This window comes from Arachis hypogaea, chromosome 10, assembly GCF_003086295.3.
Source record: "Arachis hypogaea cultivar Tifrunner chromosome 10, arahy.Tifrunner.gnm2.J5K5, whole genome shotgun sequence".
Taxonomy (NCBI): Eukaryota; Viridiplantae; Streptophyta; class Magnoliopsida; order Fabales; family Fabaceae; genus Arachis; species Arachis hypogaea.
In genome coordinates, this window is record NC_092045.1 from 109556636 (window position 1) to 109700814 (window position 144179).

Sequence of the window (144179 nt, forward strand, 5' to 3'; positions counted from 1 at the left end):
GATTGGAATTTTGATATTCAAAGAATTACAAACCTAGTGAATCAACTACCGTCTATGACTACTCGCACAAATGTGAGTCCAATTTCAGATCCGGTGAGTCCTTACTTCTTGCATTCTGGAGAAAGTCCAGAAACTCCTTTAATTTTTATAATTCTTGGACCTAATAACTACCACGCCTGGGAAACAGCGATGTTGCGAGCTCTTATGTCTAAGAATAAGTGGCAGTTTGTTGATGGATCTATACCTAAACCAGCAAGAGAAGATCTATTGTTTAGTGTTTGGGAAAGATGCAATATGTAACTTTTTTATTATTATTAGCACAATCTTACAAACAGAATTTTTTAAGTTTTTCAAATGAAAATAAGATCAAACATAAAATTTAACACAATACTAAAATTAAAAATAAAAATAATACTTAAAGACCGGAAAATAGATAATTGAAGGTTGTGGTAGGCTTAGAGAAGGGGGGGTTGAATCTATGCCTTCCTTTTAAGTTACTGTTATGAACCTTTTTAAACAAAATTACAATTCTGATTCTGTTTGAACTCCGCAGCGGAAATTTACGAGACAATTTATTTTTGTCTCATGAATATCAGAAAACAAAACTTAGCAGAGAAGAGAAAAGAGAACATCAGCATATATCCTGGTTCGGTTGCCTTGTGCTATGCAACCTACATCCAGTCTCCTCCACAATTATGGAGGAATTTCACTATAGTTAACAGAATTACATACACCAATTTCACTCACAAGTTCTATTCTAACTTGACATTGGTTATGCTAACTCCTAACTATTCACCCTTAGTGCTAACCCAACTAAGAAAGGGATACCAAACAGGTACAAGATACAAGACACTTAGCTAACCTAAAGAAATATGAAAATAACTCTAGGCTTTTCTCTCAAGTGTATCTCTCAGCCTTTTTCACTCATGGCTTTTTCTTAAGCTTTCTCACTTTGCCTTTTCTCTCAAGAAATTACAGAAAGATAAGCTTAGAAAAGTACATTACAATCAGTAAAACATGAAGGAGATTGACTTCATCAACAGCCTCTAAGCTATGTGAAAAACCAGCTTCGCAAACCTCTGAATTTGTTCGTCAGTGTTGGCAGAATGCTTCTTTGATAGAGAGCATTGTCCAAGTAGAGGAACTTCACAGGGAATACTTCACAGAACTCAACTTCTCAAACTCTGGTTTTCTCTCCTTAGTCCTGAATGAACAGAAAAACTTCTTTTTAACTCCTTGCATGTTGCTGGGTCCTTCTTCCAAGGTCAACATCTTGAGCCTTGAGCTTCACCAACCACAGATTCACTTTTTCTCCTTAATCCTCAGAGTAGAAACTTTCCTTCTGACTTTTCCAACTTGTCCGAAAGCCAAGAAGGAGTAACCGAAATTGTCTTCCAATAGTCAACCAAATCTGAACCATAGAGATGCAACTTGGTCCCCAAGAATCTCTTGTGGCCGTGGATTTGAAACAGAATAGGGCAGAGAACCACTTTCCCTTGAATGCCATTTTCAGATATTACAGAGCGCTGGGAAGAAGGGATGAAGATCTGATGCATGCAAGATGAGATGGATTACCTTTCTTAAGCTTGATTTAGCTTGGAGTTACTGTTTTAGCTTCTGTGCTTCAAGCTTCACTCTCTCTCTCTTGCTTCTTTGGTCACTAGCTTATGGATGAAGATTTTTCTCTCTTTCTCTTTCTTACTTTTCTGATGCTATGATTTGACTTGATTATAGAAGTGTACGTTGCTGTGGTGAGAGCAAGTGAGAGGGAATGAAAGCTTCTATCTTGTATGAGAAGCTTTGTGGGATGGATACGGGCTTGGATCCGATTTTCGTTAAGCCACCCGTTTGACCCATTGGATCCTTTGACTTTGATTCTCTTGGGCTGTGCTTGATTACTTATCCATCAGCCTTGCTATATCATTTTCATACCATTTGGGCTGCTTGAGATTTTGTTGGCCTGCAATATGAAATAAATAATTAGCAACATATACTTATTAACACTTAACACTAATTATTTATTTTGCCCAAAAATAATGTTTGTCATCACTAATTAATTTAGTTAATTTCTTAACTCAACAATAATCAAAGAACAAGAATAATTAAGGAATTGAAAGAACAAGACTAAAATAAATGAAGAACAAATGAAAACAATAAACAACTCCCAATATTTATATGCATTTGTATTTTATTATTTTCTGGATCATGACCTTCATACTTTCTAGTTCATCAATCACAAAACTAACACTCGTCCCTATTGCAGAAAAATTTGATAAAAAAAATTTTACTACGTAGCGTTACCATGCATGCCTTACAATTCAGAGTTTGAGTTTAGATTTTCATCTTGATTGGCTAATGCTCCGACACTTTTTGGGCCGATTCCAAAATCTATCACTGATACTATTAATGATGCTACATATTTGTAGAATTTTCTAGATTTTTCATGATCTTATTTCATAAAAATAAATATTTAGATATTATGATAGAGAAGTCTAGAAGTTAAGTAAATAAATTAAGTACTAGAAATATCTAAGATTAATATCTAAAAATATCTAGATTAATATTTAGAAATATCTAAGATTTGGAATTATCTAGAATCAACTTATGGAGTCTATAAATAGGCCATCATGAAATTCATTATAACTAACTAACAAAGATATCAAATTCCATTAGCTTTTGTACTCTCTCAAACCATTTATTCAAACTACTTGTTCATCAAAACTATCCTTGTTACAATATTCAAGTTTATAATACACTAAACCAACATCAAACTGTTTTATAAAACTAACAGTGGCATGAGAACTATGTTCGATCATCTATTGGGTATAGAATATTTTTTCCTAACCTATCAACTATACATATCCATTACATTATAATCCATTAAAAAATAAATTTTTTCCATAACTATGACTATCTCAACCATCAATATTCATGTACCCATATTATCAAAAGATAATTATGAGGTCTGATATTTTTAAATAAAAATCTTTCTACAAACACAAGACTTGTGAAATGTTGTCCACGAAAGATTCATCATGTCAGAGAATTACGTAACACTTTTTTGTTGTAGAAAAGAAAAAATTGAAGAAAGAGCAACAAAAAAATCATCAGCTAAAAAAGTGTGAAAAAACTTGAAGCAAGAGTTTAGAGGTGAAATAAAGGTACGCATAGTCCTCCTCCAATCTCTGAGGAAGCAATATGCAAATATTAAAATGAAAGATTTTGAGAAAATAAAAAGTTATTATACAAGATTAACGAGTTTAATAACTGAAATGAAAACTTAGGAGAGGACTTTTTTGATAAAAAGATAATGAAAAAAATACCCATTAGTTTGCCTTCCATATTTGATCTTAAAGTATCTACAATTGAGAAAACTAAAGATTTATCAACGCTAGCGCTAACAAAGTTAATAAGCTCACTACACATTTTTGAACAAAGACTAATAAGTCAAAATAATAAAGATTCAATAACAAATACATTTCAGTCTAAGATAAATATAAAATATTAGAATCTAAATAAAAAAGAAAGAGGAAAAAGACAAGCAAATTCTAGAAGTTCAGACACTTCTAAAAAAATAGAAAATAAAACTGAAGATAGAAAATAATATTCTTCTTGTGGCATATGCAAGAAAATTAACCACCTAGAGAAGGATTATTGGCACCGTAAGAAATCACAGTACTGTAATTGTAAAAGGTTTGGACATATGGAGAAAGATTGCAAGATGAAGATCAATCATCACACAAACTTCTCTAAAAAAAAAAGCGAGAGAAGAGTACCTATTCTATGTATCATCACAAGAAGAGTGCTTATTCTATGTATCTCGATAGTGGTTGCAATAATCACATGATAGGTGATCAAAGTCTATTCAGTGACATCAATAAATTTGTTTGATCTGGTATCAAACTTGGAGATGAAACAATCGTGCAGACAAATGGCAAAGGTACAATCATCGTCCACACTAAGATAGGTACTAAGAATATTCATGATGTTCTATTAGTTCCTAAACTAACATAGAATCTATTTAGTATTGGCCAAATGCTAGAAAAAGACTACGTATTGCACTTTGAAGAAGACTCATGCACCATAAATGAAAAAAAAAAACTAAAAAACTTCTAGTAATAATCAAAATGAAAAACAGGAGCTTTCCACTCAAATGAAATTATATCATAGAAACTGCATTAAAGACACAAGAAGATAATTCATGATTGTAGCATCGAAAATTTAGCCATTTTCATTTTCATGGATTAAAGCTGCTATATCAAAAGCAACTAATGAGAGATCTACCAAAAATTATAAAGATTAATCAACCTTGCGAAAGATGTTTACTTGACAAACAACATCGCCAACCATTTTCTTCTGGAAGAGCTTAGCGAGAGCCAAAGAAATGCTTGAATTAGTTCACACTGACGTTTGTGGTTCGATGAAGACTCTATAACTCAATAACAATAGGTACTTCATTATCTTCATCGATGATTATACTAGAATGAAATGGGTACACTCCTACATGAAAAATTAGAGATTTTTGACATCTTCAAAAAATTCAAGCAACATGTGAAAAAGCAAAGTGGTCGTAGCATCACGGTACTTCATAGCGATAGAGGAACTAAATACACTTCTAAAGAATTTAATAAATTCTGCGAAAAAGAGGGTGTTAAGCGTCAACTCATAGTGGGATATATTTCTGAGCAAAATGAAGTATCTGAGAGGGAAAATAGAACAATGATGGAGATGGCACGCTCGATCCTCAAGAAAAAAAAATTGCCAAACATCTTCTAGGCAGAATCTGTTTATACAACAGTATATCTACTAAATTGTTGTCCCGTTAAGACAGTAGAAAATAAAACTCCAACTAAGAGTCTTTAAATGCATATACTATGTCCACATTCCCACAAAAAAAAGCTCGATGAGAAGATAGAAAAAAGAATTTTCTTTGGATATAGTACACAATCAAAAAAATATCGTGTGTATAACTTGCAAACAAAGAAACTCATAATTAGTCGAGACGTGGAGTTTGACAACAATGTTTCATGGAACTAGGAAGATAAAAAGTCGAGAAAGAAAATATTGAAGTATCATAGCAATTACCTACAAGACTAGAAGAACAAGAACGTGAAAAAACAAGCACAACTACTCCAACAGTAGAAGCAACCACTGATTCTCCTCCAAGAAAAACTAAATCTCTGCAAGATGTATATGAAACATGTAATTTTACCAAGATCGAGCCTACAAGCTTTGAAGAAGCAAAAAAGTAAGAAGAATGGAAAAATAACATGGAAGAATAAATTAAGATGATTGAGAAGAACAATATATGGGAACGGGTAAATCACCCTTCAAATAAAGATATCATTGGAGTCAAATGGGTATACAAGACTAAGCTCAATCTCGATGAATTTATTCAGAAGCATAAAACAAGACTTCTAGCTAAAGAATATACACAAATTGCTCGCCTAGATATAATAGGGGCGCTCATTGCACTAACCGCACAAAAACAATAAAAAAAATCTTTCAACTGGATATAAAATCTGCCTTTTTAAATAGAGAACTGATGGAAGAACAAATTTAGAGTTAGGTCAAACCTTTCCTAAAGTTTGAGAGGCGGCGAGTTGAGAGGGTAATTGGGGGATATTAGAAATATAAGTGATAAAGGTTAACAGAAATTACAAAATCAAGATCAAGATTAAGTAGTTAAGTCAGTTTCTTGATCTCAAAATTTTTGTGTATACATAACTCTACATATATAAAACAAGAAAGTACAAAATAAACAACACCAATAATAATAGAGAATGGATTTTTTTAATTATTTTTAATTTTTTAATAAAATGTGATATCTCACTTTATATTTTTTAAGTGAAACTAAAAAAAATATATAAAAAAATATTAAATAATAAAAAAATTTATTTTATTAAATAATTAAAAAAATTAAAAAAATCCACTCCCATAGTAATAATAATCTTAATACTCATTTACTTCTACTTTTTCTCTTTAATAATTTGGACTTGGTTCTTATTTCTCTCTTAAGTTAATCATCACCTTTTAATTACATATAGTTATTAAAACAATTATTAAATTTAAAGGGAATATAAAAGAACCAAGATTTAGGTGCAGAGAGTGAGCTTTTGAATTTTGATATTTTTAAGGAACGGTGAAAACAATGGGCGGCACAATAAAAGGGGAACGACCCCTTTTCCATTGCACGAATGCCACGTAACCATTCTCCACTGCCAGCTGGACTCACTGGCACGTTTCCTCTTATCACTTGTCATTCACGGAACTCATTTTCACCGACCCTGTCATTATATCATTACTCCTCACTTCAATATATCTGAAACTCTCTCACTTTCTTTCTCTCTGCTTCATAACAACAATGCAAAACCCAACCCAAAAGCCTTTGTTTTTTTCTCTCTCTCTCTCCTTCTTCTTAAACCTTTCTTTCTCTACATTTTTTATGCCTTGCCCTTGAGTGTTTGTTTTGTGCTTTCTTTCCCTTCTTTTGTCTGGACAGAATTGCCCCTGCTGGAAGCTGAAAATTACTGAAGGCTTTTGCTGTTGCAACTTTCTGCAAGCAAAGTTAGTTGCTTTCTATCTTTTCGCTTGTTGAATTTGCTGTTCATTTTATCAATTGCATGCAGGGAAGTGTTTCTCTCAAAAGATTTGGGGTTTTCAACTTCTTCTGATCCATTTTTCGTTTTTGGTTTCCTTTCTGAAAAAAAAAAAAGGAGAATGGAGGGTGTTTTAGTAAATTTAGAGAATTAGAGTGCGGTTTGTTGTGAAATCTAGTGATGGATCATTTTGGATTTTTTGTCTATTTAGTAAGGGATTCTTGTGTAACTGACTGTGCTGTGTGTAATGAACATGTTGAAGAATTTTGTTCTGTAATGTAGCTTGATTTGCATTTGTTATGTACTGTTGAGCTGTTGCTACTATGGTTAATTTATCTTCTTTTGTTTGTTAACTGCTTTTATAGATGAGATGCGGAATTTGGGGAATTTTTTGAGCTCCTAGGTGCTTGAATTTGGAAGAAATTTTTAAGGCTAATCTTGGTTGAAGTGCTGTTGCTTGAATTGAACTGAACTGAAATGAATTGAATTGAACAACTCCCTCTCTTCGAAGCTCCGTTATCGATCGAGTTTTCCTTGTAAGTGTCCGCGCCGATATCCTATTCCGCATTTGAATTTGTGTAGAAGATTTTGTTTCCTTTTCTTGAATCAACTTTAGAGTACTTTATGAAGATTCCTGATAAGGTGAATTCTTAATGTATGGACTAAATTCTTTTACCTGAACAATTAAGTATGGGTTCTCTTAGTTTCCAATTCTCCATGATGTAACTAGTTAAGAAATTTGGTTTCTAGGTTGTCAAATTATGAATAACCTAAAGCATGACAAATAAGAGTTGTTATAAACTAATAACTTAAAAATCTTCGAGTTTTCACAGGTGTTGAAAATGATTCTGACAAAGCAATATAGGTGTGTACACTCAGCTAGTTGTCAATGCATCAAGGGGCATTTAAGTGAAGATGTGTTATTCTTGGTTTTTCATCGTTTGAATTGGAACCCCAAGCTAATTGCCACTCTGTCATGTGTGTGCAAATGGTTCGATGATCTTGCGAAGCGAGTACTGTGGAAGGAGTTTTGTCGAACAAGAGCTCCTAAGATGATGCTTGATCTGCAATCAAGCGGAAGCCATAGTATTGACGGAAACTGGAGGCCCCTAGGGAAGCTGCTTACATACTGTTCCGGATGCAAGAGAGGTGGTTTGTTCAAAAACATTCAGATCCCCGGTCACTTTGTATATCGGACTAGGTTTTCTAGAACATCAGGAAAGAGCTTTCTTTTACCACAGTGCAGAAATGATGTTTTATATGTGTCTGATCCTTGCGAACATCTTGACCAAGGTGAAGAAGGGGATTTAGGATTCTTCCGTGGAATTTTCAAGTCTTTTGCGACCTCGAATGTAAGGAGGATGCTTAATAACAAGGGTGCCAGGCTTCATCCAACAGAGTTTTGCCCCTATTGTAAGGCAAAGTTGTGGAGCATGCTGCAGGCTAACATGATCCCGCAAAGTGCTAGTTGCAGGTTGGGTTCATATGAAGATTGCATCGAGTATTATGTTTGCCTTAATGGGCACATGCTTGGGATCTGCACCCTGTTACCATTATCTGAATCAGAAGAGGCATCTGAGAAGGACTAAGATTGTAATGATTCTCAGGTATTTTCTCATACCTAAAAATAATGAGTTTTTCTTATGTTTAGTTTTCGTTTCTCTTTTCTAATAATTTCTATATAAAAACTGAATGTTAAGATTGAAAATCTTTTTTGGAATTTTCGGCAACTGGCTTCATTAAAACTTAAACTGAGCTAAACAGCTAAATATTTTTTCATAGGTTATCTAGTTGATTAAAATCCTCAACTAAGCTTATAGAAAATTGTGATCCAGTATTGAATACTGAGCACCCAAAATCCATTTGTCTCCAACTTAATTTTGGTGTGCCTGAATAGTGGTTGTTTTAATTTTGTTATTTGCAATTTGTGTATAAAATCCCCGTAGTTTGACTCCTCAAAAATTCCCTACAGGATAGAGTATGGGGGATCAATTAAGTCTTGACTTCTCTAAAGATAATTTCTTGGTACATTCAAGTAAAATCATGTTAAAAGCAAGATGCCAATTCCTCCTTTTATTATCACACATGTTAACAGAAACCACTTTATAGAATCAAGAACAAAGCCTGTTCGTCCTTTAGGGATGCTTGATAGTTCATGATTTTAGTATGGTACATATGGACAAGATACTTGGTAGTTTGAGAGGAGTCTTCACAAGTGGAAGTCAAGAAGCTTCTTCTATATGTTACCAGAGAGTAGGAAGCAAAGTTTCAAGGAGAAATTATTGCGTTCTTATGGGAGCACTTAGTGTGTGTTTGGATTTCAGTTTGTAAATGGGAGTTTGCATAAAAGTGATTTTGCAAACTTGTTTTTGATGAAAAGTAAGTTTGTGTTAACGTGATTTATGTTTGGCAATCTTTATATCAAAATTGATTATAGTAAAATGAATGTTGTTTGGATTATACTATTCAAAATCACTCTTAGGTGAAAAATGACTAAAATAGACATCAATTAAAATATTATTTTTTATATTATTCTATTATTTTACTTTAAATATTTGAATAAATCTTATTATTAATTCATTTTATAATAAAGTTAATATTTATTTACTAAATTAAAATAACATATAAAAATTGACAAAATATATTTTAATACATAAAAACACTAATAAATATTAAATTAAAAGATAAAACACTAATGAAATACATAAAAAAATATCTTATACAAAATTAGTACATAAGAATACTATTATTTCTACTGCATGTGATTAATAATTTGATCCCTAATCGAGTTTCGAACACGATCCATTTCTGCAGAAGAGCCTAATGGTTAGAGTTTGATATGAGCTTTCACCAACATAACTATTATCTTCTCCATCAAGAATGTTTGCATGTTCATATTGATTAAACTCAGTATCTGTTTCAGAATGTCTTCTAATAAAATTATGAATAGCCATTGTTGCACACCTAAAATTTCTTGCACCCATAAATAACCTGTTTGTTCACTAGTTCTGCATGGTTTTTTGCACAAATAATTGACTGCATATTAACCAATTAATGCAGAAATATTTTCAATTTCATCTATTTCTTCTTCTATAATGGAAAGTAATTTTGATTTTTCATGTTGTTCTTTTTCATATTCTTTAAGCAAATATTCCATGTTCATTCCAAATTAATTAACAAAAAATAAGTCCTACATAAAAATATAAATAAATTCTTATCAATACCAAGCTAAGAAATAAATTATAATGTCAAACAAAAAGAAAAGATTTTATAATGTCAAACAAAAAGAAAAGATTTTATAATTTATTTTAGTTCCGTGAGTACTCTTTAATTTAGTATATTTTGGATTATAAATTTTTATTATTTATGATTCTTTTGTTAGTTATAGTTACTATATAATAAAAACAAATAAAGTACAATAAAAATAAAAAACAAAAACAAAAAAATCATACAAACATAATATATAATAATTCAACCAACAATATATATCATATGAACAAAAAAATTATAATAAAAAGTAAATAAAATTTATATGAATATAATCAAATAAAAAAAATAAAAAATTTATACATAACAAAAATATAGTACAATAAAGGATAGAAAAATAATTTATATAAACAAAAAATAATAAAAATTAATAAAAATAAAATTTATATCAACAATAGTTGTCATATAAATAAAAAAATACAATAAAAATATAACAATAGAAAATTAAAAAAATAACATCAGAACACTAAAAAAATAATATGAAACAAAACAATGTGAAAGCACTTCTAGATTAGAGATTCCAAAAAATTGCCAAACAAAACAATGTGGCGTTCAAGACGTTCAAACGAGCTTTTTGTTCTCCAACGTGAATCCCAAGCTTTTTGTTCTCCAACGTGAATCCCAAACACACCCTTAATATTTAGGTTGATTATCCTCCATCTATTAATATAATAACTTTCAAATGAAAATACAATTCTTACCATAAAGAAGAACACTGATATCTCGATAGATGGAGCGTAATCCACCAAAGTGCTCTACGAGTATGCAATAATTTCTCAAGAGTAGAAGAATACGCTGAAAGGTGTACGAATGCTTGGATTGCCTACTTTTACTCTGAAGTCCTCACAATATGATATTTCTTCAATTATTTTGAACAGATTGGCATTCCCTATTCACATGATGTACTGGTTTGAACGCACTTCTGGAATACTCATCGGGTAAAAATTTCTGGTCAAATATGCCATTATATGAATTAAATTTAAACCATTGAGTTTGATTGATGCTGCTGCTGTGTCAACACATGCTGGCATTTTCCTACAAAGGATAGATAGTGTATGAACAAAATTTTCAACAATGAATCAAAATATCGGCTTTGTTACTGTGAACAATGTTTGTTGATGTGTGAATATCTGTAGTACCCGGCTGGTAGATTTGGTTGTTCTTTAATTCATAATTGTTACGCATCATTCTCATTCCTCTTACTCTGCTAACCCAACCATCGTTATGAGGAGTTAGGTATATTCTTAGGCTTCATATTCTTTGTTTTGACGCGCAGCTTTAAATTATGAGAAAATGTGAGTCAATGATTACCAGACAAGATTCTAGTAGCCTTTCAATGATTACCAACACAATTCAAAAGGCCAATTTGCTATTGTGGAACAAACTCCCATTTTATCCACCATTGATGTGGGTGGGTGACTTGTTCATTTGATTTCTTAATGTCTCAAGTCTAAACTAGATCTAACACTGGCTGCCGCCGCATTTGTTGCTGGACCTTGTTCGATAACAACAACAACCATGTTGACGCTTCTTTCTCACGTTGCCTGCGTTGAACCTTTATCAAGTATTCATGCTTAAACGAGTTATTAAAATTATATAAATCAAAACAGCTGTTTAGACTCCGACGCAAGTGCACACTAATAACGCATATCACTCCTACATGTGTTTCGTTAAGTTCACAAAGAGTTGAATTGTAACACTTGGCTGTCCTAAATGGATTGGAAAGGAAAAGGTAATTGATTCGTTTCGACTGATTTCAAGCCTTCAAGGGGAAGCGAAAATGGTGGATGGTCATAGAGAACGACTTTGTAACCTTCACATTAAATAGATTAAAATAGGTGATTTGCTTAACAAGTTGCAGTAAATTTTCTACTCAGTTTCTTCGTCGTCCTTTCCAAAGTCCAACCCAGAAATTGTCATCCTTCCAATGTTAACTGCACAATGGAAATCACCAAACGAAATGTGTGATGAAAGAATGAAAGAGGAATCATTTAAACAATGCAGAACTTGTGAAAGGAAATGTCTTAAACTGATACTGCTATTTGAAAGTGGCGATTTAACATTTCAAAAGAATGCAAGGTTCCTTCATTTGCAAGATAACCTTACAAAACTCTATCAGGAAGCCATGTGTCAGGATGCAAATACATGCCATGAAGGTAGCATCAAAATATCCTCACACGGATTAGGGTACAGGGTTTATGATATAAATTTCTGTTAACAAAATTGATTCCAAGAAGAGAAATGCCATAGTTGATTTAACAGCAGAAAAAGTATGGCATTGTCCCCCTGCCCTTTTTCTTCAATTTGGTATGCACAAAAATGAAAATAACCGAAACATGGAAATGGCAAGGAATGCACCACATATTATAAAAGGTCTGGCAATTACCAAGAACGCAGTCAAATATAATCAAAATGAGTTTATCAGGATGATATTAAATATAAATATGCAGATATATTTAAACCTGGCACAACATAAACCAAGCTCCGCTCCTTCATAAAACAAACAGGAAACTACTACTAGGTGAGATTCACATTGACATACCAACGGCGTCCAGCCCCATTAATTTCGGCATGAACTGTCTTATGTGGTCTTCGGCTGCTTTATCAGCTTTCAATGTCTGGCACTCGAAAAAAACCATGATTCTTTTCTTCCCATTATTCTGTCCAACCATACCTGTGACATCCTTCTCCCAACTGTTACAAGGTGAATGCAAAACAATGAATTGAAGATGTCATCATGTAATACTCATCAAAATGAATGGAAACCTCGATTTGTAAATGTAAAGAATGTCTAGAAGAGAAACCCCATTCATAGAATCTAACTATAGTTAATCCTAGTAGAGTCCAATAATTCCTGCACTATACTCTAGAACAAATACCAACACGATTACCCGATTAAGAAAATTCACTTTCATCTTAATACCGTTATTCTAGCTGTTTACCATAAAAATTTTACTGATTAGGTATCAAATATGATTAAAAAAAAAGACCCTGGTAGTATATAATGTAAAGATCACCATGCCTTACCCATGAGCATGATCAATGCTATTGAACCGAGCAGCATCATGACCTTTGCACTCGACAATAGTAACTTGTTCTTTCTTTGTCTGTTTCAACAAAACCAAACAGGCAATGAAGTGCATGATGAACAGCTAAAGATAAACAAGACAGAAGTCATGGTTAGTACATTGAAATCTGTGATTGTAAGCTTGATGAGGCGATAATCCTCACCCCTACTGCATTCCCTTTCACAAGGCAATTCTTTCGCCGTAGAAAAAATTGGAAAAGAGAAACACATAAGTAATCATATTAAATGGAGAAAACCGAGAATGTACATAAAAAAAATCCTATAGATTCACATAGGACCATGAGAAAGTAATCAACATAAAATAAATCAACAAGGTGTAAAATAAATCCAACTCAACATCTTTTGCGATTCTGGGAAGAGTTACTCGTTGGAGGGAGGATAATGAAAGCTGTAAGCTGTGTTTAAAGTTTAAGTTTGACAATTTTAATAAGAAGCAAGTAATTCAGCTTAGGTTCAATGATATACAATCTAAAACAGAACAAATAACAAAACTCCGCTGTCAAAACACGCTATCCGTTTGCCTAAAGCGCATTTAGAAAGAAAATTTCCAATGATAATCCCCAATCCAGTGAAGAGAAAGGCAGACTAATCACCAACACTGGCTCTATGTCTATGAAAGGGTGCAATTGATTTAGACCCTGCATTTATCTCATGGCATGATCTAGGTCTGTGCCTCATTTTTCATCAAAGCAAACTCAAATGATATTAGATTAACGAGCGGTTTGCTGTAAAGCATTTGGCATTTCATAGAGTTTAGGGAAGAGCTGCACCCGAATCGTGTAATGTAGACAGCCTAACCTATTGCAAACATTAGTGGCTCTACTGCTTGAACTTCTGACTTCATAGACAACTCAACCGTTACTTCATGGTTACTTGAAACCCAGTGATAATTGCAAACACACAAAGAAATTCAATTTGCTAGCACTAGAGGAAACTATTAAAGTATCACTTTTTGGTTTATATTCTAACTAATATTCAATAGTACCTAAACTCAAATTTCAGTCTTCCTAAACACATTCACAAAATTGAAAATTACTTCAAAAAGAAATAATTAAAAAAAATTATAGATAATAATATACCAGAGCCATGAAGACCATAGCAGATAGAATGGGGAAGTTGGATGAAGTGTCCCGATAAAGAACCACTTGGTAACAATGCTATTGATGCCATTCCTTCCATCTCCTCCATCTTCTCTTCTCTCTCCTCTGCCACAAAATTTTAACCTAAAAATAAGTGACGGAAAAATTGGGAAGCGAATTCAAACCAATAAAGTTTGGATTTTTAATATTATCAACAGCTCATGATCAAAGATCAAATTTTAAAATAAGAGGAAAAAAATAACACACTGACCCATTGGGCAGTTAAGTTGGTTATGTTGAATGACACAGTGACAGTGCAAACTGTGAAAGCGAAAGGAAGAGAAGCTTGGTCCTCGGAGAAGAAACTGAATGATGGAAAACGAAAGCGACTCAAAGTAGCGGCATCAGTTATTAGCCACCGATTGCCGCTTTGTGGCGTCCCTGTTTCTCTCACCTTTACAGTTTACGACTTCTCGTTTAAGTGTTTAACCCTCCTCTCAATGATGAACAACTAATTTTGTGCTAAATCATTAAAAATATATTTTTTAAAAAGAAAAATGATAGAAGATTTTGCTAAAATAAACATTTTTAATTTATCCATATCAATCATCTTATCAGGTGAGATTTAAAGGGTCCGAGAAGAACTTGGTATTATAAGATTGAATCCTTTTTTTACTATAAGAAATTTTTGTAGATCCTATCTGTGCTATATTCTCATAAGCAGGATCTCCTAAAAATAAAGATAAACAAGAACATACTTAATGATACTAGATAAGGAAGAAAAAAATAACACTAGCCAAGCTTTCAGAGAAAGAAAAAAAATTTAAAACATTTTTGTAAAGAAAGTGGATATATTACGATGTTTGTTGAGATCTGAATACAACTAAGGTGAACTCCTCTTTTTATAAAGGTCTTTGGACGATAGCAATATCTTGCAGAATTTAAACAAGCCTATTATATAATGCCAACTGAAAGATAAGGATAAGCCTTATCTCTTCCTGACTTTTCCTAGACAAGTGATAGAGTTCACTTTATTTTAGTGCCCTTAATAATTGAACATAGTGGGGACATTTGTCTTCATAAATAGATGGCTTAAAATAGTTTTCTGGAAGGGTCCTATCACCGTTTGAGAAGGATGATGTGACATCACAAGCCAAATTGACAGTTCTAAAATCCATATCAGGGTTTTGTAAATAGGTAAGTGGATCTTTAGTGTACCCTTCATTAGGATTTTGGACATCTTGTAAATATAGGTCATATCGGTCTGAATTTGAGCCTTCAGTATCATTGGGTATTTCTGCATCAATCCTGGTTGGGTTGGGTGGCAAGGCATATAATCTAGCTCTTAGATCTTCAGAATTAAGATCTTCATTATTTGGGAGATGTCTGGATGTGCTAGGCTGATAAGGAGAATTCTATCTTAATATCGGAGTGTGAAAAGAGTACTGTCCAAATTGGTTAATCATTCTTGAGGTTATGAATCTGGACCGAAACCTTTGGAGTATAATTGGCAGAACATTTGATCTGAACGAGAGTCCTTCAATTACACCTTTATCTCCATATATTTGACAAAGGTATTTGGCCAAGGCATTCAAGACTGACTTTTCATCTGTAGGCCATATGGTAGAGTATCCAACAATATCAATCCTGTTCATGGTATGTGGGTTACCACCAGTAAAGTAACTTCTCTATAAGATGACAAAATAACAGAATTTTTGTTTTACCTGAGAAGGTTTGTCCCACAGTTGATGGCGGTCAAACATGTTGTATAACATTCATCTCCATGCATCAAGTGGAGCATACATAGAGAATAATCAAATCAAGTGGAATTGTGCTTGAGTGCTATTACACAAGATATGGTATATGAAAAAGATTGACACTATGATGACACATGTATATATGAAAGACAGAGCTAAGATATACCACATCATTTCTTCTGGTACAGGTCCTTGGATTATTGGGATAGTGCAAAAAGGGGTATCCATGTTGAAGTACCTTGGGTTTGGATGAATTTGGGTTATGACAAGAAGCTGATGTAGCCAATAGAACAGGGTTTGTCTGGCTAGGCAGTCTATTTGAAATTCTGGTTAAGGTCTTGCTTTGAGGGGAAAATGGCCAATCTTTTTCTATATGGGCCCCTGTGAAGCGAGCAATTAGGAAATGGAACGGTGTATGGAGAATTGTGTGTACTCATGGTGTAAATGTAAAGAACAGGTTTTGGGATTGGTTTTTTGGTCGGCCTAGATAGGAAATCAGCAATTATGTTTTGGTGTCCCTTTATGTGTTTTATCTCAAATTTATAAAGGAAAAACCAGTCTTTTCATTGCAAAAGTTAAGAGTCTGGCAGAATCTTTTTCTTGATTTCCAGCATTGATGGGAAAGAGGTGTTATCCATCTCCACAGTGAAATGATAAGAACTGAGGTGAAAATTGAATTTTTCTATCTCGCGTTTAACATCAAGGATTTCTTTGTAAGTGGCATGGTAGTGTTTTTCTAATTCTTTGAATTGTCCGCTAGCATGCGCACAGTAGTGTCTTGTCCCATCAATTTCTTCAAATAACACAACTTCCCAGAATTCATTACTAGTATCTGTCTGTAATATCCTTTTTTCTATGCTAGGAATCTTTGGAAGAGGGGGGTCTTGTGCTATATTCTTCAGGGTTTTGACAACTGTGGTTTGTTCAAGTCTCCATGGTGGAGGTTTCTTTTACAAGAGTTTTGACAGCTGGCCGGTGTATCTGGTCACATCTGGTATAAAGTCTCTGATGTAGTTTTCAATTTTCAAGAATTGTTGGACCTGTTTGACTGTCATGCTTTCGTCAAGGAAATGAATTAATTCTTTAGCAATATGATTCCATGGTTGAAAAAATCCGTCTTCGAAGACTATTCTGCGGAACTCAATTTTTGTTTGAGCAAGGGAGCTCTTTTTTTATGATAGCATGATTCCCCAATCTCTAATTATTTGAGTGAATTGGGCCAGGAGTGCCTTATAGGCTTCATTGTTCTTTGAGAACAGTAGGATGTCATCAATGTAAATGAGTGTGGAATGTAAAATGGGCTCAAAGATTTTGATCATCGTTTTTTGGAAGAGAGATGGGCCCACTTTGAGTCCGAATGGCATTACTATCCACTGATATTGGGCTTCAAGAATACAGAAGGCTGTCTTATATCTATCTTCAGGATGAAGCTCTATTTTGCCAAAAACCAGCTTTTAGATCAAATTTGCTGAATATTTTTGCTCCATTTAGTCTTTGTGTAATAACTGGGATTCTTGATAGAAAAAATTTGTCGTCTTGCAAAAAGAATTGAGTGTCTTGTAATCAATAACAAGCCTCTTTTTTCCTCTATTTTGCTCAGCCTTTTTTTCAACATAAAAGGCTTGACATACCCAGTTAGAATTGGTTGGTTCAATGAGTTCTTGAACAAGAAGAGCTGCACATTCAACTCTTGCCAACCTGAGATCTTCAAGATTCATCCCTGAGTGTGTGGTCCTTGTTGGGTTGATGTCCTCATTCTTTTTAAAAGGAAGGCAAACATAAAAATCTGAAATCTTTCACAAAGGTGCATAGTGGTTGAATTGATCATGACTGTCACAACAAGCATTAAGGAGTTATTGCTGGACCTCCTTGTATTCATCTGGAGCTTCCTGGATTTCAAGGATGCTTTGTATTCCTATGAAAGGCAAGAACTGCCTTTTGTAACTTAGGCCAGTGGATTTAATATGTATCCCATGGGTTTGAAAAAAGGCATCAAATCCAAACAGGACATCTTTTTCTGGGAGTTAACTTCCTAATACCTTGAGTCAAGTGGTCTGGCCTGCAAATATTTCCAATCTAATAGGTTTTTTGGAAATTAGATTAATGGTGAAGGCTTCGTTGTTGGCCGCTGAAAACCTCTTATGGAAAGGCGCCCACATTTCTTTAGGTAAGACATGTGGCTTTAGGACAGTGGCACAAGATCCAATATCCATCAGTGTAACAACTTTCAGTGGTTTGTCATAGATGGACGTTTTGATCTTTAAGTAGAAATGAAGTCGGGGAGTACCATCAATCTGCTTCATTCCTAAAGACCCAAGATATCCAAGTTCCTCTTTTGGGATTTTTGATGCTTTAGGAATTCTTGTGGTGACAAAAGCTATTGTAAAGATTGATCTCTTTGGTGAGAAATCATCCTCTGAACTGCTTTCTTTTGAGTCAGAGTCTAGGAAAACATATTGGGTATCACCATCTTTGTCTTCTTGCTCTTTAAGTACTGATTCAAGATCTTCTTCATCTTTTATGGAGGCTGCATCCGTCAAAGATTGAAGCATTTTTATTTCTTTCTTTGTCTTGTTGGGACATGATTTAGCAAAGTGACCATATTTTCCGCAAATGAAGCATTTGTTTGACTTTTTGTTATGGAGGTTTTTTCTTTTAAAATAGCAAAAAGATCTTTTCTTTCTTCTGCCCCTTTTGAATGTCTTCTGTCGAAATGTTCTGGATTGTTGCTGCCAATGTGTCTTCTTTTTGGCTTAAATTCACAGATGCTAGGTTCTTTGTATTTGACCTTCAAGTAGGATTTACTATATGCTCATTTGAGTTTGCCTGAATTTTGATTGAGCCATTTGAATATCTATTGTTATTCACATAGTTTATCCAAGGCAGCTAGAGCCAGTTGGTATATCTCTCCAATGGTGGTGGTAGCTACTTCTTTACAAAGAGTCATCATCATCCATTGTAGTTCTGGTTGGAGTTCATCTGGCAAGGATGCCATGAAGACTTGTTTGAGTGGTGGATTATTATTTCTTCTAAGGGGATAATATTTAGCAGCCATCCTTTGGTAATATTTTTCTAAGTCCTTTCTATTGAGTGAGCAGCACTTCATTTCAAAATACTCTTGAGAATTTCTGGTGTAGTATCCCCAAAAACTGAGGAGAAGTACTATTGATGAGTTGGAGTCCTTCATACTCAAAAAGGTTGTTAACCCATTCTCGGAGGTTGCCAGTCATCTGATTTATGAAATCTACAAGGACTTGTCTGCTTGAAAGATTTGGATTAGTCATGTTGGTTTCAATCCAAGCACCAAATTCATTTAACCTTTCTCTGTATCTCGAAGGCGGAATATCATCAAAGGTAAACCATTTGTTGGAAGTTTTTACTTCAGAAGATCCTATCTGTGGAGGATTAATTGAAGTTGTTGGTTCATCCTTTTTAGAGGTTATTTCTCCCTCTTCCTCTTCTACTGGATTGACCATGGCTATTGCTGAAAGGTTTACTACATAGTCTTCTTCTGACCATTCAGCAGTTTCTTCTGCAGATTCATCAGTGGTTTCTTCAGTATCTGATTGATTATACAGAGTAAGAGTATTAATTGTTCGGCCTGAGATAGGTGATCCTTCTTTGATGCCATTGTCTTTTGTAGGGGGATCAAAGGATGTCTCTTCTCTGAAAAAATTTTCTGGCCTCCAAGGTGGACAAGGTCTGGGTTGGAGAGGTGGCAGTGGCTGAGACGAATAATGTCGTCCTTGAGGAGAGACAAATTTTTTAGTGTTGGCTTGTCTGGCTAAATGATAAGTGGATTTGAAGATTGATTCATAATTTGGAGTTTCAGGTGGTAAATATATTGAAAAAAATAGGACAGGTGAATATGATGGATATGATTTAGGGTACATGGATAATGATCTATAGCAATGCCTGAGGTACAGCCGATTTGTCTCTATCAATCTCAATCTGGCGGAGCTGGCTTTAATTTGGTCTAGTTCTCTGCTTTTCTTGTGGAACTCTATGCCAAAATACCTATTTTCAATATAGGTTTTGAGTTCTTGGTCAAGTTGAAAAGCTTGTGTAGAGAGCCGGTTTCTGAGTTCAGCAACTTGTTCTACCATAGAATCTATTTGTGTCGAAATTCCTTCAGTTTTTTTTACAAGTGCATCAAGAGTATGGTCTATACGGAGTAATACTTTATTTTGACTGACTGGATTATCTGTGTGCCAGTTAAGGACTTCCTCTTGAGGGGTAGTTGCTTGATGTCCGTGTGGAGTAATCCCCCTAGAGAATTACATAAGATCTTCTAGTGATTTTTTTTAATCAGTCTGAGTCACTAAAGGTGGGAATTCTTTCTTATAAGATCTAAGAGTTGTAATGCATGGAATTGCTTTTACTAACTGATAAGGATAATCTGTGGGACCTTTTTGGGACAGTTTCTTCTTCCTGAGCTTTGGCGCCATATCTGCATCATCAGGGGGCTCAGGTCTCTTATATGAGCAAGGAGCTTGTTGTGATCTTTTCTTCTTTTTCTTGTTCCTTTGATGCTTATCATAATCTTCATCATCGGTGTCACTCCATTGGTCAGCATAGTCACAGTCGGAATCACACATAGAGAGATCAACATCCCAGATGAAGTGGCCATTTATATGAGAAACATAGATAGATTTTCCATCTTCATAGAAATGTACTAGTGGATCATCTTGTTCGTGAGTAGTTTGTACTCGAACAGGAGAGCTCATATTAATTCTTTTACAAGATGGTCTCTGCAGGGGAGTTTGCTTAATTACTCATGGTTTCTGAAAAACAGTAGTCACTGTTCCATCATTATTGTGGGTAATAGTTTGAGGTGTTGTAATATCAACCTGTTTCTTTGGGAAGGCTTTCTCATAATCAGTAATCCATTCCAATGGAATGATAGAAGAAAGTTCTTCAGTGGTGATCATCCTTGGAATTTTTACAATTGCTGGTCCTCTGGCATTATCAGTTAACATGAATAATGCTCCTCTTGTTGTGTTTGGAAAATTGAGATCAAGAGCATAGTCTTGAACTCTGTAGAGGATTTAGTGGTGCAAGGTGACTTATTCAGCATTAGAATCTTAAATTACTCTAACTAGCTGTATTTGAATCTTTAGTCTATGAGGTATCGTTGGGTCTGATAACCTCATGGTGAAATTAGGAGTTGAGGTAAGGATGACACTTCCATTTGAGAGTGTAGTGACTAATGCTCCAACTAAAGCATGTTGGTATTCCTTGAAAGTGGAATCCAGAAGAGCAACCTTGGCTGACACCGGAAGAAATCCTTTTCCATGAAGAGTTAGAATAAGCCTAACTGCTCCTAGATGTAAATGGGTGTAGCCTTGGTCTTGATAATTTTGGATGGGTTCTTCTGGAATTTCTTGGGTTATATATCGTTCAGCAGTAGTGGCTTTTAAACCACACTGTTGTAGATGAAAGGACTGAATAATTTCTTAGTGAAAAAGAAGGGTTTCTAGTGATAAAGTGGCGGATAGAGGTGAAGGTCGATTTTTTTTTTTTGTCTTTGGTAGAAAGAATAAGGGCTAATAAGTGGATATTCAGTGACTGGGGTTCGGGAGTCTTCTAGGACATGGGTAAATTCTACTAATTGATCAATTTTATTGGCAAGAATTTTCTTTAGACTAGAGGGTAAGCGATCTATGCTTAAAGAAGTAGAATGATGTATGGGCTCAGAAGAACTTAAAGATGATGAAGTGCTCATTTTTAGTGAATTCTCTCTTACTTGCTTTGACTAGTATTATCTTCTTCTTCCTCTTAAACTTGAGGCTCTGATACCACAGGGGTGGATCTCCAGTACTTTAGGAGATTGATACTACAACACCTTTTAGCTTATCCCAATGAATCAAATAGGCACTACTAAGTCCTTATAGAAAATGTCTCGCAATTGATGCCAAGGCCTTAGCTACTCCACCAAATCAATCCCATTCTAAGCCCCGCTCTAAGCTAGCAAGTCAGCAGCTGAATTTGCTTCCCTTATCACCATATTAAAATGAACTTTTCAATTCAAAGCTAGCAACTCTTTAACTTTCAACACTAGATCACCATCAGTGTTAGTCGGCCGATCAGAATCAAATTAACGTCTTAGATAAACCTCCATTGAGTCAGTTTCAATTATGACTGACTTGAACCCACACTCCCAAGCAAGAACCAAATCCCTCCAAAGAGCAAAAAGTGCACACCTAAAAATTTTTCAATTATGGAGACATCCTGAGCAACCCTTTCTCCAAGTTCTATTTTCATCCCGAAGAAGACAACCAAATCCCACAAGATTGTGCTCATGGAAAATGCTAGCAACACAATTTATTTTGACCATATCTTTTAGAGGAGGAGACCAAACTACACTATCCTCATGTTCATGAAGGAAGCAGTTTGAGCGGCTAAAATTTTCCAGCTCCTGAACAAGTCTCCTAATAGAGAAGGCAATTTTATGATCAAACCACTCCTCTTCGGGATTAAAAATTTGCTGATTTTTATGACGCCAAGTCCACCATATACCTGCGAAGAAAGTGAAATCACCTTGCACCATCCGATGCCAAAAAATATCCAAGGGGTTCACTAAACCTATCATAAATCTGTCAATGCCAAACAAGGATACACCCAGAATGGACCACACATCTTGAACTCGATAACACTAAAAAAATCAGTGGAAAGGCAACTCTTTCTGACCATTGCAACGAGGATAGAGATCTGACATCGCCATCCTATGCCAAAATCGAAAAGCTGCTGTGGGCAAGGCTTCCTGGATGCAAAGCCAAACAAGAACCTTCAACTTTTTTGAAATTTTTGAGCATCACAACCAGTACCAATTGATGTGGGTATCCCAATGATATCTCCTTTGTAAGAGCCAAATATATCCCTCTTTTGTTGAGTAGTTTTTAGTGGAGGATGAAAACCACTACCATCCAGGGTTACCACCAATATGAGGGGTCAAACCAAGAATGAAATTTTTGATATCTAGGAGAAGAGGAGTGGCCAATGAATCCAAATGCCAGATAGAAATAAAACAAATATCCTCTAGCTTACTGTGAATATCTGAAATATGGACATAAGGGAGAAGTTCTCCAATATAACTAAGAGAACTCCAGGAATCATGCCAAACAGATTGATGAACGAAGCCTATACACCAAGAAAAACAATCCTTCAAAAAAATTAAGTGCCAAAGCAATACTACGCCAACAGTTAGAAGCATTTTTGGAAATCTTAAAATTCAGGCTATAACAACGCCCTAGATATTTTCTTGACAGGAATTTGACCTATAATTTATCCTTATAGGAAAGAACTTGCCAAACCAGCTTGCCTAACAAAGCCAAGTTCACACAGTGAGCATCTCTTAAGCCAAGGTCGCCAATTTTCTTAGGAGTAATAAGAGTTTTCCATTTAACTAAAAGAAGTTCCTTACCATTGCTCTGACCTTTCCATAAGAATTATCGAGTTATAGAATTAATTTTATCGCAAGCATAAGAAGGGAAAATGGATAGTTGTATCCGGTAAATGGGAATGGAAACAATAACGAATTTGATTAAACAAATCCTGCTAGCTTTATTTAAAAGTCGACCATTCCAACTAGCAAGTCTACTTTGGATCTTTTCAATAACATCATGTGCTCCTCTTCTAGAGACACAAGAATGATTAAGATCAACTCCAAGATACTTTCTCAAATTCTGAGTAAATTTGATGTTAGAGTTGCCAGTAAATATATGCTTACGAACAGATGAGACATTCTTTGAACAAAGAGCCTTTAATTTGTGGAGGTTAACCTTTAGGATGGAAGCCTTGCAGAAAGTGTTAAGAACATTCATAATCAATTCAACTTGGGACTTTGTGGCCTTGTAAAAGAGGTGAGAGATAGTCGGGCCTCCTCGAGAAATAGCTACCGGAGACCAAAGTCCATTTAAAACTTTATGAGCAATTAAGCAAGATAACCACTCTATGAAAACTAGAAAAAAGTAACAGGACTTAGGGTTTTCTTGCTTTAAACTATGCTTAGGGCAAAAATTGGAAAGTCTACTGCCATTCTAAAGAAGAGAGAGAGATGACGAGCAAATACAGTTCATAATAAGTCTGACAGTGCTTTAGAGAAAACCAAAACTACTTAGAGAATGCTCAAGAAACCGCCAATCTATCCTGTCATAAGCATTTTCTAGATCAATCTTGAAGGCCAAAGAACCTTTCTTGGATTTGGTTCTCTTCATAAAGTGTAAAATTTCTTGTGCAATGATGATATTATTTGTAGTTCCTCTTCTAGGTATAAAGCTCTCTTGTAAAGGGCCTATCACCTCCTCGAGAAATGGACAAAATATATTAACAAGCACCTTTGTGATAATTTTATAGACCATATTACATAAACTAATAGGCCGAAAGTCCCTCATGTGGTTAGGATTCTTAGTTTTGGGAATTAGAATAATTATTGTCTCAAACACAGATGGATCAATAAGTTCTTCGGAGAAGGCTCTTTAAAAAAATGCCAAATATCATGAGCAATATGATCACAATATTCCTTAAAAAAGAAAGCTTGGAACCCATAAGGGCCCAGGAGCTTTATAAGAATTCATTCCAATTCTTCACCTCGACAAGGGAAACGGGTTCAGTCAGCCAATTGCAAGTACTAGAGCTCAACTGAGGGAGAGGAATGTCCCCCAGAGCATCAAAATCAACTTGTTCTCGAGAATAGAAAAGACATTGGAAGAACTTATTTGCTTTGACTTTGACTATATCATTCTCAATGACCCAAGTTCCATCATCCGAAAAAATACCATTGATCCTATTTTGTTTTCTCCTGATGAGAGTTTGCAAATGAAAAATTTTGGTGTTTCTGTCATCAAATTTTACCCACTGCTCTCTAAATTTCTGGTACCAAAGAATCTCTTGGAGAAAAAATCTGTTATATTCCTCATTCAAATTTCTTTCCTCTCCCCAGAGCGCTGAAGAGAAAGAATTCTCTAACAGAGACTGAACATACTTAATCTTGTCATCCAATTTTCTCTTTCTGACAAAAATATTGCCAAAATTTTTTTTATTAAACTTGGTCGCCTTCTGCTAAACCTCCCAAAGGCTAGAGGTCACCAACGGAAAGCTTTTCTTCCAAGCATTCTTTACTATACTAGCAAACTTAGGATGGGTTGTCCAAATAGCTTGAAATCTAAAAGGTATTGGTTTAGACAACTTTTTAACAACTCTCTAGATTCGAATGAAAATGGGACAATGATCCGAATGCAATCTATTAAGCACCTCCACATAAGTTTCTGAAAAAAATTACACCATTCTAGATTGGCTAAAGCACGATCCAATTTTTTTAGCAATATCCATGCCACCACACACCCTTCTGTACCTGGTAAACGATCACCCAATAGCACCTAGGTCCATTAAGTCACAATAATCCACTGTTTTAGAAAAGAGAGTAGCTCTTTGGGCATGAAATTTTCCCTTTTGATCTCATTTGGAAGTAGAATATCATTAAAATCCCCCACAACAAGCCAAGGACAGGAAATGTTATCAGCTAAAGATTTGAGAAAGCTCTATAGCTCTGTCCTCTGACCAGCAATAGGGCTAGCATAAACAACACTGAAGCACCAATTACTATAACCTCAACGAATTTCAATGATAACACATTGATTATGAATTCTTCGAACACAACACTGATTAACTAGCAATTTGGTTAGGACCCAAATTCTGCCACTGTGACCTGAAGCTTCAAAGCAACTAATAACACCATAGCCAAGCCCAGACCAAAAGGATCTAACTCTATCAAAGACAAGATGAGTCTAACAAAATAAAAAAAGCAGGACTATTTTTTTAATATGCCCTTTACAATGAACTTGAGCCATTTTATTAGAAGCTCTTCTAACATTCCACACTAAAAAATTTTATTCAAGACTATATAAAATAAATAATGGAGATAGAGGAACCAACCACATATTATTCCATGGGCATGTGAAGTTGCTTCTTGCTGCAGCTGTTAGAAGGTGCTTCAGGCAATCCAGCTGCATGCATATTGTTTGTTAAAACTGTTTCCGTTGTCGGAGAAGCTTAGAAAGATGTGGGTCTTCTTCTTTTTCTAAAATAAAAAACTGATAGAGTTAAGGATTTTGTCCCTTGATGAAGTACAACGCCACTTTTCTTTTTAGTCTGGCCTTGTTTAATATCACCAGTCTTGTTTTTTGATTTGTTGCTACATGGGTCAAGCCCAGTAGATCTTCTGGATACTTGAAAGCTTTTTTGCAGCCTTTTTGAACCATTGTCTCCTTTAGAAGATGGACCAGTAATAGATGGATTCACTTTTTTTTTTTACCTTTTCTATTTGAAACTTGGACCCACTCTCCCTCCTCAACCAATTCCTTTGATTTAGGAGGACTTTCATGCAACGCAATCTCTTCCAATGCCTCCAATCCCTGATTATTTGCCTCACCATTATTATTCTTACCAAATTCAAACACGCATTGATTCCAGTTCTAATCTAGTTCACTTTCTCTACCCTCTGCCAACGACACAGGTTGCGATGACGCCGTCACAGTTGGCTCCACATCCTCTTTTACACCACGATCCTCGGTGCAATACTCCTTAACATGGCCAAAGCAATTGCATTTTTCACAAATAAGATCTAAGTTTTCATACTCAATAGTGGATTTGGCTCCATCAACGATGATTTTAGAGACCATCAGGAGATCCAAATCGATCTGAACACACGCTCGCGCAAACTTTTCTCTTTTTGCTTCCTTTGTAGCTAGATCAATTTTGATAGGTGTCCTTATGCCCGAAGCTATTTTCCTCATAGCTCTTTCTTGGTAATACAATATATTCAAACTTACAATGCGTATCCAAACTGGAGTGGAACCAAAAGATTTCTCATTTGGTTGAAAGGTAGCGGACCATGGTTTCACCGCCACATAATAGTCGCCAAACATCCAAGGTCCACCTATTAGGATTTTTTCCCTATCCTTTGCCAAGTCAGACTTCACAAGGAAGTATCCAAACCCCACATCCATAATGTCAGGAAACGGATCCTCTCCAATAGAAGAAAAAATTGACACTGTCCAGTGTTTGATCTCAACCCTTGATAAAATCAACGATCCTAATTATAATTATAATTATGACTATCATTTTTCCAAATTTTACAAACCTTTCTTCTCTTTGATTCCACTTTCTACTAGTCCTATTCTCTTTTTCTGCAGTAACAACAACAAGAAGAAGCTCTATCTTCTCAAATTCTTCAAACCATTCTTCTTCTCTTCAATTTCACACTCCCACTCGTCCTATTCTCTTCGCCAGCAGTAACAATAAGAAGAAGAAGCTTCATTCCTCATCTTCTTTCTCCCGCTTTAGCAGCTCTGTGAGTAGAATCTTAGCAATTGAAGACGGATACGAATCTCGCATCGAAATCGGAGGGCCAGAATCTGAAGGCTCCATCTCTTGAGGTACCGCTGCACAACACAATGAGCAAGAAGAGAGAGTTTTTGAGACCTAAAGTCGAATCTAAGGTTTGAGATCTTTTCAGGTTCTTCTCTCTTTCTCTCTCTCAATCACTAAATTCCTAAATTAATAATCCTTTTTATAATAATTGGTTTGAATTTGTGTGGTTGGTTTTGCAATTAGGCAGGTACCTTAAGTATTTGGGATATGAAGTGTCTTATTACTGATGTGGTTGACAAGATGAGAAAAGTTAGTTCTTTTTTTTCTTTTTCTTTGAATTGCCATAGTTTGGTTGTCTTAAGTTTTGGATAATGATGTTGTGGTATATATAATATTTTTCTTTGGTTGCGATTAGATACTGAGAAAGGAATATAGCAGTAGATAAAAAAACTCATTTGGTTGTGTTTGCTATTATTCAATTCTTTTGATTTTTTTATTTAGGATTGCTTTTGAAAATGCTATCTTTTTTTTTTCAAACAAAATTATTTTTAAGATTCTATTTTTTGAATTAGGCATTTGGTGTCACTTTAAAATAAGTAGAGGAGAACAATGAAGTTCTGAAGGATATGTGCCGTAAGTTCTGCCTGCATAAACAGTTTTATTGTTCCTGCAATTATCTTATGATTTAAGAATTTAATTTATAATAAAATTCGATGACTTTACTTGTCTATAATATTGGTCATTCAAGTAGTATCCTGTTTTCATTATTTAGACCTTAATAATATTTAGTGGTGATTGAATTTTAATTATATTCTTTAGTGGTAATTGGTATGACAGAATCTAAGTCTGCAATTTTTAAATTTGGTAGATAATTGCCAATTTTGTTGATCATTGACAGAGCAAATGAGTTAGGTGAAGATCTAATCAGTTTAAGTGAACACTTTTATGAAGAGTTCCACCAAGACATAATAATATTTAATTGTCTGACTCGTATGAAAATTCTGATGTTGAAGATGAGAGGCATGGGAAGAAAACATCTATTCAAAATTATAACAGGATATTGAATACGAATTAGTGTGGAAATAAATTTATTGTTCAAAGTAATTGTATATATTCTGTAATTTGTGATATGGTATTATAAACATACCAATTGAAATAGATGAAAAAGATTATATACAAGTTCTAATCAATCAAAATAGTAAAATTATAATATGAAATTCCAAGATAAATATCCTAAAAAACAAATTAAAAATAACATATTCTTCTTCTCTTTTACACCATTCTACTTTTGTGAGATCTATTACAACTTTATTCTAATAATTCAATCAAATATTTTCCAAAATCAATAGCACTTCAAGCATATTTGGCATCAAAAAGCTCTTTTAGTATGTATCCAAAATTCTATAAAAAAATGAATATAAAATTGTTATTAAGAGAAAGAAGTAAATAAAGTATTACTATGCTAATTTGTTTACAATAATATAAGTAATTATTTATTGAGATATTTTATAATTAAAAATTACCTTAAATTTTATAAAAAAAATTTATTATTCACAAATGTATTTGGTTGAAGAAATACATCTAACGATTCCTATTAGATATAAATAATCATAGTAATGTTAAACATCAATAAAAACCATTCATCATGTTAAATAATATATATGTATCATTTTACAAATAGTTAAGAAAAATTACCATTAATAACCTATTAAAATTATGATAGTTTTCTTGAGATATTGAATCATACAACTTAATGACCTATATAACATAAGAAAGAGAACAATTTATAAGAGTTAAAATAATCTAAAATAAAATAAAAATAAATATAAAAAAACATAGAAATTCACATATTGCATTATTTAATAAACTACCTTATCTTGCTGTTGTTGTGAAGTGTTGCTAATTTGACTCTTTTTCTTTTTTTGATTGTTTTTTAACCCAACTTTTTGGATGTCTTCTAAAATTTCTCACACCATTTCTTCTTTTTAAAACCTTAAACTTTTGACTTTTAAGGATTGAAAGTTTGTACATTGAATTGGGAGGAAAGAATTAGTATTGTTAATTTCTAATCCCAAATTTAGTTTGCAGATATTATTAACTCTTTTATTTAACTCCTCGACAGCTTTTTCCAAAAAGATACGTGCTTTATAATTAGAGGCTTGACACAAAGGCTTGTGTGACTGTTCTTACTAACTTAGGACAAGTTTGCTTAAACCATTGTGTACTAGTAAGACAAATATCTTCTTCAACTATTTTTCCATGCATATCTTTTACTAATCCACTGATTGTTCCTCTTGTCTACCTTTTCAAAATATACTAATCAGACAGTAATTTAATATCTTTAACATATAAAACTTTGATTGCATGACAACACAAAATGTCAAAAGTCTCAAACTTTCTACAATTACATGAAATTGAACTCAAGAAAGGATCAAATGTTACTTTAAACTCTTTATTCTCATTGCACAATGCAACCAGATTTTCATAAACAAAGCCTCTCTCATTTACTTCTCTTATACAAGCTGCAGAATATTTGTCATACTCCTCTTGAAAAAGATCAAACAATGGTAAGGTATACACTTCTGAAACCTGTTGCAATAATGATGAACTTACCATCAACCTGGGTAACTTTTGTCTGGATTGAAATTCACTTTGTAGTTCATTATATCTCTTATCATTGACAACTCTTTCAGAGTGATTGAAAAATGGAATTATGTTTAAGTTTAGTTTCATACAATTTTTTAGGTCTGCATTCAAACTTTCACTAAGTTGTGTACTCCGCATGCCAATAGTGAATGCATTGTTCATATAGCATCTTGCCCATTTCTCCTTTAATTTATTCAAGCTCATCAACCACTTATTTTTCTTAAGATCATAGTCATCTAATAATTTATCCCATACTCTTTTGAAATTAGTTTCATCTACATATTCATACATACATGCTTTAAAGTCTTGCAGAAAATAAGAACCATTCTTCATCAAATTACCAAGATGTTTTATGCCATTTTGCATCAAATGCCAAAAACATAAAGCATGATATATTTCAGGAATTACCTTAGCCAAACCACTAGCCATTGCAGGAGCTTGATCTGTGAAAATAGTTTGAGGCTTCTTGTTTTTGTGTGTCTTCAAAAACTCTCTAAATAGCCATTCAAATGAATCTGAACTCTCATCATAAAGAAGTGCAGCTCCAAATATCACTACCCCTCTAAAGTGATTAAATCCTGCAAACACACTCAAAGGTCTACAAGCATTATTAGTACTATATGTAGTATCAAAAGTAACTACATCACCAAAATATTCATAATCCATGATCATTTTTGCATCAGTTCAAAAATATTTGTTATTTGTTCTTCCATATCTAACTGAATAGCATGATTGAATGATAAATTTTCTAGAGATTCTTGTTAAAAATATGCTAACAAGCTACTTGCCTCCCCATATGCCATGCTTATCATTCTTTTAGTACGGAGATAATTTTTTTGGTCTAAATGTGTATAATCAATGTTTTCTCTTCTACCAACTTGTCTATTCATCAATTCAAATGAAGTCCATTGTGTGATTTCCAAGTCATCTGCCAATTTAATTTCTCGAGTTTGAACCTGAGATATTTTTTGTTGACATGCTAACATGTGAGTTGTCTGTGAAAGATGCAAAGGATGATTATGCTTACGGAAAAAATCATAAATTTCATACTTTTCAATGTGTTTAATATATCTGATTCCTAATTTTACCAATCAATTAATCCTTGTTTCAAGTATAAGAATGACCGTCAAAGAATCCCTTTTATCTGGTTTACGAACACCTTCTTTAGCACAGACGAATATAAGACTTAGAATTTTTTCATCTACATTTTTGTTAGAATATTGCTTGCAGACACCAAATCCCATCCTCCCACCATAATCAATCCAAAATTACCATGCCTCTTCTACCGTGTTAAAGGTTTTGCCCAATTTAGGTAGCCAATCAAATTCTACATCCATATTTTGGGCATTCAAAAAAATAGTAGAATTATTGGACATCTTAAAATGAAGACAAGAACTAAAAGAAAAAATATTTAAAAGGTACTTTTTTAATTGTAACAAAAAAACCAATTTAAAGATTCAATGATAAGAACATGAACATTAAAAAAAAAGTATTCATAGAGCACAATTTATTAATTTTCAATCAGAAAACTTATAGCTTGAAAAAAAATTTAGAATAAAAATAGTGTGATTAAGTGTAATTTATTTAGATGTGATTAAAAAATAATTGAATATTATATACAGTAAAAAATTAATATTATTGAATGATAAAATTAAAATTTATTTCTATGTATCATTTTTGTCTCCAACATTTTCGTTCTATTTAAGTCCCTAACGTTTCAAAATCGTCTTAATTTTGTCCCGTCGTCAATTCTGTTAACGGATCCCTAACGGCAGGATAACATTGAGCTAATTTTGAAACACTAGAGACTTAAATATGACGATTAAAATGTTAGGGAAAACTTTGAAACTTACCCCAAACGTTGGGGACAAAAACAATACTTAAAAATTTAATGTCAAACTGAACGTATTATCAAATTATTGAGAAGAAAGACTTGAGTAAGGGAATTAGATAAAAGAGAATGAGAATGAGAATGAAAGCACAAAACCTCAATGTTAAAGGAGAAGAAGTGTTCTTCTCAACCTGAGTCTGTAATGGTCTTCTATTAGCATCACAAGACATCATTAAAAATCAATTATTTGAAAAGAATATAATAGAAGTTCAGAAGTTTAATTTTTTAGAGAAGATGGTTAAAAAAAATAAGCGCGGAAAGATAATAAAAGTAAAAGAAGCTAGAACGTGAGGATACTAAAAAATAAAATAAAATCTTAATTATAATTATAATTAGAACCCTTGATTTTATCAAGGGTTGAGATCAAACACTGGATAGTGTCAATTTTTTTTCACCAGAGACATAACCTCCTTTTAGTCTCTGTGTACTTTTCAACCGATGAACAAAAATAGTGTAACTGAAATGTTTGCCGAATACTTTGATAACAATAGAACCTAAATTGGGCTCCATCAAGACTTTCCGTCCTTCTTTAGAGAACGTAATGGCAGGAGGAGAAAGATCCCCCTTATTTCCTAGACACTACTGCAAGTAAGTCTCCATCCAAAGAATCGTCAACAACCAAAGGCTTTGGATGTAAAATTTTTATTAGTTTATCCCTGAAAGAGATTTTGGATCCCTTAACCCCTTTTATACACCGGAAGCACCCACCTCATCACTCTCTCCCTTATTACTACCGTTGGCGTGACTGAAATTTTCACTGTATTTTTCTCTCTCATTGCTATGCCCTTCTCACCTTTTCTCTCTTTCCTGCTCATGTTGAATTCTCCAATAATATGAATCAATATTTTTTTATAATTTTTTTAATCTATAAATTTATAGTTTAAAGTCTAGAATTTATTATTGAACTTTAGAATTTAGAGTTCATGGTATTTTATTTTTTGTTTTTCTTTTTTTATTTATCTTTAATAGCAAGTTTATTTTTAAAAAGTACTTTACTGTTTACTTTTTTTGGAGTGCATTATTTTTCACCATCTAATATTAATTGTAACAGTTTAACTAGGAATCTTTTAAAAGTTGTACAATATTCAACTTTTTATTACAATAATTTTAAAAAAAATAAAACAAGCACATCTAAAAATTCTAAATAGATTTAGTGTCTTTTTAAAATTAAATACACATTTAAAATACAAACTAAATAAAATTGAAATTTAAAATTTAAATTTAAATTTTAAATTTTTATTTTAAATTTAATATATTTAATTATTAATATATTACAATTTAAATACACATCCAAAAATCAAATTAGTTAGAATTCAAAATTTGGTAATTCTGCTTGCAAAATTTTAAAAAAATTTGGTTGAGTTCATTCGTGAAGATATGTTATCTTTCTTTTTCCACTTATAAAAAGTTTTATTTTTTTAAATTTATGTACAATATTAGAAGTGTCTGTATTTTTTGAGAGTTGTAATATTAATCTAATTTAGATGTGTCAATACTTAATTTTAGATGTGTTTATGTTGTTCATTATGTTCTTATGTACATATATAAATTTTTTTACATGAGTTTTGGATGTGTTGATAAAATATTTAGAGTACATTCTTATAATTTTGGATGTGTATTTAAGTTTAATTTTGGATGTATTTTAAAAATATTTTGAATAAAATATCATACTATCAGATATGTTATAATTGAAAAATAACAATTATTATTTTTATAACCATACCATCTACATCTTTCCTCTTAAATTCCAAATTTTTTTTTGCTTCTTTGCTCAAACTACTATTAATAAAATTAAATAAGAATAGAATTTTTATGTTTATTTTTAAATATAATTAAAAATGTTGAACATGATGTTTCTTAACAAATTACATAAACACATGTGTGAAAGTAGTGATACCTTTCACCAATACAGAACAAGAGAGTGCTTCAGTTAGAAGGTGGTGATGCGTCTTCACCAATAAAGACGAAAAAGAAAATTCAAAAGGAAGGTACCTTTTTGGTTTTGGATTCACTAATAATGTAGTGTGAATGTCCCATAGAATAAGGAATAAAAAACTTTATTTATTATGTGAAGTTAGGGTAAAGAAAGCAAAGTCACAGTAACTAACTATGATATTGAAGTGGGTGGGTTTTAAAATTTAAATTAAATTTATTTATAGATATGTATCTATAAAATAAAGACATGTTTCAATAAAAAATAATTAGATATTATTTAAATTTAATTAAAGGCTGATTAAAAGTTGATTAGTGTTATACAACTAGCATTTTCCTAATTGTAAAGATATTTATAACAAGATTTAATATTGTAAAGAATTTTATAAGATTATCTAATCAAATTCATGTTTAGATGAGTTGGTACATTCATGTATTTAGATGGGTTACACAATTATCTACTCAAATTCATGTGTTTAGATGAGCAGGCGAATTCATGTGTTTAGATGGGTTGGTTCCACGGTTTCCGACCCCTCACCCAGATGGACGGCCCACTCAGCTGCCACCCTGCCCATGGGCGAATGGCCACTACGGTCGCTGCCCACACTTGTGTCCCTTTGACGGACAATCCTCTTGGCCGCTCAAACAAACCCCTCCTCCACCCTATGCTCCTTGCCCCTTTTTATACATTAAGGAAATTCAATTACTTGCCTAATTAATATATGTGTTTCTTTGTTTTTAGATAATTATTTTGAGTTATTTTACAAATTTTTATATTATTTAATGCTATACGTATAAATGTTTTTGTAATTAAATCCAACCAAGTTGACATAAGTGCAACAAAAAAATAGGCGCGCATGCGTTATCGCTTCTTTTTTGTACTTTGTCAGTACAAAAATTTTTATTGGAGAACAACTTATTGACATAGCACATAAATTTTTACATATAGCAAAAATTTTAGTATAAAAATTTTTATACATAACACATAAATTTTTATTCATAGCACAGAAATTTTTTGTACATAGTACATAAATTTGTTCTGTGAATGTAATTTGTTGGTTGGGTAAATCAATGTTTTGAATATGTTAGTTCTTTAAAAATTGGCGTTGTGCATAAAATTTTTTTGTGCTATATGTATATTGTGAGTTGGGTGTCAATGTTTTGGATATGTAGTTCTTTAAAATTTTTTGTATTGTGCATCAAAATTTTTGTACTCTAATGTTTTAAACATATATAAAAAAGAAGAAGATCTAATGACGATGATGAAAGAGGATGCAAAGTCAAAAGAAGGAGAAAAAAATCAAATAAGAGAAGAAAAAAAGACGATGATGATGATATTGAAAAAGAAGATGACAACAACGATAACAAAAGAGAAGAGAAACAGGAGGAAGAGAAAAATGAAAAAACAGCAGCACAACAATGTATACATATGTACATTTGAAGAAGCGCACACTGTAACTTAATTGAGTACTTGATTTGAAGAAGCGCACACTGTAACTTAATTGAGTACTTGATTTAAAAAAATTTGGACGCTGCAGTACTGCATATTTAAGCAATCTTCTTAAGTTTGGCTCAAATTGTTCTCCATTAAACAGTATTTTGTACTTGTTTCGTTATATCTATCACTTATTATGATGTGGTAAACATTCCTCAAGTTCTAAAATTATATTTAATGATGTGGTAAACGCCTTAAGTTCTAAAATTATATTTAGTAAAATTTAATCTCCATACATCATTAGTATAAAAGAATTCTACACATGCATCAAATATATTTACTACATAAATAATCATTTAAAAAACACATATAATTAAACAAATATATAAAAAATATTTTACGATATCAATCAAAATTAAACTGTGACAGACAGATGGTATGCTACTACTAACTAGTTGAAACTTGGGACCCATTGGTTGGAAAATACCAGCATCGAAAGCTTCCACCCACGAATTTTATTGTTCGTCATCTTTCTTTTACAAGCAAGGTCAGTTATTACTCGTATCAAAATCTTTCCACACTCATTACAAGCATAAATTCTAAACCCTGGAAATTTACACTAAAACACAACACATGCCTCTCACCAAGGACCACCAAATCAAACTCAAATCAGAATCATGAATTGATGATACATTGCTATATACAGGCATTCACAAATCTCAAAACCAAACTCTATACAATGGTAGTAACGGATACAGCTATACAGTTGCAACAGATGCCACACAAATAGTGCCGCAAACTTAAACTTGAGAATTATGGAGGAGCGGATCGCGGTTGCTATTGGGCCTATCGGAGTATCTGATTGGCATCAGGGCTGGATCATTATATGCATTGGCCATTGTATCATAGAATTCCGACATGTTATGGTCATTTTGGTCTGCTCTGTCCTTCTTGATCAAACACTCAGCAGGATAGTCCTTAAACATAGGGAAGAACCGATTCTGGCAATACTCGTTGAATAGAAGTGTGAGAATTGGAAGAGGAATAGTCAATGCAGATGCCAGAGGAAGCGTTTTCAGGCCAAAAATCCCAATGGCTATTACATGCATCAATATCAATGAAAAAATTGTGGAGTTGTGCACTGTTGGCCAAAATTGTCCTCCAGTCTCGTACTTGGGCACATAAACTTTTAGGAACTGTCACCAAAAGATGTTCAAGGCAATGTTAGAATTTCATTCATGAAAAGAAAAAAAGATAACAGCAACTATACCTGTGTCAAAAACAAAAAGAAATGCAAATGCATATAATATATGGGAAAAGCAATAACAATATCAAACCTGGTTGCGGAAAATGATGTATCCCAAACAAAAGTAGACCAAGAGAAATGGCAGTATTAGTGGAGCAAGGATGAAGTATGTTACACCAAGAAGACCAAAGAGGCGAATCCTGGGAATTTCACTGTGGTAAGGAATTGATGGGGGCTCAAAATCATCATCACTGTTGCTACTAAAAGTTCTACTAATAAAATTGTATAGAAGTGTAGTCAATTGAAAGAGTTCCGACGCTATAGTGGTCCACCCAGTTGTGACAACATATGCTATGAAAAACGATGCCTGCAACAAGGGAAAGTATATGAAATTTCATCTTTGAAGATTGGATTTTGGTAACAGGCATTTATAACAAAACAAAATTAAGTTGAGAAACAAAAAAAATTGATAACTCGGTGCGGTTGTTTCCGCCTCTTTAAAGATAACTGATTTTTGACTGAGAATTTACTTCATACTTCTTGTATGATAAACAAACGCACCATCAATCTATGTTATAAAATACTGGAGAAATTTTGTGAAACTTCATATAATATGACAATCAATAATGATTATCACCTGTGCTGGTACAGCTTCAGCTAGTACTCTGGGAATCTCTTTGGGCTCAAGAAAGACGTTCACTCGATAAAGAGCTGACCCTGATAGTACATTTGCAAAGAAAATGTTCCATATGGTAAACAATAATACTTTAGTACATGCACTCTTTTGAATCTGACTCAGTGATATGTATCCTTGCATGGATGAAAGCAGAATCATAATAGGTGGAACAAAGGACAGAAACAATTGAAGAATCAAACTGGGAAGGTATCCTGTTACAACTTGGCTCACAACAGACCTGCAAACACATGTTGCAAATTCATGGTAAGAAAACTTTAGTGCAAATAATAAAGCAATGAAGTATACTCTCAACTTGCAATCACAAACTCAACAAGTCAACAGTTCAATGGGGAAAAAAGGGATAATGTATTCCCCAGAAAACTGTATCATAGACACACTTGCGTGCGCTCACGCACATTGCCTAATATACATTGTGTGATGGTGATATATGATTCTTCTTAATATGCTGTATGAGGGCCTTCAAACTAAAACTCTGGATATATTATTCCGAATACTGAATCTAAGGTGTAACCCATCCCGCTTATGACTATTCAAAGAAAGCAGCTCTTAGCGAGAATGAATTCAGCTAATGGGAGATTGCCAACAGCCTGCGATACAAGCACTGATGCAAGTAAGGTCTAAAATATGATTAATTTTCGTAATTAACAAAAAAACCTTCATAGCTTACCAGATGAAAGATGAAAATATGTTTGTGCATAAAATTAAAATGGCAATTAATGTGAAAAATATGTGCCACGACCAACAAAAATGTGTACATTTAAAAGCAGATGCTTTATACAACTAAAAATCTAAAAGTCAAATATATATTTCAATGGACGTAGAGAATGGAAGTCTGCATGCAAAGGTAGTTATATTATTATCTAACTCTGATGCATGCTCTCATGGAAGATGAAGGTCAACAGGTAGGAATTCCTACTTACAGTCTCAGTAAGTCTGTAAGAAAAGGGAACCAGGTTTCCAACTGATCAAGATGTGTCAGTCCTTGTACAATTGCCACTGGGATTAAAAATAAAACTGTAAGAGTAGCACATGCAACAAAAACTACCAGCTTGCTTATCCATCTTCGAATGAAGGAAACAGTGAAGAAAGGCCAATAAACATCACGAGGCTCGGGAGCTTGCTCAGTAACCCATTCTGTGGGATTGACACCTTCTTGAATGTGTAGAGCTATGGCAGCACCAAATCTTGTCTTAAATGAGACAAAGGCAGCTGGAACTTCCTTCAAGTTTGTTGATAGCACAAGTCAATGTATTAGACATCATTATTGTCATTACAACCTAATTACTAAGAAATATACTGATTGTAGGAAAGAATATCCTCCATCAAAATAACTATTGATATGAATAATCTAATAGACAACATATTATAAAGGAGGAGACAAGTGCTGTGCAAGCCAAACTGAACATAATCATGAGCTAGTACGTGAATTTTTTTATGATTATTTTTTGCTTCAAGAAATAAATATTACATTAGGATCTTCTATCTAGCAAATGAAATCTATGCTTCATTTTAGTAAATGGTGAATTACCTCGTACAAATCAAATGTTCAATTCTTTCTCTCCATATTTTCTCATGAAAAGTATAAAAAAACCCTCCTTGTACATCTAATCCTGTTAGGCTGTTACTTTAGAACGTGCATTTTAATCATGTGACTTTAATATCGCAGTCCCAATCCCAGAAAAACGAACAGGGTTATAATAGACCTATGATAGTCAACATAAAACTTAGTTGCATCCCAATCCATAGACGCGACGCAATGATGTCTTGGATCCATATAGCCAACCCCATTCAGTGGAAAAAGGCTTTGTTAAGAAAGAAAGAAATAAATTACTATAAAATTTGCTAATGATTTTTATTTTTTGATGATAGAAGTCTAAAATACGGTCAATTTTGGTCCAAACACTCTTGTCTTATTATTTTTCAGTATTTGAGAGCTCCTAATGCGATCTCATTTCCCATATTTCCCATTTCCTGTCTCATCTGAAATAGAATTGATATATGAAAACTGAATTTTGTTGCCTGCCACATCTTGTCATTATTAATCAAGTTGGTAATACCGAGTAAAACCAAATCTTAACAACATAATCCGTGTTAAATATGCAGTGACAGTCAATTTGGTTTAAATTATGATTTAATGAAGTAATAATCTAATTAACGTAGTTTATTATCAGGCTTTTGATGAAAAATGTTATTTTGTTATCACGTGAGTAGTGAAGGTTGTTATTTATGCTTAGACATGAGAGTTACCTTGGCTGCCACTGATGATTGTTCCATTCTGACATTATCTTCCAGGTCTCCCAATCTCCTTTCATAGTGATCCAAAAGATCAACTTTACGCCCGAAAAGTCCAAAAAGACCATCGCGCCTTTGACTTTGAGGAGCATCACTTTTTGATTTCAAACGGGTTAGCTTTTTGTACATTTTATCTGCATCAGCCTTCAAAGAATAAACTTTAATAGTAAGATATATAGGTAATACTAGAAGACTAGAAGAAAAAATTTGATGGTTGGTGAAACTATAAGGCTGTGTTTGGTATAAGTTTTGTCTTCCTTCTGTAGTTATGTTTCCACTTTTGTATCTTATGACACACAATATTGTATACTTGTACCAGCTCCAAACACATTTTGGTATCTCTCAATTACCAAACACAATCTAGATATCCAAAATGTTTAACACTCATGAAAGAAAGAAAAACAGACAAGATGCAAAGCTTTCCCTCAAGTATTATATAGAGAATGCATGAAAATAGGCCCTGATCTTTGCAGGAAACAGACGCGAGTTGTGTACTGTTATCTTGCCTAAAACACCATAATTTCAACAAATTATTGGTTAATAGGGAAGAAGTGATAAAGTGATTATTTAATTGATGTTCCATATTTAACATGTAGGAATTCTGGAGAGATACTCTTTCATTAATAAATAAACTAACAAGGTAGCAATGTCCAATGCAACCAAAATTCAGGGACAAGATCAAGTCAAGGGAGGGAGCTCCAGAGGGAAAAAAATATGCTCACAGTAAGATTTTGAAGTCTACTGCTTCGACGGATCACAGAATGTGAAAGATACGTAGAAGGGTGATACTCCTGGAAAAAGCGCTCAACAGTCTCACTACATGTGCTTCCAGGTGGAATAGGAACACCACGGACTAACAAGGTATACTGATGAGGCTGAGGTTTGGATGAATAAAAACAAGCAATTCTTTTTGATGAAATGTAAGCATACTCCTGCATATGGCATTAAATTAAACACAGAAGACAATCATTCTCTTGACAAAATAATAGGAGAATTTGTCTGTGTTTACAAATAAAAGTATAATAAAACTTACATAATAAAGAAGATAGCAAACAACTCCAGTGAAAACATATGCAGCACTGAAATGGATCCATAACCTTGATAAAAGCCAATCTAGGTATCAGAATTTCAATGTTACAATAAAAGATAATTAAAAATCTCAATAATGCTCATGTAACACTCCTTTCATTTGAACATGCTATGTAACCACAACAGAAAATAAATAAATAAATAAAATTATATCATAAGTGTCATGATAGACTTATATAACAAATGTCGTTTTAGAAATCAGGACATCAAAATACAAATGCATGAAAATTAAAACTTTGGCCTTCTTAATCTAGTCGAAACATTCCTAGCCACATTGCCATGTCAGAGGAGGCAATGAATTTCAAAATTAAGGCAACAGTGTTGTTTATTTCAGAAACATAAACTGCAAAGAGAAGAAAGATGTCAACTCTAGGAGACTATTCACAAATTTGGTGTCATTCAAACAAATGATTTTGTAGAACCTAATAGAAGTCACCTGACCTGTAGGTGGATTTATTAAGTAAAATGTGTGTCTTCAGATTTAATATCAATATATATCCTAGACATCAATGTATCATTGTTATATAGTTCTTCATCATGAATAGATAATATCTGAGTTATTGATACATAATATTCACCTGTTTGAACCGTTGTTAACATTAGATATACTGAATGAGTCCAAAGACTTGTGCTGAAAATCTGAGTCATCTTTAAGCTGAGTCCCCAAGTAATTAATTGGGAGAAGAACGCACATTCCAATTATTCCTCCAAATGTAAATACTTTTAAACTGTACAATGGCATAAGAAGGGAAAAGGGTCAGCTGAACCAAATAAAAGAGCCCTCCCAAAGCAAGGATACTCAAACTAGAGAGACCAATAATAGTTTACAGCAATATGGATACAAAGGTTAATGAATGCTGAGCCATGGTGGTTACATATAAATATGTCACATTGAAAATGTGAATATCCACTCAGAATTTGATATAGAAAATACTTAAAGTCAGTCAAAAGGAAAATGAATGAATATAATTGAGTATAGACACGTTAAAACAGAATACAACCTTTAGTAGTGTAGTATATAAAGTTCTCTTGTATTGCAGAAATCAGCTATGGATATTTACAATATCCATTAAAATGAGTAGATATATGATTTAAAGCATCTTCAAATCTCCAAACTTTTAGTCAACCAAACATTTCACCTCACCTAAAGATAAATATGCGCATGAAGACAAAAGCATCTAGGCCTGCGTTTGACAAAAATTCTTCCTCCGAAGGCTCCCATGCCTTTCTCACCCATCCAGCAGTAGGTAGCAACCGCTCCAAGTTAAATTGACCACCCTCTTTAACTTTTCCTTCAGCAACTAAGCGTGGTGCATAGACAGTGACATTACCAGGCTGCTTTCGCAATATAGAGTATAGGGTGAAAAATAAAAGACAGAGGCCAAGATTAATGGCAACGGAAGTCAAAAGAGCAGAAAGAATCATAATTTAAATTCGGAGACACCAGAAGTTTCAGCTCTTGACACGTGATAACACAACTGTAGACCTGAAAATGAATCGAAATATTCGGCATCAGCACATAGCCAAGGATCACAGAAAATTTCCAGTTTTGGTTCCATTGTAATACTAATGCATGCCCAAGTAAGAAGAATCCCAAACAAAAGAGGAAGCACAATGCAAACAACCACTCAGCATTAAGCACCAAAGAACAGCAACATAAGAACACTAAGCAGCTGAATTTTGAACTTGTCCAAGTCCAACACCATAAATCTACTTCATCAATCATTGACCTTAATCTGTTCTTTCAGATGATTGATTATATAAGAAGCATAAGTTAATTCTAAACTCCTGATGCTATAATAAAGTCAACATACAAATTTAGAACAATGAGGAACGCACCAATTTTGCCAAATTAACGTGCTCGTAATAATGAAACAAAATTCATACATGTTCAAACAGAAAATGAATAGCTTGAAGTTGAAGAGAAAGAGAGAAGAGAACCTGTATTGCGCAGAAGCAGCGAAAGAGATAAGCACGTGAATTGAGTAACGACACAACTCACAGAAGTAGCAGAAACAAAAGACGATGCAGGAGCCGACTCTTACTCTGCTGCAATTATTATTTACAGATTTATATTTTGAGTAGATTAACTTTAAAAAAATATTAATAAAATCCGTTAAGATAGTAAAGGTAGATAAATTAGTTTAAATTAACATCTTTTATTTTAATTATAGCGACTAATTTAAAAATAACGTAGTGGCATTTATCATTTTAAAAGATTTTATTAATATTTTTTTTACGAGTTTTATTTGTAACTTTATTCTTATTTATAAATGATGAGGCGCCGTGCTTGGTGCCTTGGTGGCAGTGATGGATTGAAAAGCAACGACCAGTCGACCACGTGCTGCACCTTCGTTCCTTTCTTTTCGCCATGGGTTTTCTTCTCTATTACATTACATTTTTTCCCCTTTCATATATCGCATTTCATGCATCAGACATGTGAAATAATATATTATATATCAAAATTAATTATTAAAACTTTAAGAACAATAAAATCTCTAGCTCCACAAACTTCTCTTGTAAAATTATTGCACGTGGCTTAAGCATATTTAACTTATATTATAAAAATTATTATTATATAAATACTAAACATTAATAGTCAAACAATTATATATATTTAGTAACCAATTTGGGTTGGTTAAGTAATAACCAACAATTTGGGTTGGTTAAGTGGTCAGTTCACTTATCTGTTTAAGTAAGTATTCGAGGTTCGAATTTCATTTTGTATTTATTCGCATAAAAAAATTATATATATTTAATGTTTAAAAATATTGATTATTTTGCTACATAAAACATAAGTATAAGATAAAGAGATATTTAGTTTCTATTACAATTACACAAAAGTATTTATTCGCATAAAAAAATTATATAGAAATAATGATAACAAATTATTAAATAATTTAATTTATTTTATTAAACTGTTTAATATAATACATATTCACATGTTAATTATTATTTTTATGCGAACAGTAATTATCTTAAACAAATTCACCATGCATGCATGTATAAATACCGTAATTCATATTGTTGTTTCGCATCGTATGGTAAAACTCAAGTCTCGATCAGCAAGCACCATGCATGTCTAGACCCAACTCTATACATACTTTATATATTGTTTTTATACAGCAAAACTACAAAACACAGATTACATATTACAGCAAGATCCAAACTTTTCACTGTTAAAGTTAGTAGTTGAAGAGTAAAATGATGACGATGATGATGATTTATTAATTGTTCTTTTGGGGACATTAATCTGACTTATTTTTGTTTGGCTCAGGTAAATTTCCTGAAATGGCATCACAAATTGTTCCCCAGGTTTAAAAGATAAGTCGTTTGTCTCAAACTTTATCGATCAAAATGGAAATGGATTAGAAATGAAGAACTTTAAGGTACATGGAATCTATACAGTATACACAAAAGTTCAATTGGTATAAGGAACGTATGAACTATGAATGCTCAAAATTTGGGTGAAACCTAGAATGTAGTGGAATAGTAAGGAGCAGTTCGAGGCATTCACAGAATCTGTGGAAAGCCTTCAATGCTGCCTCTAATGGAGGATTCTGAATTAGCATCAAGCCTTCTAAACGCTAGCTTTTGTTGAGGAAGTTGACCATTAGCAAACGCTGTGACTTCAGTGTCTACCAAAATTGTGTCCTCATCCTTAAATTCTCCTCTAAGTATACCCTTGGCAAGTTCATTTTCCACATTTTGTTGAATCACTCTCTTGACCGGCCTAGCGCCGTAGTTCGGATCATACCCCAAACTTCCGAGAAGTTGGATTGCAGCATCTGTGACTTTGATTCTCATCTTGCGATCTGCGATTCTCTTCTGCACGCGCTCCAACTGTGTAATGAAGTTACAAAGTGAGCTTTGGACATTAAATTACAGGAAAAGATCCTCGCAATAATCATGCTCAAGATAACAGATATGCAGATCAGAAATTATATTCCAGACTAGTTTATTAAAATGCAGTTGTCATCCATCCAAAATTGATAAACTCAAACCACTTGAACCATATTTCTTAATAGCATTCTTAATTAAGATGGAGGATGGGAGGGAAAACTACCTGTAACCTGACAATGCTGCTAATTTGGTCACGGTTTAGAGGCTGGAAGACGATATACTCATCAACTCTATTCATGAACTCAGGCCGAAAGATGGACCTTGCAGCGTCCATTACCCGCTGCTTTATGGTTTCGTATGCTAACTCTTTCGGTACAGTGTCATCATCTGTGTTGAGAATGTACTGTGATCCAACATTTGAGGTCATGATGATGACAGTGTTGGTAAAACTTACTGTGCGACCCTGCGAATCAGTCACTCTTCCATCATCCAAAATTTGGAGAAATACATTGAAAACATCTGAATGAGCCTTCTCAATCTCATCAAACAAAACAACAGCGTACGGTCTGCGGCGAACTGTCTCTGTAAGTTGGCCTCCCTCTTCATACCCAACGTATCCAGGAGGAGCTCCGATTAATCTTGAGACCGTATGCTTTTCCATGTACTCACTCATATCAATTCGTACAAGTGCTTCTTCTGTGTTGAACAAAAAGGAAGCGAGAGCCTTAGCCAGCTCCGTCTTACCAACACCAGTGGGTCCCATAAACATGAAGCTAGCAATAGGGCGATGAGGATCTGAAAGACCTGCTCTTGAACGTTGGATAGCCTCAGCTACCGCCTTAACTGCAGGATCTTGACCTACAACACGCTTATGGAGCTCTTCTTCTAGCTGCAACAACTTGTCTCTCTCTGATTGTTGAAGTTTTGAAACAGGGATTCCAGTCCACTTGCTTACAATTTCAGCAATATCATTGCCTGTAACTTCCTCTCTGAGCATGGACTTGCCTGAGCTCATGTATTCATGTAACTCCTTCTCTGCACTTTCAAGTTGCTTTTGCAAGGAGTTCAGACTACCATACTTCAATTCAGCCGCACGATTAAGATCATATTCACGCTCAGCCTGCTGGATCTCAAGATTTACCCTGTCTATCTGCATGCATAAATACAGAAGTGATCTTAATATTTTTTGGACATTCAAATACGGTCTGCTGTTCGTTTAATTTTCCTTCCTCACTTATTTAATTGAAAATCTAAACGCACCTTAGGCAAAAAAAAATATATAAAAATTTAATAACACACCTCTTCTTTGATTGACTGAAGTCGAGTCATTACAGACTTCTCATGCTCCCATTGCTGAGTCAGTTCGTCCTGTTTCTCTTTTAAGAGAGAAAGCTCTGCCTCAAGACGATTCAACCTATCTTTAGAAGCCTTGTCTGTATCATTCATAAGAGACAGTCTCTCCATCTCTAGTTTTAACACTGACCGGTTAATCTCATCAAGTGCAGTAGGTTTAGAAGTAATTTCCATTTTTAGTTTTGCAGCTGCTTCATCAACCAGATCAATAGCTGCAATTTCAGAAGTGTTAGAAAAACAATAATATTTGAAGAGCATTAACAATGTCTATTAACATATAGCTAGTTCTTGGCAGGTAATGGCAGGCAGTTGCAGAGTATTATTGTTAGTGCATTCTGGATCAATTGTAAGTAGTTGCTATAATTATTTCCCAAACTTATCCTAGTTGTATAAATAGCATGTTAGAATGAAAGAGAGAATTTAAGAGCTTTGATGATCTTAATGAAAGTAATGCTATCATGATACCTCAACTACTTATAATTCATACATCAACTACTCGCGATATACTCTACAACGATCAACCACTACCTGCCAACAAGTAGCGATAACTATACAGGCATTTGTAACATTATTGATTTCTAACAATAAGTGATTTCTAGCAATTCATGACAATAAATGATTCTAGACCAATACAGAAATGTAGTCATTTATGCTTTTAGAAAGAATCTGGCCAAACACAAATAAGAGAGGAGAACCTAAAGCAATATATTGACCATTCGAAAGCAGTCTTTTGAAATGAAGTATAATTTGATGTCTGCTCACACGTATGTACATCAGTGGATAGTAGAGACTAGGGAAGTGCTTTAAAGATTTTACGGAATAGATGCAATAACTTATATCATTTATTCTTTAAACATGATATACTATTCTCCTGGCACTAGCATTTCCAAGGTGTTGAAAAGCAGACAAATTCTATTCTAACAAAAATCTATAACCATAACCTACACTGAATTCACATGTTTTTATACTACACTTCAAATCAGTCAAAAAATGTCCTGATCTTTGATCGAGAACAAAAACTCGTACTATGAAACTTGTAAGGGGTCAAGATACCAATTACCACAGATATGATATTTGTTGTTACAAGAAAGCATAAATGCTTGAGAAAATTTCTCATTGCATCAAATTTTCATCAACCAAGTGTTTGTCACCTGTAATTAATACCTTTGTCAGGCAAAAATCTCCCACTTATGTAACGATCTGAAAGGATTGCAGCTTCAACAAGTGCACTGTCAGAGATGCGTACTCCATGATGCAGCTCATATCTTTCCCGCAGTCCCCGTAGAATTGAAACAGTATCTTCAACTGAAGGTTGGTCAACATAAACCTGTTGGAAACGGCGCTCTAGTGCAGGGTCCTTCTCAATATATTTCCGATACTCATCTAGAGTTGTTGCACCAATACATCTCAGCTCCCCCCGACCCAGCATGGGCTTCAAGAGATTACCAGCATCCATTGCACCATTTGTAGCACCTAACATACAGGAAAATTAGAAATTGTAATCAAGTTCAACTTTCACATCTTTAATTTTAAATACGCATTTGGAGGCATCAACAACACACTGATGTAACATTTTAGGGAAAATACATGAATTTAAATGTATCATCTTTGATCATCCAAATATCCATGGATCTGACGGGCTTTTGTATAGAGACCAATTATGTGCACAGAATAAGCAAAACAGATGTACATGAAATTAGCGTGAATTGTGCAGACCCTTCAGACAGCTTTTACAACACCAAAGAATCAGATATCTAAAAGTGGAAAGTTTTGAAGCCTGCTACCTGCCCCAACAACTGTATGGATCTCATCAATGAAAAGGATAGTCTGACCATCAGATTCGGTTACTTCTTTGAGAACAGCTTTCAGCCTATCCTCAAATTCTCCTCGATACTTTGCTCCAGCAATAAGTGCACCCATATCAAGAGAAATAAGCTGAAAAGAAACAAGTGCATCATATCTATTTCAGTATTTCACAAATCCTGGCCAGCTTACGCAGTACCAAAAGAACAGAAAAAATAACATAAATATTATTACAAACTTGTAAAGCAAAAGAAAAAAATAAAAACTAGAAGTGCAGTGTATATATAATAGAGACCAAAATAGTGAGAAACTAGATAATAGCATAAAGTGAATATTGACTGATTTAGATTGAAATTCCCTTCTGGGGTATTATGAAGGAGTAACCTAGGTACAAAACCAAAAGGGGCCCAATACTTTAACTAGAGGAGCATCGAGTTCACCAAACCTCGACCCAGCATCACACGTCTCTAGGTATGAAGGGATCCAGTGCCCAACTACCAACGCCTTTCAGAATTGCCTTATCGGAGCCAAGCCAGGAATGGCTGTTAGTGGACACCCACCACTTTTAACCGATTAGAGAGGCCCTCTTTAATACATTACAAAAAGATGTCCATAAGATCTAGGTTTATGCTGACTTTTAAGTCTGTGCTCCTCTGTCTAAGATAAAATTCACATGCACTTCTCCTTCTTCAGCATTCATCTCAGGAAATTAAACTAAACATGCACTCTCAAACGGACCAAATACAGGGAAGGAGAAACTTGAGGTACAAGAAGTTCAACACAGAAGTGGCTAACATGGATAGCAGGAGGCCTACAAGGAAACTCTAATTTGCAGCTCAAGTGATTGAGATGGATGCACTGAAAGAGAACAAGGTGTGAAATTAGGTTCGGTGGGATGACAGTGCCACCATGGTTTGCATGCATTGGGTGCTGTGACTCACTTGTACACCTCGAATCTGCATTTGGTATGGATTGTGCTGATATTTTTCAGATTTCATGAGAGCCTACACATTTACTGGAGTATGGATATGGGTATTGACTAGTGAATGCCTGATTACCATTGCAACAGTGTTTGTTGCTTAAAACTTGCTTCTGTGAACATTCTTTTTGTAATATTCTTGCCCTTTTATTCCATTTTCAGCTTGATCACAAATGCTAGAATAACTTAATTATCAGGATAAACCACATACCTTTCTGTTCATCAAAGCTTGTGGAACATCTCCTTGAACAATTCTTTGAGCGAGTCTATTACAAAAGCAAAGTCCGATCAATATGCAGAGCATATTAATGAAAACTATTAAAAAAAAACATCCACGTAAGTTATAACCAAGTATTTGACCTGCTCATATAATGAGAAAAACCGGTATGTGTGGCTCAAAAAAATATTCCAATGGCATTGATGTCCATACCAACCGAGCACAGTTTCAAATGACAAACTGCATCAGCTGTTGTGGATACAACATTGCAGTTGTGCCAACACCCAACAATTGTGGATTGATTTCACAAGAAAAATTGCCATGGACAATACATCATAATATGCATTTTAGAATAAATATTTCATGGCTCTGCATCAACTGCAACACACATTGCAGTCACCACAATGCTTGGAATCAAAGTAACTGTAATGAAACCACAACTTTGATGTGAATCCATGTATTAAGAGTAACTAGACAGTTGATCATACTATTTCTTCCATTCTAGTCTTCTTACTTTTGAATAGGTCCTCTTTCTAAATAGTATTGTAATGGTTATATAAATTATTATTTATGTCTTAAATATTAGAGGAGGAAAAAATGACATCTCCAGTTTATAAATCATTCAACTTTTTTTTCCACATGAGGTACCAATATTGTATGTATGAAGTGGTTACAGATGAAATCCAGGTAAGGAAAAATGGTAGCAGCATGTTGAATTTAATAAAGAAATATGTTAACAATAATACAAACACAAGCAAAAGCTATGAGGAAGACTAAGCACTTAGTCACTTACCCTTCAGAAATTGCTGTTTTCCCAACACCAGGCTCACCAATCAGCACAGGGTTGTTTTTGGTTCTCCTGGAGAGAATCTGAATGCACCTGCGTATTTCGTCATCTCTTCCTATGACTGGATCAAGTTTTCCTGCTTTAGCCATTGCTGTCAAATCTTTGCCATATTTTTCCAACGCTTCATACTTTCCTTCAGGATCTGTGATAATTTAATTTTAAGTTCAGACTTATGCATTATAAGATGTGGAAAATGAAAAATTCAATGTACAGCTCCAAACACTCCATGGAGTATTTCAGTCAGAACTAGAGTCCACGGGTTCACAGTAACATCTAAAGATACTAAATTTTCAATAAGAGACAATTAGCAACTCAATGTTGCCTACCCCGAAACAAAACAAGGTGGAAAAAAAGTAAGATAACATACACATTTATAGATAATGAACTAAATCTAAATTTGATTTTAAACAAAAAAATTATACATTATAATTGCAAAAACAAGGATAGTGAATAACCTTGGTCGATAACTGATTGGCGCCCTCTTATAGACTCTATGGCAGATTTTAGACCTTGTTCTGATATTTGAAAATCCCTAAATAATATCTTCCCAAATCGTCTATCTTGGGCAAAACCAAGAACGAAGTGTTCAACTGACACAAATGAATCACCATAGTCTTTCTTGATGTCCCTGGCTCTCTGAATCAATGCCTCCAAATCACGCCCCAGCATTGAACCAACTGATTCCCCTAGAACCTAACATGATCAGAGAAGTTACAATTAGTGAGGCTCTGGGCCTACAGGCTTAGGGAATAATATACTCAAATCAGATAAAAAGTGTAACGTTGCCAAATTTTAAAAGAATCTGAAAAGATTCAATTGGTGTTCATTTGCTCCATAACACATGCATATTTTGACATCTAACATAAACATGCCAAATTATCCAAATTCATAACTACTATGGAAGGTTGAAGACAATAACCATCAAAGATATTTATGTTTATTAGTTTTATTTCACAGGGGAAGGGAGGAAAAGGAAGTGATCTGAAGCGAGCAAGAGAGAGACTGAGAACGATATTTTACCCTTCAAAACCCCTTCCATTCTTTGCTTCCCCTCCAAATTTTAAGACTCACAAACACACGCTAAAGGAATAAAAGTTACTTAAGTTGGTCAATCACCTTAGGTTGCCGCTGAATGTGCTTATCAGTAGCCTCCAAAAGTCGAGTGTTATCTACCCCGACCTTGGAAAAGATCCGACGAGCAAGCCCATTCTTTTGTTCTAACAAAGCTTTCATCAGGTGCTCTGTCTCCACAATTTGATGCTTGTTCTCCTTAGCCACTTCTGGCGCTGAGACAATCGCTTGCCATGCCATTTCTGTGAACTCCTGTTGTGTAATCTGCCATGCATCAAAGCCCAATATAAATCACTTTGCCTCTGAAGCTCCAACCAGATCCAATTAGCCTCACAAGCAACAAATTATCCAAATCACAAACAAGTATCAAGTAACATAGTTGACCAAGTTCCAAAACAAATTTCTTTAGCAACTACAACTGGAAATGAGTCGAGCCAAGCCATGCCAGCCCACTAACACACAACAAAAAACGGTCTCATGCCAGCTTAAATTCGGTTCATTCAAGCTCGCAGGCTGTCCGATTTCAATACTAAGAAATAATTTAGTCCAAACTCAAAAGTCAAAACCAAAGGTTTTGAATTTCCATACTAAACAGTTGAACCTTTTGAACTATGAAAGTGTCATGTTTCTGGTTCAGATATATTCCAATTCAATCAGTGGTAGTAAAAACCAGGAACAGGAAGCTTGCTCAATCCAATCTGTGGTTCAGTTTTTAAATCATTGATAAAAACAGAAATGAAACTTAAAAAAAAAAACACTCAGATTAAATTGCTACTATGAACAGGATAAACGAATTTCGAAAGTTAGCAGCAACTAAAGACGTTAAAATAATCAATTGAAGTAATAACAACGATAATGATGAATGTCACTGATAGTAATGCTACCTTTCCGCTTGAAGATGTGCAGCGAATTGAGAACCCTTTAGGGTTCCTTCCAATTCGCGAAAACCTATTTGCTAAAGCCTCTCTTTTCTTCGTAGGAACAGAATTCAAGGTTCTCAGGGAAGTGGATTTCGCGGGAAAGGAGAGGGAGAGTTGTTGAAACCGCGCAAGAGGCGCGTCGTTTGATATTCTGCGACGAGGAATTGGAATTTGGAGCCTCGAAAACGACGTAGTTGAGGCCATGGCCGTAGTTACCGGAAAATATCTCCGGTGCAGTTGTTAATGTGACGGAAATATGGAATGCTCGTCTTTGTGGTGTATAATAGGAAAGTCATGAAATACGTGAACACGTTGTTGGATAAGCCGGGTGCGCAATGCGCCATCTTCACCCGGTTCACACAAATGGGCCTACTTTGGATATGAAAGGAAATGATAAATGAAAGTAATTTATTCAGCAACTATTATTGGAAAATTAAGGAATGGATATTTGTTTGGATTCTACTTTCATTTTCAATTTTTTTATCTTTAGGATTTTGTGAAAAAAAAAATATATTATTTTCATCTCTTATTTCTATTTTCTTTTAACAAAATAAAAAAAAATACCAAGAATAAAAAAACAAAAAATGTAAATATAAACCAAACAAGCCGCTATTTTTTCCATAAAAAATTTCTGAAATTTTCTTAAGGTGTAAAGGGGGGAAATGATTATAAATGTATGGGTAGCTTTTTATCCTTAACACTTTGAATTCCTCATTTTTATTTCATAAGTAGTTTATATATCCGTATGATGCACAAAAAAATATTTATTTATTTATATTTATGTTCGAATATATTTTTTTTTAAAATAAATATATTTAACTTATTTAACATATTTTTTATTTATGTGATTATACATATACTTAGAGGTGATAAAACGGGCCAAATCTACCGTATCGACTCGTCAAACTCGCCAAAAAGTTTGTTATAATAATATTTAAATAGTATTTTCTTACTATAATATTTGCATTCTTTTTTTTAAAGGCTTTTTAACCTTTTTGCATTCCCTTTAATACATATTGCAATATTAATATTGTGAATAAACAAGGTCAAAAATTTAAAACAGAATTATTATTACTATAATGCATGAATTTTAAGGATGGAGAAGAGGATAAAAATTAAAAAGAATTATATGCACATTTCCAATATTTGGTAATCGTACACAAAGAATAACAACATATTTCCTATAGACAGTTCCCCCAATTCAATGGAGCTGTGACAAAGTAATCTCATGAACTACTCCTAGATTTTACAATCAATATATCAAATCAAATGGGTGTATAGTAAAAAACTTGGTGCTATCATAAAATTAACAAACTAAAAATAATAAATGGAGGGGAAAAAACATAGCTATCCTACCACTTGTGTTCTCAGCAGCGTCAGCATCAAACTAGATTTGATGAAATAGGCATGACCTTAATCTTCAGAATTTGGTTTATTCTCCAATATTCACTCTAAGGTATCTCTACTATAATAGCCTCTTAAAAGACTAATAATAGTGATTAAAGGACTTGTTTCTCTGTCACAAGAATCTGACTCTGAAGGCAAGACCACTATGGGAATCATGTTGCAAAATAAGGATGGTAGCAAAACCACTCCAATGTCTTGATCATTTTCCCCTTTCATCCAATGCTCTCTATATGTCATCTCGAATTCATCTTAATAAAAATCTCAAGTAAAGAAATACATAAAATAAAAAATTAAGATGAAAATGGTATTTACTTGTCCATTTTTATAGGATGCCCTGTCGTTTAAACCGTGGCTCGTCGCTTCGACAGACTATGGCTCCAATATATGACAATTTCTAATAAACTCATTTGAATAATTGACATACATGGTCCAAAAAGGCCTAAGATGTTCAAAGCCAATATTCAACCAAGGTTTTGATTGACCATTGTAATGAATAACAGCAGCATTTTTAACATTCTCGACATCAGTTTTATTCTGATAACCCAAGCCAAGCATGTGCCAAGAAGGGTCAATTGGTTGAACATGACCTTTAAATGCTATCAATGCAGGTGGTAGGGTTCCAAGCTTCCACATTGTTAGGTTTGATTGCAAATTCTGCCATGCAGAAGCCATTAATAATAAATTCTTATGCAAATTCTAACTTTGACTGCACTCCAAGAAGGGAATTTAAAACATTAGAACATAGGCTACATTTGGATACTGCCTCTGAGATAGAAATACAGAGACAGAGAACGGCGACAGAGAGACAAAAACAAATATTTGCTATCCCCACATTCAGGAAGTACAGAAAATACATAATTTTTTGTCTCTCAGACAGAAATTGTGTCTCTGTCTCCACAACCAAATGAGACAGAAATTCTCTCTATCTTAGAGACAATATCCAAATGCAGCCAAAGGTCCATGTATTCTAAAACTATAATCAGCCTAACTGACATTAAAAAATCTTTAAGGTACTCAATTTATTGGGTATACAACAACATAAATTAAAAATGTTCAAAAACTTTGTTAAAGCATAAAATTATTAACACAAAAAGTGACCAAAATTTTGTTAGGCTGAGTATATATATTTGAGACTTTACCTCTTTTAACCATTGATGATATGTCTCCCTTATATTTGTTGTTCTCCATGCACGCAAATCGAAGATATTCATCCCATAAGCCCAAGCACATTCTTCAGGGTCTAATTTTTTTGAAATGACAGGATGAGAAAAATTGAAATAATTCCTAAAATGCTTAGACATTACCCACTCATCTTCCCCTCTGCAAGTTTCAACAGCTCCATTAACTTTACCATTTAGGTCAATATCCCAAAGGGGAGACAAGTCTCGCTGAACTACAACATCATCATCCAAAAAGACCACCTTGTCAAGATTCGGGAAAAGCTGCGACATATTAAAAATACCACCAAGTCATAAGCACAAATTAGAGCAAGAAATTCTTATTTTTAGGAATGTTAAAATGGTTCACATAAAAATTGACAGATGATGGATTGGTGATAATGAAACCAATGCAGATACCCCAAATGTTGCAATTGAGCAACTCTACATTTATGTTATAGTTTGTCTTCTTCCATTATGATATATAAATTAATCGCAACCAAAATGTACAAACCAATTTAGGAAACATAGTACAAACATCTCACTCAAATAGTTCAACACAATACTTATCCTTCACTTTACAATCTTTGAGTTCACTTTAGCCACTATGACTAATCAAAATTTGATATAGTAGCAGTGCTCATAACCAACTCTTGCAAATATAAATTTTGCAAATAAGTGACCAAAATTCCAATAGGTGAAGTCAGTCACAAATATTCCATTCAAAAATAAATATTCAAGAGCATTAATTTCTTTGCCAAACCTAACAAAATGCATTGTTCTTATATAACATTTACACACACACACACAGAGGAGGGAAGTAGGGAGGGAGGGAGAGTGCATGAGTGCAGGGTTAGAGAGGTGTTAAATTTAACTTACCTCGGGAATGTATATACGGATATGGTTGAGTAATGATATGTACTTTGGACTTCTAGCTTGTAATATTGAAGCAAAGTTTCGTAGATTGATATCATCGAGGTTAGCTCCTAGAACATAGTTTCCATGATAGTAATTCCTGATCCCATTTTGATGTTCTACCGCTTCAAGTACTGGAACATTTTCTCTAGTCAACCAGTCAAACTGGTGAATACCTTTGACTTCAACTATAGCAGGGAAGACAGAATTTAGCGCAAACCATGAATGCATACCCGCATAAGTTTTTCTATCAGTGATGACATGGAAGACTATCATCTCAGGATTTTGAGATGACTGCACAGTAGAGGTAACAACTACTGAGGCAGCCAATATATTATCAGTTGAGAGAATAAAATGGTGGTAATTGTTGTCAGTCAGCAGAGGAAGTAACTCTGGAGGGGGCAACTGTCTGCGTGCATGGGCATTTGACGAATATTCATCAGTCAAACGCAAAGTTAGACAATGAATCCCTTTAGGAATAGAACTTGCTGCAAAGTGTTTATTCATTAGCTCTGCAAATTTAGATTCCTTAATTTCTCTCTCAAATTTTTCCATCTGTCCAAAGAACAATACATTGTAACAAAGGTCAATATGATGATTATCTTTTGTCACCACCTTTTAACATAGGAACAATAGCATCTATTGCAGAACAATATGACAAGATTTGGCATAATATTGACAAAACTAAACACTTAAATACACATAAATTTAGTCTCAATGCTACACATGACAAAACAATGGCTCAAATTTCTAAGAGGAATGCATGAAGCATTGTAAACTGAAACAAAGATGATAACAGTCATGATGACAAAGTATTTTCTCATTTTCTACTTATTTCTTAAGAGACATTAAAAGATGTAATTGTATTCAATTGAAATAAAAATAATCTTTAAGCAATTAAAAAGGAAATAATAATAATAATAATAATAATAATAATAATAATAATAATATTGTCCGATAGTAGCTCACAATCCCTAAGTGGGGGGCAAAAGCATAACCAGGATTTGTGGCCTCTTTCCCCTGGAAGAAAGCCCTTTAAGGATTGACAAACTAGCAAAGGCACTGACTCATGGGTGTGAATTTGAGCCGCAATAGCTATTCTTGTTAAGTAGTCTATTCCTGTGGGTCTAAAAGCCGTAGGAGGCAAAGGGTTGTCACAATTATTCCTCATGTAATGTGAGAATAAGGAAAAGAACAAAAGAAAGACTAAATAATTTAATGATTCTTGTAAATCCTGCAATGCATATAAATAAACTCTTTTGATAAAAAATCATTTTTTTTGTCAAAAATCTAGAGCCAGTATTATTTTTAAAAAATTGCTTTCAAACTTCGCATATTATAAAATGATAAAAGTGAGTTACACAATGTAACAAAGCTTACTATAGTACAAATAAAACATAATACCTAGCTTAGTAGTAAATTCCACATGATTTTTAAAAATAGTCATTATTGTATCTTTGTAGGTTCAAACTAAGTACCTTAAACAGAAGAAAATTTAGAGATGTCATAAGCAGAATCAGTACAACTCCTAAGTCTTTATTCTACAATTTTTCTTAGCCAGAGTTCATGAATAGTACATCAATTATCTCATTCTCAACCTTCTAATCCAAGTGCATAGATTAAATGAGTTTTTGAGTTTGTTTCCCCCTTTAAAAGGAAAAAAAAAAACTCACCTATTATATAATTAGAAGCATTTAAATATTTGAATTTCAACAGCTACTTTCTCCTCTCAAAACCAATTGACCAATACTAAGATATTTAATACATAAAGCAAACGCACTATGCAACTTACCATTCTCGTTAGCACGAGCGCAAATGTTTTCGTGTCATAGTTGTTATTCTTCATATCAGAAACCAGCTGATCAAACGAATCTGGCAGCTTTAGATCAGCTGGAATTTCCCCAGTTTTCACTTCTTTAAGAATCTTGTAAAAATCTCTAACTAGTCTCTGCCATAGCATTACCATCAACACAGATAGGCTTTAGAAAATAGTTATTTAACCAAAACTTCATAAAAATTGTATTGTAATAGAAAAACTTATGGAATAAATCAAAAAGTAAAAAAATTACCGTTGAATCATCAACCCTACCAAGAAACTTTGGTCCTAAACGCCTACCAAGACAATCTAGAGTACAAAACAACCAAAAAAAAATCAAGGATTAAATATAGGCAGAAGGTACACAAAAACATATGAAAATCAAAAGAAAGCTACAAATAAATAGGATAACATTTTAAGTTAACAAAAAGAAATATATGTATCTTGAAATTTCTATTAGTTAACCTGTAATAGTAGAACAAAACCTAGCTTTGCTAAACTATGGTGCTAAGGCACTAAATATTTATCTATATTTTATCTACTCATGATTATATAAAATGCTTCATTAATTTAAGGAAAAAACTTAGCATGCATTAATTTATCATGTAAAAGAATTATCAGAATAGGTACAAATTTTGCCAACACATATTAGAAAAGCATCATCATCACTAGAATCTTTTAAGGTCTAAATCTTTTTTATCCATCCCCTCTCTGCTTAATCCTACTTTCTCTCTAGAAGCGGGTTTCCGGCAAAGGTCATTCCTCCCCTCATCTAACACAGAGATGAGTCTGGATGGCATTTGGATCCGAACAAACAATACAACAAAAGGGCGGTTCAGTGCACAAATATCCTGCATTAATGTAGGATTTGAGGAAGAGTCTTCGGTTGCAATATATTCAACCTAATCTGACAAATGCATAAATGGCTGACTCTACAGCTTGGACCGTGATTTTGAGATCACATAGAGACCATTCGACTGTTCCCCCATTCGATCAAACCAAACAACATTAAATCAAAATGACAAAATCTATCAAATGGTATGTTCTAAGCTAAGGTCATTTGGCCCCATCCTCACCAATTTGAGCCTAGCCCAGAAGGTATGTAGACCGGACCAAGCAATATTCAAATCAAAATATATCAAATAATAAAAAGTTGACTACAGGCAAAAGATTCTAGCGCCAAATAAAAGGATTCAAAATAAAGAAATGATGAAAAAAACTCCCTAAAGATATCAAACACTAGGGAAAAAATAGTCCAATTATATATTGTTACATCAAATCCACTAGTCAAAAAGTCATCTAAATTTATGAATCTGATTGCATGATAGCGTAAAATTCAACAAAATAGAATCCACAAACAGCAAATAGAAAATGGATAAAAGAATTACCGAATGAGGAGCATTTGTTGACACCTTCAAGGGTGACAAGAGCGGTGAGGATGAAGACAAAGGGCAAGAGAAATGCGAGGATGAGAATGGTGTGGAAGAGGGTACGATATGAAATGTGGCAAGCTGCGACCTTGATCTTCATCAAGTCAATAAATCCATTGTTACTCGATATTGTGATGCTTCTCATGCTAGGCGAGAAGCGAAGGTGCATTCTCGTCTATGCAGATGCACACCACCCTAACATCAACACTCACCGCCACAACAACAACAGAAACCCTAATTTCACCTCCTTTTCTCGCACTCTCCCATTCCCTTCCAATTCCCATTACCACATCCACACTATTCTTCCCTATAATCCCCTTTCTTCTTTCTTCTTCTTCTTCTTCTCTTACTTTCTTCTTCTTCTTCTCTTTTGTTTCAATGGTATTCGTCTGTGGCCTTCTAAAAGACCGCATTTGGGGTCTCCACCTTATTCAGCCGAAACAGGAATTTCTCTTTCTCTTCTTCTTCTTCTTCTTCTTCTGGATTTGTTTGGAGCTTTTCTTCTACGGGGTTTTGTTTCGTTTATTTTCTCTTTTTATTTTTTTAACTTAATTTAATTTTTTTATTAGTTCTTTTTTGAGTTTTTCCCCCAAGGAATGATTATGGGGAGAGAGGGAGAGAGAGAAGTGTTTGTGTTTGACCTTGAGATTAGGAAGTAGGGACATGGTTTTGTTAGTTATATTTAGGTATTTTCCTATGAATATGGGCAAGTCAATAAAAACTAAAAAGGATTGCGTGGGCAGCATTATATGGTAATATTATTGGTTAATTTTAGTTCATCTTTTTTACCATGTAGATGTAGATGCAGATGTTCATGTTATGTAGTTAACTAGCTATTGATTTATTTTTGGCCTTTTGTCCTGAAAAATGAGAAAATAAAAAAAAGGAAGACCGTGGCAAATGTAAAGGCAAATTCTAAGATATAGATTCAGAAAATTGTCTATATGTATAGATTTTTCGTGTCTCATTTAGATAGGAAGACGTATTGCTTTGCTATTTCTGTATTTGTTAGGTGAAACCGTTGTCATTATGATGAGTATCAAAAATAGCATAAATTTGTTTTCACTAATTAAAAATAATGTAATGTAATGTGATGTTAATTACCTTATTAAATTTAGTTGAGATTGTTGTTTTTTTGGACAAAAAAAAAAAGTTACATCCGTTGATGTTAATTATATGTTTTTCCTTAAGATTTTTTTTATCTGACTTTCTTTTAAGATTAAAAAACGGTTATTATAAATAAATCATGAAAAATGTTTTATGATCAAATAATAAAAAAAATGACATATAATATTTTTATTGTTGGTCAAACTTGTTTCTCTAACTTTAAATATTTAAACAAAAAGTTATAAACTTAATTATTTTTATTTTATTTTTAAAAAACTAATTGATTCAATATACTTAATTCTTTTTTTATTTGACCATTTCGATGTTAAAAAAAAGTTGAATTTGAATTACTATGTCAGTTAATAATATTTAAATCAACAAATTTTAATTATTATATGTCAATTACTAATATTTAATTTTATTTTGTCAAAAAAATTAATTATGATGTAATTTTTTTAAATTTATCAAATTAATTTCTGTTGTTATTTAATAAAATTATGAATTTTTTATATAAATAAATAATTTAAAATAAAGATTAAACAAAATAAAAATTTAAAGAATAATTTAATAATCAAAATTTATTAAAAACTAAAATATTTAAAAAAAATTCTTAAACATTGACGTGGTAGTTCTCATGAATTAATTAGCACTGATTTTTTTATGACTAGGAATAGTAATTTTATTCAGATAATCTTAAATTCAAAATTAAACCACTACAGTCAACTGATATTAGACTATGGCCATAAAAATGAACAATGTTGCATTATCGATTAGAAGTAGATTTAAATCTTTATTTCAATTCATACACTAATAAAAATTTAGCCCCAATCGAATAGAATTTTATATTAGACCAAACCTCTTCATTTGTGACTCAAAAAAACAAGATCCACCAACCAAGGACGGACCTAGATTAGGGTCAGGGAGAGAGGGGCACTAGCCTCCTGAGTAATGAAAAATTAATAATAATTATACAAAAATAAATATATTTGATTCTATTATTATATTATTTTTGTTTTTATATTAAATTATAAATTATTTTTTTGAAAATTATGTTAAAAAAATATTTTGTTAAATTTAATATGCAATTATATATATCGTATTAAATTTAATTTAGTATCAAAACTAAAAAAAATAGTGATAATGTTATTTTTAAAATAGTCAATTAATTAATTACTAAACTGATACTTAATTTTTTAAATATAAATAAAATTTTTATTTTTATCTTCAAAAATTGATTGAGATAAAATAATATTATTTATATATTAAATAATAAAAAATTATAAAAAATTAATTTTTAATTATCCAACATTAATTATTTTTTAATTATAAAATTCTCAATTTTTTAAAGATTTAAGGGTTTAACTTTTAAGATAAATAATATAACTTTAAAAAAATTGACTGATATTGATTGAAATTAGTTGAAAAAAATTAATTTTTTAATTAAATTCTAATTCATATTCATTATTTTAACTTTTATACATAATTATTATAAATATAAGTAAAATTATTAGTTTTTATATATATATATAATATTTTAGTTTTAAATTATAAATTTTTTTTTGGTATTTCAAATTATAAATATGTTAATATTTAACAAAATTTATTTTAGTGTATTTATGTCAAACTCCATTAAATACTGTTAGAATTCTTTTTGGTCAAGGTTCTTTTTCTTCGCATTAATTCTAGATAAGGCTGACAATGAGTAGGTTAAACATGGATTTGGACTCTATCTTAATTTTATCTACAGGTTGAAATTTTTTTTAAAATAGTACTCTATCTTACTTGTGGATTGAAAATCTCTCAATCCTAACTCTACCCGCATCCTAAAGTTCTAAACCCTATTTTATCCTACCTGCAGAAAAATTAAAATTTTTCAAGCAAATATAAATTTCAATCATTCCAAATCATATAAATATTAATAAAATAAAAAATAAAAAATTAAGTTTAAATTAAAATTAACAATAATAAAATCTTAAAAAAATTCAACATAAAATTACAAATACCATAATCTTCAGGTTCTTAACACTTAAGTCTTAGAATTTTTGAATGATTATATGAATTTTATTTTTGTTTTATTTTTATTTTATGTTAACTTTATAAATATACAAATGGTTTAAATTACTAATTTAACTAACTAGTTTAGTGGTTATTCACTTACTCCAAGCTATTATACGAGAGAAGTTATGGATTCAACTCTTACCTCCTTCACTGTGTGTGTTTGGATTTCAGTTTGCAAACGGGAGTTTGCATATAATTGATTTTGTAAACTTGATTTTGATGAAAAGTAAGTTTGTGTTAACGTGATTTATGTTTGGTAATTTTTATATCAAAATTTATTATAGCAAAATAAATGTTGTTTGGATTATACTATTCAAAATCACTTTTAGATGAAAAATTACTAAAAGAAACATCAATTAAAATAATTTTTTATAATATTCTATTATTTTACTTTAAATATTTGAATAGATCTTATTAATTCATTTTTAAATAAAGTTAATATTTACTTACTAAATTAAAGTAATATATAAAAATGAGCAAAATAAAATTATATATATAAGAGTTTTTTTTTTGTGAATATATATATAAGAGTATTTAATCTGTTATATTTTTTAAAAATTTTAAGTATTAACGTAAAAATGTTAATTTAGTATTTTTTTATATCGTCTTGTTGGTTTAATACTCTTAATAATTTTATTCTCAATATTATTTTAAAATCTAACGTGTATGATTTTATTAATACTTATGATTAATTTTTTATTTAATTGTCTTTTTTAATAGGATCATAATCTATATTATAAAAAAATTACAACAAAAACTATATATATCAGAATTATAATTATAAAAAAGAATATTAAAAATAATAAAATTAAATATTTATCTTGACAGTGATGAAAACAAATCTAAAAGTTCTTGATAATGTATTTTATATAGTATATTTTTAGTTCTCTTAGTACTCTTTTTTAGTATCTTATAATTTTTTTACTATTATTATTATTATTATTATTATTATTATTATTATTATTATTATTATTATTATTATTATTATTATTTATGGTTAATTTATTTAATTTACTTTACCTAATAGAATCAATAAATCATATTATAAAAAGATAATAATAAATATAATATACAAAAATTATAATTATAAAAATGTATAATGTCAAATAAAAATTTAACAAAAAATAAAAATAATAAATAATAAAAAAAAGCTTATATAAAGATAAATAATAAGAAAAGAAGATCCATTCACCTAATAAGAATTTCATAAATAATACAATAACATGTCTATAGGATAAAATTGGTAAAGAAAAAATAGATGTTGAGGGTAAATGGCTAAAAGTCCGTTGGTGAAACGAAGAAGCTAAAAATTATTGCTTCTGGTAAACGTGGTTTTAAATACAAAATCACTTCTGCGTTTGCCAAACTAAAAATTAGCCAAACAAAAATGTGAAGCTTTCAAGAAGCTTAAACGTGCTTTTTCTTCTCAAACGAGTTTGCCAAACACACCCAGAGTAAGATAGGGTACACCCAACCCTACTCACAAGCAAATCTGAACCTATCTCTACTCTATTCGCAACGGATCAAGTAGCCGAATCAAGTAACATACCTTATTCTATCATGTCAGGTCGAATTAATCAAATAAAAAATAATTAAACATATTAAATTAATTATTTTTTTAAAATAAAATAAAAATAATTAAGTTGGTAATTTTTCATTTAAATATTTAAAGTTAGACAAACGAAGTTTGACTAACAATAAAAAATATTATATGTTATTTTTTTTATTATTTGATCATAAGAGCAAGTCCAATGGGAGTCCCAATTTTTTCTTTTTCTGACACCAGCGAGTCCCCAACCGTTGGAGCAAAGGAAGTAAAAGTCCCCACACATTTTTCTAGGGGAGCCAGGCCCTCTGAGCAGGGACTTTGGCCAGCCAATAATAACTTACCAAGTGGCAAGTTATTATTTAAATAAATAATTATATAAAATTATATTAATTATATTAAATAATTATATTATAATAAATAGATAATAATTAATTTAATAATAATTATATTAATTATTTATATTAAATAATTAAATAATAATTAATGTTATAATAATTAATTATATTAAATATTGATATTCTTATTTAATTAATAATTTATTAATAATGATAATAATTAAGTAGATTAAATAATTAAATTTTTATTTAATTAATAATTTATATTAATTATTTATACCATAATTAATATTAAATATTATTTATATTTATATTGTTATATTAATTTAGCCGTTGCAAAACTAGCCGTTGTAAAACTAGCTGTTAGAAACTAGCCGTTACTATGTTACCGTTATTATTAATAAATTAATATTTTTTTACTCTATATAAACCACTTAGATACACTTCTATTCTCACACTCTCTACTACTCTTCTTCATCTTCTTCCAAGTTTACAAAATCAAAATTCTGCTACTATTATTTTTTGTTCAAAAAAATGGATCCAAACCAACTCAACTCTTTATTCAATTACTTACAAAACTTTTCTCAAATTCCAAATACCCAACAATCTCAAACCTCAAACTCTCAAGTTCCAAATCAAAACTTCACACAACCAAATACATTTCAAAATCCAAATCCACAAAATCTTTCTAATTTCAATTTTCAAGCTCCTTATAATAATCAATTTCCTATATTCCAACCGCAAAATCAAAATTCACAAACACCCCATTTTCTATTTTTCATCCATATTTAACCCCTCTATCGGAAATGTTACTCCAACTTCCTTGCCGTTTCCAACTCAATTCAGTGCATCAAGACATAACTCATCTGGTGTTGGTGGCTCTTCTAACCCATCCTCTCAGACTCCTATACAATCTAGTCCAAATTCGCAATATTCAGATTTTGCCAACCCTCATAGATTAGATGCTATCGACCTCAATGATGATATTGAAGATCGGAGGCAAGATAGTATTCAACACTGGCATTGGAAAGAGGATGAGATGTTGATCAGTGCATGGTTAAATGTTTCAACTGACCCTGTAGTTGGTACCGATCAAAAGGGAGAAACATTTTAGAGTCGAATTCATAGCTACTGTGTAGAATTTTGCACCGACATGATAAGGGGGTAGTTGCATGTAAGAAACGATGGTATAAAATCAACAAGACTGTTGCACAATTTGCTGGTTGCTACAATCAAGCTAGTCGAAACATAAGGAGTGGTTCGAACGCTGATGATATAAAGGAGTTGGCTTATAAACTTTATTCCACAAATTGTGGTCAAAAGTTCACTTTTGAGAGGCATTGGAACATGCTTCGGTTGGAGCAAAAATGGAGAAGTCAACTACCTACACAGAGTGGCGGCTCAAAAAGAACCAAAGTTAGTGCAACTGGAGCATACTCATCCTCATCAAACCCAGAAACACCGTTGGCTGACGAACCCGGTGTGGACTCTCCCGTTCGCCCACAAGGATCAAAGAAGAGCAAGCGAAGAGGTAAGGGAAAAGCACAGATGTCTGAAGATTTTAGCGAAAGAAAATCATCGGTTGTCAAAAAATTATCTCTCATGGAAGATATTAAGAATGTTAGAGAAAAGGAACTAATGGAAAGGGAAAAAGAAAGAGAAGAGGAGAAGGAACATAGAGCAAAGATGATGGCAATCAAAGAGAAGGAGATACAAATTCAAACAGCAATGAAAGAACAAGAATTACAAACTCAGAGGTATATTAAAGAAATGGAGATAAAAGCAAAAGAAAGGAAAATGGATATGCAAATACTTAATGCTGACACGTCTACAATGAGTGAGAAACGACGAGCTCTTCATGAGATTGCATGTGAGAAAATAATGGCCAAGTGGTTTACTTAATGGTTCCTTGTATTCGTAGAGTTATGTAGTATGTTCTTATTTATTTATTGCGTATTACTGGTATGTGATGTAGTTTGTTTTATTTATTTCTGATGTAAGATTTGAAATTAGTCAATATTATTGTGTCGTTGTTGTTCATTAAAGTGACAGTTGCAAAACTAGCCATTAATTAGCCGTTGCAAAAGTAGCCGTTAAGTAGCCGTTAAGAAAAACTAGCCGTTGTAAAACTAGCTGTTTCAAAACTAGCCGTTGCAAAACTAGCCGTTACAAAACTAGCCGTTACAAAACTAGTTTCTCCACTTATAAATATCAACTATCAATGACTCCACAACTCCACTTCAACTCTTCTTTCTCACCTCGACAGAGAACTAAAAATTACATTTCTCCATATGGCTAAAAATTTTGATGATATGTTTAATGAGGCTTTGTATGGCAAAAGAAGACGGCAAGATAACACACTGATAGATAATTGGATCGATGAGTATTTACTCGAAGATTCAGAAGAAGAAGATATCGATAGAAGCCCTATCCCAATTACTCGTAGATGGATCAACAGAGATCGAGAAGCAGGACATGATCGCCTTTTTCAAGATTACTTTGCAGATGAACCGGTGTATAATGCTGACATTTTTCGATGGAGATTTCGAATGAGAAGAGATGTGTTCCTTCGGATAGTAGACGCTCTCTCAAACGTCTATCCGTATTTCCACCAGAGGGTTGATGCAACTGGAAGAAGAGGCTTGTCGCCACTTCAGAAATGTACCGCTGCGATACGGATGTTAGCATACGGCGTAGCAGCTGATGCTGTTGATGATTATGTGCGCATAGGCGAGAGCACTACAATTGAATGCTTGGAAAAATTTGTTGAAGGTGTCATTTCTGTGTTCCAGGATGAATACTTGCGAAAACCCAATCCAAATGACGTACACCGCCTGCTACAAATGGCGGAGGGTCGTGGCTTCCCTGGCATGTTGGGTAGCATTGACTGCATGCATTGGCAATGGAAAAATTGTCCAAAGGCGTGGAAAGGTATGTACATGAGTGGTTATCGTGGAGTTGCAACCATTGTACTTGAGGTTGTAGCATCTTCAGACCTTTGGATATGGCATGCGTTCTTTGGAGTTTCTGGTTCAAACAACGATATCAACGTGTTAGATCGTTCTCCAGTATTTGATGACATTCTAAATGATCGTACTCTGGAGGTAAATTATACTATTAATGGTAATAATTATACAATGGGATACTACTTAGCAGATGGTATTTATCCTGAATGGGCCACATTTGTCAAATCAATCTCAAAGCCACAAGGGGAGAAACGCAAGTTATTTGCACAATACCAAGAAGGGCAAAGAAAAGATGTGGAACGAGCATTCGGAGTGTTGCAAGCACGCTTTGCAATTATACGTGGTCCAGCTCGTTTTTGGGAAAAGAAGAAGCTTGCCAACATAATGAGAGCTTGTATTATATTGCATAATATGATTGTTGAGGATGAAAGAGACACTTATGCAGGAAATTTTGCTCAAGGCTTAGAGTATGATGATGTTGAAAATGGATTATCACAACCTCAGCTGGGAGAAGAAGATTTTGCACCATACCATCAATTTCTCCAAAGAAATGCCCAACTTCGAAATAGGCAGCAGCATAGACAATTGAAAGAGGACTTGATTGAACACATATGGCAATTTCACAATGCTTGTCGTCAACTGTAGAATTTAATTATATTTTTTTTGTATTAAGTAATTTTACAAATTTGTGTAATCCCAAATTATATATTGTGTATTGTTGTTATGTATAAATTTATTTAATATTAATATCTTTTAATAGTGAATTATTTTTAAATTTAAATATTTAAATTATATTATTAAAAAAATTAATTACATTAATTACAAGTATTTTAATTAATTAATTAATTAGGTGGGACCACAACAGGGACTAAAGTTAGTTCCTTCTAATGGAGAAGAGAGATGCTTTGAGTTCCTATTTACTGTTTATGACGCAAAAGTTGATGTGGAGTTACTTTTTATGACAGGTGGGCCATAAACAGGAACTGGAATGAGTTCCCTACTGGAGATGGTCTAAAACCTGTTTATAATTTATTTATAATAACCGTTTTTTAATCTTAAAAGAAAACCAGATAAAAAAATCTAACAAAAAAAATAATTAACATTAAAGGATATACATTTTTTTGTCCAAAAAACCAATAATCTTAACGAAATTTAATAAGATAATTAACATCACATCATATTATATTATTTCTAATTAGTGAAAACAAATCTATGTTACTTTAATACTTATCATAATGGCAACTGCTTCATCTGATAAATACAGAGATAGCAGAGCAGTACGTGTTCCTATCTAAATGAGACACGAAAAATCTAAACATGTAGACAATTTTTTAAATCTATCCCTTAGAATTTACCAAATGTAAAAGGCTTTAAAACGTTATCAAATAAGTTTGTTTATCCATTTAAATTGGTAGATTTTGTCTTTAGAATTAAGTCTATTTTAAATTTGGATTAAATAAACTAAATCTGATTAACCAAAAATAATGATAAGTTAAAAGGACTAAATGGACGGCCTATTTATATTTTTTCTGCATTTTTTTAAAAAGAATTGTACTTGTTGCCATAATTTTTTTTAATTTGATCTATCAATTAAAAAAATATTATTTATTTAAAAATAATATTTTTATCAAAATATTTTTTAAAAAATAAAATAAAAAAGATAAACGAGTCAGCCCGTTTAATTCATTGGACTGATCATAAATGGTCCAAATTGAAAATAATGGCTCATGAATAAAATAGACTTTGAGAGACTGAACATAAATAAATCTGTTGATTTGTTTGACAATTCTAAAAAAGGTGATCTGGTAAACATTAGGTGTAAATTATCAAAGTATAATTATAGGTTAAATTACACTGTCATTCCCTATACTTTTAGTAAAATTATAAATTGGTATCTAGACTTTAAAAGTTTGTAATTAAGTCCCTAAAAAGAATTAAAATTTTCAATTTAGTCCCCGTTGTTCAAAATGTGTTTGATTTAATAGAATATTCTCAACATATTCTCTATTTTAAACATGTGAGCTACACATGTTTGACAATATGGACTAATTTGTAATTTTAGTAAAAGTATGGGGACTAACCGTGTAATTTAACAATTTGAAAATGACCAAAAACTTCCTAGACTATTTGAACTCACCCTGCCCTTCTCCAGCTCTCTCACTCTCACTTTCTCACTTTTCAAAATGACACCCCAACCCTAGTGCTCTCTATCTCTCACCTCGACTCACCATCGTCGTGCTTCTCGCCTCCATCACCGTGCCAAATCCACTGATAAATTGAGTTGCTATTTTTATGTTAATTTATTGCTATTTTTTCTTAGACTGAATTGTTCGCTTTGAGTATATTCGATATTGGAATTGTTTTCTTCCATTTATCGGTGTTCAGTGTTAGGATTGGAAGAGAAGAAAAAGTCACCGGATGAGAGAGGCGAGATGGAGAAAGAAGGCGAAACCCGACTCGTGAGCACAAATGTGGTGGATTCAGCGCAGCGATAATGAACCAAGGTAAGAGACAGAGAGTGCTGGGGAAGGGCGGGATGGGTTTAGATAGCCTAGGAAGTTTTTGGTTATTTTCAAATGATTAAATTACAAAGTTGATCTCTATACTTTTACTAAAATTGTAAATTGGTTTCTATTGTCAAACATGTGCAGCTCACATATTTAAAATAGAGAATATTTTGAGAATATTCTATTAAATCAAACACTTTTTGAACGACGGAAAATAAATTGTAAATTTTAATTCTCTTTAGAGACTCAATTATAAACTTTTAAAGGGTAGAAATCAATTTACAATTTCACTAAAAATGTAAAGACCAATTTGCAATTACAAAACGCAGATTCATAAAGTTTGGAAAGGGAGCATTTGGTCAGGCATATACATACTTTAAAATTTTAATTTTGATGCGTAGTCCAGTCAAACAATTTTTTTATAACTTTTTGGCTGTATTGTTTATAGAGATAGGACATTGAGACAGGGATATTGAGATACAAAATTGTATTTGATAGAGGAGATATGTATAGAGATAATGTGTTCAGAGACACTAAATTACTGTATTTTGTATCCATCCTGACAGGAAAGACATGAAGATACTAACAAGGGACAACTTATTTTTCGTTTTTTCTTTCATTATTCTTGTTAACTTTCATAATTATATTTTTTATTATTATATATTTTATCTCAAATTTTTTTAATAAAAAAATGAGAATAAATTGAATTTTCATAATTTGTTTTAGTTTATCACCAAAAAGAATACAAGAACACAAAATTTTGTGTCTCTGTCTATCAGTGTCTTGTCTTGTTCTCAGAAACAAATGCATCATTTATATAATATATAAAAAAATAATTATTTTTGTTAATGCGATGTTATGTAATTGAAACACGTATAAAATTATTTTACACTAATAATCTATTAAAATTAAATTCTAAAAGTATCCATGTTAATACTATGTAAAATTTGATGTATGCATATATAGGAGGAGCATGAAATTCAATGGGGTAAAACCTCTTTTCATTGAGCCAAAAGTCTATTTCATTGATACTCCTTTCTTGCTTCCCCTGAAATACCCTTCTCATCTCTATCGAAATGTTCTGATCCATGTTACTATTACATTCTTCTAATCCACATTTGTGCAATACACCTCTATAACATCCATTTAAAAAGTAAATTATGTTCGTCAAGTGTATATAGTGATGGGATTATCAAAATGTATATAACATGGAAAACAAAATAATATGCATCTAGAATTATATATATCTAAACAAGGTGGTTAGATATACAAAATGATTAATCGATAACTAACACGCAGCCAAGAATATAATTAATTACACTTCAATCCCCAAGAAAATAATTCGTTACTTAAAAAAGCGGGTAAAATGGCATTTGGCTCATTCAACCCAACAATTAAATTTGGGAGATAACAGCTACCATGTTAAATATTGTGTTCCATATTAGGATAAAATTTAGCTCGTTAAATAAGCCAACTGTCTAAACAAAATCGAAATTCGAAACCTTAGAATTCAAAAGATCATGATCCAAAACGAAATCAGGTTCCTCAGTTAGGCTGTACAAATATTGGAATGTGATACATGTGCATTTTTACATATGAGCACTAAAAACAGTTTCCCCTATATTAGTCACAATCCTAATCCACCCTTCAATCTATCTTTGATGAAAAACAAATACAGCAGGAAGAGAACAGTAATGTTTTATATATCTAAATCATCATCAGGGTCCTCATCAGAATCTGGCATCTCATCATCCGAATCGCGAAAATATATGATCTCGCCCCTGCCAGACTCCTCCTTTTTGCCACCTGAAATGGGTGTTGTTTCATTGTTGCTCTCTTCCAGAGATCTTCTACCATCATAAATTTGTATTGGTTTACCATTTCCTATAAGAGAATGAAGAGCTTCAGTATTAGCGTATGCACATCATTTGAGGGAAGGAGAAAATATAGATCTATTTCATACCTTGGTGTTCAAAAGGAAGCACAACTCTTGACCTATCAACTAGCTCCTTCTCAGACAGCTGCAGATTGAATTGTACCTGTAAAGAAAATCCAAATTGTTTCATATCATTAAGTGACAGTCAACAAAATGAAATCAACTATACATAATTAAGCATTTATGGCTTGGTCGCGGGCAGAATCCAGCAAGCCTAACTCCGATGTGTACAAGTACGAATATAGTCTCCATCTAAGTGTCGGCAGACGAATGGCTTAGAACAGGTGTGCCTTTCGGTGGGAAGTTTTCGGCACAACAAATTAGTACATAATATAACCGTTTGCTTCCTATTTCTTGTGTGGAAATATGCCATGTAATATTTGAAGCATTTAAACAAAGAAAAACTAAATTAATCACAGTTGGGAGTTTCTGAACCTTTAATCCTTTATGCTAGAGGGCTATATTTTCCAGCAACAAAATTTTGGGTGGGATGGGGGGAAGGACATTTTGAATCTTGCCCATTTCTATTCAATCAAAACTTCCGGGGAGAAAGTCGTGGTTCAATGTCTCTTATCAAAAGACAATGGTTGGGGTTTTCCTTCTTAAGAAAGAGACATGACTCTCCATTTTTTCATCTTAAGGAAATTACAGAACTGACCTTTGGAATTAAACCAGCAACTGCTGCTCCATCAACTGCTGATACAGGTGCAAAGCTGATTCCGCTAGGCCCAACTTTAAATTCTTCGCACTAAATACAAATTGAGAAATACAACCTCAGTGCATTGGTTTTGTCAAATACTTGTTTCAAAAAACCTTAAAAACAGAAATAAAGAAATCACCGTCACTCTAACTCGCCCATTTCGACGTTTGGACCTAATATTAAGTTTTCCTTTGGTCAAATTGGGCTCCGATGAATTCCTTATATAGCTTCCCTGACCATCAACAGAATGATGAAATGGGTCAACACTGGCTACAATGGAGGACGTGTACTCAACAGCAGCTAAAGCTCTCTCCTCATGAAGGTCAGAATGCAACAACCCAAAGATACTTGAAATTTGATCTGCAACCAAAGAAAAAAAGAAAGAAATTAGTGAAGAAACAGTTAAAGCATTATGTCAAACTAAGCCATAAACATAAACTTCCAAAACAATCAACTACCCTCCTTATTTTGAATACAGTACACAATGCTAACCAAGGAACATTATTGAATAAATAGTAGAGTGAATACCATGGCTACGCAGATTACTTAAAAGACTTGCAACTGACTGCATGGATGAATGCCTCAACAGTTCACTTAGCTGATAATATCCAACAAGAATGCATTAGGATCACAGACAGACAGAATACAACACAAAGCTAGAAATACAGTTTAAAAAAAAAAGAGAGACAAAAAGCTTCTGCCCCTCTCTCTACTTATTCCCTAAAGAATTTTAAGTGTAATACCAGTAACTGTGCAGGCACAGATGACTCTCAGAATTACACACTTCATGCAATACTTACCTACAGCAAGAGGGATTCAAAAATTCAAATAGCTACACTATCCACTGATAACATGAAATTTGAACACTGGTCTTAGAATGAAATGGATATTCTATATTCTTAAAAGCTTATATTTCAAGGTGATTTGCATTAGCTCAGAAACATATAAAACTTTTCATAAGTTTCATTGAGCATATGTCCGTTACACAGTTAGCAAATGAAGAACTGAATCATTCAGAACATTCATCCCCAAGACCCCAACACAAAATAACACAATACAATTCATGTAAATCTCTATTAAATACTAAAGCAATATTAATAAAAATTTTAATAGTTACAGCATGTAAAAATTACCGAGTCTATGGCAACACAAAAGCGGGACTTATTTTCCCCAACCAATCCTGCATGTATGAAATGGAAAGTATTATTTTCAAAAGAATGTGTCAAAATAAATAAATAATGAAATCCAATAACTGAAGCATAATGGTTTTAAGGGGACAAATATCATAATTGTACAAGCTAATTTTGGTGAGAATAAAGAAAGATCTAACTGTAATACCTCGACCGAGGTCACAAATTACTGAAAATAATTTGTTAACATCTTTCACTGTTTTATAAGAACTTAAAATTTGGTTAGAAGGATCCATAATGTCTCCAGATTTCCTTGTCTTATCCTTCCATCCAAGGGGATCTGTATAACAATCCAAAATGTGAATCCTGAAATAACATAGATGCTGAGAAGTTACAATAGTGAATATAATTATCAGTAGTGCTAGGAGCCAGCACATTTGGTAATTTGTAGCCATCAATTAGCCATCATTAGTATTTTTAATGGTGTGAGATTACATCTAATGGTGTGGAATTACACACTCTTTTTTTATGGTTAAATGCTGGCTAGATTTTAATAAAAGTGTTGGCCCCTAAGATTTTCTCTATAATTATTATAAACAAATCTAAATATAAATTCACGTAAGAGTAAGACATAGCACTTAATGAAGAATTGTAATGCACAAGAAAAATTGAAGTTAACGTTCCTCAACACAAGTGTTCCATGAATAAGTTGAAAATATTTACCATTTCTTAGAAGATTCAACGTCCACTCCATTCATCTTTAACAAACCAGTATACGACGATGGACTCCGAGAAAGTGAAACAATCACCATACCTCTATATACAAAATGAAACATTGGAGCATAAGATTTGATATTAAAAATAAGAATTAAGCCTGCATTTGTTTACAGGCACAGGACGACACGGAGATACGATTTGGCAGATAAGACATGGATAGGGACAATGTGTCCAGAAACACTCAATTAGTGTATTTTGTGATCATCGTGACAAAAAGGACACAAAGACACTGACAAAAGACACATCTTATTTTTCATTTTTCTTTTCATTATTCTTGTTATTTTTCATAACTATATATTATTTATCATTATATTTTTTTTCTAAATTTTTTGAATGAAAAAAAAGAAAATAAATTATATTTTCATAATATGTTCTAGTTTTTCACCAAACAAAATACAAAAATACTAATTATTGTATTTCTGTCCTTTGTGTCTTGTTCTTAGTATCCTACGATACAAAACAATTCATAATCATAGAAAACAAAGTTATCATTTTTAGATAAGTGTAGTAAACTTACCGCGACTGAGATTTCCCGGCGACGATGTGTGACGACAATTGAACTAGAATGTGGGAGAACACATTGAATCCAAAAGGGGAAGACAAAGAGTCCTTGATTGTGAGATCAGGTGCAAGCTCTCCCTCCAACGCACCATCCCTAAGAGATCTACAAACTGATTCTGCCATCTTAAATGCAGAGTCAGCAAAATCCCAACGGTCGAGGCACTAAGTCAGTGAAAAACAATAGCATATACTACTTGTCATTTCTTAAGCAAAATGGATTCAACGGTTAATTAGTTGCAACTTATTGATAAATGCATGTAATATAATTATAATTAAATAATAATTCTAACCTCAGTGTGGCAGAACAGGCAGAGAGGAACGGCGGCGAGCAGAGGCAGAACGGCTGGCAGATCGAACCTAGCAGACTTGCAGAACCTGCCGGTGACAACAGAAGACGGAAAGCGAGGGAGAACAACGGAGCAGAAGCCGGCGGCGAGCGGCGAGTGGCGAAGGAGAGAGAGGACGGGAGGAGGATGAGTGACGACGGTTATGGGCTACGCCAACGCTTACGTGAGGGTTTTGGGGCGGAGCAGGGTTTTGGGGTTACTGGTTTCCGCATTTCTCTGGAACTGGATCCTCTTTACCTCTTAATCGAGGAAAGATAAAAAAAAAAAAGGGTTAACCATAAAAATGCTCTAAATTATTTAAACGTCGACTAAAACATACTCGAATTTTATTATCGACAAAAATATTTTTAAATAATTTAAAAATATAATAATAATATCCAATAATAAATATATTTTTTCAAAAAATATGTTAAAGATTGAATTTTGATATAATTTTTTAGAAATATAATTATAAAAGTAAAATATTATTATACATAAAAATTAATAATTTTTTATCAATTTTTATTAAGTATATATTTTTTATAATTTTGTTTTATTAACAACTAATAATACTTTTAAAAAATCACAAAATAATTTATATTTAACAAAAAATTACCAAATTTTAAAAATAATAATATCTTATTTTTCTAATCATATTTAAAAAAATTATATCAAAATTCAATCTCTAATATATTTTTTAAAAAATACATATTTAATGTTATTTGTTTACAAGATTATCTAATATTAAATATGTATTTTTCAAAAAATACATTAGAAATTAAATTTTGATAAAAAATTTTATAAAAATCTTTAAAAAGATGAGATATTATTATCCTTAAAATTTGGTGATTTTTCCTTGAGTATATATTTTTTGTAATTTTTTTGTTAACAACTAATAATACTTTTAAAAAATTACAAAAAATATATACTTAAAAAAAAGTTACCAAATTTTAAAAATAATAATATCTCATTTTTTTTAATTATGTTGGTAAAAAATCACATCATAATTCAATTTCTAAGTCATTCTTTGAAAATATATATTTACGATTGGGTATTGTTGTTGTGTTTTAAAATTATTTAAAGGCATTTTTATCGATAGTAAAATTCGGGTGCTTTTTTTTTACATCTAAATAATTTGAAGATATCTTTTGTGGTTAATCATAAAAAAAATTACAAAAGAATAAAAAAATAAAGCAAAAAAAAAATGAACACCACTTTTTTTTAGAATAATTATAGATTGTCCATAATAATATTACAAATTATAAATTTTTAAAATATGTCTATTTGATCTTGAACACCACTTTTTTTAGAAGAATTTGTAGTATTTTGTCTATAATAATATTACAGAATTACAAATAGATTAGAAAATTAATACTATAAAGGTTTGTTTAGGGTTATTATTGAAAAAAAATTTTAAATGATATTTTTCTAAAAGATTTTTTATAAAAATAAAAGTGATTTTATGTTTGGATATCTCATATAAAAAGATCTAATTATCTATCAATTATATTTGGGTAAAATAAGATAAAAATATTTTTTTCATTTATTATGTGAAAAATATATTTTTTTAAAAAAAAAATTTTAAAAAATATAAATTGTAACTTCTTAAAAAAGATGTTTTTTTATTTTTTTATTTTTTTATTAAAAATTTGTCAAATATACTAAAAAATACAAATATAATTAAAAATATCTTTTTTTATTGATTTAATAGTGTCCAAACGAATATTTAGCATCATTATTAAGGAACAGCATATATACGTCCACAAATATTCATTACAAATTTTTTTAATTTGTACAATGAGTAGATCTTATTTATAATTTTTGTGCTTAAAATAATGTGAAAAAATTAGGAGTGTTTGTGGCTTGGACAGGATCCAAGACTTGGTCCCAAATACAATAAGGTTGGGTTAAATTTGGTCTGATTTCATTATTACATAGGTTAAATTAGAAGTTTAGAAAATTAAGTTGGATTAGTTTAATAATTAATTTATTAGTCTGCGTAAGCAAGTGTCAAAATTCAAATCTCGTCTTTTATATATAACAATTTATTTATTAGTGACAAATCTTTAAATAAAATTCAAAAGATTAGTCTTTAATCTGTTGAATCGAAAAATATCGTAAAAAATAAAAATAAAAATAAAAAAATTTTCGAAATAACCAACAAGTATAAAAAAATACATACATTATCATGCTTTTATTTTTTTTAGAGAAAAAGACAAATGGGTTCCTAATCTTTTGCTCTATAGATATTTTTGTCTCTAACTATTGAAAAATATTTTTAAGTCCTCGACCTTTACAAAATTTGGACGGATCAGTCCTTCCGTCCAAGACCCAACAGAAAAGTCTGACGTGGCTTCCGTAATGCTTGTCACGCGTACGTGTCACCATGAATTTAACAAATCCTCATTTCTTCATGTATTTTTACTTTGTATGCTTTTTTTTATTTCTTTCAAGCCATTCTTGCCTTCAAAACTTTAAATCACTCAAACAAACATATCAAGGCATCGAATGGGAGAAAAGTAAATTAAATTTAGTCCTAACCCCATTACAACCCTTGAAAAAACCTCTTGATATGTGTATCCATGCATTGAATATATGTTGATTGGTAGAAAAAGAGCAAGTCTTAAAAAGTAAGATTAGTAGAGAATTAAGAGAATCAACCCTCAAACACTAGAAAGATTAGAGTGCAAACACTTCCAGTGAGGGTTTGATGCTCAATTCCTTGTTCTTTGCTTTCACGAGGTTTCTTCTTGCAAGTATATTTATACTTCATTTTGAGATTTGAATGAGTGGAATTCATAAATCATCGTACTATCTTAGTCCCCTACTTGTTCATATATGTTATTGGAGATTGATTCATTTTAACTAAGTAGGTAGACGCATTTTGCATATTAGTTGATGAACTACAAAAGTTTAGCATGAGGGCATGCTAATGTTTAAGTGTGCGAAAGTTGATGGAAAGTCGATGTCTTGATATGTTTGTTTGAGTGTTTTAAAGTTTTGAAGGTAAGAATGGCTTGAAAGAAATGGAAAAAATACATGCAAAATGGAGAATTCATGAAGAAATGGGGATTTGTTGAATTCATGACGAGACGTGAGAGGGAAGTCTCCCAGACGATGCGTACGCGTGACAAGCATTACGGGAGCCACGTCATACTTTTCCGTTGGGTCTGACAGAGGCATTTGGACGGAGAGACTGATCCGTTCCAATTTTATAAAAGTCGGAGACTTAAAAGTATCTTTCAATAGTCAGGACGAAAATGTTCGCGGGACAAAAGTTCAGGATCTATTTGTCCTTTTCTTTTTTTTATTTATCTATTTATGTAATAATATTTCATATTAAAGAGATTAAGTTTTACATGTAATGCAAATATGACTAACACATCAACATCACAAAGAGCAAGTTTACAATATTTATCCGAAATTATGAATCAATTGATGAACGATAGCTACACTTATATAAAATGTTAGCATTATAGTTGTTTATTACTTAAATATTTTGTTGTTATTAGTTATTTAAGACTCTAAATTATTGTTAAGTTAATGTTGTGTTGCTGTTAGTTTTGTTTTAATATTCCTTTGAGTTAGCATTATAGTTGTTTATTACTTAAATATTTTGTCGTTGTTAGTTATTTAAGACTCTAAATTATTATTAAGTTAATGTTGTGTTGCTGTTAGTTTTGTTTTAATATTCCTTTGAGTTATTCATATGTAATTAACTTATTTTAAAATTAGTGGTGATTATGTTTTAATTTTATTCTTTGGTTAATTACATGCTAAATATTTTCTATGTGAATGTTGTAATTTTGATATAAATTTTATCTATATCCGATTGTCACCTAATCTAAGGATTTTTTTTAAATAAATGATTTAATTATTTTAAATACCAAAATAAATAATTTGTAGTGTATTTACTAATTTACATCATATTTATTTATCTCGTTTATACTGTAAACGAGATAATTTTGTATGTATTTTGTTTACCGTGTAAATGAGATATATGTATTTATAAATAATTAAATATAATTTTTAAAAATAATAAAAAATATTAATAATTTAAATTAAAACAAACTTTTAAAAATGGAACGTTTCAAATAATAAGAAAGATAGACGATTTTAAATAATAGAAAAGATAAACCGTCCATTTTAGATAATAAAAAAGATAGATTGTCCATTTAAAATAAGGGACACATTATTTTCTTAGAAACCAATTTAAATTTAAACTTTTCACTATTAATACGGTTATCTTTTTTCTAATTACCCACTGACCACTGTTAATATAGCTGTTAATACTATTGCTTCTTTTTCACTTACTTCTATCCACTAACGGTCTTTTATTAGAATTTACACTAATTCAATTCAAATAATTATTTAAATTTTTAATTAAGATATAATTTATTTATTAAATTTTTAAATGATAATATTTTTAAATTTTTTATGTACGGTCTTGAGTATTAATATATATAATTTAAAATATATATAATTTTGTATGTACTCTCATACAATAAATAAAAATTAAAATATATATAATTTAAATTTAAAAATTAATACTCAAATACATAAAAAATTTAAAAATTTTGTCAATTAAAAATTTAATAAACAAATTATAATTCAATTAAAAATTTGAAATATTATTTAAATTAGTTTAGTGTAAATTCTAGTAAAAAATTGTCGGTAGATAAAAATGAGTGAGTAGAAGAAGCAATCGTATTAATAGTGGAGTCACAAAAAAAATTATGTTCATAGTAGGTAGTTAGAAAAAAAAATAATCGTGTTAATAGTGTACAATTAATCTTCTGTATTATTTAAAATGGACGGTTTATCTTTTTTATTATTTAAAATCGTTCTTTTTTTATTATTTAAATATCACTTTTTTTAGAATAATTTATAGTATTTTGTCCGTAATAATATTATAGAATTATAAATAGATTAGAAAATCAATACTATAACAGCCAAACAAGACTTTAGATTTTTTTAATTAGATTTTAGAATTTTGTTTTAAACATTTTAAATTGTTTATATTAAATGTTGATTACGCAATGTTGGCTCTTAAAATTTTCATATATTAATGGTACACAAATTAACATAATTATTAGAGTAAAACACTTATATTTAAACGGAAGGCAATTTAATATTATATGAATTACCAAAAACAGAAAATGTTATATGGATGTCTTTATATATATTACTATATAAATCGAATTTATTAAATTCGAATTATAAATTATAGTAGTAAATCGAATTAAAGTATATTAAATTAGTAGGTTTAATTTCATGTAAATCAAAGTAAGTAATTTTGATTTACTAAGAAATGCACGTAGTATTAGATATTATCCATAATAAATTGATACACCTATCTCAATTTAGCCCATTGTATTTACACATAGTTAAGGCTAAAAGTGAGTCAAGACAGCTTATGAGTCAGTTCAAGCATGACTCGTTAATAGTTTGATAAGTTGAACTCGTGAGCTGATGAACCAAACTTGAGCCTGAAATTGAGCTCATAAATTAAATGAGTCGAGATTGAACTTGAATAAGCTCAACTCATTAGCTCGTGAGTTGGCTTGATTATATATATATATATATATATATATATATATATATATATATATATATATATATATATATATATATATATATATATATATATTAGTTTATACTTTTAATATGGGTGAAGTATATTTTTTGTCCCTAAAATTTGACAAAAATTTTAAAAATATCCATAAATTTTATTTTGCTTCAAGTTTGTCCCAAAAGTTTTCGATTTGCATCAAATATACCCCTATCAGCTAATTTTTCAAAAAATTTAAGACCAATTCAACAACAATTTCATAAGAACAACCCCTCAACATAAACAAATCAAGCATAATTTTCATGCATTATTGTTAGATTGGTCTTAAATATTTTGAAAATTTAGCCATCGAGAGTATATTTGATGCAAATAAAAAAATTTTGGGACAAAATTAAAACAAAATAAAACTTAGGGGTATTTTTAAAATTTTTGACAAATTTTAGAGACAAAAAATATGCTTTACCCCTTTTAATATTATACATATGCATATAAAATAGTAATATTATACTTTTATATATATTAATATTCTTATTTAAAATTTTATAATTATTTTTTATATGATTTTGATGTAAAACATAAATAAAAAATTCATAATTAATAGATACATAATATATAAAATTAATATTTTTTAATATATATAAATTATAATTTATTGAAATAGAATTATATATTATGTTTCTGTTATTTAAGCCAGCTCGTGAGCTTGAGTCAGCTCATGAGCTTTCGTTGAGCCAATTTTGAACTTAAGAAATAGGCTCAATTGTTAATGAGTTGAGTTGTGAGCCGAGCTTGAGTTTGGTCTAGCTCGACTCAGCTCGCCTCACTTCCAGTCTTACACATAGTGAATCAAATTAGTTGAATTTGAATCACACCAATGGTAAATCGACACACCTTAATTCGATTTATGCATATTCGTGTTCCAATGTAAATTGACATATCCTCATTGGATTTACATATATACCTCTGTATATAGAACTCAAATTGAATTGTTTTGAATAACATTTCACCACACCATACCTCACCAAAATGAGAAATCCAGAGCGACTAATGAAATCTATAGATTGAAACTGCGGAGATGGAAGATGAGTCAAATTGAATCTATCGGTTGGATGAAGTTGCCCATATTGCTGATAGTGTGCATGAAGAGGCTAGTAAATAAAATTTAATTTATTTTTTTATTTTTTTAAGAAATAAAGAATCGTTAGTAATATTAAATCGCTTAAAACTTGATTATTAGAATTATTAAAATATTTAAACTTCAAATAGTAGTTAAAGTATTGATTTAGGAGTTTAGGGTGTTAGAAGATTGAAATCACAAATACATGTTGGATGAGGAATAATTAAATATGTTGACGAGTAGATTTAATAGGTTTGGTTAGAATTTGTAAGTTTTTATTGTTAGAAATTTAACGAGGTTAAAAATTTTTTTAGAATTTAATTTAATTTGGATTTTAAGTGTTAGATTAACTAGGCAATAACAAGAATTTAGAATGATTTAATTTATTTAAAAAATTAAATTGTCAAAAGTTAGATTAATGAGACACTACAATTTTAATTATATACTAAAGGGTTTAGCTTTCCGTCGTAATACTATATTAACTATGCTCCGTTAGAATTTAATTTAGTTTTGGTTAAAGTATTTTTATTAGAATTACTCATTTTAGGTGATTTTTGTTTTCCAAAGTGCTATGGTTTTAAGATTTTTTTTTTCATTGTCATGTAGTCTCACCGCTGTATCACGAGTATGAAGAGATAACATAGTATGTCCTTAGACAATAAGATCATGTCATACCTACAGATGGCTGACTTGACCTATCTTGTGAGACACAACGACCACTGATTTAGGTTGGATGAACTATTAGTGAGTGAATTTATTAAAAGATGACATCCAGAAACACATATAATTTACCTATCATTCGAAGAGTACATGATTACGCTACAAAATGTAGTGTACCAACTAGGACTCTCGATCGACGAATAATACACCAACGAATATTTGATGAATATACAGCTTTTTTTATTGGGAGGTATGAGAGAATGTCACAAAGGATAGAGTTGGGTAAAAAGTTGATCCTATCTATGTTCATGGATGATGATTTCGCTTTTTCAAGTTTGTTTTCAGGGAGGGTTCAATTCAACTCTAGGATTTAAAGGAGAAGCAAGGGTGTTTATTTGTTTGTCTGATTTTGATTATATAAATTTGATTAAGATTATTATAAAAGGTATTATATGATTTGAATTTTTTAATTTGATTAAGTTTAAATTATTATAATTTATTTTCACTCGATTTATTCGGATTTAAAAAATCAATCAATGATTTATAATTTTTAAATTATAAATTATAAATTTGTATAGATATCATTCAAATTATAAAATTTTTAAAAGTTAAATTTGGATAGGATGTAATTTAATTCTACCAAAAAAAAATAACAAAAAATTATAAAATTATAAATTTTGAATGGATATAACATAATTCAATCAAATCACAATATTTTGAATTGGAATGAACTAAAAAATAAATTCAAATGGATATAATATAATTATCCAAATTATAACTGTTTAAATCAAATTTGATTATATTAAAAAAAATAAAATTAAATTGACATCATTCATATTTTATTTACACTGTAATTAAGTTATATGTATATTTATTTTGCTGTTAGTGCAAACGAGATAAATAATAAAACTAAAAAAATATAACTAACTTTAAAAGTCAAATAATTATAAATATAAAATTTAGAGAAAAGGACAAATAGGTCCCTGACCTTTTGCCCCGCAGACATTTTTATACCTGAGCATTTGAAAATACTTTTAAATCCCTGACCTTCACAAATCTTGGATGGATGAGTCCCTCCGTTCATAAGCCACCGTCAGACCCAACGGAAAAGGCTGACGTGGCTCCCCCCTGCTTACCTGGCATCACAGCTTCCCATGTGGCACATTAGTGGGATAGAGCTTTTGAAAAATGGACACATAAATCTCTGTTGCTCAAAACGGCGTCATTTTGTGTGCTACCCTAATCCTAAAATTCATTTGAGACCTTCTTCAATGACATTGAACCTTGTTCTTCTGATGGCAATGGTGGCCACCAACATCCTCTCACTCTATTACCTCTCTTCAACTCTCTAATCGCCAAAATCACCCCCTCTCCCGTCGCCGTTGCTTCTCCCGAACCGTACCACACAAACCCTCAAGTCCTTTCCCTTCTTCACTCCCTGATTTCTCTGTAATTTGGGACCATTACCCTTGCAAATCCTTCCATTGCTTCCACCGCCAAAATCCTAACCTAGGCTTCAACCCTTCCTCTGATTCGTCCAAGATCATAACCTACCGGTGTTCGACGGAGTGGTGGACCTTGTGCGGTACGGGCATGCCATGAACTGGTAGATTCCGGTGACAATGATGGAGTTCTTGCTGTTTGATGTGGATAGGGTTTTGAGAGGTGGAGGGTACTTGTGGATTGACAGATTCTTCAGCAAAAGGGTGGACCTTGAAAAGCTGTATGCGCCATTGATTGGGAAATTAGGTTACAAGAATGCACAACGGCAACCTCCACAACGCACTCCTCCGCCGAAAATCCCCTGAGCTCGTGCGATGGCAGACGAGATTCTCCGTCGCACTGGGCGTCGTGAGAGGGTTACAGTTTCTTCACTCCTGCAACCCTCCGGTGATTCACGACGATATCAAGCCCATTAATGTTCTCTTGGACTGGTCCTTTGCAGCCAAGATAGGAGACTTCGGACTTGCAAGGTTCAGGACGGAGAACAGGTTGGAAGCTGAGGCTTTAAGCTACGAGAGTGACGGTGCCTTTGTTTTGAGGAGCAATCTCCGGAAGGACCAATTCCATCGACTGATGCAGTTGTGAAGAAAAATGGGAAGGGTGTGGGGGGCAATTTGGTAAATGAAGAGAACGGAGGTTCATCGGGTGTTATGTTGAAGGATTATGTGATGGATTGGATTCGGAATGATGTTGGAATGCAGAGACCCAAAGCTGAGTTGACTGCTTCTGCTTCTGCTGCTTCTACCAATGCAAAGGATGAGAACAACAATAAGAAGAAGCACAAGAGTAATAGCAGTAGTAGTATGAGGAAACTGGAATGGTGGGAATCTATGGATGAGGACGGTGATGTTTTGAAGAAGCAGAGAAGAAGGCCTGTGAGGGAATGGTGGAAGGAGGAGTATTCTCAAGATCTTGCTTAATTAATATATGCTATTTTGAGGTAGAGGGACTTTTTTGTCCATTTTTCAAAATCGACCTTTCACTAATGTGCCACATAGGCAGCCTAATGTAATGCCAGGTAAGCAGAACGGAGCCACGTCAGATTTTTTTGTTGAGTCTGACGGAGGTATTTGCACGGAGGGATTAATCCGTCCAACTTTTAAAGAGGTGAGGGACTTAAAAGTATTTTTCAATGGTCAGGGACGAAAATGTCTGCGGGACAAAAGGTTAGGGACCTATTTGTCCTTTTCTCTAAAATTTTAGAAACAAAATCATAAACGGCGTTTAACAATTACTTCGAAAGATAATGAGGTCCTCAATAAAAAAAATATCCTTTTCGCCTCCTGATCTTTATATTTATGAGATTGATTAACTCTTCTGCTAATATTTTTCTCTGTATTAATGGAATAAGTTTACATAGCATATTAAACTATTGATTTATCCATTAAGAACTAATTAGGATTGACAAATTCTTTTTTGTTGGGAATCTAATTGTCTTTTAAGGATAATTGTTAAGGCCGTTTAGTTATTTTTAGGGTTAAGTACGATTTTGGTCCCTAACGTATAAGTCGAAAATCTTTTTCGTCCCTAAAATTTAATTTAGTTTTAAAATCGTCACTTTTATCTAAATTTTAATTTTTATTACCAAATTACCCCTAACAGATGAGAATGAAAAGGGAATCACGTGGGGGGAGGAAAGAAGAAGGGGGGAGAAAATCAGCGCCATTCTTCTTCTCCTTTCCCCGCCACAACGCCGCCGCACGTCTCCTTACCCTCCTCTCTCTCTTCCCTTCGTGCTAGTTCTGTTGCGGCAAGCTCTCTGTCCCCTTTTCTGCGAACCCAACCCATCTCCCCCGATCCCTAGCGCCATCGTCGACACCTAAGTAGCCGCGACGTCTCCCTCCTTTGTCCCTCCCCAACCTAGCCATTCATTCTTACTCACCCTCAATTTCCTCACTGAACAGAGACCATCGAAACTAGCCTCTTTTCTCCAACAAGTTGCCGGCAACGTTACCATCTTCATCAGCTTCTCTCTCGCTGAACCAGACACAAAGGACAATCCCTGTTCCACCTCCACCAGCAGCGGCCAACACTGCCATTGCAACTCTACCTATTCTGCTTCTGTTTCTTTTATTAATTACATTATTAGATTTGTTGATTGGTTGATTTTGTTAATCACATTGATGTTGACTCTGATTCTATTCTGATTGATTTCATTGTTCTTTTGCTTTTGATTCTGATTCCATTCTTCTGCTTCTTATATTTTTCTAGTTGAAATTCTGATTTTTTTTATATTTGTTAGTTGAAATTCTATTGTTGCTGTTGAAATTTTAGTTGAAGAAAAAGAAAAAGAAGAATGGATGTTGCTGTAATAGAGAAGAAGAAAAAGAAGAATATAAACTAAGTAATTTGGTGAAGAAGGAGGAGGGTATTTTGGTTCGAAGGATGATTCTAAAATCAAGTTAAACTATAGAGACGATTTTGTATGCAAAAAATGTTGGAGACAAAAAAAAATATCGGCCTATACCGTAAGAGACCAAAATCGTACTTAATCCTTTTTTATTACATTTTTAAATACATTAGCTAAATTTACTGTATAAAACTAAAAAATATTAGTGATTTTTAAATTATTTTTACTTATAAAAATTAAATAAAAGATATATTAGTGATTAACGTGTCACATAAATATGTTATGAAGAGAGAACATTAATAAATGGACTAACCAATCTCATGAAATTAAATATCAATAACTGAAAAGAGTTTTTTTTTTTTATCAAAGCCTCATAGTCCTTCAAAAACTTATCAGGGATCGAGATGAGTATTCATTCAAAATTTAATTTATTTATTTAAAATAAAATCCTTAAAAATTTTGCGATGGACTTGAAAAAATGTGTTACCGCGAAAAATTGTAATGGCAAGGGATAAAGTTCGGTAAGTGAATGATCCTATCTATGTTGATGCTTTGGCCTTTTTATATTTTATTTTTGGAGAGGGTTAGAATTAGGGTTAGGGGTAGAAAAACGAAGTAATCACTTTAATTCTAGTTGGTTCTACACTTCCGCTTAGGAATTAAGATTCTAACCATGATAAGATAAAAAAGAAATGAAAGAAAAAGTTAATCAAATATGAATAAAATAATTACGAAAAAGAAGAGGTATACCAACGGTGCCATGGGTGGTCTAAAACAGATGGAGCTGCATGCGATGGTGGTGAGTTTGGACGGTATAAACAGTATTACTGCAACATTGCATTAGCAGTTGTATTTAAAATTTAGAATGAGAACGATAAAAGAGTGGGAAGACTCAAGAGAGTAATCGGGCAAGTGCAATGAATTTGGATTTTTTAAATTTTAGATTTTTATTTTAGAAGATAAAATGAGATTTTTTGTTATTAAATATTTTTTTTATATTTTTTTAGTTTCACCTATAAAATAAATGGTGATAGATCATATTACTTTCTAAAGTGAAATTCAAAATTTAGAAAATTCAAATCTAAGTGTAATTAGCTTGTAATTTGTGATGATTTGAGTCGTGTTTTTATTTTTAATATTGGGTTAGTTTTAGTATATTTACTAAAAGTAGTCTATTTAATATGTAATCCAGTTTTATGCAAAACAATATTGGACTGGACAAAATCGCGGAATCCAATCACTAAAGCCAAATGAAAAAGTCGAATTGTGAGAGGCAACATTAGAGATAGAAGCCCAATTTAAGAGACATTTTCCAGAGTTCATCACAAAGCACTGGAAGTGCTGGCTGGCCTCGGGGGCGAATTGCTCTTCACCCGTGAACAAATTTAAAATTAGTTTGGTAAAACTTTTACTTTAAAAAAAATAGTTTATAAAAGTTAATTTTTAAAAAATAATTTTTTAAAAAATGTAATTGACGTGTACCCCAATTTACTCGGCCAAGGAATCAGCAATGACTAACCGAGATATACTCGGCCAAGGAATCAACACTGACTAACCGAGATATACTCGGCCGAAGAGTCAGCTCTAAATAACCAAACATCTACAAAACAAATCAACACTCCCCTGCTGAGTCATCCGCACACCAGTGATATCTTCTATCCGTTACCCTCAAAACCGAACAAGAGTCAAAGATACCAACAGCGGCACTTGGCAAACAAATCGGAATTCCAACACAACTCGCACCTATAAAGCCAGGCCCCATACGTCACAAAAGGACAGGTCACAAAAACTCGCTCTGATATTATTCTTATTATATCTTATTACTCACATACTTACTTGAGCGTCGGAGTGCTTTGTGCAGGTGCTCCCGCCGCGGTGTTTCGTGCGGCCGAGGTCTGCTTCTTATTCAGCCTCTAGACGACGTATAGCTCCACCTGAAATCTCAAGTGATCCATCGGGGCTTTATACCTCGGTTCAAGCAGAACGGAACATTTGGCGCCCACCGTGGGGCCAGAAAGTTACGCTAACCCCACTTTTTGTTTAACCACATATTGCTTTGTATTCTTCTACGCAGGATTTCACAGCTCCTATCCATGGCTGACGACGGAGTCTTTCAACCCACTCAGGCCGAACTCATGGCCCAGATAACTGACCTACAGGCAGAAGTAAAAAGACTTGCCGAGTTATCCACTCAGAATAACGTCAACAAGCAAGAGGACAATGGACACAACGGGAAAGGCAACACGAGCCTATTGAGCATCGACCTACCAAAGGAGAAACTGATCTTGGATAACCCATTTTCCGAGGAGATTACCAATTACCAAATGCCAAAACATTTTACACTACCTTCCTCACTCGAGCCATATAAGGGGATTGGTGACCCCCGGGCTCACATTAAGAAATTTCAGTCTATGATGTTCTTTAATGGACCTAAAAATGAACCTATTCTTTGCAGGGCTTTTCCGACCTACCTTGACGGCGCGGCCCTCCTTTGGTTTTCAAAATTACCTGAAGGATCAATCTCTTCCTTCGAGGAATTGGCAAGATCCTTCATAGACTACTTCGCGGCTGCACGCATTTATGTGCATGGGTCTGATTACCTCGGCACCATCCGCCAAGGTCCCCAAGAAAGCTTGAAGGACTATTTAACCAGATTCGCTGACGCAACAATGGAGATACCCGATCTAGATCCTGCTGTCCATCTTCACGCCATAAAAGCCGGCCTCAAACCGGGAAAATTCAGAGAAACAATTGCCGTCACAAAGCCGAGAACCCTGGAGGAATTCCGAGAAAGGGCCGCAGGGCAGATGGAAATTGAAGAACTCCGAGAGGCCGAGAAAGTGGACAGAAGGCAACCCCGAAAGGAAGAGAGCCGAACAATCAGATCAGGGGACAACAGAGACACCAGAAAAACGTTTAAACTTACACCGAAGTTTGACAACTACACCAGGTTCAACACAAAGAGAGAAAGGATCATCAAGGAAATACTCAACGCCAAAATCATCAAACCCCCTGTTAGGGCCGGAAGCTACCAGGACCAACGATTCGTGGACAGGACCAAGCATTGTGCCTTCCATCAGAAATATGGTCATACCACCGACGAGTGCATCATAGCCAAAGACTTGCTGGAAAGATTAGCTCGACAAGGACTCCTAGACAAATACATCGAAGGCACAAGGCACAAAGGAGCAAAGACAGATCAGGATGAGCAACAAACTACGAGGAACAAAGAAACCGACAAATGGCCGAGCAACAATCCCCCAAAAGGAGTCATCAATTGCATATCAGGAGGATTCGCATGTGGCGGAGAAACAGCCTCAGCACGAAAACGAAGCTACTGCACTATGCTAGCAATCGAAGGAACAACTCCACACAGTAACAAAGAGGTGAACGACCTTGAGATCACTTTTAACCAAGCAGACATATGCTCGGCCACACCGCATGCAGACGACCCTGTGGTAATTTCCATCCAAACAGGAGAGTTACTGGTAAGAAAGGTCCTTCTGGACCCAGGTAGCAGTGCAGACGTTCTCTTTTATTCTACCTTTTTAAAAATGAACTTATCTGAAAAACTAATACAACCCTCCTCCGGAGAACTAGTAGGATTCTCCGGAGAAAGAGTACCAATAAAAGGCTATATATGGCTAAAAACGACAATAGGTGAGAATCCATCATCCAGAACCCTCGATATACAATACCTGATAGTTGACTGCATTAGTCCTTACAATATTATTCTCAGGAGACCTGCTCTGAACATGTTCAGAGCAGTGATATCAACTTTTCATCTATGTGCTAAGTTTCAGGCACAAGACGGCAGAGTAGCAACAATCTACTCAGACCGACAACAAGCTCGGCAGTGTTATAGCTCAAGCCTAAAAAGGTCGGATCCGAGGAAGAAACAACACGAGGTCAAAGCAGTACAAACTATGGAGGAAGTCTTATCCCTGGCCGAGCTTGATCCCCGGGGAGACGCACAAGAAAGACCTCAACCAACAGATGAACTTCAGGAAATCCGACTGACATCAAAGCCAGAACATGTAACATACATCGGTCAGGCGCTACAAGACCAAGAAAGGTCAGATCTCATAAAGTTACTACAAGCCAACTCTGACCTGTTCGCTTGGACCCCAGCGGACAAGCCTGGGATAAGTCCAGACGTCATCTGTCACAAACTTGCCACCAACTCAGCAAGCCGACCCATAGCTCAAAAGAAAAGAAACCTAGGAGCAGAGAAATCAAAAGCAGCCTTAGAAGAAACCAACAAGCTCTTACAAGCCAACTTCATCAGAGAAATTCGCTTCACCACATGGCTCTCAAATGTGGTAATGGTAAGAAAAAACTCAGGTAAATGGCGCATGTGCGTCGATTTTACAGATTTAAATAAAGCATGCCCTAAAGATGCCTACCCCTTACCTTGCATTGATAAGCTTGTAAACAACGCATCAGGTTTCAAAAGCTTAAGCTTCATGGATGCATACTCTGGGTATAATCAAATACTCATGCATCCTGAAGACCAAAGCAAGACAACATTCATAACGGAACATGGAAACTTTTGTTATCGAGTAATGCCGTTTGGCTTAAAGAATGCAGGTGCAACCTATCAACGCTTGATGGACAAGGTCTTCCATCACCAAATAGGACACAACATGGAAATCTATGTAGACGACATGGTCACCAAGACCATGAAAGAAAAATCACATTGTGAAGATCTCAGCGAGATATTCAGACAAATCCGAGCATATAATATGAGACTGAACCCGGAAAAGTGTGCTTTTGGGGTAAAAGGAGGGAAGTTACTCGGATTCATGCTCACCTCACAAGGAATCGAGGCAAACCCCGAAAAGTGTTTGGCAGTACTCAATATGGCGAGCCCTAAAACAATAAAAGAAGTGCAACAGTTGGCAGGAAGGATAGCGGCATTATCTCGATTCATACCCGCGGCATCAAACCGAGCATATCACCTTTTTCAAACAATATCGAAGAACAAAAAATCCCACTGGACAAAAGAGGGCGAGAAGGCTTTTTCCGAGCTCAAAGCGATCCTATCAGCACCACCCGTGCTGCAAAGGCCAGAAATCGGTAAACCTCTATATTTATATTTGTCCGTTTCAAATTATTCTATAAGTTCGGCTCTTGTCCTCGAAACAGGGAAAATACAACGGCCAGTGTACTTCATCAGCAGAGTCATGCAACCAACAGAGCAACGATATCCGAAGATAGAACAACTCGCCCTGACACTAATAATCGCAGCGAGGAGACTAAGACACTACTTCCAAAGCCACACAATTATAGTGAGGACGATCCAACCATTAAGACAGATACTGACGAAACCAGAGCTGGCCGGACGTCTCACCAAATGGTCCATTGAACTTTCAGAATTTGACACTCAGTTCCAACCCAGGTCGGCCTTAAAAGCACAAGTACTGGCCGACTTCATCTCAGAGCTAACGACCGATGCACGCGACAAGTTTTGGGAACTGCACGTCGATGGAGCATCAAGCCGAGAAGGAAGTGGAGCAGGGGTCATCCTCAAAGAAGGAGAGAAGGTAATAGCCGAACAGGCACTCCAGTTTCACTTTCTAGCAAGCAACAACCAGGCCGAATATGAAGCCCTCATTGCAGGACTCAAACTCGCCCTAAGCTTCTAAGTACAGAGCCTGACAGCACATTGCGACTCTCTCTTCGTGGTCCAGCAAATCCGAGGAGAATTTCAGGTAAAAGATCCGTTGCTTGAGCAATATTGGCTCATAGCAAAGGATCTCATTTCAAAATTCAATTCATTTAGCATACTGCATGTTAATAGTGGAAAAAATGTTAGAGCAGATGTACTATCCAAGCTCGCAGCCACTAGGGCAGACACACAAACATCCACATTAACACAACTCTCACTAGAAAAACCAAGCACCGAACTACTACATGTGATAAATATTAACCACCTTCATGATTGGAGAACTCTTTTCCTTGAATATATTAGTATAGGCGCTATACCAAGAGACGAGCTCAAACCTCAACATTTCAGACGAAAGGCCAGTCTTTACACAAGCATAGGAGGAAAACTCTATAGACGAGGATTCTCACAACCACTGCTAAAATGCCTAAGCAAAGACGAAGCAAAAGAAGCAATGGACGAAGTACACGAGGGAGTCTGTGGAAACCACATCGGAGGACGAGCACTTGTAGCTAAAATCGTCCGAACTGGGTATTACTGGCCAACCATAAAAAGGGATTGCATAGCAAAAGTCAAAGCATGTGACAACTGTCAGAAACACGCAACTATATCTACAAGGCCAGCTGAGCTATTACATAGCATGGAGGTAAGCTGGCCATTCTACAGATGGGGCCCATTTCCAATAGCGCCAGGCCAGGTAAAATTTCTCTTAGTAGCAGTAGACTACTTCTCAAAATGGATAGAGGCACAACCATTAGTAAAGATAACGGCCGAAAAGGTACGATCATTTATATAGAAAAACATTATATGCCGATTTGGAATACCTAGGGAGATAATATATGATAATGGTAGGCAATTTACAGACAATAAGCTCGGTTCATTCCTAAAAAACTTTAACATAAAGCATCATTTTAGCTCAGTCGAACACCCACAAACCAATGGGCAGGCTGAAGCTGCTAACCGAGTTGTATTGCAGGCGATAAAGAAAAAACTGAATGATGCTAAGGGAGAATGGGCGGAACTAATCCCAGAAATATTATGGGGCCACAACACAACAACACAGACCACCACGGGCGAAACACCTTTTAAACTAGTCTATGGGTCCGAGGCACTAATCCCTATTGAGGTCGGCATCCCCACCCTGAGAACCGAGCTATACAACGAGCTGAACAACTTGCATGCAAGGAATACCGAGCTTGATCTAGCCGAAGAAACCAGGGAGCTAGCAGCCATTAGACAAAGAGCAATAAAACAAATAACCGAAAAGAAACACAACAAGAGAGTATCGCCGAGGGCATTCACAGAAGGTGACCTAGTACTCAGACGAACAGAAGAGGCCAGACGTCCCCCAGCCCATGGAAAGCTCGCCGCTAACTGGGAAGGTCCATTCCGAGTAATAAAGGTGCTCGGCATGGGGGCTTATCAATTACAAACATTACAAGGCAACCCAATATCCGGGACCTGGAATATCTGCTCTTTAAAGATGTACCAATCTTAAGTTATACAAATTGCGGATGAGGGTACTCTTTTCCCCCCTAGAGCCTTTTTTCCCAAAAGGGGTTTTTGCCTAAGGAGGGTTTTAACGAGGCTTGACGCACAATATACTTCATCATCAATATTCAAATTTAATCAAACACTTCATATTTCATCATCAAAATATTCAAAATATACAACTACGAATGATACCATTACCAACTATCATACTTACTAAAGTAAGATCCCAAACACAAAACATAGGCTGACCTAAACATGGTCGGAACCAACAAATAAGTTCGAAACTAGCTAACAATTCGTCCACAAATTACATAAGTTCGCTTACAAAGAAAACAAAAAGAACAACATCCAAACTAAGAAGGAGGAGGAACATTCTCATCATGCTCCTCTACAGTCCCATCCACAACCAACTTCCCATTTACCACTATCTTCGTCATATCAAGTCGATCAATATCAAATTTAGGAGCCAATAGAGAAATCTGGCTCACAGCCCGTTCAAAGCCATAGGAGAACATCTCCATACCGTTCTCTTCCAACTCATGAATACGAGCTGTGAGCCCTCCTTTCGCAACATCACTTTCTTTCACTTCAGCTTGCAATAGCCGAATCTGATCCCTCAGCCGAGCTACCTCCTTTTCTGACTCCTTTGCCTTCGCAATAACATCATCCTTCTCTTTTATTGACTTCTCCAGTTCTTCGACCTTTGTCTTATACGACTTCTCCACAACCGCAGCCTTATCCACGACCTCCTGTTCCTCAGCACCTATGAGTTCAGTAGTGCGATCGACACACATCAAGCGGGAAGCAATGATCTGCAACCACCATACCAAAATAAGGACAAAACTCTAAAGAAAGGACGAAGAGGACTTCAAATAAATGTGAAACAAACCTGAACGAATTTGCCAAGTCCTTCCATACCGATCCGGCGAGTTATAAGCATATCTCCTGGGTATTGAGAGGCCCGGTCAGAAAGTTCAGCAAAGTTGAACTGCTCGCTCCAAAGAGAATGAGAACTTGACCCCGCAATAAAGCCATGAAGTTTTTTCTGCCGCTCAAAGACAGGGTCACCACCGCCAAGGACTTCCTGGTCAGCTTCAGAAATAACCTCCAAAGACACATCGTCCCTCTTCCTCTTGAACAAAGAAGCCGGACGACCAACAGAAGAAAAAGCTTGATCGCCACCTTCTTTATGCTCGGCAGGACCAACAGTTTTCTCCTTTTTCTTGTTCAAAAAGGATTGCAACTTCGAGGGGTCCAGCAGAGGTACTCGCCCACCTACAAAATAACCAACAACATCAGAGGAACCAAACAAACAGTGGTATGGACAAAAATCAAACACAATATTACCTATATATACTTTCAAACCCTCAATGTCACCCGAATCATACAAACGCAGAATGTCAGAGATAGACAAACACTCCCCAGCGGCAACACTCTCAACCAAAAAATCCAACATAAACTCCTCCTTCTCACTCCGCTCAGACGCCTCAAGAATCTGACTCGGCTCAGAGCACCAATAAAGAGGAAACCTTTCACTAAGCTCATCGTCCAGGTAAAATGGATACTCGGACTCAATGGACCGGACTTTGACAAAAAGGGATTTGAAGTTTTTAAAGGAAGATTTGTAAAGAAGAAATATGGAACGACCGGGAAAACTGCTCAAGCAAACCCACAAACCTTTTCGAGTACCTTTCGCTTGAAAGAGTGAGAAAAACAACGTCAGGGAACAAGGAAAAGACAGATAATCCATTAAAACCTGAAAGGCGCGAAGAAACGCCCAGGAGTTAGGGTGTAACTGCGAAGGGGCGCAGTTCAGTTGAACAAGAACGTCGCATTCAAAAGATGAAAATGGAAATCTCACACCAAGTTCAACCATGCACGGAGTATACATATAAAAATATAACCAGTCCCCCCTTCTCTCAAAAACCCTATCATCACTAGAGCACGGGAGAAGTTCAACAGTGATCTCAGAACCACTCCTTACGAAGTTCAATTGTCTCAACTCAGAAAGGGAGTCAACACTAGTAAAAGAAGATGACCGGGTTCTAACGTCTTCATTAACCCAATGGTAAGGATCATCCTCCCTAACCTCAACAACCTGTAGCTTCTCTTTCAATTTTTCCCCCGCCATGAACTCACAGAGGCAGTAACAGTAAAAGACGAAGAGAGAGAACACTAACCTTTCGAAGACATAGCAAGGATAAAACGGTGAGAAGACAAAACAGTGAAGCGTAAGTTCCAAAAGATGTGATTATTGCAAGCCCACTATTTTAGTGGGCAAAACTAAAATCATACCCATTACAAACGTGAGAAACTGAAACGAAATTAATGTGCAATAAAAACGACACGGTTTACTAAAATTAAAGACCAGCTACAAAAAACCCCTCAAGCAGGCCAACCATACATTTACCGCGCAAAAAGAAAAACTAAAAATTCAAAATTCTCAAAAGCTCCGCTGCCGTTCCTAACACAACACCAGCCGAGCTTGGGGGCTATGACGTGTACCCCGATTTACTCGGCCAAGGAATCAGCAATGACTAACCGAGATATACTCGGCCAAGGAATCAACACTGACTAACCGAGATATACTCGGCCGAAGAGTCAGCTCTAAATAACCAAACATCTACAAAACAAATCAACACTCCCCTGCTGAGTCATCCGCACACCAGTGATATCTTCTATCCGTTACCCACAAAACCGAACAAGAGTCAAAGATACCAACAACGGCACTTGGCAAACAAATCGAAATTCTAACACAACTCGCACCTATAAAGCCAGGCCCCATACGCCACAAAAGGACAGGTCACAAAAACTCGCTCTGATATTATTCTTATTATATCTTATTACTCACATACTTACTTGAGTGTCGGAATGCTTTGTGCAGGTGCTCCCGCCGCGGTGTTTCGAGCGACCGAGGTCTGCTTCTTCTTCAGCCTCTAGACGATGTATAGCTCCACCTGAAATCTCAAGTGATCCATCGGGGCTTTATACCTCGGTTCAAGTAGAACGGAACATTTTTTAAATTAAAAAAAAAACTATAAAAGACATAAATATAAGCGCTAAATTTGAAAATTAATTAATATATGAAGTTATATTAGACTTTTAAGTTTTAAAAAGCACAAGCCAACTTTGAAAAGTTCTATCTTAGTTGCTTTTAAAAGTACCCCAATTTTTTAAAAACTGCAAGTACAAGCACATCAGACATCGGATTCGGTGGTCTCAGAACATTTGGGCCATTAAATAGTCCCATAACAAAACCTATTTTTTATGTTTTTTTAATAACTGCTAAATAGTCCTTTTTTAAATTTAATTACAAATAGAATTAATAATAGAAAATTATTTTATTGGGAGGTACCGGAGAATGTCCCAAAAAATAGCGGTGGTAAATAAGGAAGAATTACAAGTAGAAAAGTTGAAGGACAAAGAGGAAGTAGAGGACTTAAGAAATGGCTGAGCTGCGGTATCGAACTCTCATCCCTAGACATCAAGCTTCAACTCTCCAACTCAAGTAATCGGTACACTCTTATTTTATCGATATTCCATCCTTCATTTCTCTCTATTTTTTATAAATTTGGTTTTAATTTTACTTTTTATGATGTTGCGTACCCTCAAAGTTGGCAACTTTTTTATATTAACTGTATGTGACGTGTAATCCCTTGTGAGTGTGTGATCATTCATCTTTCACTAAATTCATTAAAGAAGATGAAGTTCGTGTTGCTGCTGAAACATGACAGGTTATTTTGTTAGAAGAAGTATTTTTATTGTGGTGGTGTTGTGTATTCATTGTGTCACCTTTGCTTACCAATTTAGTGATAGTTGCTTGTTTTATGATAGATGGAAGTGGTCGAGGCCTAATGGAGGGCATGCAGGACTAACATTAGCTTTGAAAACATAAAAGATTTAAACAAAACAAGGTATACTCAAAACAAAACTACATTTTATTTTTTAAAATATATGTTTTTTTCAAAACACCTTTCCTTTTGGGTGTTAATCATAGGCCAAAATAGATTGAAGTTGAATTTTTCATTTTTCTGTGAATGATATGGATTAAGTTCTATTAATGTTTGGAGCAAAATTTATGTAAAATTGATGATTATGTCCAAAAATTAATAGGATTACTATCTTTTAAATTGATGATTATGCTATCATAATTTTTTTCTCAGCTAATAATTAAAATTGAGAAGTGTTTTCTTTTTGCCCTTCAAATTTTAAAACAGGAAGAAAAGAAGTATGATATAGAGGGTGTAAATTTGGATGGCAAATATAAAAATTGGCAAAATAAATTGTATTCTGATTTAGTACATTCTTAGGTCGGTCCATTTGAAAGCTTGTGTATTTAAATGAGTTATAGGAGAAGTTAATAGTTTTAGTTAATCCTATCATTTGTTTTGAAAGAAGGGATTTTGATGTTGAGCAATCTGCAAAGGTGATTGATGTATACTGTATGTTTAGCAAGCTTTTGTCTAGAGCAATTTACATAGTAAGTATAGTCACCTGTGAAGATTCTAAAATTCTTAATGGTTTATTACATCTGTAAAAGTTTGTAGAAATTTCTGTAAAATCTAAAGTTTGTGATAATATATTTGTGATGAGGAACTTTTGTTTTACCTCAAGAACAATTAAATCAAACTTGCCATCGTTAGGATTTTTTTCAATCATTTATTGTTGAATGTTTTTTTTGTCTAATGGCTAAAAAGTATTGTACCATAATTTTGCTCTAGATGAAGCTTGACAGAACAGGAACAAAATATTTTAGATCTAGAAGTACTAGTTGAGGTGATTGAACATTTGTGAAATTTGCTTTTTAATTAATCTATGTTATGTAAAGAAAATTTAAAATAGCTTAAAAATTCCTTCATTTTTTGTGCATTTATCTAACTTGTTTCGTAAAATTTGATATGTTTATCTTTATAATTAATTCACTTTATTTAAAGATTTCTTGATTTTGGGTAAATCACAATATTAAACCAAATGGTAGGAGAAATTACAGGATTCTACCAAAGAAAAAAGTGATAAGAATCACCCAAAAGCATGTTTCTATGTAATTCGAATTAAGTTAATTCGAACTAGGAAACCAAGAATAATTCGAATCACATCAATTTGAATTAATAGGGAAGTGTAATTCGAATTTGATCCATTCGAATTATCCATGCATTAAGTCATAGGTAATTCGAATCAGCCAGATTCAAATTACGCATGCAGGTTGACTTGAGCGAAGCAATTCAAAATGTAGTTCGAATATGACTCCTTCGGATTATATCGAAATTGTGCATGAGTATATTCGAAGTTAGCTGCTTCGAATGATCAAACCACCCACGTAAATTCCATGACACAAATCTAATTCATGTAATTATTTTAATACATAACAATTATATTTATATAGAGCCAATGCTGAATCGAATTCAATTAGTTCGATAATACGAGTCTATGAAAAAAATTGCATTTTATAAAGTTTAAAAATTTTTATTATGTGATAGGTTAGTAAAAAAGTAGATTGCAAATTAACAATGTTTTATTTAAAAAATGTTATTTAAATTTTAGTTGTACTTATTACAAAATGAATAATTATAATATTAAATTTTCACAGAACTTTTCTTATTTTCACTAGGGGTGTCAAAAATTTCCAGGAGGCGGGAATCTCCACCCCGAATGGGCCCCAATGGTGAGAAATTTTTTCCGTGTGGATGAGGATGGGAAGCGAAATTCCTCCAAAACAGGTGCGGAGATCCCCGCTCCCCATCCCTGATAATTCCCGAATTTTTTAACTTACTTAATAACCTTTACTTTAGTTCTAATATAGGAGTGTTTTTAGTAATTTCACTCATTGAAAAACTCTAACCCTATTGTTCAAGATTTTATTTTATGGACTATGATTTATTATGTTATATTTCTAGACTTATAATTTTGGATAAGATATATTTGTGTGTTTGTAATAATATTTTGTAGTTTATTTTTTGGTTTTTTTATATTTTTTATTATAATTTCTATATGAATGTTAAATATACGGAGATAGGGAATGAGGCCCCGCAGAAAACGCGGATAATGGGGATGGGAACAATTATTCCACCATGACGGGGAACAGGAATTAATTCTCGGGGTGAGGACGGGAAGTAGGAGGCATCCCCGCCCCGCCTCATCCCATTGAGATTCCTAATTTTGACTACTAAATATACTGTTGTTATCTTTTTTTGTGAAATTATTTTTTTTAAAATCAAAATTCCATGCCTCCTTGCATTTTTTTAGCTGGTGAAAATTGGTAACAAATTATTTGATTACACTTAATGATTACCAGTTAATTTTTTTTGTTTTATTGAGTAATAATTTTTTTTATAATTATTATAAATGTTTGATATCTATATTTTAAAGCAAATGCCACTACTCCTTATATTTTACTCCATGTTTTGTAGATTTTTTATGTTTGGTGGACAGAGTAATAGAAAAAAATGGGGTTGCTTCGGTGATAATTAGGTTATATTGAGTGATTAGATGTAAATGTAATGCCGTTTATTGCATAAATTTTCTATGTATATATATGTATTTGCATGTATTTTATTCCTTTTTTCCTTCTTTTAAAGAAAAGGTAAATGTGTTTGTTTGAGAAACATTTACTTACTACACATGATTCTTTAGAATTTTTTATTTTAATAAATAAATTAATTATAATAATTACTAAAATAATTTATTTAAAAAATATTTATCGAAATAAATATCTCTCTTTTATCAAAACATTGCGCATAAACCTGTAAAGAAGCTATTTTGTAGTTCACAACTTTTGCTAATCAGAAATCCTTCTTAATTTTGTGTAACATATTTTGGTAATTGATTGTTGTGATTTTTTTGATTGTGCAAATTGACTGGACAGTTGGACATACATACAGTTTTTCGCATATAGATCAATGAAATCATCCGAGAATATTAGATAAAAATTAAAGGTTATGCTAAGTAATCAATGACTTTTTTTAAATAATATAAACAACTATACGGCATAGGGCATCTGTTCAACTATACTACTATGCACTTTGCAATTAATTGAGTACAGAAATTTTGAATATGTAAGATTAGGAGTAAATTTTCACAATGAGGTACTTTTCGTAAGTATATATTTGAATTATTTTTTTAAATGAAGAATTTAGCCATAGAACAAAATAAAAAAATGTTAACATAATGAATTAGAGTGAGACAGTCCATCACCTATTCTTCTCACGCATTATAGCTTGCTCTTTTGGAAGATTAATTTTATACGTTTCCGGTGTAATCTAGATATGGCCAGGAAATCTGCTTAAAATCTTGGTCAGGAGTGAAGATGCAAAAAAGAATTAAAGAGACTTGAAGGTTCCTCTTCTACTCATCAGTATAGTATATTTACTATTTATGATTACAAAAGTTATAACTTTTTTGTATTATGACTTGGGAGTAAGTAAATTTTTCTCCAATGCTATGAAGTTTGAATTATAGAGTTAGGACATGGAATAATCACTCTTTGTTGTTTTAAACTTTAACTTGGTTTGATAGCAGAAACTTTTTTCTTCTTCTTTTAGATTTTTTCTATTTATTTTTCTTAAAAGTATCATGCTACCTTGAACTGGAACATGTTTTAGATTTCCATTCAAATTTGAAGTGGTGATGGTAGTAACGGTGGTAGTAATAGTGATGTCAGTATTGATAGTAATGGTGGTGGTGTGGCGGTGTTACAAGTAATTAAAATGATGGTAATAGAAGGATGTAAAATTTAAGATTTGAAAAAAAAAAGTGATGATATTAGAAATTAAAGATAAAAGATAAGGATAATTTAAAGGTAAAAATTCAGGTGCAGTTGACTTCACGTGAAGTTAATACCTAAGAGCCGTTAGATGAAAATTTAGTCAAATTAGTTAAATCATTTAACGGTTCTCAGATATCAACTTCATGTGAAGTCGACTGCACCTGAGTTTCCACCTAATTTAAAAGTTTTAGTTAATTTAAAAAAATAATAATAATTTAAAGATTGAATTCTTTTGTTATACAAAATTTATTTTTTTTATGAATATAAGTTTAATTTCATTTTTGTGTGAATAATTTTGTTAGCATTCTGAATATTCATAGATAAAATAATTATTTTTTTCTAAAATACAAATAAGAATACAAACAAAAGTGACTTAGGAATCTCTTGTATCTTGGAGTGATATTTGCATATGCATAATCATCTAATAATTATTATTTTAAAATATTAATTTTTAATAATATTAAAATAAAAGAATTTATTTTTAATGCACTAATACATGCAATTACATTTATTTTTTGGATGACTATTTATACGGTCAATGAATAAAATAGTTATTTTTTAATGTGATATTATATAATTAGATATACGTATAAAATTATTTTAGATAATACATCAAAATTAAATTTAAAACAAAAATAAAATACAAACCAAACATTATCCTTAAAAAAAATACAATTCTCTTAATTGTAAAATATATGTTTGAGAATAGAAATAGTTTCAGACTCCAAAAAATAGAAATATTTTAAAGATAAAATATTGGCTAAACAATGTAATCTAAAATTAACTCAATAATAGACTCCTAAACTCTATGCACTTATTCAAATTTTTTTTTTTTGGACATTATGTACTTATTGATAATAATGGCATATATGTTACAAATGGACGTCCCAGGTAAAGGCTTGAGACAATAATTATGCATACTTGTTTGATAGGTAGAAACCAAATACAGTTGTAATTTGTAAATGATGTTTTTTTTTTTTTTTGGTGTACAATTTTGTAAATGATATTTTCGCAAATGGACGACCCAAATTTCTTGTTACAATGGACGATCCAAATTTCTTGATGGAGACTAGTGCTTTTAAGTTTAAGCAAATTCAGTGGAGACAAGTTTGATTATTTTGTTTTGAACAATTTAATTATTTTAAGATAAAAAATAAAATATTTGAATGATTTATCACTTTATTAAAAATATATCTCAAATAATATATACAAATAAATATGTAAATAAAAAATTTCAAGAGTCAACATTATACAATCAATATTCAATACAAAAAAACATCTGAAATAAAAAAAAAAACATCCACAACAAAAAACATTATGTATCATCAGATTTTTCGTCAGAAAAACGAAAAAAAATCCGACGGTATAAAATTACGGCTATACTTACAGTTTGAATGAATCAGACGGTATAAACCTCATCAGTAAATGTTTATCGTTGGAATTTTTTCATCCAACAGTAATTATTGTTAGATTTTGCAATGGATTACTAACTCGAAAAATCAATTGGCTACCGACAAATTTTTTCGATGGTATTGTTGGCACCAAAATTGTTGTTTTTCGCACTATTACCATCATATTATTTCATCGGTAAATCTGACAGTAATGTTAATTTAAAAAAAAAAGTTGAAATAAATAGTCAATTTTATTTTTTTATTTAAAATTATTTTTTACACAATTAATGGACAATTCATAAATAATAAATTCCTATTACTTAAAATAAATAATACAATGTTAAAATAAATTAAAAGTCAAGTACATTAAATAAATACAATGAAACAATAAAACGAAACACTTATAACTAAAGATCTAGGTAGTTCTCGTCGTCGTCGTCCTCATCGTCGGTCTTGTGGCCTTTGAAGAGGCGACGCAAAAGGCGGTGATATCTGTGTGCCACCAGCAGGGATGATGCCAGCGGCACGCATCTGAGCCTAATACACCTCCATTTGAGTCTCCATACGTTGAACTGCTCTAGTTGCTCCCTCCACTCCAACTTGAGGTCATCCGTATTTGTCATGCGTGTGAGGATTTTCTGATACCTCCCTCGATAATTGTTCAGCTCATGAGCCTACTGGTGAAGGCTGCATTGGAGCTCCTGCACCTGCAGCCTCAAATCCACGCCTTCCTCGGACTCGACGACTCGACTGGTGGGAGAGTCTGACGATGACCTCAATGTGGAAGTGTGGAGGCTGTTGGCAAAGAATGACCCCAAACCATATATGCGATTCTTGTACGGCACTGAGGCGACTGTAGTTGCAATGCCATCAGTGGCGTCCTCCCCACTTTGCCGAGACTGCTGAGTCGTGACCTTTAGTCTTTATATGTAGGACTCTTGTGTAATGCAAGTTATTGTGATGATTAGTATGACAGATATATAGTTAATCTCTAATAATTTTATACTAGACAATCAGATATATGTTTACTCACATAATGATCCCGAGACTGCTGATCAACAAATCTCGCTTTGTTCTCCTTTTAGCGTGTGGTTGTACTTGAACGTCTCCGCCAATGTCGCTTTGCGATCTAACGACTTCGACTATACATGTTGCATTGAAACAATATGATTGGGATGTCTAGTAATGATATGTAAAAGAATACAACTAAGTTATTAACAAAACTAAAGTCACTACATGCCAACCTGGCCTTAGTCTTCATGAAGGTCGCTAAGCTGCTGGTATACTTGGACGACTGGCCAATTTTCTGTTAGCTCTGTTGGTGAAATGCCGATGCCTTAACCCTTCATCGGTCTCCCGATGAACTAATAGAACCTTCTTTATTTCCAATTGGAGCCATGTCATCAGGTGGTCCCGTTCCTCACGAACATCCTCCAGTATCTATTGGAGCCACCGATCCATTCTATGATCGAATATCTTCCTGATGGTAAGATTGTGCTCAGCATCCCATATAAAGTGCAGCTAGCACAAAGAAACTTTAAAATTAGTTAATCAAAATAGAAGATATAAACTAGCTTAAAAAGTTTGAAACTAAAAAAAATGTAATTATCCTAAGTACACACGTTGTTGTTCGGCGCAAACCTAACAACAATAAAATAATATGACAATTCCTTAATAAGAAAACAGGAAACACTTTCAGGCAACCAAACCTAAATCCACTAAAAAAGAAACAATAACCAGGCACTTGCAGCAATAATCATAATCAGTAAACAAGAAACACTAACCAGGCAACCAACCCTAAATCTACTATACAAGAAACAATAACTAGAAATTTTCACTAATAATCATAATCAGTAAACAGAAAACACATTCAGGCAATCAAACCTAAATCCACTAAAATATAATCAAGTTTTAGGCACTTTTAGCAATAACAATAATAAAAAAATTTATAAGACTCAAAGTGATACTCAGTGACGGACCCAGAAAAATTGGTTGACAGGAGCAAAAATATATAAAGATAAAATTTAGATAAAAATATATTTATAGTTTGAAATGAAAACTATATATATATATATTAAAAAATTAGAAATATACATCAATATATACATATATACATACATAAATTAATTAACTCGTAAACAATATATTAATTTAAACTATGATGAAAAAATAATTTATAATTATTCTCTCTTTGTTTTTAACAAAACTAAATGTTACTTTTATATATGTATTTTTAAATAATTATTTAACTATTTATTATTTCTTATTTAATTATGATGTTTATTTCTTATAATATTTACAGTACAAATAAAATTTTAATTAAAAAAATTATTATAGAAAAGATCATTTTAATAAAAAAATTAATATATAAATAGTATGTTTTTAGTGTTAACTAATATTTAAAAATATTATTAATAACTAAAGTTACATTTAATTTTAAAATTAAGTTTCAACATAATTATTAACTAATTTGCCAGTATAGTAAAGTTAATTATAATTATTTGTTGATTAATTTATTTATTTTTTATTTAAAAAAATATAATCTAATAAAAAGATAAATATATACATCTATATATATTATAATTACTTTATAAAATATTTATGGGGCAAATGCCTCCTCTCTCCACCATCTCGGTCCGTCCTTGGTGATACTTATCCCGTACCGCCACCAGATCAAATGGTCAATCGTATGATGAAAGGTGATGGAGGGGCATCAGCTGCCTCATTTTTATGAGAGGTCTCTGGGGACACAGCTTCTGTCACTGGAGGCGGTGTTGCCGTGACAACGAACTGCTGAGCGGTAGAAGATGGCGTCGTCGTTGTCGACAAAGGCACGTAGTTGAGATCAGAGACTATGATAAATAGTTAGTCTGTTAAACCTGCAACCTGTGACGTCACCGGAAAAGTCAGAGCAGAGGGAGAGAATCTAGAATTTTCAGCGGTACCGGAAGAAACCCTCCCTCTACCCGGACTACGACTATGACCACGACCAGCAGCCTGATCCGTCAGACCTCTACCCGTCGTCATGTTTGTAAATTACATACCAATTAAAATAATCAATAATAAATTCAGCATTATATTTCTATGTTCAGCAGAATATCAGTTAATGAATTCAAACAAATTCAAATTACAAACCCAAGAATTACAATAGCATCCTAAATTACCTATGAACTAAGATAAATCCTAATAAAAAAATTATAATTTTACTCTAAATAAACCTAACAGCAAAAAGTAGTTCATCTGACAAGCATTCTTTTAACATCAAGTCACAAAATTCAGCATCAATTTCACAAAATTCAGCATTATATTGTAGCGTTCAGCAGAATATTAGTTAAACAAATTCAAATTACAAACCCAAGAATCAAAATAGCATCCTAAATTACCTATGAACCAAGAGAAAATCCTAATAAAAAAATTATAATTTTATTCTAAATCAACCTAACAGCAAAAAGTAGTTTAATTAACAAGTATTTTTTCAACATCAAGTCACAAAATTCAGCATCAATTACACAAAATTCATCTTTATATTCAAACAAATTCAAATTATAAACCCAAGAATCACAATAGTATGTTTAATTATCTATGAATCAAGAGAAATTCTAATAAGAAAATTCTAATTTTACTTTAAATCAACCTAAAAGGAAAAAGTAATTTAACTGAATTTTTTCAACATCAAGTCACAAAATTCAACATCAATTACACAAAATTTAGCATTATATTGCAGTGTTCAGTAGAATATCAGTCAATAAATTCAAACAAATTCGAATTACAAACTCAAAAATCACAATAACATGCCTAATTACTTATGAACCAAGAAAAATCCTAATAAAAAATTATAATTTTACTCTAAATTAACCTAACAGCAAACAATAGTTTAACTAAATCAACGTTACTATTAGATTTAGTCGCCAATAAATCCGATGGTAATGATCACGACAAAATTTTTATTCTTCTCTCCAAATATTATTGACAATTTTACCGTCGAAAAATTAAATTCGACAATAATTTTTTAGAGTTACAAATTTATTGTGAAATTTGATAGTAAATTCACTGATAAACTCGCTACTAACGTCCAACGTTAATTCCAAGTACTTTAACATTTTTGTTATAGTGATTTAAAAACATAACTAAAAATTATTCGAATTCCAAACTTAATAAAAACTCATTTTTAATGAGTTTCATAATAATAAGCTTGTGTTAATAATCTACTATAATATTAATTCAAAATAATTTGTTACAATATTAATTCTCTAACATTACTCTATATGAATATATAATGACTATTTTTCATCGTCGTAGAATTTTTTTTATAATTATATAAAGCCTGAATATTATGTTTTTAAATTTGAATTTTTCTTACATCTTTCATTTCATTTGATTAGGCTATTAGACTTTTTTTTCTCAAATAGGAATGTAAAGACATCAAATATGAAAATTAATTTATTTTTAATACATCAATAATCTAAAATATAGTCATTTTTTTATTAGTCATTTTTATATAATAATACATAATTAGATATAAATATAAAATCTGATAATTATTTATCAGAGAATATCTAAATGCAACTTTAGTTAATAATTGTTAATACTATTTTAAATATATATTTTTAAAATTTTCACTTCAATAAATATACAATAAGAATATTAATTTTTTTTTTAGAAATTTGTGAGTTTTAATAAAATAGTTATATTTAACTTATTGAATTACTTCTTAGTTCTTACTTCTTAGATAAACCCTTTATTACAGTAGTCAGTAGGTTAAAAAGTCTGATTCACAGTCACACATCTAACACGGAGCCAGTGGCCAATGAAAGAAACGGTTATGCCACGTGGCGTTCAGAGAGGAGTAGGGGCAACACGATAGCATCGACCACAGTGAATCCAATACGATACGATAGTACGATCCGAATGAGTCAAGTATGGAAAAATAGAAGTGAACACGTGAGAGAAAATCGAAATTTTAGGTGAAATTGAAAGAATAAATCATTTAAATTGAGATTTTAGTTACTACAAGTGAGTGATCTCGTGTTTCGATGATTTTTCAAGTCTAACACTCAAAACAGTGCAACAATCACACCTTCCATAATAACAATAATGGAGTAGAGAGGACCCAACCACACTCGTGACCAAGATAAGAAAGAAAGAAACAGCACTCACTCACTCGCTCTCACATTCACACTTTCAAAGGAAGAAAATCTCACTCATTCACAGGGAGAGATTGAGATTTGGGGAAATGGCATCGCCATCGCCAATGCGGCTCTCTTCTGCGACGGCGGGTTCCATGAGAACCCAGGGGCTTCTAGGGTGCAGCTCTGTGTCCGGGATCATCGGTGCGGCTTCGCGATCCTCAAGGTCGAAGCTCTTGATGATGCGAAACACCGTGAAGCTCAACCTTACGATGATGAGGAATAGGAGGAGCTCCTTCACGTTGGTGAAGTGCGTGTCCAGCAGTGAGGCCCCTCAGAAGCTGCAGCAGCAGGAGGATCCACTTTCTCACGAACATGGTCTGAAAATCATTCCTCTCTCTCTCTCTCTCTCTCTCTCTCTCTCTCTCTCTCTGTTTTGCATTTGCTTCATTCCCTGTATTGAGATCAAATTCATTTTTTATTACTATTTTTGTTCAATAATTAGGACATGGAAATTTTTTGGCATCGGAAAGATTCTAATTTCAACAAAGTAGCCTCTGAATGAAAAGAAAGACACAATTGCTGAGGATTGTTGAAATTTTGTGATCTTTTTGCGGGCCACATTTAGTGATCTTTTGTTATTTTGCGGGGGACATGAGTCCTTACTTTCATCCAAGGGACTTTTCAGAGATATTATTCCTCACTGTTTTGCATGTTACCGAAAGCTATCTTGTGTCTTCAATGTGATCCAATTAATCGTTTCATTTTATTGTTTGTTTCAGAAACTACAACTTCTCTGGGCTCCTTCACACCAGATGCTACTTCTATCGCATCAAGTATCAAATACCATGCAGAGTTTACTCCCCTGTTTTCTCCAGAGAAATTTGAGCTTCCGCAAGCTTTCTGTGCAACGGCACAGAGTGTTCGTGATGCTCTAATAATAAACTGGAATGCTACTTATGATTACTATGAGAAACTGAATGTTAAGCAGGCTTATTACCTCTCAATGGAATTTTTACAGGTTTGTCTAGACGCTGGTGCTTTCATAAAATTTGAACATTTCTGGCATACAACATTTATTTCCACGTAACATCCTATCTTGCAGGGAAGAGCATTATTAAATGCAATTGGAAATCTAGAGCTGACAGGTTCCTATGCAGAGGCTTTGAGCAAGCTTGGGTATAAATTAGAAGATGTTGCGGGTCAGGTGGGACATTTCCTACTGTATCTGTTTGTTCATATTTATTCTAAATTATGGTATGTATGTTCATTCCACTCACATGAGTTGTCTCTAGTTTGACTCCCATCAGAATCCTGTAAAAATATATTTAGATAAATAAACTGAAATGGTTTCAGTGAAGTGATTATTTTACTTTAAGAATGTCATATTGAAGTTTTCCCATTGCAGGGTCAACTGATGGATTTTTATGAAGTTCGCTTTTCTATATATCTATTTTGGCAAAATGTTATGAGCTTGGTAGTCTTTATCCTTTACTGAGCTCCTATAGGCTATAGCAATAGGAGTAATCTGATTGAAACTTTAATGTTTGATTGCACTTTATTTCTTAGAGTTGTAGTAATTCATTTTGGTTGACCAATATTAGGAGCCGGATGCTGCACTTGGAAATGGGGGTCTTGGGCGTCTTGCTTCATGTTTCTTGGACTCATTGGCAACATTGAATTATCCAGCATGGGGTTATGGATTGAGATACAAGTATGGCTTATTTAAACAGAGAATAACAAAAGATGGGCAGGAGGAAGTTGCTGAAGATTGGCTTGAGGTATGTTGATAAGTTCTCCTGGCATATACAAAATTATAATATTCACATTAGGTTTTCTTTTCTGTTAATATGTTCTTTCTTTGCTTGTCACTTTGTGTAACAGATGGGCAATCCCTGGGAGATTGTTAGAAATGATGTTTCATATCCTGTAAAGTTCTATGGTCAAGTTGTTTCTGGCTCAGATGGTAAAAAGCATTGGATTGGAGGAGAAGACATACTAGCTGTTGCACATGATGTCCCAATACCGGGATATAAAACTAAAAGCACTATCAATTTGAGACTTTGGTCTACCAAAGCTGCATCTGAAGAATTTGATTTGTATGCTTTCAATGCTGGAAAGCACACTGAAGCAAATGAGGCTTTAGCCAATGCTGAAAAGGTTTGCATCATGATGATCATGTATATATATATATGACACAGACACAGCACACACACAAGTGACTTATGATAATATGGTGGATTTCTAGTTGATTGATCTAATTACAATCTGAGTGGAAGTTAACAAGGATCCTTTTAATGCTGTTTGACTGTTTTCTTTTAAATGCAGATTTGCTACATTCTCTACCCTGGGGATGAGTCAATAGAGGGGAAGACCCTTCGTCTCAAGCAACAATATACTTTATGTTCGGCTTCTCTTCAAGACATCATTACTCGTTTTGAGAGAAGATCAGGAGCAACAGTGAACTGGGAAGAGTTTCCTGAAAAGGTTGCAGTGCAGATGAATGATACTCATCCCACCTTGTGCATCCCTGAATTGATGAGAATCTTAATAGATATAAAGGATTTAAGTTGGGAAGATGCTTGGAATATCACTCAAAGGTATCTTGTCTTTTGTTTAAATTTATTTTCCCATGGGTTTTTATGATAGAATGCTATGATGTTACTTATTTGGTCCACATAGCCAACTTTACTTACTAGGAAAATGGCTTTTGGTTATATTTGTTTTTGTTTTTGTGGGAGGGAGAGAGAGAGGTGGTGATCTCATCCCATTTTAATGTGACTTGGGTTTCTTGGTTGAATGTATCTATCTGCCACTGTGATCTAGAACTGTTGCATACACAAATCATACTGTACTTCCTGAGGCATTAGAGAAATGGAGCTTGGACCTCATGCAGAAACTGCTTCCACGCCATGTTGAGATTATCGAAATGATTGATCACGAGGTGATGTTGAAATATTTGTATAAACTCATTTATTTCAAGGTACAGCCAATTGAGTTATTGCTAATACTTCTTGTTTTACAGCTAATTCGGACCATAATCACAGAGTATGGCACATCGGATTCTAAGTTACTGGAGAAAAAGTTGAAGGAAATGAGAATACTAGATAATGTTGAATTGCCTGTGGAATTTGCGGATGTACTGGTTAAGCCTGATGAGACCATTGAACCTCATGACGAGCTTGAAAATCCTGAACAAGAAGTGGAAAAGGATAATAATGAAGAGGCAAAAGAGGGAGGGGAAGAAATAATTGCTAAAGAGGATGAAAAAGAGCAGTTGCTGGAGCCAGTACCGGAACTACCCAAATTGGTTCGAATGGCCAATCTCTGTGTTGTGGGTGGTCATGCTGTGAATGGAGTTGCAGAGATACACAGTGAAATTGTGAAGGATGAAGTATTCAATTCATTTTATCAGGTAAATGCATTATTGGATGAGACCCTGTTTCTAAATCTTAGTTATTTACTCTTTTGAAAGCACAAACTAGCACATAACAGTCTACACTTCATCTATTACACAAGGGTATAAATTTTTTAATCATGCTACTGCCTCATATAATGCTAATATTTTCTGCATTTTTCCTATTAAATTGCATATGTGCTGCTTGGGAAAAAGATGTAATACATACACATTCTTAATGATATGCATGTATTGCATGTCTTTAAAAGTTCTTCCTCCTTTTTCTTAGATTTACTCCACAATAAAGAAAAGCTGTTTAGGTAACAGATCTTGATGCCATATTTCTTGCAGTTGTGGCCTGAGAAATTCCAAAACAAAACAAATGGTGTGACACCTAGGAGGTGGATCAGGTTCTGCAATCCTGCCTTAAGTAAAATAATAACCAAGTGGATAGGCACAGAGGATTGGGTCCTGAATACTGAAAAACTGGCTGAACTACGGAAGGTAGTTACATTATTTAATTGTTCTTGTCTTAATACTGAATCCTTTCTTTTCAGAAATTGAAGAGGGACTCGCGTTTGTTTAATACTTGAATCTCTATTTTCTTATCATGAATGCTGTGTTTTTGCTGCTCCATAAATGAACAAATGATCTTGAATTTCAGTCAAATAAAGAAATTAAAATCGAAATACCATGTATTTGGTTGTCTTTTGTTTGGAGCAACGGAAATGATCTTGCTTCAGCTGTTTGTTCAATCTAAGATATTTGAACTTAGTGAATTATCTGCTGAAGCGTCATTGAATGAGGAGTGCTGTTTGAATCTGAATGCCTATGGGTATATGGAGTCCATAATTCGCTCAACTTCATTAGGATGCTGCTACTTCTTGATCTTGAAGGAGTCAATGTGGTATATTAATTAAATTTTATGGGAACTATATGAAACTAGTAAGCTGGAATCAAGCATTGCTTTTTCCAGCAAGTGATTTTTCCATTGCCTTCAAACTGCTATTTAAAGTCTTACGCATATTATCCTCAGTAATTCTGGCTGACTACACTAGTATCATTTATCAATAGTTTGCAGACAATGAGGATCTACAAAAGCAGTGGAGGGAGGCAAAGAGGGCTAACAAGATGAAAGTTGCAGCATTAATCAGAGAACGAACAGGGTATTCTGTCAGTGCTGATGCAATGTTTGACATACAGGTAATGTGTTTCCTTTAGGTATCCTTTTGGCTCCCAATTTTGAAGTTTTAAACATGGAACGGAAGTTTACAAACATTTTTAGGTTGAAGGTAAAGTAAGTAACTGGAAAAAAATTATACATAAATGCCTTAAGGAATCAAAGTTACTGTCATTTATTTTTATATACAAGACATTAGTCCTATATCAAATGCACATTGATTTATGATAGATAGAGCATTGTACAAGGTTTTGTCGTCGTTGTTGTTGGATAAAAAATTAATAAAACAGGTTAGGTCAATATATAGGAATAAGTAGGCTCTGTTGTATATCTTGACAGGCCATAAACCCTGGTAAATAGAGCTCTATACACCATTATTTATGTATAATTCATAACCGTCAATTTTGAACCTTGAATAGTTCCCTCTTTCTCCATATCTCATGTTTTAATTCAGATCCTTTCATGTGATCATCCCCCTCCCCCCCCCCCCTCCCCCTTCTTTTAATTAGTTAAAATACAAAAGAGTTTACTGTATATGGTTGCTTAACTCTTGAATTAATTGTTTTTATTTAGGTAAAGAGAATCCATGAATATAAGCGACAACTATTGAATATTTTGGGAATTGTTTACCGCTACAAGAAGATGAAAGAAATGACTCCCAAAGAAAGGAAAGCAAATTTTGTTCCAAGGGTTTGTATATTTGGGGGAAAAGCATTTGCTACATATGTGCAAGCCAAGAGAATTGTGAAATTTATCACAGATGTTGGGGCTACAGTGAATCACGATCCTGAAATAGGAGACCTGCTTAAGGTAGACACTACTTCATTTTCCACAAGTGATTTATTTATTTCTTTTAGTTGTATTTGTTTTGTCGAAGGGTTTATAGTGATATTGCTGATGAAGGTAGATTCATTCATTAACTAGTCCTAGGCTTATCATGTATATCCGGAAAGTAATATTAAAAGCAACAAACTTCTAAAACGGTGTTCCCGGATTAAGAATCATGCAAATACTTAAAAAGTTTTTGTTAATTAAGTATTTCCTTTGTCCACCGTAATTATTAAGTTTGCCATCTGATCAAATTATACTTTGGTCTTACTGCATCATTGATGCCATATTTGAATGCAAATTTGTTATTATTAGATATCTATGGCCCTATAGGAGAAGTGTTTGAGACTTGTTTTAAAAAAGGGACCTTTGGGAGAAAGAAGAGAACTATGATGCTGCAGTAGTTAAACCAAGTTGATACTTTGTTCTTTTTCTCTTTCTTTCTAGAGAGCACTTCTAGAAATTGATGACTTTTCTTAGCCACTAAGAGTGATCTGGTGGTGAGGGATATGGGTAGTTCGCATGGGGTATTAGGTTCAGACCATATTGCTGTTAATATAACCAAAGTTAGGTTGACAACTTTCTACTTTGGTGTTGCGAGATCATTTTTTGGAATATGAGTTTGAAATATTGTTACTTATTTTTTTTTCCGTAAATCCATTCAGGTTATTTTTGTCCCTGATTACAATGTCAGTGTTGCTGAGATGCTGATTCCAGCAAGTGAATTGTCACAACATATCAGGTGATTATATTTTACATGGTTTGTCTTATTCTTTGGTTGCATGATTATTCTAAAGCATTAATAGTCAAATTAGTCCCTGAAAAATGGGTCATTCTCCAAAGTCGTTCTTGAAAAATTTTATCAATCAAACTAGTCTTTCAAAGATTACAAACTAGTTATTTTTGTCCTTCCATCACTCAATAATAGTTTCCGTCAACGATTGATGATATAGAACGTTAGCTGATAGCGTACACAACACCTAGCATATCTAATTGGACAATGAATAAATATGTTTATGAAAATCTATTAATTTAGTCTATTTTTCTAATTTTATAAACTCTAATCCTAATATAATCTAATGATATTAAATTGATAAATTTTCATAAATATATTTGTTCAACGTCTAATTGGATATGCTAGGTGTCATATATGATGTGAGTTAACGTTCCATATCATTGATCATTGACGAAAATTGTTAACTGAGCGATTGAAGGACAAAAATTATTGATTTATAATCTTTCAAGGACTAATTTGAAGAACTAGCCATATTTTACGGACTTATTTGACTATTAACCCTTATTCTAAACTAATATATAAAAACAATTAGCAAGATATTATCACTCGCACTAATCTTTATTCGAATTTTGTCTTGAATAGATCTAGATAGAAAACATCAATTTGTTAATAATCATATGCACATCATATGCTGCTCATAGAAATAATTATTTTTGTGCATGGAAAATTGAGGAATGCATCTTCATAGTTTATCTTTGCTGTTCCAGGAAATAGTTAGAATTTGACAGCGACAGTAGTATTACAATTTTTAGTTTATTTCCCTGCAAAACATTTGTGTTGCTAACATAGCCAAGTAATAACTTATGTCCCTTCTAGTACTGCTGGTATGGAGGCAAGTGGAACTAGCAACATGAAATTTGCAATGAATGGCTGCATACTCATTGGAACATTAGATGGGGCCAATGTTGAAATAAGGGAAGAGGTTGGAGAAGACAACTTCTTCCTCTTTGGCGCTAAGGCTCATGAAATTGCTGGTCTTAGGAAAGAAAGAGCTGAGGGAAAGGTTTGTCATGATATCTATGATATATGCATTTTACTTTCCATGGAATATATATTTAATGCAATGTTGCTTTGGCATTCGCCCGTAGCACAATTATATAGTACAGAAAGTTCCGAATAACCAATGGTAATAACCCAATAAGTCTTTCAATTCAGTTCGCTCCTGATCCACGATTTGAAGAAGTTAAAAAGTTCGTCAGAAGTGGTGTTTTTGGGCCTTACAACTATGATGAATTGATGGGATCCTTAGAAGGAAATGAAGGTTTTGGCCGTGCAGATTATTTTCTTGTTGGCAAGGACTTCCCCAGCTACATAGAATGCCAAGAGAAGGTTGATAAAGCATACCAGGATCAAAAAGTAAGTATAACCTCTTCATATTCTCTTATGAATTTGCTTAACATGGTAGCTATCAAGTTGATGAGTTATTTGTGGTTGCATGCGCCAATTCCAGAATCATTATAAGCTTGCTGATCTGTGGTGATCATAACTTAACAAGAGACACATTATAACCCCCTCATTATTGGTTCTTCATGCATCAACTTGTTTGGCTGAACATCCATATACAACAAATTAATACATTTGATCTTACCTTTGTGATTAACTTTCATAAATCATGTCCGTGCCTGCAGACTTGGACAAGAATGTCGATATTGAACACAGCAGGTTCGCACAAGTTTAGCAGTGACCGCACCATTCATGAATATGCCCGAGACATTTGGAACATTGAGCCAGTCGAATTGCCATAGACAGGTCTCGTTTAATCAATAACATGGGTTGGTGCCACGCAGTCTTGATGATCATTACTTTCTCTAAGCAACTAGTACCGAAAGAATAAACATAATAGTTTTGTATAGAGGAGTCCTTAGATCAATTTCGATATGACTGGCTGTATCTCCAGTTTGTCCAAAAATAAGTCTGCAGATATATAATGTTATGTCTATCTGTGTGTACTGTGTTGGGTGTAGCCCCAAAAAACTTTTCAAGAGTATATCAGACCGTTGTTTAATATGGAAATATTAGATGCTACCGAAAAATAAATATTACGAAAATTAGATGAATTTCAATCTACCCTCCAGAGGCCCTATCTAAAGGAGATTTAATGGCTTCTGAGTTTTCATATAAATTGGTTATTGTTCTCATCTTGTATCTCGAGGGGAGGTAGATCCTTGTTTGAGCTTTGTCACAGTTAGTGTGAAAGGCTTGTAAAGAGATTTTGGCACTCAGATTAAGATGTGTGGATGATTACAAAAACTTATTTTTGTATTTAAGACACTCTTTAGTTAAAAAGTCTTGGTGAAATAATAAAAAAGAATGTGTTAAAAATTAAAATTTTATTAGATATCGTGTCATTTTTTCTTTCTTGATGTGAATACTAAATATCAATATACCTACAAAAGAAAAATCTTACCAACAATGGAAAACAATGGAAAACAAAGAAATAAAAACCAAGAAAAAAAAAAGTTTTACTAGAAACTTGAAGCTAGCATAGGCCATTCTAAATTCTCAACCAATATGATAGTAACAGAAAAACAATTTAATAAAAAAGAAAATAGTTTGCTTGAAAATTTATAACAGCCAATCAGCCATGTAATAATGAATATTTGGAGCACAAAGAACGGTAAAACATAGACCCTCCTCCTACATTCCCTGAATTTATACTCAACATCTATATTAAAGAAAAAAGTGTCCAAAGATCAAAACAAAACAAAACTTGTAAAAATTAACAGCAATAATTGAATCAAACTTGTGCAGTGATCTGTTACTTTTAGGCCACAGCAGGCATGTCTTTGAGCCATGGATCCAGTGGCTTACCAATTGAGTACACAATGAATCCAATCTCACGAAGCTTATCCATATCCACAATGTTCCTTCCATCAAACACAAATGCTGGTTTCCTCATATTGTCATATATCTTCTGATAATCAAGATTCTTGAACTCATCCCACTCGGTTAGAATGCAAACACCATCTGCATCCTTTGTTGCCTCATACGCATCCCAAACCACACTCACCTTCTTCTCGGTTGTCGGGCTAGTTGGCTGCAGGTGGATAGGATGGTCCCAATCAAACTTGTTCATCCACAGATCCCTTTGGATTTGGTCCTCGGTCACCTGTGGATCATATATGCTCAGTCGGGCCTTATCGCCAAGTAGCCCCTTGCACACATCAATGGCCGGCGTCTCCCTAGTGTCTCCAGTGTCTTTCTTGAATGCAAATCCCAGAATGGCAATCTTCTTGTTTGCAACCGTGTTAAACATAGACGAAACCACACGGTTCACAAACCGGCTTTTCTGGTAATCATTGATCTTGATGACTTGTTTCCAGTACTCTGCCACCTCCGGAAGGCCATTGCACTCGCAGATGTAAACAAGGTTCAAGATATCTTTCTGGAAGCAGGATCCACCAAATCCAACACTAGCATTGAGGAACTTAGGTCCAATCCTTGTGTCTGTACCAACCGCAAAGGACACCTGTTTAACATTTGCACCGGTAGCCTCGCAGAGGGCCGACATGGCGTTAACTGATGAAATCCTTTGGGCCAAGAAAGCATTGGCAGCAAGCTTAGAGAGTTCTGCAGACCACAGGTTTGTGGTTAGGATCCTCTCCTCAGGAACCCAATGAGCATAAACTTCCTTCAATGTTTGAATGGCCTTCTGGCCTCCTGGGGTCTCCCTGCCTCCAATGAGAACTCGGTCCGGGTTGAAAAGATCTTGGATTGCAGTTCCCTCGGCAAGGAATTCCGGGTTTGAGAGAATCTGGAAGTTGATACCCTTGGCATTGTGAGTCAGAATTTTTTCTATGGCCTCAGCAGTTTTGACAGGGACAGTGGATTTCTCAACCACAATCTTGTCTGACTTAGAGACGTCGGCGATCATGCGAGCTGCGCTCTCCCAATATGTCAAATCTGCTGCTTTGCCGGCTCCAAGACCGCGAGTCTTAGTTGGGGTGTTGACAGAGACAAATACTATGTCAGCCTCAAATACATGTTTCTCTACATCAGTGCTGAAGAAGAGGTTCTTGCCACGACATTGCTTTACCACGTTGTCAAGGCCTGGCTCATATATTGGAAGCTGATCGCTGTTCCAGGCTGCAATGCGGGATTTAGAGATATCGACAACAGCCACCTCAATTGACGGGCACTTAAGTGCAATCACTGCCATTGTAGGACCCCCAACATATCCAGCCCCAATGCAGCAAATCTTCACCATTCTTACTTTCTGTATGGATCAGTAAAAATACAGCAAAAGCCAATTCAATATCTTTTGTATCAAATTATCAATCATATGTTTTCTAGTACTAGCACAGCATAATTAGGGGATCGAGTAACAATTTTGAATTGTATTCCTCCTGGAGAACAAGGAGGCAAGGACACAATTGCTTAGCTTCTGTCTTTATAATCCTAAACAATGTTATTTGCCCACATAAAACGTTGGTGTCCATTTAAACACCAATTCTACTACCATTAGACCAAATTGTGCCCCCCCCCCCCCCCCCCCAATTCTCTTCATTTATCACTCATCCACTTTCTCCATCCTCGGATCTAAATAGTGTCTAAGTGGACGATAATTTTGGTGTGTGTTTCAACGGTAGATTTCAGACAATGATATCAATGATTCTGATTCTCTCTTCAGATTTAGAGGATTTTGTAAGCGTAAACAACTAAATGTTACTAATTTCCTGCAGATCGGAACTCTATTTAAGGATTTGTCACTGGCAATGAATTAATGCATACACAAAGCGGGATTCAAACTCCTAACAGTTGCTTAAGCGGATGAGTGATATAACCACTCAACCAACCCAATATGTATGTTGATGTTTTACAACCAAATTTGGTCCTTGTGGATCATTATATATCAAAACAAAAAATTGTCACAGTGACATGAGATTGATGAAACAGGAATTAATTTATTTTCTTCTAATCACATAGGAAGAATCCAAAAAGAAACGCTTTATACGAATCAAGATCTAATGCATGCAAATCTTAACAAATTATTGTCATGAATTAGATCCAGCGCTAAGTATAGAAATAAAAATGCTTGTGATTTGTAATGTATCCTTACTGCAATAGATCCACATGCAAAGGAGCTTCAAACCAAACTCACGAAAACATTGAATTCAGCACATATTTGAACAACTTAACATACAAGAAAGACATAATGACTAAAGATCTATGAACTTTTACACTAATCAGAACAAAATCCACCAAATTAACAAGAGTTAACTACACCCATCACAAAAAAAAAAAAAACAAAAGTTCCAAATTCATATTGATTCAACTCTTCACAAGAATGATACTATAGTGAGAAAGATTAAAACTTTGACAAAAATCTGACTAAGAATCAGCAAATAAGGAAATGGGGTGTCAAGCGTTTACCTCTTTTGACAAAGTAAGGAACGAAGTGTAAGAGAAAGAGTGCGAAATGGAGAAAACGAAGAGCAGCTTATGTGACAGAAGTGTTAGGACAAAGTTCTATTAATATAACCCAAAGAAAATGCAGGTTTTGTGGCTCTTATTACCAAAAAGGACAACCTTTCTTTGTGAAAGACCGAAAGCGATGCGTTTGGTGTAGAGGGGCTTTCTGCTGGAGTAGAAACAAGGGCAAAACGGGAAACTAAGTGAAATTAAATTACAAATTTGCCCATGAACTCAAGGTTCCAATTTCCATTCATTTTGAAAAGATAAAATAAAATTTCTGACGCCTGACATCCTCGAGCATTTTCAGGGATCTGCCACATTGTTCATTAACCAATCAACATCATCACCAATTAAAAATCATTATTGGAATTATTATACTAATATGGTTTAGGTGATTGCTATGTTGCTTACAAATATTTGCCTAATTTTTTAAAAGGGTTAAAAATTAATATTTAATTTTAAAAATATAAAAATAAAAAATTAGTAAATATTTAAAATTTACTATATCAAGTAAATTAGGTAAAAGTTAGGCACCATACTATAGACATCATAAAATGCACTTATAATTTATTGATTTTAATCTGGCTTTTAGGTCTTAAATCTTGATCAAAATTGTATGATTCTCTACCGGGTTTCATTAAAGTGGTGGTGCAGGCTTCAACACTAAGAATGGACTTTGCTTGAAAACTAAGAAGAAAAACATGATGAGTGCATTTGAAGCTTATGAGCCTGTGAGAAAAGAAACATAAAAATCTTGAACTGTTCCAAGGCTTTAATTTGATGGCCTAATAAAGTGTCTACAATTTAGAGAGGTCCTTTTCTTCACCAAAGTCAGTAAGCCATGTTTCATAAAAAAATAATAAATAATTAAATTAGTCCTGAAAAATCATCTGTTTTTAAATTGATATTATATTTTTTAACTGAATTTATTTTTTAAAATTTTTAAGTTAATTATGTTAGTTCTTTCATCATTTTTGTTACTATGGCATCAGAATTTGCTAATATGGTACTTTAAAAAATACCGCAACATATACTTAATAGTTATAATTAGTTATTAACACAATAAATTTATAAAATTATATTAAATTAATTCTAAATGGAGGGATTCTAATACCTTAAGGTATTTTTTTAACTAAGTTTTAATTTGTGTTAATTTCATAAAATTATCATATAAATAATTAATTAAGATTTCAGGACATATGTTGTAATGTCATTAACGTGCCACATTAGTAAATTTTAAGATTATCAACAAAGAAAATGACAAAAATATCAACATAATTAATTTAAAATCTTTGAAAGACGAATTTGATTAAAATAATTTCAAAAACCAATTTAAAAAACGAATAATCTTTTAGAAACGAATTTGACTATTTACTCTTTAAAAGATATATAAACCAAAACAAAATAGCCGGTAAACATTTCTCACGTAAATTATGGCTCTTTCATTTTGAGTTTTATTATAAATACGGAACTAGCGATCAAGTTAGTCTGGAAAAAAAAATATTTTCTAAATTTGTTTATAAAAGATTTTATTAGTTAAATTAATTTTTTAAAAATTATAAATTAATCATATTCATCCTTTGGATATTTTATTAGTGATTTTCATAACAATTAATGATGTGAGATATTAACTAACAGTATATAATATCTGTCATATTTAATTTAATTAGACGTTGATTATATATTTATAAAAATTTATTAATTTAATTTTTTAATTAAATAAATCTTAATTCCAATATAATCTATAGACTAAATTGACAAATTTTTATAAACATATCTAATTATTATTCAATTAGACATATTAGATGTTATGTATATTGTTAGTTTTTACTTTTTACGTCATCAATAAGCAACAAAAACGGCTAATAGAGTGACAAAAACATAAACATGATTAATTTATAATCTTTATTTAATTGATAAAATCTTTTATAAATAAATTTAGAGAATAATTTTTATAAATTAATTTGACCATTAAATCCATAAATAATATCTATGTATTTGTACATAATAATTTATCTAAGAGTAGGCTAGGTAGCCAAAAAATAGTGTATAATATATATATATAGCACGGAATAAATGCCAATCTCATGAAAAGCGAGTGGAGTACACCTGCTTATCAATAACATACTTATCATTCAACCTTTTTTTCCATACCTATAGTAATTAATTTCATTCCCAAAATTCACTTCAGTTCCTTCTAAATCAAATCCCTAACATCTTTCATTTACATTTATATCAATTAAAATGTAATTTCTGTCTAGTAGATTAACATCCGAAAACACTATCAAATTGTGAAAAGATCAAGACTTTTCTTCCCATTTCATTCGAACCATAAACCCACGACCGAGAAAAACGAAAAGACGCAAAGAGGAAGAAACCAGCAGCTTCGTCATCGGAGCATCGCATAGCCTTGTCTCCGACTCCTATAGGTATGTTATCTAGTTTCATGTTTCGATTAATTGGTATATTGGGGCTCCATTATCAGTTGTTGCATGTGACTTGATTTAATGTTAACTAAGAAAGTTTTGGTCTTTATCTCACGTTGTTGGATTTGGGAAGAGGGAAAAGCTTGCAAAGATGTCGTTTTGGGTGAAGATGAATGGAAGACATCAAAAAGGGATTTTTTTTCGTTTTTATAATCAGCCATGATTTTGCTGGGGTGTTACTATTTCTCCTATTTTTTATCTGTTCAACCGTGGTTTAATTTGCTATTTTGCGTGCTTGTGTTTTACTTTCTTTCAAGTTATTAATAATGTGACAAATGTAAAGTAGCCATTTGTTCAAGTTGTCTCCATACTTTGAAGGTCTCCACTAAAAAAGCCGAGCATCACATAGCCTTATCTCCGACTCCTATAGTTATGTTATCTAGTTTCATGTTTCGATTAATTGGCATATTGAGGCTTCATTATCAGTTATTGCATGTGGTTGGATTCGATGTTAACTATGAAAATTTTCGTCTTTATCTCACGCTTGATGGGTTTGAGAAAAGAAAAAATCTTGCAAAGATGGCGTTTTGGGGGTAGAGATGAAGGGAAGGCATAGAAAAATGGGTTTTTTTCGTTTTTATAAGCAGCCATGATTTTTCTTGGGTGTTACGGGTCTCCTAATTTTTTATATATTCAACTGTGGTTTGATTTGCTATTTTGCATACTTGGTGTTGCTTTCTTTCAAGTTATTAATAATGTGACAAATGTAAAATAGTCATTTCGTTCAAGTTGTCTCCATACTTCGAAAGTTTTCACTGGAAAAGCTGCGTTTATGTCTCTAGGTGATAAAGTTGAGGCAAAGGAGTAAAACAAGAGCGAAATCGCTTTCATTCTAGCTACTTCAGGTACCTTTCCTTTTTTTTTCTTTGTCAATTCTATTATGAGACAGAAAAAATATAAAATATGAATAAAGTGCTTTTTTTTATCTCTGTCACCTAGATTATGTATTCTTTAATAGTTGATTGATAATGGTAGTTAACTATAGTAGGAGTACATAAGGAGTACTTAAGATTAGTGGCAAAGTATTTTTTTAGGTTTATGTTTTTATTCATGTTTTAAAAAAAATCCTTCTAGATACGAATGCAATATAGATGTTATGCCTTGTTATTTGTGTTTACATTGAAATTTTGCATAAATTAGTACACATTCTTACATAATTGATGTCTGTTAAGAACTAAACATACATACATATATGACTATTTAAATAATGGTATATAGATAAACAAATTAATTCACTCAATTTTAATTAGTTACTTTAGTGAAATGATTATAAGAATGATGGATATATTGTAAATAATCATAATTTTTGCATTGAACTAACTTAATTAGTGTGGTTATCACAACAATTACGGTAGTAATAGAGAATGGGATATGAGGGATGATCATAATTTCATATGCAATCTCTTGATATCATACTTTTGTTCAAAGTTATTTGCAAGCAAAGTTGTTAGTTCAGTGGATATCGAATTTAAAATTTTTTAAAGATTAGCGGTAAACTCTCAAAAAGTTGGACATGTAAATGGTATTTTGGGGGGGCTATTGTGATAGTTTAATGATAGAGCAAGATATGTTTCAATAATAGATGTTATACTAAGCAAAGTTGTTGCTATTGATAAACATGTTGGTATGTTATGATTAATTTAAGTGGGATATTTAAGTATATATAGCAGTTGCTCGTGAATAGATGTTCAAAAAATAAGTAGGCATGGCTGGAACCAGGAGTAAAAAAGAGACACATAAGAATAACACTCCCGAAAGGAGACCACAAAAAAAAAAAAAAAACTGGTGGACCAAAAAAGGGAACGGTTAGTAGTGAATTAACTATAAACTCGGGTTATTGTGTTTTAATAGTAAATGTTAAAATTGACATTCTCCTTCGTTGTCACTTTGTGTTGATTATGAATGGTTGTGTAGAAAACACTGGTATCTAGGTGCTTGCCATGTTGCGTGGCTTCAGTTATGAAGCAATTAGGTTCAGATGTGGGTAGAGAAAAAATAATGAAGGTGGAGAACATGGAATTTGGCTGGCTGTAATATGTGCATGAATGGGCTGTCAACCAAGATATGTGGTGGCATTAACATCATCATATAGTCGGGATAGGATGTCTTTGATCGTCGGAATAAGAAAAATTCTCATATCAGTTCAATCCATTGCGCGGTGTTTTGGACTATCGAACCATGTCAAGCAATCTCCCAAATAAAATAAGGAGAAAAGAAAAAAATTATACATAATAATCTTGGTGAGTATATATTTTCGGTAAAATTATCCATTAAAGATTTGGACTGCATTGACTCATTTTTGTGTTTGGTAGGGAATAGTTTTAAAATTCCAAAAACACCAGCAGAGCACTGACTTCTTAACAGCTTCACAGGAAAGACACAAGTAGATTTGAAAAGGGATGTTATCACATGCTCGATGCAGTCCGATGACAATAGAATCAACTTCCGGAGACAGTTCATCATGTTGATAGCGAAGTGTTTGTTCTTAACTTCGCCGAAGGCCACCGTTTCAAGCATACATATACGGGCTGCCATTGATGTATCGAACCCAAGAAATATATATTGGACGAGGTACATTTATGATTTTCTAATTGAGGGAGTTTTGAGATTTCAGGATGCAGGGAAGAAGACAATGAATGAATGTATGTTCGTATTACTGGTGAGCCGAATATCGATAAACAATTTGTTGTTTGTTATTCTATAGTATACCTTGTTTATAACAATTATATAACTTTAGATTATATATCTCCATGCTAACAAGAATGGAGATTTAGAAATTTATAATGGGAGAGAACCTTGGATTAGAGACTGGTCGCTTGCTTGTCTGAAGAAGATGGATGAAGAGAAAAGCACATCTCACTTGATGAGGCATATGATAGATCAGCAAGCGACCAGTCTCTGATCCACGGTTCTCTCCCATTATATCCTCCTAAATCTCCATTCTTATTAGCATGGAGATATATAATCTGAAAGTTATAGTAATTACTATAAACAAGGTATACTATAGAATAGCAAATAACAAATCAAAGGTTAGGATATACGGCTCACTAGTAATGTGAACATACATCCATCCACTGTCTTCTTCCCTACATCCTGAAACCTCAGAAAATTATATCAATTAGAAAATTATAAATGTACCTAACCCAATATATCTTCATTGGGTTTGATACATCAATGACAATCCGTATATGTATGCCTGAAACGGTGGCCTTCGGCGAGGTTAAGAACAAACACTTCGCTATCAACATGATGAACTGTCTCCGGAAGTTGATTCTATCGTCATCGGACTGCATCGACCATGTGATAACATTCCTTTTCAAATCTGCTTGTGTCTTTCCTGTGAAGATGTTAAAAAGTCAGTGCTCTGCTGATTTTTCTAGAATTTTAAAACTATTCCATGCCAAACACAAAATGAGTCGATGCAGTCCAAATCTTTAATGGCTAATTTTACCGAAAACATATACTCAACAAGATTATTGTGAATAATTTTTTTTCCTTTCTTCCTATTTTATTTGAAAGATTGCTTACCATGGTTTGGTAGTCCAAAACACCGCGCAATCAATTGAACCGATATCAGAATTTTTCTTATTCCGACGATCAAAGACTTCTCATCCCGACTATATGATGATGCTAATGCCACCATTATATCTTAGTTGACAGCCCATTCAAGCACATATTGCAGCCAGCTAAATCTCATGTTCTCCACCTCCATTATTTTCTCTCTGCCCGCATCTGAACCTAATTACTTCATAACAGAAGCCACGCAACATGACGAGCACCTAGATACCAATATTTTCTACACAAACATTCATAATTAGCACAAAGTGACAACGAAGGAGAATGTCAGTTTTAACATTTACTATTAAAACACAACAACCCGAGTTTATAATTAATTCACTCCTAACCATTCAATGTACATTTTTTGGTCCACCGGTTTTATTTTTTGACGTTAGGATTTTTGCTAGTAAAGAATTTTATAAAAATAGTCGCGTTGTAAGTATAGTTTCTAAACCAACAAAATCTTTTCGTGCAAACGTTTTGGTTGTCACAAGTAACAAACCCCTTTAAAATTGATAACCGAGTATTTAAACCTCGGGTCGTCTTCTCAAGGAATTGCAGGGAGGTATGTTCTTATTATTGGTTATGAAAAAGTGTGTTTTGGGGTTTTGGATTAAGGTAAAAGGTTAGTTGAATGACAAGTAAAATAAAATAATAATAACTGTAAAATAAACCTTTGGCAAGGTATAAGAACTGGAAGTCCTATCCTAGTTATCCTTATCAATTGTGATGAGAATCGGATTTTTCTCCCACTTTGTTAACCTCTAACTATGAAAGTAAATTAAGTGGATGAATTAATTTTGATTCTTCAGGTCCTAGTCTTTCCTTGGGAAAAGTCATAGTTATTGGAACTTGAATTAATGAAATGAAGAAATCCAATTTTCAATCAACAATGAGTTTGATAACTCAAGAGTCACCAATTATTTAACCAAGGCCAAAAAGGAAAACTATCTAAATTAAATAAAAAGCATTCATAAATAAAACAATCATAAACTGAAATATCTCAAATAACATTAATTAAGAAAATCAATCTAAACATGGAACATTGAAAATAAATAAATACAAAGAATATTGAACCTGAGATTGAGAGTCACTCCTAAAACTAAGAGAAGTCCTAAATCCTAATCCTAAGAGAGAGGAGAGAACTTCTCTCACTAAAAACTACATCTAAAACTAAAATTATGAATTATCAGAGCATGATTATGAATGGATGCATTCCCCCACTTTATAGCCTCTAATATGTGTTCTCTGGGTCGAAAACTGGGTCAGAAACAGCGCAGAAGTCACTTCCAGCGCTTTCTGGTCCGTACAGGTCGCGGCCAAGTGACGCGGAGGCGTCGCCCACGCGGCCGCGCGGATTAAAGTTCGCAGATGCAACGCATTTGCGTGGATCACGCGTTCGCATCACCTAGAGTCAAGGCAACTATGGCATATTATATATCAAATCGAAGTCCCGGACGTTAGCTTTCTAACGCAACTGGAACCGCGTCGTTTGGACCTTTGTAGCTAAAGTTATAGCCGTTTGAGTGCGAAGAGGTCAGGCTGAACAGCTTAACAACTTCTTCAACTTCTTGTATTCCTTCCACTTTTGCATGCTTCCTTTCCATCCTCCAAGCCATTCCTACCCTATAATATCTGAAAACACTTAACACACATATCAAGGCATCTAATGGTAATAAGAGAGGATTAATAATAAGCAAATATAAGATCAAAGAAGCATGTTTTCAATCATAGCACAAAATTAGGAAGGAAAATGTAAAACATGCGATTAGTATGAATAAATGGGTAAAGAATTGATAAAAACCACTCAATTGAGTACAAGATGAACCATGAAATAGTGGTTTATCAACCTCCCCACACTTAAACATTAGCATGTCCTCATGCTAAGCTCAAGAGAACTAAAAGAGTGAAGGGGAATGATAGAATGTATGAAATGCAACCTATCTATATGAATGCAACTACATGCAAAAATGATTCTACCTACTTGGTTAAAAGTAAATAAGTCTTTCAAGAATAAATATGAACTGGATTTCACTAATTCAAATCACAAAATACAACACAAATAACTTGCAAGAAGAAGATAGCTCATAAAAGCAGGGAACATAGAATTAAGCGCTGAACCCTTACTTGGTAGTGTATATCACTCTAACTCTCAAGTGTCTAGGATCAATTCTCTCAATTCTCTACTAATCTTGCTTTCTCTAGCTTGCTCTTCATCTAACAATCAACAAAAATCTAATGCACCAATACACAAATCAAGAGGTCTTTTAAGGGTTTTAATGGGGTTAGGGTCAAGGTAGGATTGTATTTGGCCAAGTGGACTAAAATTTGAATCCTTAATTAACATAAACTTCCCACTTAAAACAATCCATTTAATTAAAATGCAAAATCTAACTTCCCATTAACTGTGCTTTCCACATGTTCATGCATCCTAACATTGAGTTTAGTACATATGCATTAATACCAACACTTACTTTGGGGCATTTTGTCCCCTTTTATTAATTGCTCTTTTCTTTTTTTTCTTTTTTCTTTTTTTTTTTATTTTTTATTTTTCTCAATGCATATGATTAAAGTATTGAATGCAATAATATGTGCTCAACTATTATTTTGCATATTTTCACTAAAATATACAACACCCAATTATTCAAACCAAATAATTTCAAACCCAACTTCCCCACACTTAAATCATGAGCACTTTTACTAGTTTAAGCTAACCAAGGATTTAAATTAAGGACATTATTATTTTTCGCTTAGAGTTAGTAATGAGCTAAAGTAAAGAATAAATGGGTATATTAGGCTCTAATTGGTTTGCAAAGGATAATGAAAGGGTAAGGTCATGTGGGTATGTAAGCTTAGTGAAACAAAGGCCTCAATCATATCAGTGCATGCATACATCAAATAATGAAAATATAGAATTAAACAAAACAAAAATCACAATTTTAGAGAGAAAAACACACACCAAAAATAAAATATTGGTTAATAAAATGCAACCAATTCAAATAGGCTAAAAAATCTCACAGGTTTTATGTGTTCGAGCTCTAAACTATGTTCCAATAATATTTCTTCAAACAAGTTTTTTCAAAAAGTTTTATTCAAATTAGTGAAATACTATAAAAATTTCTTGAAAAAGAAAATATTACTTTAACTAAGTGGTAAAATATGCAAAAATCAAACAAATATGCAATCAATCATGCAAATGCAACAATGAACAAGGAAAATAAAATAAAACATTGGTGTTGAGAAGGGACTAACTAACCCGTGGAGATCGGTATCGACCTCCCCACACTTAAAGATTGCACCGTCCTCGGTGCATGCTGAGATGTGCAGGTGGATGAGAGTTGTAGTTCCTCAGCTAGTGCTCTTTTGTGTTCCTGTCCTTGCCAGTGGTTTGGGAGTAGCTTTCTCTCTTTACCCTTCTTGGTGGCCATCCTGAAAGGAGAAAAAGGAAAGTAACAAGCAAAGCTAGGGGATCCAGCAAGGAAGAGAGCGGAAAAGGTGGTAATCAATGCACAGTAAAGAAAAATGATGTTAACACATGGTCATGACTACATGTGAAAAGTCATCAATGGAAATATAGTAAGTGCATGTGATGACAGTTAAATGCAAGATGTTTATTGGCATGCTGGCAAAGACATGAGTAGCATAGATCAAGCATTCAATGTCCAAGTTAGATTACCAAGTCTTTCAAACTAACAATTATGTTTGTAATAACAATTATATTTAATTAATAAAATATAAAAAGTGTTTTGTGAAAAGCAAGCATTTATAGTAATAGATTAAAAGAAATCTTAAAAATAGTGCACAATGCCATACGGGCGTTTTCACAAACACATAGCATGTATGGTGAATAAGCTATTTGAAAGTATTAAATTGAACATACAAGCAACCCTTTAAAAAGTAATATATAATTGTCAAATAATCCACAAAAATATAGAAAAACAATGACCCAAATAAAATTTCAACACCAATGAAAATAATGCAATGAATGAAAGTATGCAATTAAGTAAAAGGAAATGAAAGATAAGAAGAATGAGAAGGGAAAGAAGGGAGAAGAAGTAAGTAAGAAAGGAGGGAGGAAAAATTAGGATTGGGGAAGAAAAGATAAGATATTTGGCAAATTAGGATAAGCTGTGCGGCGCAGGCGACACGAACGCGTGAGTGACGCGTTCGCGCTGTTGGCGCTATTGTCAAGTGACGCGGCCGCGTGGGGCACGCGGTCGCATGAGTGAAGTCGTGCTACAGGCGCGAGGGCAGCCGCGCACTCGCGCAACTTTCTGTTCAAAATCTTATTTTGCCAAAAATCTGGGTGACGCGGTCGCGTGGGTGACGCGATCGCGTGGATGGCCATTTTTGAAAGACGACGCGGCCGCGTGGGGCACGCGTTCGCGTGGGAGGGCTTGGGCTTCTAGCACGAGTCCAGCCCAATTCCAGCACAACTTTCGGCCATGCACCTTTTTGACGTCGATTTTCATGGCACGCGGCCGCGTGGGTGACGCAGTCGCGTGGGAGGCCAAAGTTCCACATGATGCGGTCGCGTGAGCGATGCGGTCGCGTGGGGTCAAAGTATGCTAAAGGCGCGCCTCCAGCCACGCTCTCGCGTGACTCTCTGTTCAATTCTTTTCTTCCCAACGCACTAGTGACGCGGATGCGTCAGCGACGCTGCCGCGCCGCGTGCGTGTTTTCCCTTTTTTTTTAATGCAATATGCAGATGCAAATGCAGTGCTGATATGTATGTTATGAATAATTCCAGGTTCAATAAAAATAGAATAAAATAAAATGAAAAACAAACAAAACGAAATAAAATTAAAATTGAGAAAGGAACGATTATACCGTGGTGGGTTGTCTCCCACCTAGCACTTTTAGTTAAAGTCCTTAAGTTGGACATTTGGTGAGCTCCCTGTTATGGTAGCTTATGCTTGTATTCATCCAGGAATCTCCACCAATGTTTGTATCTCCAGTAACCTCCGGGGTCCCAAACTAGGCGCAGAAAGCCTTCAAGTAAGTTGAAGCAAGTGACAAGGCCCCAAGAGTGGTGATTGGTAGAATGGATTCCGGGGTCCCAGACCTTGCCCTTGCACCCGTCTTCTTGTTGATCATTATGGTTCCATCTGGGTGGCGGGCAATCTGAATTCTCACTAAGGCAGCCAAACAACTTCTTAGACCCATTCAGTTGAGTTTTACACCAACCTTTGTGTTTAAACATAAAGCTTCCAACCATAATGAACCTTGCAGGGCAATTCTTACCCCTGACCATCTTCCCTTACTCTTAATGCCACAAAGAGCTCTAAGTTGACCATCCGTCTCCAGTAGCCCATATTCAAGTGGAATTAGAAAGCTAAGGGATATGAATTTTACCCACTTGAATGTTGTGAAGGATTATGGCAACTTAGGGGGAGGTATTTTTAATGAAATTGCAAGCTCCACTCCCTTGTGCTCTTCTCTGATAATTACCACCTCTTTGCAAGCTTCTTCAATTTCAACCTCTTCCTCTTGGTATCTCTCTTCCAATTCAATCTCATCTTCATTGCTTTCCAAGGGCATGGGAGATTGTGCTTCTTCTTCTTGAATCTCCATTTCTTGATCAACTTCTTCCAAGTCTTCAACTGTGATATGCTTGGAGGTTGTACACCCTCCTCAGCATCAATTTCAAACGTCTTGGAAAGGGGTTCTATGACTGGACTTTTCCATGGAGGTTCTGCATCTCCTAAATCTTCAACCATTTCTTTCTCTGCAACTATTATGGTTTTCTCCACTTGTTCCAATACAAAGCCATGTTCCTCATTGTCCACCGAAGTTTCTAGTGTCTCCTTCATGCTTTGCTCTTCTTTTGATTCTCCACATGCAGCTTTGGGAGTACTTTGAGTGCTCAGATGTTGGGAAGCTATTAGATTTACTAACTTGCCTAAAGCGGCTGCAAAATTTTGCACACTCTTATTCATCCTTTCTTGCCTTTGAAGAATAACACGAGGTCTGTCATCCATTAGAGGTTGGGGTGGATATGAGGATTCATTGGTTGGGAGAGAGGGTTCATAATAGGAAGGTGGTTTATCTTGATAATGACATGGAAATGGTGAATATTGAGGTGGTGGTTCATGAGGGTAGTTGTGTTGGAAAGGTGGTGGTTCTGTGTATGGTTCATTTGGCTCATAAGGTGGTTGGTATGGTGGATGAGGGTTAGGGTCATATGGAGGTGAATGGTGAAAAGGGACTTGTGAGTATGGTGGTCCAAAGCTATGTTGAGGAAGGGGTTCATAGGCGTATGGTGGTGGTTATTGATAGTCAAAAGATTGCTCACCATAGCCATTGCCTTGATATGCATCACAGAATGGTTGTTGATAGTCTATTGGAGGTGGTTGTTGCCATGAGGGTTGATCAAATTCTTGTGGCTCCTCCCATCTTTGATTGTTCCAACCATGGTGCATGTTGTCATTATAATCTCCTTTTCCTGCAACATAATTGTAACCAGACTCATAGCCAAAGGAGTGAGAGTTCATAGTAATAAGAGAAAATAAAAACAAAAACTAACAAAAAAGGAAATTTTTTTTTTGAAAAATATTTACAATAACCAATAATAAGGCACACGTTTGCAATTCTCCGGCAACGGCGCCATTTTGACGTTAGGATTTTTGCTAGTAATGAATTTTATAAAGATAGTCGCGTTGTAGGTATAGTTTCTAAACCAACAAAAATCCTTTCATGCAAACGTTTTGGTTGTCACAAGTAACAAACCCCTTTAAAATTGATAACCGAGTATTTAAACCTCGGGTCGTCTTCTCAAGGAGTTGCAGGGAGGTATGTTCTTATTATTGGTTATGAAAAAATGTGTTTTGGAGTTTTGGATTAAGGTAAAAGGTTAGTTGAATGACAAGTAAAATAAAATAATAATAACTGTAAAATAAACCTTTGACAAGATATAAGAACTGGAAGTCCTATCCTAGTTATCCTTATCAATTGTGATGAGAATTGGATTTTTCTCCCACTTTGTTAACCTCTAACTATGAAGGTAAGTTAAGTGGATGAATTAATTTTGATTCTTCAGGTCCTAGTCTTTCCTTGGGAAAAGTCAGAGTTATTGGAACTTGAATTAATGAAATGAAGAAATCCAATTTTCAATCAACAATGAGTTTGATAACTCAAGAGTCACCAATTATTTAACCAAGGCCAAAAAGGGAAACTATCTAAATTAAATAAAAAGCATTCATAAATAAAACAATCATAAACTGAAATATCTCAAATAACATTAATTAAGAAAATCAATCTAAACATGGAACATTGAAAATAAATAAATACAAAGAACATTGAACCTGGGATTGAAAGTCACTCCTAAAACTAAGAGAAGTCCTAAATCCTAATCCTAAGAGAGAGGAGAGAACTTCTCTCACTAAAAACTACATCTAAAACTAAAATTATGAATTATCAGATCATGATTATGAATGGATGCATTCTCCCACTTTATAGCCTCTAATCTGTATTCTCTGGGTCAAAAACTGGGTCAGAAACAGGCCAGAAGTCACTTCCAGCGCTTTCTGGTCCGTACAGGTCGCGGTCAAGTGACGCGGAGGCGTCGCCCACACAGCCGCGCGGATTAAAGTTCGCAGATGCAACGCGTTCGCGTGGATCATGCGTTCGTGTCGCCTAGCATCAGGGCAACTATGGCATATTATATATAAAATCGAAGCCCCGGACGTTAGCTTTCCAACGCAACTGGAATCGCGTCGTTTGGACCTCTGTAGCTAAAGTTATAGCTGTTTGAGTGCGAAGAGGTCAGGCTGGACAGCTTAACAACTTCTTCAACTTCTTGTATTCATTTCACTTTTGCATGCTTCCTTTCCATCCTCCAAATCATTATGTGTCTCTTTTTTGCTCCTGCTATGTGTCATGCATACTTGTTTTTTGAACACCTGTTCACGAGCAACCGCTATATATACTTAAATAACCCACTTAAATTAATCATAACATACCAACATGTTTATCAATAGCATAGCTACGCTAACAACTTTGCTTAGTATAACATCTATGATTGAAACATGTCTTGCTCTATCATTAAACTATCACAATTTTTTGAGATAACTTTTTGAGAGTTTACTGCTAATCTCTAGAAAATTTAAATTATGATCATCCCTCGTATCCAATTCTTTATTCCTACTGTGATTGTTGTGATAACCACACTAATTAGGTTAGTTCAATGCAAAAAGCATGATTATTTACTATGTATCCATCATTCTCATAATCATTTTACCAAAATAACTAATCAAAATTGAGTGAATTAATTTGTTTACCTATATACCATTATTTAAATTTTATATATATATATATTCAGTTCTTAGCAGACACCAATTATGTAGGAATGTGTACTAATCTATGCAAATTTTTAACGCAATCTTTTATAAGGATAAAGCAATTCTCACTAAAAAAATATCAAGGCATAACATCCATATTGCATCTGTATCTGAAGGATTTTTTTTAACATGAATAAAAACAGAAACCTGACAAAAAAATACTTTGCCACTAACCTTAAGTACTCTTTATGTACTCCCACTATAGTTAACTACTATTATCAATCAACTATTAAAAAATACATAATTTAGGTGATAGACATAAAAAAAATACTTTATTCATATTTTTTTGTGTCATACTAGAATTGACAAAGAGAAAAAAAATGAAAGGTACCTGAAGCAGCTAGAATGAAAGCGATTTTGTTCTGCTCCTTCGCCTCAACTTTATCATCTAGAGACACAAAAGTAGCTTTTTGTGAAAACCTTCGAAGTATGGAGGCAATTTGAATGAAATAGCTACTTTACAATTGTCACATTATTAATAATTTGAAAGAACGCACAATACTAAGCACGCAAAATAGCAAATCAAACCACGGTTAAAAGATGAAAAATCAAGGAAAGCTTAACACCCAAAAAATCATAGTTGCTTATAAAATGAAAAAAAATTTCTTTTTTGATGCCTTCCTTTCATCTCCATCCCAAAACATCATCTTTGCAAGCTTTTTTCTTCTCCCAAACCATCAACGGGAGATAAAGACCAAAATTTTCATCGTTAAGATCGAATCCAGTCACATGCAACAACTGATCATAGAGCTCCAATATGCCAATTAATCAAGACATAAAACTAGGTAACATACCTATAGGAATCGAAAATAAGGCTATGCGATGCTCGGCTTTTTCAATAGAGACCTTCGAAGTATGGATACAACTTGAAGAAAATGGCTACTTTATATTTGTCACATTATTAGTAACTTGAAAGAAAGTACAATACCAAAGCACGCAAAATAGCAAATTAAATCACAGTTGAACAAATAAAAAATCAGGGAACAGTAACATCCCATAAAAATCATGGCTACTTATAAAAATAAAAAAACCCTTTTTTATGCCTTCTTTTTATCTCCACCCCAAAACGCTATATTTGCAAGCTTTTCTTTTTTCCAAACCCATAAACGTGAGATAATAACCAAAACTTTCATCGTTAACATCGAATCCAGCCACATGCAAGAACTGATAATGGAGTCCCAATATGCCAATTAATCGAAATATGAAACTAGATAACATACCTATAGGAGTCGGAAACAAGGCTATGCAATGCTCCGATAACGAACTGCTGTGTTTCCTCCTCTCTGCGTCAGCTCGTTTTTCTCGGTTATGGGCTTATGGTTCAAATGAAATGGGAGAGGAAAGTCTTGATCTTTTACTCGGGTTAATTTGATAGTATTTTCAGATGTTAATTTACTAGACAGAAATTACATTTTAATAGACATAAATGTGGATGAGAGATATTAGGAATTTGATTTAGAAGAAACGAAAATGAATTTTGGGAATAAAATTAATTACTACAGGTACGGAGAAGAAGGTTGAGTAATAAGTATGTTACTAATAAAGAGGTGTATTCGACTCACTTATCATGTGATTGGCATTTATTCTGTGCTATATATACATTATACACTATTTTTTAGCTATCTAGCACTACTCACAAAGAATAATATTACACACTTAATTTTTTTGGTAATTAAGTTCAATTAAGTTAGTTTAACATAATAAAAATTAATTATAACTAATATTATTTCAAGTCTTATTATTTAATTTAATTGAATTTAGTTAAAAAAAACTTAGATATATAATATTAGTCGTTTGTAAAATGTTGTAATTTATTTTGAGAAATAGAGGTATTTTATAGTTGAACATCTACTATAAATACGAGGATTTATCTTTTAAAATACTTTTTTAAAAAAGAAAAATTATTCTTTTTAAAAGTTTAGTTAAGACCATTTATTTAAGAAAAAAATTTATTATTTTTATGATAGTTAGTGAATAATATTTAAAAATGTATATTAAAAATATATTATTAATTATTAATTTAAACAAATTGAATTAATAGCTAAAAGTGTTGATGAAAGTTAATAAACACATTACTATCTATTAATCAGCTAGTTGGATTATAAAGAGCTTGTGTTTTTAGTTTCCATGTCAATAAAAAAGAAAGAAATAAAATGTGTGTTTTTGGTTAATGTGCGAAAGAAATTTTAAAATTGTCTGCAGCTCGTTTACAAAGAATTTTAGTTCTATCATTACGCATTAATCTTGCCCTAATATAATTTAAAATTATCCACAACTCGCAAACATGTAATTATGTTTCCTAATATTTTATTTATGTTGCAAAATTATTCCTCATTGAATTATCCGTTTATTTTTTTAGATACAAGTAAAATTATGGTGTAATATTTAGTTATTGAATTGTGTACTCTTCACAATTTTAAAAAATACCACCTAATTCAATAACTGAATATTAAAATATTTTTTTTAATTAAAAAAACTAGCCTAAATTATCATCATCATTCATCAATAGATAGAACTTAGAAGTAACGCATACAAATAGAATTGAAACATCTTTTAATATTGAGATTAAATTAATAAATTAAACATTAAAAAATATTTTAATTTTTTTAAATGTTAATAATTTCAAACATATTTATTCTACATATAATTTTATTTATGTGAATTTAATAATTAAAAATTATTAAATAATAATTTTATTTATCTAATTGTTTTTGGCTATTAATTTCACGGATAATTGTATTTGAGTATTCATTTTTCTTTTTTTTTTTTTTGGTCAGGGCATATTTGCGTTAACGGCTTGCTTGGCGCCGCTCAACGAATAAACGGTCCAAAGAAAATCGCTGAAAATGTGAAAACAGACTTTCAAATAAAAAAATATAAAAAAAATGATAACCATCACCATCAACGAATCAGAAGACCCACGAAAAGTAGCCGTTACAAAATTAACAAATACAAGCGAGCCAAAAAAAAATGCTCCTTTTCTCCCTCAAACACTTCATTTCATTTCTTCACTCTAAAATCTCACTCTCACTGTGATTCGAATTCAATTCTTCACTCTCAGAACCCTAACCCTAACACTCTCAACACTCACTATTTTTTTATCTAATGGAAGAGGCAGCAACAAAAGTAGTTGCAACGCCAACCAAAACCACCACATTGATGCAACACAAATTGCAAAATTCTGAGAATCAAAACCCTAATCTTCCTTTGAAATCGTCCAAATCTCCGAAGCCAAAAGCAGCACCCGCTATTGTTGTTCGATCTCCTCAGAACCGAATCAGACACCGTAAGTTCCTCGTCGCGAAGAGAAACAACAACAGCAAAACGGTGTCGTCTTGCAAGTGCAGAGAAGAGAAAGGCGATGATGGGGCCAAATGCCTCTGCGTTGCCTATGAGAATCTCAGGGCTTCTCAGGAAGAGTTCTTGAAAAACCGCCAACAGGAATTGAAGAAGGATTGCGAAGATGAAGAAGAAGAGCTTATTGAAGCAAGCCTCAAAATCCAGGACCTTCGAATCCACGACAACGAGGAAGAGGTGGAGAAGAATGAAATCGACGAATTGGAATTGGAGGGAAGCTCTAATGTGAAGAGAAGGAGGGACAAGTTGTTGGAAGAAGCGAGAAATAGTGTCCCCGAAACAGGGTCCGGGAAAGTGATGCATTTGGTGAAGGCCTTCGAGAAGATTCTATCTATGCCAAAATCAAGGAAGAAGGATCAGAATGAGGAAGAGGAAAAATTCGAAGAGGAGAACGAGAAGAGGGAACACAACGACGAAAATGGACACGGAGAGGGTAATAACGGTCATACAAATAGTTGCAAGGTTAAGAGCAAGGTGATGAAATGGGCATTGCCTGGTTTGCAATTTGAGCAACCTTCTTTCAAAGCACCTGAACTTGAGGTTACTGGTTCTTGTTCTGGTTCTGGTTCTTCCTTGATTTGCGCTTCTGATTTGGTTTTGACATCGGAGAACCTTGGATTGGACTCAAGGATCTCGGTTTCTTCTTCCTGGGATAGTAGCCATGGAAGGTTCGATTTTGATTTTTTATTTGTTTTCGTCCATCGTGTTTTGTTTGATGACATTTGTTGATTGTTCATTGTTGCAGTGTGTCTAGTAGGACTTCAGCTACTGGGGGTAGAAGGAGTAGGAGAAATGTAAGATTTACTCTACATTATGTTAAAATTTACATTTAAGCACTAATGAAATGATGATTATCAAAAACTTGTTCATGATTCACCTAATTGGATTTTATGGTATGGTAATTTTTCCTTTTTCATTCTTTTCTTCAGAGCTTGGATTCGAGTGGTGCTTATGGTGGAAGGAGGTGGAAGAAGAAGCAGCCGCCAAAAGTCACTAACCAAAAACCATTCAAGCTAAGAACAGAAGTAAGTATTGCTTGAAGTGTGAAAGAATTAAAACTTTTTTAAAAAAATAAAAATAAACTGCTTTAAAGTTTAGAAACTAATAAATTGTTTTGATAATGCAATTGCTAATGCAGCAAAGGGGGGAATTGAAAAAGGAAGAATTTATGAAGAAGGTGCAGGAGATAATGACAGAAGAACAGAAGATGAGGATTCCTATAGCACAGGGCCTTCCATGGACAACAGATGAAGCAGAGGTAAGTTCAGTTTTTGTAATGAAATTCTTGTGGTGTTAATGCAGCACCAATTATATGCTACCTTTGATATGATGAGCTTCTTAGTAATAGCATTCCTTTGGTCCTTCTTTTGCAGTGCTTGGTAAAACCTCCTGTTAAAGAGAGCACCAAGCCTATTGATCTTAAGCTTCACAGTGATGTCCGAGCAGTGGATCGAGCTGAATTTGATCAACAGGTGCATTTTCATTTTTCTCTATTTCTATATTGTGCCGTTACTGCTATTATTGTTAATATTATTAGGATTTTGTTGATAAGTGTCATTACACATGTAACAAGTTTGTATTGAAAACATGAAAATTTAATGTTTTCCAAATTCCAGTGCCATTTATTGAATACAAAACTTTGAAATAGGGGCAAGACTCTTACTGTTGTTGTTGTTGTTGCTGCTGCTGCACACTACTTGTCTTCATGTCAAATGTAGAAAAAATATGACTGAATTTGAATGTTCGATTATGTAGGTAGCAGAAAAGATGAGCTTGATAGAACAACTCAAATTGGAAAGAGAAAGACAGCAGAAGGTACAGTATTGAGATTTTTTTCACCCAAACATGATCATGGGAATTTTTTATGGAAGTATAAAATTTTGGTCCCAACCATTGAATTGGACCCCAAAATGCTGATGCCTTTTACGTTACTTCATTATAGTTGGAAGAAGAAGAAGAAATCAGAAGGTTGAGGAAGGAACTCATTCCGAAAGCACAACCAATGCCTTATTTTGACAGACCCTTTATACCAAGGAGGTTTGATCTAGTTCTCTAGCTTCATAATTAATGGCTTCATTGGAAGACAGACATTACGTTATAGGGTTCCTTTAACAGTTTTTATTTTATTTTATTTTATTCACGTTATTTTACCTCCTTTGCTTTCTTTAAAATAATATATGTATAATTTTCTCTTTTTTGGTCCAAGGTCTACGAAGCATCCAACAATACCAAGAGAACCCAAGTTTCACATACCACAACATAAGAAGATAAAGTGCTTGTCATGGAATGACTTGAAAATTTATTGATGCGAAATGAAACATATCCATTCATTCTTTTTTCCTATCTCCGAAGTCTGAACAATATCCAGTTTTGTATGGGAAACAAGTCAACAACCAGTCAATATGTTGCAAAATCATTTTGTGCCTCCGTTAGTGTTGTGATTAAAAAGAGTGAGATAGGGGTGTGCAAATTGACTTGGAGAAATAGACATATTGTCATAAAAAAAAATAGGCATATTCTTTTCATCCAAATGAAATGAATTTACTTTAAAATGAACTGGTAAAAACACTTGCAAGAGTAGTACAATACTTTTCAATGTTTTTTTTCTCTCTCAATGGCATGTTCTACTTACTTGTGAAGAAATAAAAGAAAAAGCTGAATTTTATTGTTGACGTTTGGATAGCTGGTGGCCTGTGCCGGAAGGTGTTGCTCCCTATCCTCGGAGTTCTTGATTGTTTTTGATGATTTCCTCGTTGGACAAAAATATTTACTAATTTAGTAAAATCACACTACATCTCAAAAGCCTTCTCTTCCACTCTTCCTCTCTGAAATTCACACACTCTTTCTAGAAACATCACAAATCGGCTCAAATAGCAAGCACATGCCACTCCCGCCACAAAACACCATTTGAAGTAATCGGTGTAGCCGTGCAGGCATATCAGATTAAGCTTATTCTATTTTGTTATCCAACCAAATCAAATTCAAATAAACTCGATGCTTTTTGGTAAGCAAATTTGAGCAACTTGAGCATATTTACTCCTAAATGGTATCAAGTTTATTCGATTTAATAATCCCATATTACTCAACTTGGATTGGACGAGTGGTTAGCTCACTCGTCCACTTAAGCAAAGTGTCGAGAGTTCAAAACCCTTAAATAAAGCTCCGATCCACGACGGATTACTCCTTAACTTGTTCGGTTAGAAAAAACCGTGAGCAACCAGGAAAGATGAAAAACTCTTTTTGAGTATAAACACCTCATATGCAATGTTGAACTCCCATTTCTTTACTGTCCAGCTTTTCCAATTTAGTGGTGTTTGTTTTCTTTGGGATTAGGCCCCTTTGTATTACCCAAAAAAAGCCTTCTTGCTACATAAGTACAAGAAAACCCATTGATCAATATTTTCATTTTTGTATCTAGGGGTGTCCGCGGATCGGATCGGATATGGCCAAAAATTCGATCCGATCCGCATTAAAATCATAGGATCGGATCGGATCCAATATCCGCAACTTTTAAGGTTGGATCCGATCTGATCCGATCCGCACATTTGCGGATCGGATCGGATATCGGATATCGGATATATCCGCAAAACACAAAAATATTTTTAAAGGCTTATTTTTATTAAAAAAATATCAATAAAATTCATTTTTTCTATTCTTTTAAATATGTTTACTCTTAAAATAATATTAAACATACTTTTCTTAAATAATAAATTAAAATAATATAACATATATGATAATTATTAATTGAAATAAAACATAAAAAGAATATTTATTTATTTATTTCTTTAATTTTGCGAATACACGGATATGCGGATACCAACACAAAATCCGCAATCCGATTAGTGTGCGGATCCAATCCGATCCGAAAGCCTTGCGAATCGGATCCATATCCGCAATTTTCGGATCAGATTCGGATAAACACCGCGGATATACGGATCCGATCCGATCCATGGACACCCCTATTTGTATCTTTGGAACTAAATCTCTGAATATCCATCATAAGTAAACGCCTAATCTGTGGTTGCGGAGTTTAACTTTCAATAGGTAAACAATTGGCCAAGAAACACCTAAAAATCAAACCTAAACATGAGATTTAAACAACCCGAACAGCTATCAACTATCACTTGTCCTAGAGGTCATAGTTACCCATTGAGCATAAATGCATTATAGCTGGAGTATAAATTGATTTGGGGCTTGGCCCCGTTTCTTCAACCAAAAACTCAAAAAAGAAAGGCAATAATCTCTCAGAAGTAAAGGCTCGCGCAATGCGCATTGCTATATGTTAGTAATTAACAAAAAACTCGTAAATGGTCGTGAACTTGTGACTATGTCAATGCTGTACTGTTTGGGGCACAATGTGCTTAATTATATTTTATCAAAAATTAAATAAGCAATATTAGGCTAGTTTTCAAGAGGGCAAGTATCAATCAAAACTGGTCCGATATCCTTCAAAATGACTAGAAAATAAAGTATTAATTTAAATCAAAACCTTGGCGATCAAAATTCCAAACTAAAACAACAAAAGTATAAAGAAAAACAAATATGAAAATCTAAGAAAATTGGGCTGTTCAATACTTAATTTTGCGTTGATGCCATCTACTATTCAGCAAACTTAAACCCTAGATGATATGATATGCAAAGCATCATCAATTCTCACTAACACACCACTCAAGGGGCAACAACAATGCGACCAGCAACTTGATCAAGATCCCGTCGGCCATTGGAAGTGATTCTTCTACCACTGCAATGCAAAAAACACAAATAAGTCAAACTATCTTTACAAGAACCAATGATGAATACAATAGCATTGATTTATTTTCGGTATATAAGATTTCAACAAAACCTACCCTTTTAACTCCTGCTCAATAATGCCCATCTTTTGCAATTGTTTAAGAATGTGTCTGGCAATACTGCCGCTACTCCGGCAGAAATGTGGGGGGCGGCTTCCATTTCTCTTACTTCCACCATAGATCCTCTTAAACGCACCAACACCAAGACCACCTCTCAAATAGATCTTTCTTGCCATGGAGGCTGTAACCAAGGTTGATCTCCATCAGTCTAACGGTAAATATTTACATTTAACAACAGAATAAATTATCCGACACTGCTAGCATTCAAGCTCAATTACAAGGAATCTCCACTTTGTTAAAACGAGTAAACTCACCAGATCTAACATAATACCAGTCAGGATCATAAGGAGCCAGTTCCTTAAACTTTGCAGTCTTCACAATATCTGTCCACTCAGGCAGCTCCATCTATTAAACAATGCAGCAATTAAATTAACACATACGACTTCATTTAACAAAACACACAGAAAAGCATCGATAGGCATTAACAAGGCGCCACAGCAAGCACAAACACAATACACATACGAAAATATCTAAAGAGCAAAAGAAAAGGCATTCACCGAGACTAGAGTGTAAATTGATTAAATTCCAAGCCAATCACATAAAATTGCAAACTTTAACCTACCAATAATCTAATATAGATTTATTTGAATTACATCAAAATTCACACCAAACCAATCAGCCTTACAACTACAATCGAATTACAAACAACAAAAAAGGCAAAATAAACATGAAAAGCTACCATCCTCCTCAATATAAAAGCCATTTATTACCACACGAATTAAACTGATACTCGATCAATATGACATAGAGTTCCAAAAACCCACACTTTTCTCCCCAAATTACACCCAAAGCAAGGGTTTGAATCTGAGAACATTCATCAAAAAATAGACTCACTCAACGTAATGACAGCTACCAAATATAATTTCGAACAACACAAACGAAATTGACCAATGTAAAACCTAAGAAAAGGGAACGAGAACGAATTTATTTATTAAAAAAAAGAAAGATCGTACCTTGCCAGAACGCTTCAGGTGAGAGGCATAGGCCTTGACGAATTCGTGAGGCGAAACATCCTTGACCGTCCTTGCGGTTGCCATGGCTGAAGTGAACCCTTCTCAAGCAACGCTGATCTCACTTCGGAGTTCTCAACTTCGCAAGGGTTTCAACTTTGGAGTGTTCCCTTCTTTGTAGTTTATAAATGGACGCTCATAAAGTAGGGTTTTATTTTCGGGTATGGGCCTTTTGGGCTTTTTAATTCTTTTCATAAAGCCTGCTTAACTTGACCAAAATCCAAAAATATCAATTTTGAGCCCATATATTTAAATCTCTTTCTTGTGTTAGCATATTAACCGGGAGTAAATTCTCTCAAGTTTTTTCTTCAAATGTTTGGTAAAATGTGATGTTTAACTATTTAATAATTTTTTTATATGTTTCTTTTATCCTACTTAAAAAATATAAGGTAAAAAATTAAACTTTATCAAATAATTAAAAAAAAAATTGATAAAATCTATTCCCAATTGGCACGCATGACGCACCTGTTACCAACCAATTAAACCAATTAATAAAGAGTCAAAGTTCTGTGGTTTACATTGGGTTCTATATTTACTACTTAATTAATTAATATCACTATTACCAATTATTGCTACAAGATGGGAGATGATAATGATTTATGAACACATGGTAAAAATACTAGGTTTTAAAACTTTATAATGAAATTGGAGGCATGATTTAGTTTCTATTCATTTATGGGTTTTATTTGTTTGTTTTTTCACTCATTTGTGTCTATTAACTCTTTTTAATTGTAGGGTCATTAAAATGGACTAAACCCATCGATCCAATTCATTTATCCATTTAAATGAGCAGATTTTGCCTTTAAAATTAAGTCCGTTTAAATTTCAAGCTAAACAGCTTGAACCCGATTAATCCGAAAAAATGACGGGTTAAACGGGCTAACCCACAAACTAAACGGGTGGCCTGTTTATTTTTTTTACATTTTTTTAAAAATGTAATAGTTTTAATAGTTTTAATCGATATTTCTCTCGATTCGACCAGAAAATCTAACCTATCAACTAAAAATATATTATTTTTTAATAGTTTTTTACCTAAAAGTGATATTTTTTATCAAAATATTTTTCAAAAAATAAAATAAAAAGATAAACGGACTGACTCGTTTAACCCATTGAGTTTTGACCATAAATGGTCTGGACTGAAATTATACTCCACGAATGAAGTGGGTTTAAACAGTCCAATCCATTTAATCCATGGACTTAACGGGCCAAACCTAAATAAGCCGAGCTAGCCCATTTGACGGCCCTATTTAATTGAAACGGCCCTATTTACTACAAGCTACAAATTCTGGGAACTGGTCCTAGCACCATGAAGCTCAACTATCTGCTGGAGCAAGAATGGCAGAATATAAACATCACTGTGCTTTACAAATTTACATGTCAGCATGTGTTTTTTTTTTTTTTTATCAAACTGCTACCAAGCATACGCTTCATGGATTTCATCTCTCCCCAAAATTGGTTGTTCAGTTTAGAATACTACATTGCTATTATTTGTTCATCTCTACAATTTATGAAAATTAAACCTTATGGTACTTGTATTTTTGCCCTAAGTTGAATCTGTACACATGGTTATTAAACCCATTTAACACCAGGGTCCTCACTGCTTCAACTCCTTGCTCCAATGAAGTATCAATCTGTCAAAAAAATATATATTTCCATCAAAATTCAATCAAGGAAGGAATAAAAAGGAACATAATTGGGACAAGTAATAAAATAATCACACAAATTCGAGGATTTTACTCTTCGAACTGCGTTTTGTAGGTTAGATCTGTCCAAATTTGTTAGGATCCATCAATAGTCTATTAACTACTATTAAGTTCAATAAGCAAAATAAGTTCTAAACTGTTCTCAAACTTATAGAATATATATTAACTATCATAACATGAGTGAAAGCGCAAAGTATTTACAAATATAAGCAGAAACTTGTAATGCAACAATAAAAGAACTAAACCAAGTGATGCTAGGTTGAATGCCAAGAAGTATAACCTGTTTTCGCTCCACTGAACTGAACTTCTGCAGAAGAAAAGCTTTCACATCCATATTTCCAGGAGGATTTCCGATTCCTATAAACAGAAATATTAAACATACTACTAATGAATAAACTAGACACCATATCAAGTCATCAAGTGATAGGAGATAAGTGGGAAGGAACTAACCTAAGGAAA

The 144179-nt window shown here is 33.4% G+C and overlaps 14 protein-coding genes across 20 annotated transcripts in view; 5 read left to right on the top strand and 9 right to left on the bottom strand.

Annotated features, from left to right (window-relative positions):
• The first annotated feature begins 6283 nt into the window (after positions 1-6283).
• Positions 6284-10972, top strand: LOC112716464 (EID1-like F-box protein 2). 4 transcript variants are annotated; one of them, XR_011866916.1, is made up of 4 exons: positions 6284-6567; positions 6965-7135; positions 7433-8206; positions 10745-10972. XR_011866916.1 is itself a non-coding variant. In XM_072205411.1 (3 exons), the coding sequence occupies exon 2, from the start codon at positions 7442-7444 to the stop codon at positions 8186-8188; it is 747 nt and encodes a 248-aa protein (XP_072061512.1). In that variant the 5' UTR covers positions 6995-7135; positions 7433-7441; the 3' UTR covers positions 8189-8206; positions 10745-10972. The 4 variants fall into 4 exon arrangements, 2 of the variants coding, with proteins under 2 accessions (XP_072061512.1, XP_072061513.1); XR_011866917.1 differs by lacking the exon at positions 10745-10972 and adding an exon at positions 8572-9071; XM_072205411.1 differs by lacking the exon at positions 6284-6567 and having other exon boundaries at positions 6995-7135.
• Positions 10973-11433: 461 nt separating this feature from the next.
• On the bottom strand, positions 11434-14912 carry LOC112716465 (uncharacterized). 2 transcript variants are annotated; one of them, XM_025768380.3, is made up of 6 exons: positions 14305-14912; positions 14034-14159; positions 13054-13127; positions 12894-12973; positions 12409-12560; positions 11434-11800 (listed from the first exon to the last, which is right to left on the bottom strand). In XM_025768380.3, exons 1-6 carry the CDS (start codon positions 14306-14308, stop codon positions 11736-11738), a joined length of 501 nt encoding a protein of 166 aa, XP_025624165.1. In that variant the 5' UTR covers positions 14309-14912; the 3' UTR covers positions 11434-11735. The 2 variants fall into 2 exon arrangements, with proteins under 2 accessions (XP_025624165.1, XP_025624166.1); XM_025768381.3 differs by having other exon boundaries at positions 14034-14177; positions 14305-14908.
• Positions 14913-26262: 11350 nt separating this feature from the next.
• LOC112717941 (uncharacterized) lies at positions 26263-26796 on the bottom strand. Its single transcript, XM_025769861.1, has one exon. The coding sequence runs from the start codon at positions 26794-26796 to the stop codon at positions 26263-26265; it is 534 nt and encodes a 177-aa protein (XP_025625646.1).
• Positions 26797-35536: 8740 nt separating this feature from the next.
• LOC112716466 (CSC1-like protein HYP1) lies at positions 35537-42816 on the bottom strand. Of its 2 annotated transcripts, none has more exons than XM_025768382.3 (10): positions 42330-42816; positions 41533-41874; positions 40967-41116; positions 40333-40396; positions 40022-40231; positions 39255-39443; positions 37928-38226; positions 36948-37224; positions 36402-36677; positions 35537-36260 (listed from the first exon to the last, which is right to left on the bottom strand). In XM_025768382.3, the coding sequence occupies exons 2-10, from the start codon at positions 41811-41813 to the stop codon at positions 35865-35867; spliced, it is 2142 nt and encodes a 713-aa protein (XP_025624167.1). In that variant the 5' UTR covers positions 41814-41874; positions 42330-42816; the 3' UTR covers positions 35537-35864. The 2 variants fall into 2 exon arrangements, with proteins under 2 accessions (XP_025624167.1, XP_025624168.1); XM_025768383.2 differs by lacking the exon at positions 42330-42816 and adding an exon at positions 42228-42325.
• Positions 42817-43732: 916 nt separating this feature from the next.
• LOC112716467 (chaperone protein ClpB3, chloroplastic) lies at positions 43733-51834 on the bottom strand. The gene is made up of 10 exons (XM_025768385.3): positions 51386-51834; positions 50547-50765; positions 49886-50123; positions 49377-49572; positions 48578-48632; positions 47369-47519; positions 46749-47057; positions 45531-45796; positions 44455-45381; positions 43733-44231 (listed from the first exon to the last, which is right to left on the bottom strand). The coding sequence occupies exons 1-10, from the start codon at positions 51623-51625 to the stop codon at positions 43902-43904; spliced, it is 2931 nt and encodes a 976-aa protein (XP_025624170.1). The 5' UTR covers positions 51626-51834; the 3' UTR covers positions 43733-43901.
• Positions 51835-52532: 698 nt separating this feature from the next.
• LOC112716469 (probable galacturonosyltransferase 13) lies at positions 52533-58798 on the bottom strand. Its single transcript, XM_025768386.3, has 6 exons — positions 58105-58798; positions 56970-57025; positions 56693-56848; positions 54865-55455; positions 53968-54270; positions 52533-53482 (listed from the first exon to the last, which is right to left on the bottom strand). Exons 1-6 carry the CDS (start codon positions 58313-58315, stop codon positions 53198-53200), a joined length of 1602 nt encoding a protein of 533 aa, XP_025624171.1. The 5' UTR covers positions 58316-58798; the 3' UTR covers positions 52533-53197.
• Positions 58799-70147: 11349 nt separating this feature from the next.
• Positions 70148-74391, bottom strand: LOC112716470 (elongator complex protein 5). Of its 2 annotated transcripts, none has more exons than XM_025768388.3 (10): positions 74063-74391; positions 73729-73895; positions 73158-73250; positions 72643-72800; positions 72438-72484; positions 71833-71902; positions 71444-71664; positions 71263-71352; positions 70632-70707; positions 70148-70552 (listed from the first exon to the last, which is right to left on the bottom strand). In XM_025768388.3, exons 2-10 carry the CDS (start codon positions 73893-73895, stop codon positions 70368-70370), a joined length of 1107 nt encoding a protein of 368 aa, XP_025624173.1. In that variant the 5' UTR covers positions 74063-74391; the 3' UTR covers positions 70148-70367. The 2 variants fall into 2 exon arrangements, with proteins under 2 accessions (XP_025624173.1, XP_025624174.1); XM_025768389.3 differs by having other exon boundaries at positions 73729-73934; positions 74063-74387.
• An 11410-nt stretch (positions 74392-85801) lies between these two features.
• On the top strand, positions 85802-90948 carry LOC140175757 (uncharacterized). The gene is made up of 3 exons (XM_072204306.1): positions 85802-85821; positions 87375-89628; positions 89728-90948. Exons 1-3 carry the CDS (start codon positions 85802-85804, stop codon positions 90946-90948), a joined length of 3495 nt encoding a protein of 1164 aa, XP_072060407.1.
• A 474-nt stretch (positions 90949-91422) lies between these two features.
• LOC140175758 (uncharacterized) lies at positions 91423-92466 on the top strand. Its single transcript, XM_072204307.1, has 2 exons — positions 91423-91614; positions 91915-92466. Exons 1-2 carry the CDS (start codon positions 91423-91425, stop codon positions 92464-92466), a joined length of 744 nt encoding a protein of 247 aa, XP_072060408.1.
• A 14017-nt stretch (positions 92467-106483) lies between these two features.
• Positions 106484-114999, top strand: LOC112716471 (alpha-1,4 glucan phosphorylase L isozyme, chloroplastic/amyloplastic). Its single transcript, XM_025768391.2, has 15 exons — positions 106484-107119; positions 107524-107762; positions 107847-107948; positions 108346-108522; positions 108626-108901; positions 109070-109341; positions 109568-109685; positions 109767-110156; positions 110490-110642; positions 111213-111341; positions 111892-112128; positions 112812-112888; positions 113759-113945; positions 114098-114298; positions 114571-114999. Exons 1-15 carry the CDS (start codon positions 106849-106851, stop codon positions 114685-114687), a joined length of 2946 nt encoding a protein of 981 aa, XP_025624176.1. The 5' UTR covers positions 106484-106848; the 3' UTR covers positions 114688-114999.
• A 475-nt stretch (positions 115000-115474) lies between these two features.
• Positions 115475-118536, bottom strand: LOC112716472 (UDP-glucose 6-dehydrogenase 1). Its single transcript, XM_025768393.3, has 2 exons — positions 118316-118536; positions 115475-117158 (listed from the first exon to the last, which is right to left on the bottom strand). Exon 2 carries the CDS (start codon positions 117147-117149, stop codon positions 115707-115709), a length of 1443 nt encoding a protein of 480 aa, XP_025624178.1. The 5' UTR covers positions 117150-117158; positions 118316-118536; the 3' UTR covers positions 115475-115706.
• A 17179-nt stretch (positions 118537-135715) lies between these two features.
• Positions 135716-138769, top strand: LOC112716474 (microtubule-destabilizing protein 60). The gene is made up of 8 exons (XM_025768394.3): positions 135716-136765; positions 136843-136891; positions 137027-137122; positions 137236-137355; positions 137471-137569; positions 137853-137912; positions 138040-138134; positions 138304-138769. The coding sequence occupies exons 1-8, from the start codon at positions 135846-135848 to the stop codon at positions 138401-138403; spliced, it is 1539 nt and encodes a 512-aa protein (XP_025624179.1). The 5' UTR covers positions 135716-135845; the 3' UTR covers positions 138404-138769.
• A 1772-nt stretch (positions 138770-140541) lies between these two features.
• On the bottom strand, positions 140542-142182 carry LOC112716475 (small ribosomal subunit protein eS19z). The gene is made up of 4 exons (XM_025768395.2): positions 141961-142182; positions 141262-141352; positions 140945-141128; positions 140542-140838 (listed from the first exon to the last, which is right to left on the bottom strand). The coding sequence occupies exons 1-4, from the start codon at positions 142042-142044 to the stop codon at positions 140766-140768; spliced, it is 432 nt and encodes a 143-aa protein (XP_025624180.1). The 5' UTR covers positions 142045-142182; the 3' UTR covers positions 140542-140765.
• A 1118-nt stretch (positions 142183-143300) lies between these two features.
• The window catches only part of LOC112716476 (chloroplastic group IIB intron splicing facilitator CRS2-B, chloroplastic), a 3818-nt gene continuing 2939 nt past the window's right edge, over positions 143301-144179 (bottom strand). The window contains exons 7-9 of the mRNA XM_025768396.2: positions 144171-144179; positions 144001-144077; positions 143301-143648 (exon numbers count right to left, since the gene is read on the bottom strand). The exon at positions 144171-144179 is cut by the window's right edge and continues 50 nt beyond it. Coding sequence (XP_025624181.1) covers positions 143532-143648; positions 144001-144077; positions 144171-144179 — 203 coding nt within the window. The 3' untranslated portion in view covers positions 143301-143531. The remainder of the gene's footprint in view (positions 143649-144000; positions 144078-144170) is intronic.

Excerpts from the sequence above, each read along its gene's own strand:
- LOC112716464 (XM_072205411.1), top strand. The coding sequence starts at position 7,442 with ATGATTCTGACAAAGCAATATAGGTGTGTACACTCAGCTAGTTGTCAA.
- LOC112716465 (XM_025768380.3), bottom strand. Across the intron at positions 12,974-13,053 it reads TTACAATCACAGATTTCAAT|ACAAAGAAAGAACAAGTTAC; the intron begins GTACTAACCATG and ends TTGTTGAAACAG. Across the intron at positions 12,561-12,893 it reads AGCATTGATCATGCTCATGG|TTGGGAGAAGGATGTCACAG; the intron begins GTAAGGCATGGT and ends ACCTTGTAACAG.
- LOC112717941 (XM_025769861.1), bottom strand. The coding sequence starts at position 26,796 with ATGGATGTGGGGTTTGGATACTTCCTTGTGAAGTCTGACTTGGCAAAG.
- LOC112716466 (XM_025768382.3), bottom strand. The coding sequence starts at position 41,813 with ATGATTCTTTCTGCTCTTTTGACTTCCGTTGCCATTAATCTTGGCCTC. Across the intron at positions 40,397-40,966 it reads GTTAACAACGGTTCAAACAG|GTTATGGATCCATTTCAGTG; the intron begins GTGAATATTATG and ends GCTTTTATCAAG. Across the intron at positions 36,261-36,401 it reads ACATCATTTTCCGCAACCAG|TTCCTAAAAGTTTATGTGCC; the intron begins GTTTGATATTGT and ends TTTTGGTGACAG.
- LOC112716467 (XM_025768385.3), bottom strand. The coding sequence starts at position 51,625 with ATGGCCTCAACTACGTCGTTTTCGAGGCTCCAAATTCCAATTCCTCGT. Across the intron at positions 45,797-46,748 it reads GAGATTTTTGCCTGACAAAG|CTATTGATCTGGTTGATGAA; the intron begins GTATTAATTACA and ends CTGAAATTGCAG. Across the intron at positions 44,232-44,454 it reads GCAGCATTGTCAGGTTACAG|TTGGAGCGCGTGCAGAAGAG; the intron begins GTAGTTTTCCCT and ends TTCATTACACAG.
- LOC112716469 (XM_025768386.3), bottom strand. The coding sequence starts at position 58,315 with ATGCACCTTCGCTTCTCGCCTAGCATGAGAAGCATCACAATATCGAGT. Across the intron at positions 55,456-56,692 it reads CGCTCGTGCTAACGAGAATG|ATGGAAAAATTTGAGAGAGA; the intron begins GTAAGTTGCATA and ends TTCTTTGGACAG. Across the intron at positions 54,271-54,864 it reads TCCGTATATACATTCCCGAG|CTTTTCCCGAATCTTGACAA; the intron begins GTAAGTTAAATT and ends AATATGTCGCAG.
- LOC112716470 (XM_025768388.3), bottom strand. The coding sequence starts at position 73,895 with ATGGCAGAATCAGTTTGTAGATCTCTTAGGGATGGTGCGTTGGAGGGA. Across the intron at positions 71,903-72,437 it reads TTTGTGTTGCCATAGACTCG|CTAAGTGAACTGTTGAGGCA; the intron begins GTAATTTTTACA and ends GGATATTATCAG. Across the intron at positions 70,708-71,262 it reads TTGCTGGTTTAATTCCAAAG|GTACAATTCAATCTGCAGCT; the intron begins GTCAGTTCTGTA and ends TTTTCTTTACAG.
- LOC140175757 (XM_072204306.1), top strand. The coding sequence starts at position 85,802 with ATGGCAAGGGATAAAGTTCG. Across the intron at positions 85,822-87,374 it reads ATGGCAAGGGATAAAGTTCG|GATTTCACAGCTCCTATCCA; the intron begins GTAAGTGAATGA and ends TCTTCTACGCAG. Across the intron at positions 89,629-89,727 it reads GGCTCTCAAATGTGGTAATG|CTTGTAAACAACGCATCAGG; the intron begins GTAAGAAAAAAC and ends TGCATTGATAAG.
- LOC140175758 (XM_072204307.1), top strand. The coding sequence starts at position 91,423 with ATGGACGAAGTACACGAGGGAGTCTGTGGAAACCACATCGGAGGACGA. Across the intron at positions 91,615-91,914 it reads AGCTATTACATAGCATGGAG|GCTGAAGCTGCTAACCGAGT; the intron begins GTAAGCTGGCCA and ends ACCAATGGGCAG.
- LOC112716471 (XM_025768391.2), top strand. The coding sequence starts at position 106,849 with ATGGCATCGCCATCGCCAATGCGGCTCTCTTCTGCGACGGCGGGTTCC. Across the intron at positions 108,902-109,069 it reads CTTTAGCCAATGCTGAAAAG|ATTTGCTACATTCTCTACCC; the intron begins GTTTGCATCATG and ends TTTTAAATGCAG. Across the intron at positions 113,946-114,097 it reads AAGAAAGAGCTGAGGGAAAG|TTCGCTCCTGATCCACGATT; the intron begins GTTTGTCATGAT and ends CTTTCAATTCAG.
- LOC112716472 (XM_025768393.3), bottom strand. The coding sequence starts at position 117,149 with ATGGTGAAGATTTGCTGCATTGGGGCTGGATATGTTGGGGGTCCTACA.
- LOC112716474 (XM_025768394.3), top strand. The coding sequence starts at position 135,846 with ATGGAAGAGGCAGCAACAAAAGTAGTTGCAACGCCAACCAAAACCACC. Across the intron at positions 136,766-136,842 it reads TGGGATAGTAGCCATGGAAG|TGTGTCTAGTAGGACTTCAG; the intron begins GTTCGATTTTGA and ends TCATTGTTGCAG. Across the intron at positions 138,135-138,303 it reads AGACCCTTTATACCAAGGAG|GTCTACGAAGCATCCAACAA; the intron begins GTTTGATCTAGT and ends TTTTGGTCCAAG.
- LOC112716475 (XM_025768395.2), bottom strand. The coding sequence starts at position 142,044 with ATGGCAACCGCAAGGACGGTCAAGGATGTTTCGCCTCACGAATTCGTC. Across the intron at positions 141,129-141,261 it reads CTGGTATTATGTTAGATCTG|CCTCCATGGCAAGAAAGATC; the intron begins GTGAGTTTACTC and ends CCTTGGTTACAG. Across the intron at positions 140,839-140,944 it reads ATTGAGCAGGAGTTAAAAGG|TGGTAGAAGAATCACTTCCA; the intron begins GTAGGTTTTGTT and ends TTTGCATTGCAG.